Source organism: Coregonus lavaretus, assembly GCF_964263955.1.
Source record: "Coregonus lavaretus genome assembly, chromosome: 15".
Lineage (NCBI taxonomy): Eukaryota > Metazoa > Chordata > Actinopteri > Salmoniformes > Salmonidae > Coregonus > Coregonus lavaretus.
Genome location: NC_140002.1, coordinates 12,735,840 through 12,880,018, shown reverse-complemented (window position 1 = coordinate 12,880,018; position 144,179 = coordinate 12,735,840). Strand labels below are relative to the sequence as shown.

The following is a 144,179-nucleotide window of genomic DNA, read 5'->3' as shown; positions in this document are numbered from 1 at the left end:
TCATGGCCCGTATTCACAAATCCTCTCAGAGTAGGAGTTCTGATCTAGGATCAGTTTTGGCTGAATTGTATCATTATGAATAAGATTGTATTAACAGGTGGGACCTGATCCTAGATCAGCAATCCTACTCTGAGATATTTTATCAATACGGGCCCTGGGCCACGCAAAGACATTTAGGGGGGCAAGAGCTCACAGTTTAAAATTAACCCAGTTCTTTCCATCTGATTTTGCTAAATAATGCAATCTGACTAGACATCCACAGCTCCAGCTTCATTTTCCAACCCCATCTCTTAGCTCCAAGTGGCGGGCTGCCATTTTGTGGTTTTCTGAATTAGGGAATGGGCCTTAAATACTCTAAATTGTTTAAAGTCATGGTTAACTGGGCATCAAAATCCATTTTTAAAGATAAACGCACCTAAGTATCGTTATAATATTATATTGTGAGGACCGTGGCAATTCCTATCTCTAACAGGTGTGTTTGCATATTAGATAGAAAATGACACAATTGTGAGCCCTAGTTTTGAACAGACCAGGGTCATATTCACTAGACACCAAATGGACGAATATGCACCAAAACGGGTTAGGGACTAACTGAACATGTCCAATAACAAACTCTAGTTTTGTTTGCAAAATGTTTTTCATTGTAAAAATGTACACTAATAAATAAGACCCTGGGTTCAAATACTATTTAAAATCATTACAAATACTTTAGCTGTGCTTGATTGAGCTTTCCCCAAACGTGCACTGCAAACCCCACCAACAACTGACACCCGAGGCAGGCTTAAGAAAACGCTCAGAGTTCAAATATTACTTGAACGCAGGTCAAAGACTATTTGAAGTAATTCCTCTTGTCGTTTGAAATCCTTTTACAAACAAACATTGAAAAACACTGAGCAATTTTTTGTTTGTTTTAATATTTAATTCATTTACAGACATTTAATAGACTTTAATAAACATCAACGTGATTCATAATCTGCATTTTGTTACTTCAGAAAGTCATTCTGTTTCAAATGAGTCAATATGTTGAAATACAATTTTGGATATACACTGAGTGCACTACAAATCAAGAACACCTGATCCTTCCATGACAGACTAACCAGGTGAATCCAGGTGAAAGCTATGATTCCTTATTGATGTCACTTGTTAAATCCACTTCAATCAGTGTAGATGAAGGGGATGAGACAGGTTAAAGAAGGATTTTTAAGCCTTGAGACAATTGAGTCATGGATTGTGTATGTGTGCCATTCAGAGAGTGAATGAGCAAGACAGAAATGTAAGTGCCTTTGAACGGGGTATGGTAGTAGGTGCCAGGCACACCGGCTTGTGTCAAGAACTGCAACGCTGCTGGGTTTTTCATGCTCACCAGTTTCCGTGTGTATCAAGAAAGGTCAACCACCCAAAGGCCAGCTAACTTGACACAACTGTGGGAAACATTGGAGTCAACCTGGGCCAGCATCCCTGTGGAACACATTCGACACCTTGAAGAGTCCATGCCCTGACGAATTGAGGCTGTTGAGGGCAGATATAATATTAGGAAGATGTTCTTAATGTTTTGTACACACAGTGTATACCAAAATACCACACGGACTATCTGCATTGACCCTTTTACACTGACTCAATGCACACTCACAGGATTCTACACTCACTCACACCGATACTCCAACACACACACACACTTAATTTAGTCACACACACATTACACACATGCACATACAATCATGATTTCCGCTGCTGCTATTCAGTTTATCATATATCCTGATGCCTAGTCACCTTACCCCTATGCATATCTACCCCTATCACTCCAGTATCACTGCACATTGTAAAAATGGCACTGACCCTAGAACTGACCCTGTATGTAGCTTACTTACTTTCTGGTGTTCTTCTTGTTTCTATTTCTTGCGTGTTTTTGTTCTACTTTACTTTATGTTATAGTACTACTGATATTGATTACTGCATTGTTGGGAAAGAGCTTGCAAGAAAGGCATTTCACAGTACTTGTGCACATGACAAAAAAAATGGAAATTGGAAAAAATAGTGATATTTTAATGATTAGTATCACAGTACAGTTACATTAACCATGTTGCTTTATAAATACAAAAATACGTGTTTAGTCATAAAAAACATAGCTAGAGATGTAGTTCCTCTCCATCTCGTTTTACCATGGCATGATATCTCCACCACCAGTTTGAAGTTGGAGGAGAGGAACCTCTCTCTCTGTCTCTCTTTCTTTCGCTTGCACACACAGCACGCATGCACACACACAGTCCTATTGACAGGGGAGAAAGACGAGGTTGTGCATAACCTACAACCCCAGCACACCAACAGATGGTGCTAGAGTCATACATCTATCCATCCATCCATCTCTAAAGTCACAGATATGATGACATCTAGTTTAAATATAATAATTTACAGAATGGAAGGTCTGCGTGATAGTCTTTCATGTCTCAGTGGTGACCTTGAAGTGGATGACAACTCCTGCATGGAGTCATACAGTCCTCGTTGTAGTGCATAGAGAGATATCTTCGCCGTCTGCATGGCGACCGCACACACGCACAGACACACACTCCCTCGCTCTCTCTCACACACACACACACACACCCTCTGTCCTGCTCGATCACACCTTCAAGTGTGACGTCCCCGGGACTTTCGATGATATTCAGGGGACATGTTTTTAGCTTGGAAGGGCCTTCCCATTGTCCCAGTGCTCTTCCGAACATCCCCATAAGATGGTTGAACCACAACTCAATCTCTGTATCCTGCCAGTACAGTGCAGCCTATGTGCTTTAGCTAAATTCATAGTGCCAAGGGCTCCTGTATAAACATAAGAGTATACTGTATGCAGTCCACAAAGCAAGGCTCAAACATCAACTATCAGACACAGACACAGGCCTAATAGGCTCATTGCATATGTCATCCATATGACCAGGCTGCCAGACTTTATGTAGCCCATATGTCCATGACATGTAGCTTCACAGGCGTGAATGAGAGGAGGAGGCCAGCTCGTAGAAGAGCACGTAGGCGTCACTGCTGCGGACCTGGCTGGACGACATGGGGCTCACCCTGTAAGGACACAGAGAAGAAGTGTGTTAATTAGAGCATACAGACACACCCACACACATATATAGAAATATACACAGAGTCTACCAAACATTAGGAACACCTGCTCTTTCCATGACATAGACTGACCAGGTGAATCAAGGTGAAAGCTATGATCCCTTATTGATGTCACCTGTTAAATCCACTTCAATCAGTGTAGATGAAGGGGAAGAGACAGGTGAAAGAAGGATTTTAAAGCCTTGAGACATGGATTGTGTATCTGTGCCATTCAGAGAGTGAACGGGCAAGACAAATATTTAAGTGCCTTTGAACGGGGTATGGTAGTAGGTGCCAGGCACACTGGTTTGTGTGTCAAGAACTGCAATGCTGCTGGGTTTTTCACACTCAACAGTTTCCTGTGTGTATCAAGAATGGTCCACCACCCAAAGGACATCCAGCCAACTTGACACAACTGTGGGAAGCATTGAAGTCAACATGGGCCAGCATCCCTGTGGAACGCTTTTGACACCTTGCGAATTGAGGCTGTTCTGAGGGCAAAAAGGAGTCCAACTCAATATCAGGAAGGTGTTCCTAATGTTTTGTACACTCAGTGTAGCGTGATACACACACAGACATTAACAAACAGAAAAGGAACAAACAGAACACAGAGCCTTGACTCTGATATAGTAGCAAACTGTACTCCAAGATAAGAGCGTCTGCTAAATGACGTAAAATTTTTATTATGACAATGTATATGGGGTGGAGGGGACATCATGGCATCATCACATACCTGGAGTCATTGTAGCTGTACCACTCCCCCAGGGTTGGGTTCCTGCAGTAAGCTGTGTAGTGGCCACCCAGCGTGTTCCCAGAGTGGTTGGACACCGCATAGAGATTATACACTGCATTCACTACACAGAGAGAGAGACAGAGAGAGACACAGAGAGAGAGAGAGAGAGAGAGAGAGAGAGAGAGAGAGAGAGAGAGAGAGAGAGATAGAGAGAGAGAGAGAGAGATAGAGAGAGAGAGAGAGAGAGAGAGATAGACAGAGATAGACAGAGAGACAGAGAGAGAGAGAGAGATTAGTGTTATGTCATTGACATCACTAAGGCCTTCATTCAGTTTCAACAGTCCCCTAACATCATTGAAAAACAATGTCTGTTTTAAGCCTGATTTATGAAGAGGATGGGTTATCTATAGACTGTACACAAAGCAAGTCAGTTCAACTGGGTGTGTGTGTATGCGTGAGTGTGTGTGGTTGTGTGCGTATGTCCTGAGTTCAATGAAGCCAGATGATCCAGTCAGTCTAGCCAGTACTTACAGTTGAAGTCGGAAGTTTACATACACCTTAGCCAAATACATTTAAACTCAGTTTTTCACAATTCCTGACATTTAATCCTAGTAAAAATTCCCTGTCTTAGGTCAGTTAGGATCACCACTTTATTTTAAGAATGTGAAATGTCAGAATAATAGTAGAGAGAATAATATATTTCAGCTTTTATTTCTTTCATCACATTCCCAGTGGGTCAGAAGTTTACATACACTCAATTAGTATTTGGTAGCATTGCCTTTAAATTGTTTAATTTGGGTCAAACGTTTCGGGTAGCCTTCCACAAGCTTCCCACAATACGTTGGGTGAATTTTGGCCCATTCCTCCTGACAGAGCTGGTGTAACTGAGTCAGGTTTGTAGGCATCCTTGCTCGCACACGCTTTTTCAGTTCTGCCCACAAATGTTCTATAGGATTGAGGTCAGGGCTTTGTGATGGCCACTCCAATACCTTGACTTTGTTGTCCTTAAGCCATTTTGCCACAACTTTGGAAGTATGCTTGGGGTCATTGTCCATTTGGAAGACCCATTTGCGACCAAGCTTTAACTTCCTGACTGATGTCTTGAGATGTTGCTTCAATATATCCACATAATTTTCCTTCCTCATGATGCCATCTATTTTGTGAAGTGCACCAGTCCCTCCTACAGCAAAGCACCCCCACAGCATGATGCTGCCACCCCTGTGCTTCACGGTTGGGATGGTGTTCTTCGGCTTGCAAGCAACCCCCTTTTTCCTCCAAACAACGATGGTCATTATGGCCAAACAGTTCTATTTTTGTTTAATCAGACCAGATGACATTTCTCCAAAAAGTATGATCTTTGTCCCCATGTGCAGTTGCAAAACGTAGTCTGGCTTTTTTATGGCGGTATTGGAGCAGTGGCTTCTTCCTTGCTGAGCGGCCTTTCAGGTTATGTCGATATAGGACTTGTTTTACTGTGGATATAGATACTTTTGTACCTGTTTCCTCCAGCATCTTCACAAGGTCCTTTGCTGTTGTTCTGGGATTTATTTGCACTTTTCGCACCAAAGTACGTTCATCTCTAGGAGACAGAACGCGTCTCCTTCCTGAGCGGTATGACGGCTGCGTGGTCCCATGGTGTTTATACTTGCGTACTATTGTTTGTACAGATGAACGTGGTACCTTCAGGCATTTGGAAATTGCTCCCAAGGATGAACCAGACTTGTGGAGGTCTACAATTCTTTTTCTGAGGTCTTGGCTGATTTCTTTTGTTTTTCCCATGATGTCAAGCAAAGAGGCACTGAGTTTGAAGGTAGCCCTTGAAATACATCCACAGGTACACCTCCAATTGACTGAAATTATGTCAATTAGCCTATCAGAAGCTTCTAAAGTCATGACATCATTTTCTGGAATTTTCCAAGCTGTTTAAAGGCACAGTCAATTTAGTGTATGTAAACTTCTGGCCCACTGGAATTGTGATACAGTGAATTATAAGTGAAATAATCTGTCTGTAAACAATTGTCGGAAAAATTACTTGTGTCATGCACAAAGTAGATGTCCTAAACGACTTGCCAAAACTATAGTTTGTTAACAAGAAATGTGTGGAGTGGTTGAAAAACAAGTTTTAATGACTCCAACCTAAGTGTAGGTAAACTTCCGACTTCAACTGTATATCAGGCCAGTCAATAAACGTCTTATCTACACAAGACTCTCTAGAAATGGCCCTAAAAGTACTTCTAAAAAGAAAAACAATACAATATCAAAGTAGCGGGAGACAGAGTGCTATCTATGGAGTTTGTTGAGTGTGTGTGTGAGTACTACTTACTGCTCTCAGAGCCAAATTCTGTCATGTCCAGCTCTTTGAGGGGAAAGTTGACGTAGGTGGAGAGCTTACTGTTTCGAACACGGTTCTCTGAGAAGCGCTTGAGGTCTGAGAGAGGGGCTCGGTCAAGGATAAGCACATGGACAGCTGAAGCATATAGCTAATGAAAGCATAGTGGCATAGATGGCTATTGATAGCATAGCAGTATAGCTACTGATAGCATAGTAGCGTACATATTGGTATCATAGTAGCATAGCTATTGATACCATAGTCCCATATTGATAGATATTGATAGCATTGTAGCATTGCTATTATGCAATTCTATACCTGGCTTTCATAGGGCAGCTGGCTACATACAGTTGAAGTCGGAAGTTTACATACACCTCAGCCAAATACATTTAAACTCAGTTTTTCACAATTCCTGACATTTAATCCTAGTAAAAATTCCCTGTTTTAGGTCAGTTAGGATCACCACTTTATTTTAAGAATGTGAAATGTCAGAATAATAGTAGAGAGAATGATTTATTTCAGCTTTTATTTCTTTCATCACATTCCCAGTGGGTCAGAAGTTTACATACACTCAATTAGTATTTGGTAGCATTGCCTTTAAATTGTTTAACTTGGGTCAAACGTTTCGGGTAGCCTTCCACAAGCTTCCCACAATAAATTGGGTGAATTTTGGCCCATTCCTCCTGACAGAGCTGGTGTAACTGAGTCAGGTTTGTAGGCCTCCTTGCTCGCACACGCTTTTTCAGTTCTGCCCACACATTTTCTACAGGGTTGAGGTCAGGGCTTTGTGATGGCCACTCCAATACCTTGACTTTGTTGTCCTTAAGCCATTTTCCCACAACTTTGGAAGTATGCTTGGAGTCATTGTCCATTTGGAAGACCCATTTGCGACCAAGCTTTAACTTCCTGACTGATGTCTTGAGATGTTGCTTCAATATATCCACAAAATTTTCCTTCCTCATGATGCCATCTATTTTGTGAAGTGCACCAGTCCATCCTGCAGCAAAGCACCCCCACAGCATGATGCTGCCACCCCCGTGCTTCACGGTTGGGATGGTGTTCTTCGGCTTGCAAGCCTTCCACAGTTATATTTTTGTTTCATCAGACCAGAGGACATTTCTCCAAAAAGTATGATCTTTGTCCCCATGTGCAGTTGCAAACCGTAGTCTGGCTTTTTTTATGGCGGTTTTGGAGCAGTGGCTTCTTCCTTGCTGAGTGGCCTTTCAGGTTATGTCGATATAGGACTTGTTTTACTGTGGATATAGATACTTTTGTACCTGTTTCCTCCAGCATCTTCACAAGGTCCTTTGCTGTTGTTCTGGGATTGATTTGCACTTTTCGCACCAAAGTACGTTCATCTCTAGGAGACAGAACGCGTCTCCTTCCTGAGCGGTATGATGGCTGCGTGGTCCCATGGTGTTTATACTTGTGTACTATTGTTCGTACAGATGAACGTGGTACCTTCAGGCGTTTGGAAATTGCTCCCAAGGATGAACCAGACTTGTGGAGGTCTACAATTCTTTTTCTGAGGTCTTGGCTGATTTCTTTTGATTTTCCCATGATGTCAAGCAAAGAGGCACTGAATTTGAAGGTAGGCCTTGAAATACATCCCCAGGTATACCTCCAATTGATTCAAATGATGTCAATTAGCCTATCAGAAGCTTCTAAAGCCATGACATCATTTTCTGGAATTTTCCAAGCTGTTTAAAGACACAGTCAACTTCTGACCCACTGGAATTGTGATACAGTGAATTATAAGTGAAATAATCTGTCTGTAAACAATTGGTGGAAAAATTACTTGTGTCATGCACAAAGTAGATGTCCTAACCGACTTGCCAAAACTATAGTTTGTTAACAAGAAATTTGTGGAGTGGTTGAAAAACGAGTTTTAATGACTCCAACCTAAGTGTATGTTAACTTCCGACTACAACTGTAGGTTAACCCCAGATGCCAGAACCATAGACTTTTAATACACTCTGTTTGAAATATATAACATTTCAACGACTTTGGCTCCAAAGTTCCTTGAAAATGACAGTTCATTCTAGCTATGTATCTGGTTATAGTGTTATTGCTACTCTTCTACTACTATAAAGTTATACTACTACAACTACTACTACTACAACTACAACTACTACTACTACTACTACTACTACAACTATTACTACAACTAATACTACAACTATTACTATTACAACTATTACTACTACAACTACTACTATTACAACTACTAGTACTACTAGATTGGAAGTAACTTAATTGTTGGGGGAACCAATGATGGGGACACTAATATGAAGTAGTAGAAAGGATACGAAGCACAAGGATTTGAGGGAACTTCTGGATGGTGAACTTCTTAGTGCATTTCCGCCTGGCTTTACACCTGTGGCATGTCTGGAGGAGGAAAGGGAGAGAGGGTTTGGTCATTACATGTGGAAACTCACACTGACAGACATTACTACTACCTGGGTTCAAATAATATCTCCAATATCTCAATTACTTTCACATACATTCAAAGTAAGTATTCAGAACGTAGTGGAACATTTTAATGTATTTGGAAACTCATTTGGAAAGAATTTGAAACATTCAAATACACTGACTCAAATACACTCCCATAAGTTTAACCCAGGTATTGGAAAATAGTATTTGAAATAGGTACTTGAAAATCCTCTTAAATACAATTTGGTTGACTATTTGGTTTTTACAAATAACCATTCAAATACTCAAATAAAAGCACTTGTTTTGGACTGTGCATTTGAAAATACTCAAATACACAGAAAAATTATTTTTAATACCAAATACTCAAATAACAGACACAGACACCAACAGCAATAGCAATAGTCCCTTACCGGTTTCTCATCTCCATCCAGTACGTCTTCTTTAGTGAAGAGTCGCATGCAGTCTGTCAGACTCACCTCCCCTGAACCTTTCTGTGGACACAAACACCCTCAGTCAGACACAGCTTTCACTGTGTGTGTGTGTGTGTGTGTGTGTGTGTGTGTCCGTGCCTGCCTGCCTGCCTACCTGCCTGCGTGCATGTGTGTGAGTGTGCATGCGTGAGTGTGTACACTGACCTTAGCGATGGGTAGTGACAAGTCCCAGAATGGATCGAACACAGTGGAGCAGTAGCCACACTCACTGCAGGTCAGAGAGCTCTTCAGCTGGCCCACAAACAGATCTATACAGCGAAACAGATACACTATTACACACAATGAACATCAAACTTGTAATATACACACTTGTTCTCAGTCACTTACCAACCACTTTGCTGTCCTCTCTCTCTAGGTATTTGTTCCACATTCTCTTCCCTTTCTCATTGTCACTGTGGAGGAGACAAACACAGATCCCATTTCAGTTTACAGTCAAACAAGGTGTCCTCTACAACAGACACACTCCTCTCTATTTAAGATCCCAGGGGAGTTTAATCTGAGGCACCCAGTCTTGGTAAAAAAAAACAACTATAAACCATGACTCATTACAAAGGCAGTTAACAGCCTGAATATTATGAGGCATGTCTAGGCATGTCTAATCCTAGGAGAACATGTCAGGTTCGTGTTCTTGAGGCACCAAACAGAAGAAACGGACTAAGAAATGCTAATTGTCGTTTTCTGTTTCAAAACGGTTCAAACTAACTAACATGCTCCTGGGTTGGTGCTACGGCAGGTGAGACTTACGGCAGGTGGTCAATGTCCTCGGACGGGAGCCTGGGCCGCACTGTGACCCTGTTGACTTCGTTGTGGAGGCCGTCCAATAGGAAATGCAGGAACTCCTGAGCATCCTGCTGACTGGAGGAGAGACAGAGAGAGACAGAGAGATGGGGGAGAGAGAGAGAAAGAGAGATGTTTACTTTCAAAAGCTCGTTATTTCAACCACTCAGCCACAAAATGAGAAATTAATATAAAAGATGTCTACATTAATGCATTACAGAGAGAGAGAGAGAGAGAGACAGAGAGAGAGACAGAGAAAAAGAGGGGGGTGGGAGAGTATGATGACACTAAATGAACTCACTTTCTCACAGCACACTTATGACCATAGAAATTGAATTACTAGATCAGACCACAGCCCTTTTCTGAATAGACTTACTTGTATCCCACAAATTTGGGTGCGTATCTCTGGATCTGGGTCTTGAAGTCTGAGGGACTGATGGCCTCGCTGCTGACTGACGTCCATAGGGTCTGAGTGAGTTTGGCAAACTCTGTTAGAGAGAAAGACAGAGGGAGAGTAGGGAGAGAGAGAGAGACCAGACAGACAGACAGACAGACAGACAGACAGACAAACATGACAGACAAACATGACAGACAGACAGAGAGAGACAGAGAGAGACAGAGAGAGAGCGAGAGAGAGTGAGAGCGAGAGCGAGAGAGAGAGAGTGAGGGGAAAATAAAATGAGAGCACTTTTAGCCATTGTACTGTTAAGCAGAGGTCACATTGCAGGGAAAGGACAGAAAGGAAAGGGATACCTAGTCAGTTGTACAACTGAATGCATTCAACTGAAATGTGTCTTCTGCATTTAACCCAACCCCTCTGAATCAGAGAGGTGCGGGGGGCTGCCTTAATCGACATCCACGTCATCGGCGCCCGGGGAGCAGTGGGTTAACTGCCTTGCTCAGGGGCAGAACGACAGATTTTTACCTTGTGAGCCATGTGAAGAATAATAATCAGGTAGTAGACAGAACTACTGTTACTGTTCAAATGTCTCCAAACCCTGTCTGAGGATCAGTGTGGCGTGTGTGTGTGTGTTTTTGTATACATGCACAGAATAGCTGCTATATGTTTCAAATCAACTTAAGACACAATTTGTATAAGTCTTAAGCATACAGGTTACGTTACAAATTAGAGGTCAGTATTATAGTGACCCTCAGGTGATTCTATAAATATTCTTAGGATGATTATTATGTTGCATAACAAACATGATCAGTGCTTTTTTACACAATTTTGTCCTTTCTTTTTTTTTTACCAAATAGTCTGCACTGGCTCACTGTCAAATTTTCCAGAATTCGTCAGCTGGTAACACCCTTCTAATGTCATTCTAATAATGCATTATACCTGCAGGCTTAAGTCAAGTGCAACCAGTTGGACAGTAGTGTGTCTTACCCTCCATGAGAGCAGCCTTGGCTCTGCAGTTGTTGTTGAGGTCGGTGCGGTGTGTGTTCCTCAGACAGTAGTCCCTCAGGTCAGGAGTGTTGCTCAGACACTGCAGGATCGAGTTCATGAAACACTACACCAGAAAATAGAGGGAGAGAGAAGGGGGATAGAGAGAGAGAAAAAGGAGGGAAGATTTATTAGACAAGAAGTACACACTTTTCAGTGACAGGGATAGATATTCCAAAGAGTGGACATCAGATCTGCTACAAACCAGACCAGATATAAGCACAGTGTAAAAACAGACTTGTGTGTTAGTGGCGGAGGTAATGGTTTACTCACTGTGTTGCCGAGGTTTCTCAGTCCCACCAGGCCTTGAGGACTCTTGGAGTTCTGTTGAGACAAAGACAGGGAGACACAGGTTAGAGCACAGCAGAAACCCCTCTTCACTCAGTCACACCCTGACACATGACAACCTAAAGGGACACAGGACCAAACACATACCATTGTTTTGCCCGCGCTACAGACGGCTATATCTGTCCGCTAATACAGGACTGGTAAAGGACCAGTGCACTACTTTTGAGAAAAAATACAATTTAACAACAAACAAAAAAGTTACTGCTATATTTTGTATTTATTCTGATTTTTCAGGGGGTGCTGCAGCAGCACCCTCAGCACCCCTACTTCCTGCGGCTATGGTTGGATGTTCACTGGAGTGGTGTGACCTTGTCTGAAGGGTTTTTGAAGGTCAGTGTGTATCATTGCCTTAAGGTCAGAGTACAGTCGTGGTCAAAAGTTTTGAGAATGACACAAGTATTGGTCTTCACAAAGTTTGCTGTTTCAGTGTTTTTAGATATTTTTGTCAGATGTTACTATGGTATACTGAAGTATAATTACAAGCATTCCATAAGTGTCAAAGGCTTTTATTGACAATTACATTAAGTTTATGCAATGAGTCAATATTTGCAGTGTTGACCCTTCTTTTTCAAGACCTCTGCAATCCGCCCTGGCATGCAGTTCTGGGCCACATCCTGACTGATGGCAGCCCATTCTTGCATAATCAATGCTTGGAGTTTGTCAGAATTTGTGGGTTTTTGTTTGTCCACCCGCCTCTTGAGGATTGACCACAAGTTCTCAATGGGATTAAGGTCTGGTGAGTTTCCTGGCCATGGACCCAACATTTCGATGTTTTGTTCCCCGAGCCACTTGGTTATCACTTTTGCCTTATGGCAAGGTGCTCCATCATGCTGGAAAAGGCATTTGTCGTCACCAAACTGTTTTTGGATGGTTGGGAGAAATTGCTCTCGGAGGATGTGTTGGTACCATTCTTTAATCATGGCTGTGTTCTTAGGCAAAATTGTGAGTGAGCCCACTCCCTTGGCTGAGAAGCAACCCCACACATGAATGGTCTCAGGATGCTTTACTGTTGGCATGACACAGGACTGATGGTAGCGCTCACCTTGTCTTCTCCGGACAAGCTTTTTTCCGGATGCCCCAAACAAAGAAAATGACTTTACCCCAGTCCTCAGCAGTCCAATCCCTGTACCTTTTGCAGAATATCAGTCTGTCCCTGATGTTTTTCCTGGAGAGAAGTGGCTTCCTCGCTGCCCTTCTTGACACCAGGCCATCCTCCAAAAGTCTTTGCCTCACTGTGCGTGCAGATGCACTCACACCTGCCTGCTGCCATTCCTGAGCAAGCTCTGCACTGGTGGTGCCCCGATCCCGCAGCTGAATCAACTTTAGACGGTCCTGGCGCTTGCTGGACTTTCTTGGGCGTCCTGAAGCCTTCTTCACAACAATTGAACCTCTCTCCATGAAGTTCTTGATGATCCGATAAATGGTTGATTTAGGTGCAATCTTACTAGCAGCAATATCCTTGCCTGTGAAGCCCTTTTTGTGCAAAGCAATGATGATGGCACGTGTTTCCTTGCAGGTAACCATGGTTAACAGAGGAAGAACAATGATTTCAAGCACCACCCTCCTTTTAAAGCTTCCAGTCTGTTATTCTAACTCAATCAGCATGACAGAGTGATCTCCAGCCTTGTCCTCGTCAACACTCTCACCTGTGTTAACGAGAGAATCACTGACATGATGTCAGCTGGTCCTTTTGTGGCAGGGCTGAAATGCAGTGGAAATGTTTTTTTGGGGATTAAGTAAATTTTCATGGCAAAGAGGGACTTTGGAATTAATTGCAATTCATCTGATCACTCTTCATAACATTCTGGCGTATATGCAAATTGACATCATAAAAACCGAGGCAGCAGACTTGGTGAAAATTTATATTTGTGTCATTCTCAAAACTTTTGACCACGACTGTACACTACATGTGGTAGCTACGTCATGAGTGGTGGGCTTTGTGACGTTGTGAGACGTTGGGTGAGGGACGCTGCTTGTCATGACCAAAACACAAATAACCACCATCTGTAGCATAAGAACTGAAACAACAAAACCTGACTTATCAAGCCTGCATTAGCACCAGGGCAAAGATAAATTATATCCTGATCACTTCCATATTGCTATTGTTGTTCAGGACAGATACTAATAGCAATACTATGGTAATACTACGGTATTGTTTGTCATATTTTATCATCTCAACAAATGCCATTTAGTAAAATGATCATGTGGTTTTCATTATCAGAGTCACATATTTTTTTTAAACACCCATTCAAAGATGGTTGAAAACCAGGAAGTGAATGTGAGCAAAACCAAACCTCATTTACCACAATTTGTTTTACTAATTGTGTATAAAATGGGAAATTAAAAGGTTGTAAAATGTTGTTGACCTCTAAAACATTATCATTTTGACACACAAATGTATCATATTTTCTTAATATTTTATATCAGTCCTCATTTAACTAGGCATATCTTCCATTATAAGTAAATGAAGCAGTCATAAAGTAAATTAATGTATCATTTTTTTTATTATTTAAAAAGTCTACGCAAATTCTAATACAAAATTAGTTTACTCTAATTAGGCTACTCAACAGGCTGGTTAAGATGTTTCCGACGTATTATATATCAAAGTTTAAGTCACGCGAACATATATTATTCATTTATGGCCAATATTGAGGCTAAATACACATATTTGGCAAAACATTGTTTCTGCTATTTTTTTTCTTGGTGTGCCAGTTAAAGGGATAATGTGTTAATGTTGTCTTTCCTGAATACTGGGTTAAACCAGTTCTGGGTTAAGCAGGTTTAATGGATAATACTGCTTTCCCAAGCTTACTGCTACATGTAACCTACTCTATACAGTGTCCCTATAATACACGTTGCTGTACAGGGACATTTCTGAGGATCGGAAATTCTTGGAAGTTACATATTAATATTACACATTCATCTAGTGTTCTATGTAGGCTAGTCCAGATTAAGGTGGGGTGTTTGGTGAAAGTGTAACATTTGGGAGTGAAGCTACGTATCGGTACATCTGCTGACGAATGAAACACCTAAACTGGTATACGGCAGCACCCGCCTGACGCCACAGCTGACAGGACTGGGGTGGTATCACACGTACATGCAGGTACAAACACACATACAATAGTCAAGCACACACAGGCCTGAAACCAGTTGCACACACACAGAGGTAGTCAAGCAAGCACACACAAATAGTCAGGCACACACAGGCCTAAAACAAACGTGCACACACGCCATAGACACGCACACTGTGAATGCATGAGTCAGTGACTATCCCCTGTCCCAGCCCAAACCACTCCACATACTGCACCGTACGTAGCACCACAATGCCACTTCTCATATCCAGACAGGTACCAAATGCCTCATACTTCTCATAGTTCACTTTCCACTGGCAGCGCAGTGTAGGCATTGTCTCTAGAGGTCAAACTCTCATTGAGTTGGAGTGTGAGTACTGAGTAGAGACTGTGCTGCTGCACATGGCCAATCAGAGGGTGTGTCTGGGTACACACTGCATTGTTAGCGCTGAGACGGGGCATATGGCTTGAGCCGCATGCACAGGCCAGTTCCTCACAACCTGGGTAGAAATAGCACTGGAGCCAGGACACTGGGACACTAGTACAGTGATTACTGAGGAGAGGCCTGTGGAGAATGGGCTCTGTCGGCATGTGGCTCACTCGGGACATGGAGGGGGGGTCCAACAATAAGGGCCCTGATTGGCTGACGGCCCGTCTGTTCTGAGGAGGAAGTCATTCCATTGGTTGGCACAGGTTGAAAGTGTGAGAGTGGGGAGAACATTGTGTTCCAGCCTTACTGTGCGGGACTGGTTACAGCCAAACAACTTGTGACTGGGACACACCCACAAACACACCTCGCTTCATACTGTAGCACCACCCAGCAGACACACTGTAGGCTGACTGTACAGCGCATACCAATGAGCCCAAAACAGTGGTGGATAAAGCACTGCTAATGTATTACAACCATTGATAATGTTGTTGAAGCGGTGATAATGTTGTGTTACGGTTATTCAATGGTTATCGGTGACAGTCCTGACTGAGGAACATTCTGCTCTCCCCGTAAAGGACATCCATATATTTAGGCCCTCAGCCCATTCTGAGAACCCATGTGCCCTATCACTCACAGCGTACTGTACATCAGATAAGGTGACACTTTCCTGGAGACATAGGCTGACATTCCTTATCTTGGTGTTTGCTCAACGTCATTACACAACTTCACTCCCTAATTGTTAGTGTGACACAGGGCAAATAGTGCTAACAGTGTTCTTAATGTGTGTTGCGGTTATGCAACAATCGACAAATCAGGTTATCTTCGTTCACAAGTGCTGATAGGGATTTCCTCTATCAATCAGGGAACACAGTGATGTAAAACACTGCTCTTTATCAAGTGTATACTTTCAAGGGCTAGCCGTCACTGAGGGCAATGATTATGAATGGTGGTTTGTTTGGTGTTTCATTGTGAGGTTGTGTGTTGAGAACTTGCCTAATAGAAGGAATGCTAGACAGGCTGCTATAGGGCAATGTGAGCCTTTGTTTGTCCACTAGGGGTCATCCTGTCATTTCCTCAGGGTTCATGTAAGGATTCCTGGACCCATATTCTTAAAACGTCTCAGAGTAGATCTAGGATCAGGTCCATGTAATCTTATTCTTTATGATCTTAAAGTCAAAGCTGATCCTAAATCAGCAATTTTACTCTCAAACGCTTGATAAATACAGTCCCCTGATGTTGCTCTCCTGCCTGCCTATGTTGTGGCATATTATACAGGCCTTTACATTTATAATACATTTAGGCCTAGATATATTAAAACATATATATTTCAAGAACGATTTTGAAGTCTTGTGCAGTGTTGTTTACATAGCCAGTGCCACATCAGGTTATGTTTTTTCTTTAGGCCTAATTATTCTCTCTTCAGTAGACTATAGTCTGCATGTCACATTGAAGGTAAAGGTACATATGAATCTGTATCCTCACAAATATTCTGTACTGTAAAGCGTAGGCTATATTCAGGGACATAAATAATAGCTGGAACGGAAGGAGGTAGGCCTAAATTATGTGCATTATGGCCAGCAGTGCACGCACTGCTCATGGTAGAGCACGCTCAGCGCAAAACTGCTGAAAGCCGGATTACGTAACCAAATCAGCTGCGCGAGGTGACAGTACGAGTAGGGTGACAGGCAGGCAGCTGGCTCGAGCGCTCCGCGCCTTGAACACAATGTGAAACATTTCCTATTGGATTGAAACGATTCCTATACTGTCATACCCTATTAGGATCCACATGTGTAAACAAAGCTACAACATAAATGACCTGAGTCTAAATTGGCCTGCGTTTTTATTTTTATTTTTATCATTCCACCACACATATCGTAATTCTATTCTATTATCACGGGTGTCGAAATAACTTCTCACTTCTTGGAGAGGATGTAGGACTGCCTATTCAACCTACAGGTGATTCACTTAAATTACTTTACTTTACTTTTGCAAATTAATAACTATTAAAGCCACGCACCCGACAAGATTCCAAGTTCCAACATGGAATGAACAGTGTAAAGGGCTCAATCTCTAAAAGCAATTTCATAACACATTTAATCTGTTGCTCACAGAGTATAAGTGGCATTATTATGTAAGTACGTTTAGCTGCCAACACGATCCTTTACTGGGCTTATTTATTTTGGTGGGAATGTCTCCTGTAACTGAAACAAATCTATCCATGTTATTGTCAATATCATGTATGCCCCTAATTGAAAAAATCGTCTGACAATGTGATCGCTCTCAGTCACAATTTACGGTATGGCATAATGGCACTCCACATCTGTTGTGCATGGACTACCTGAATATGCCTTTGCTTGCAGACCGAAAAGGCGCACTCACCTTGGCTTGATTGATAAGCAGACCCACAAATGTGGACATCAACATTGACCGCGACATTGGAGGACTCTTCCTGCGCAGGTCCGTCTTTAGGAAGGGGAAAGCGGTAGCAGGCGACTCCTCGGGCACAGTCACCGTGTACGACTGTCGCAGACTAGGCATGATGGCGGTGTAGCGGCGGTGTACTAGCAGACTATAGGCCTACAATCAACTTGCGATGGCGATGCTAAAAAGTTGTCTACCGCGACTGAAACAGTCGTCCTGTGTGACGTTGTTGATCTTCCCCCCAAAAAATGTATTCTGATTGAGATGACAAGGTGTTCAATTCGAATCCCTTGAAACACTTAAATTATCACATAAAACAGGCGCTGGTGATAAATCGTCGCGATTTGCAGTCAGTTAGAAGTGATTTGCAGTCTGGTGGACTAGACTATATAAATAAATAAATAAATAAATAAATAAATACATTAAAAAAACAATATAGCAGACAGCTTGCCTACTAGAATCACATTAGACCCACAACTTAATCTGGAATATCACTCAATGCCTGCTGACTGAGATTCGGTTTTATGTGATTCCACCTCTCCCAGTGTGGGTTGAAGAATAAGCGAGTCGATGTGAGTCGGTGTGCACTTCAGTTTTACTACACAGTGCACACGCCCCCTCAGACTCCGTAGACGTCACGAAGCGTCTCATGCTTGTCGAGAGCAGTGGTCGAGAGAGACGTCAAACAGCAGAGGACAAGACCTTCTCAACCTTCACAGAGGACGATGATGAAAGGGGAGAGGGGGTGGGGGAAAGAAGGAGGACAGAGGAGGATAGGGGACAAGGGTTGTGGAAAATAATGACTGTATATGGAAAAGCACGATCTGTCTGTCTGTTTCTGTAGGCTATAGCTCAATCTATCCATCCATCCATTTGAATACTTAGCCATACAGCATTGCCTTCTTCCATCTTGACAGGTGAATTTAGCTTGACCACCTAATGCCTAATAACAGTGTAATGACGTATAAGTAAAACCGACATAACATGGTATGACAACATTATGTCATGCTTATGTCATTTAGTCAATCAAAAGTCAATAACGTCCAATGTGTTGTTGCTTGCAAATTTAGCAAACTAAAGCAACAGTTGGTCTCGGCTCAAGCATTGCAATGTGCTTCTCCAGAATATTGTGAATGAATGACAAAACTGGGTCACATTTAATAGGAAGCAAATAGCCCGAACCAGGGAGGGACCTACCTAAATCCGACCAATAAGAAAGCTTGTTTTCATTTTTCGTTGCAAAACATTTAGGTATGGTGAGGCACTAATAAACATGACCTGGGGTACAGTAAGCACAATGCAACACATTACCCAATCAAACCCTTTACATGGATTCATCTTCCTTCAAGTGACAGACAATTGTATTATGCCAGTGGATTTAGGCATGAAGATGTAGGATCTTAATTTGAGCCAGTTTGCTACAGCAGGAAAATAATCATGCACCAACAGGAAATGTGAATTATTATGTGGATTATAATTAATTGACATTTTAGTAGGGGTTGATACATTTTTCGTATGGGAAAATCAAGTCTGAAATTTCTAAGAGGAAATTACAAACTTCAGAAGCCTTTTTAAACCACAAACACATTACAAGTGTCACGACTTCCGCCGAGGCTGCCCTGGTTCGGGCAGGCTTCGGCGTTCGTCGTCACCGGAGTACTAGCTACTGCCGATCCCATTCTCATCACTCCACTTGTCATGTCTTGTCAATCACACACACCTGGTGCTCATTCCCCTAATTAGTATGTGTATAAGTGTTCCTTCTGTTCTCCTTGTCTTTGTGAGTGATTGTTTTGTTGTGAGAGCGTGTAGCTCGGTTGAGCTACATTTCACTGTGTTATTGCCAAGGTGGATGTTTTCCCTTGTACAGTTTCGTTTGACTCTTTGGGCGTTTGATTTATGTAAACGGAATAAACTCTGGACTTCGGTATTTTACCTCCTGCGCCTGACTCCTTCTTTCACACCTCGTCACAACAAGTTTAAAATTTCCTGCATTGCAGGAAAGTTCTCCAGCAACAGGGTGATCAAATTAAGATCCTACATCTGTACCAGAGTTGTGCTCATTGGGGCACAGCGTAGCAAAAAGTCTGGGTAGTCCCTCCACTGTTTTCTTTCATTTGGTGGCCAATGAACACGACCCTGCTCCTCACTGGCCCTGCACACATAGGCTAGTGCACCCATCATCACTGAGTTCACATTCAATATGTACACAGAATCCGACCAGCTAGAGGGGGTGTAAGAAAAAGTAATACATCCACTCTCAAAACACCACACAAACACAACAGCCAAAAAACAGAGCACCCTGCCCACCAATCTTAAGAAAGCAAAGTTTCTCTTTTCGCTGTGTCATTATTTAAGCAGCATGGAACTGGCCCGTTCACTGTGAATAATGTTATTATATAAGAACTGGGAGAAACTGTTTACTAGCAGTCAAGATGGCAGACGATTACCTATATACACTCTTAGATTTTTTTTTTCTCCAAAAGGGTTCTGTGGCTGTCCCCATAGGAGAACCCTTTTTGGTTCCAGGTAGAACTCTTTTGGGTTCCATGTAGAACCCTCTGTGGAAAGGGTTCTACATGGAACCAAAAACGGTTCTACCTGGAACCAAAGGTGTTCTTCAAAGGGTTATCCTATGGGGACAGCCGAATAACCCTTTTTGGTTTTAGATGGCACCTTTTTTCTAAAGGTGTACCAAGTGACCTTAGCACCTCTAAACAGTATAGGCCTATGGCATAAACTCCCTCCCTATAAGTGAGGTCTCCATGTACATCAGAGATGTGTAACACAGAACTGCCTATTTACTGCCTGTGAGTCATTGTCTGAGTTCCAAATAGTAGTGCACTACTTTTGACCAGGGCCCATAGGGATTAGGGTGCCATTTGGGACGTAACGATGCAGTCATGCATGCCTAATATTCCCTCACTGCCGTGACTGTTCCACCTGTTTGATGCTTCAAGAAAGGGAAACATTCAACAAGGCTCGAGTCCCCCTAAATGGATGGGCTAGTTAGGGGGAAGGGAGGGATGGCAGAGGGGGTCTAGCTATTACCAGCAACATTCCTGGCCCCCTGCCAGAGGTGGAAGATCACACCACACTTACCAACCAGCTGAGGAAAACATATAGGGTGTGACCGAAATGGTACCCTATTCCCTATAATGGCCTAGTGCACCACTTTTGAGGCTAGCTAGGGGTACCTATCGAGCCGCAAGATTTCAAAATTTGCCTGGACCTCTGAAGGGGTGATCAATTCTAGGAATGTAAAACTGCTATTGAGAAAGAAGGTTCAGGATGGCAGCTTAATTCCCTTCACTGATATTTATTGCTGATGCGTTTCGGAGCAAGCTCTTTCTTCAAAGCACTATCAAATGATCACGAAAACAGAGAAACATGCTACAACCTAAAGCAAATTACTCATCCCCTACAATGGGCGCAGATACGTTTTGTTTAGAGTGCTGACGGAGTCTCCCTTGACACATCTCCAGAAAATATGCTGCATATTAGCTCAGAGAGAGAGAAACAGAGAGAGAGAGAGAAACAGAGAGAGAGAGAGAAACAGAGAGAAAGGGAGGGAAGGAAACAGAGATAAAGCATGTTTTCACCTCTCTGTCTCCAGTGAAATGTCTCCATACTAACAGAGTATCAGGGTGACGGGAGGATAAGCCCTAGACAGTAGACAGACAGTGATGTCACCGGGACCACTGCAGTGACTCAGACTGCTCTGAGGACGCTAAAATAGCTCCCAATATATATATATACACACACACACACACACACACACACACACACACACACACACACACACACAGCTGGTGATTATTTAAGAATGTTGCCTGCCCTGCCGGTCGTTTCCACAGCACCCAAGACTGAGACTGACTGCGAACACACTGACTGCCCACATGGACAGGTTGCATTGCTAGAGGGGACAGGACTGAGTGACTGATGCAGTGTCACACACACACGCACGCACACACCCACTCATTCGTGCAGCCTTCTGGGAGAAGAGCTCAACTACGAGCAAACCACCCACAAATGGTGCTGGTAATGGCGTAATGTTTCAACAATCCATTATGTAAGGGAGTTATGTAATGTTTTGTAACATCTGGAGAGGAAAACAGGGCAAAAAAGCTAATCCCACACACACCTGCAGTGGGTGATAGGTCCTAACCCTTGACCCTTTACCCTGATCCTACCCCCTACTATAGCCGAGGGGCCTATCCCAGAGTCAACACTGACACAGTATGAATTCTCTGCCCACCTCCTACCCTAACCATTCTATGTTTGCAAAGCTGTAAGGTGTACAGCAATATGGTGGAAGCTCCACCACTACACTGTTTATCCTACTTCACAGTCTAACCAGACCATTCAGATCTGCAAACATCGAAAGAGTTGGTTAGGACAAAGGGGAAGCAAATTGGGACCGGCTAATGTTTCTCTGTTGAAGTGAATGGCCCAAATCTAACCTCCTTCCTCTTAGTGTTGCAGCCACTGCTGTCTGGGTCACACACACACTCACAGTTTTATTTGGCCCCCTAAGTTTTGAGCAAAAACAAACAAATGTTTGTTTTTATTTTATTTGTTAATGTTGGACATAAGACTGTAGTCAATCTGGAGGCGAAAGAAACGCACACCTGTTTAGGAGTGGTGCTGGCTAGCGGAGTAGAACACCTGTTTAGGAGAGGTGCTGGCTAGCGGAGTAGAACACTTGTTTAGGAGAGGTGCTGGCTAGCGGAGTAGAACACCTGTTCAGGAGAGGTGCTGGCTGACGGAGTAGAACACCTGTTTAGGAGAGGTGCTGGCTAGCGGAGTAGAACACCTGTTTAGGAGAGGTGCTGGCTAGCGGAGTAGAACACCTGTTTAGGAGAGGTGCTGGCTAGCAGAGTAGAACACCTGTTTAGGAGAGGTGCTGGGTAGCGGAGTAGAACACCTGTTTAGGAGAGGTGCTGGCTAGCGGAGTAGAACACCTGTTTAGGAGAGGTGCTGGCTAGCGGAGTAGAACACCTGTTTAGGAGAGGTGCTGGCTAGCGGAGTAGAACACCTGTTTAGGAGAGGTGCTGGCTAGCGGAGTAGAACACCTGTTTAGGAGAGGTGCTGGCTAGCGGAGTAGAACACCTGTTTAGGAGAGGTGATGGCTAGCGGAGTAGAACACCTGTTTAGGAGAGGTGCTGGCTAGCGGAGTAGAACACCTGTTTAGGAGAGGTGCTGGCTAGCGGAGTAGAACACCTGTTTAGGAGAGGTGCTGGCTAGCGGAGTAGAACACCTGTTTAGGAGAGGTGCTGGCTAGCGGAGTAGAACACTTGAAAAAGAAAAGGAGAGCTGCACACTAGGAGCTCAGATGTTATAATTTAATAATCAACGTTTCGACAGCCAAGCTGTCTTCATTAGGGTGTTCAGGAGAGGTGCTGGCTGACGGAGTAGAACACCTGTTTAGGAGAGGTGCTGGCTAGCGGAGTAGAACACCTGTTTAGGAGAGGTGCTGGCTAGCGGAGTAGAACACCTGTTTAGGAGAGGTGCTGGCTAGCAGAGTAGAACACCTGTTTAGGAGAGGTGCTGGCTAGCGGAGTAGAACACCTGTTTAGGAGAGGTGCTGGCTAGCGGAGTAGAACACTTGAAAAAGAAAAGGAGAGCTGCACACTAGGAGCTCAGATGTTATAATTTAATAATCAACGTTTCGACAGCCAAGCTGTCTTCATTAGGGTGTCAAGACAAACACTGCAGGTCACTAATTGATATACTCTGAAAGGACACACACAGGTGTCTGTAACCATGGCCGGCTGTGGCTTGATTTCATTGGTTGTTTTACAGATAACATATGATCATTAATACAATTTGGCTACATAGGCCAACAAACATTATTTACAATGGATAGCAAAAACACAATAATCACAAGAATGGCTCCAGATCAAACTCTACGTTGAGACCGAAGGGAGCAAGGGTCTTTAAATTAAAGATCCAGGCGGCCTCTCGTTTTAACAATACATTGTCGAGGTCACCCCCTCACCCTGGGAGGGTGACGTGTTTGATGCCGATATAGTGTTCGATACCGGACATAAGACTGTAAAAAGAAAACCGGAAATCAGTGATTTTAATTTTGGAAATATGTTCCCAAGTATTCCCACGCATAATAGAGAGACACGTGTTTGTATATAAATGCAAGCAAGGTTTGAAATGATTACGTTTTAGTCAAATATTATATCTCTTTGGGCTTCAGCGTGGTCAATTTGCAGTCTACAAATTATTTGTAATTATGTTCCGGCCTCCTGACCATCCGCTCAAGAAAGAAATCGACCCGTGGCTGAATCTAGTTGATGATCCCTGGTATAGAGGTTCTCTCACAGCTACTTTGTTTTCAGGACAGAAATATAGACAGAGCTAACTCATTGAGTATATGCAGACGCCACAGCCAGAATGGACATAGTTAACCTTGGAATGAGCCTGAAATACAGGATAAAAGCAAAACTCTGTTCCCACTGCTCTCTGGCTGAAACATTACCTCGGAGCCATCCAATTAATCATTTATGAATCTGACTCCGGTAAAGTACATCAAGTCAAACCAATAGGAAAGGAAAATAGAGCATTGGACTCTGTGGACACCAGCCATAGCTGCAGGCTAATTCCTCTACCGACAGACAGGAGCGGTTACTGGTCCACTCTGTAAAAAAAACACACACAAAAACGGCAAGATGGCCAGCCCCGCCACTTGGTTTGCTATAAAGCTGAGGGACAGTGCTGGAGAAATGTAGTTCATGAGGCATTTCTAAGAGATGTTCTTCTAGAATCAATGGATCCAGTACATCATTATACTGTTTAATTCATTTCTGTACATTATTTCTGTACATTTTCTTATCTCTGTACATACTGTAAATACATTTCTAAGTGATATTCTTCCAAATCAATGGGTACAATAACATTAAACTGCAGAGGCGTCATGGCGTCATGCCCATAAGGGGAACATTGGGCAAGTGCCCCCCCCCCTGTCCTGTTTAAATTATCATATTTTTATTACATATTTGTTGTTGTTGTTTCTCTGTAATACTACTAGACACCTAGCAATTATATGAAGTTGGCTTTAGCTAGCCCAGATTGGTTCCCAATCTCCCAACCTCATAACTAGCTACCAAGAAGAAGTTAAAGTAGCTAGCTTGTCTAACTATCTTAGCTGGCATGCCTGCTGGCAAGGTTGGTAGACTTTAGAAAAGCAAGCATTAACTACATTTACTGAATAAGACTCACATTCCTTTCAATATTTTACCCAGATTTTAGCAGAGATGCTGAAAAGCATATTTAGTTTATAAAAAATAAAATAAACTCCAGCCAGGAGGATACAAACATCTCAAGTATGCTTAAATAAGCAGAACAATTCACATATTTTTGACATAGATATAAGCATAATGATTATGGCTCTAGATTGCAGGAACCGTTTCAGGTGTTTCAATGATTTTCCAACTTCTGGATGGGGGGCCTAGCACCCCTCCGGACCACCCCCCAGCCATCCTCACGTACTTTGTGCCCCTTCCAATTTTTGGGGTGCATAACACCCCTGTTAAACTGTATAATATAGTTATAAGATTAGAAACAGTTGTAAAGATCACAGAGTGGGCCTTTAACAGGTAGCTCTTCTGGTGGTACTGGTGTATAGGCTACTAAATATGGTAGGGGGCCGGAGTATATCTTTGCCTCAGAGAGGAAATCCGAAGGGATTCTGGCCTCAATTACTCCGGTAAAAGTCCAGTCAACTGCTGCCGGCCTGCTATTAATGGTTACATAATATGAATGGGGTTTAAAGTGCCACACACACACAAACACAAAAGGACACACACACACTCACCCAATACACACACGGATGCACGCGTGCACACACACATAAAGAGGTGGTGTTAGAGCATTAAGCTCTTAACAAATGCTAATAGGAGCGTGGGGGGGGGGGGGGCACAGTGATGAGGGCATGTGACCCATGGTGTTGGATGGATGTCACCTCTGGACTGCTGCTGAGAGAGGTGAATGGACAGAGAGAGAGAGAAAGAGAGAGAGTGGGTGATTAAAGTAGGGGGGAAATGAATGAAAGGGAAAAGAGATTAATGAGAGAGAGTGGAGTGGGTGGAGAGCGACAGAGAGAGAGCGAGACAGAGCGAGACATAGCGAGAGCGAGAGCGAGAGCGAGAGCAAGAGCGAGCGAGCGAGAGATTTAAGAGCGTGTTTCTTAGACTGCCATGGAATAGACGCGTATCCGCAACAAACTCTGGGAACAAACTCGATGTCACTGCTTGCACGCCTGCATCACCGTGTGTGTGTTTCTTTGTCCTCATAGTTTCTTGTTAGTAGGTGAACGTGCACTTACTGTATCTTTATGTGTGTGCGCTTGTGCGTGTGTACACACCCGAGTGTGTTTTCGTCTCAACAATTCCATTAAAAGAAGTAACTGTCCAGTGTTTCTTGATTTCTATGAAATGTGACTTATAATTACAAGATGATTGAAATAGCCAAGCAAGCACATAAGGTTCTAAGAACCATAGTTTTCTTAGAGCTTGGTGTGAGGGTGGTTGTCCTATGGTTATTTTGCATACAACCTTCCCACAACTTTCTGGGAATGGTGCAGGACAGTTACTTGGCTCTGGAACATTTTCAGCACATTTAAGGAAATTCACAAGAAAAACTTTAAATGAACGTTTCCTAAAAGTTACATTTACATTTATGTTCTCCAACTGGTTTGACATTGGGAATGTTCTCAAATAGTTCAGAGAACGTTAAGAAACAAATCAAATCTAATTGTATTTGTCACATGTGCCGAATACAACAGGAGTAGACCTTACCGTGAAATGCTTACTTATAAGCCCTTAACCAACAATGCAGTTAAGAAAAATAAGAGTTAAGAAAATATTTACTAAATAAACTAAAGTAAAAAATAAACAAGCAACAATAAAATAACAATAACGAGGCTATATACAGGGGGTACCGGTACAGAGTCAAACAATGGGGTAAAACGGGGTATACAGGGGGTACCGGTACCGAGTCAAACAATGTTATTCTGTGGGAATTTCAGTACTACCACAGAACATTCCACACAAGTTTAATGTCATATTTTTACTACATTCTGGGAACGTTCTCAAAAATGGTGTGTGACTTATGCAATGTTCTCAAAACATTCAGAGAATGTTAGGTTCTCTTTTATGTCAGCTCTCTGCAATATTCTGGGAATGTACAAAAAAAAAAAAAAAAAGAGATTGTAAACATTAACATCAATAAGCTCTAAATTCAATTCTCAGAACAAGCAGAGAACTTTCCATAAAAAAAACAACAAAACTTTAGTAACGTTCAGAGAATGTTATGTATACATTCCGTTCTCAGCATCAACAAAACTCTCTATCTTGTAAAGTGTGTTGAGGTGTGTTGGCCGCACTCACTAATTGGCCATACCTGATCTTAATGAGCGCTTGTTTCCTTTGAAATGGGGCCTGTTTGAATCAGGAGGGAACGACTGCCCCCTCTCTCATTGAAAACAAGGAAGTCGCACACATAAGAAGTTATAATGATAATTTACAATAGGTTGCTAAAGGCAGCCTGCAGTGCCCCCGTCGGCATTCAACTTGAGTTACCGGTTCAAATAAATATTCATGCAAGTATACCGCTGATTGGCCAGCTCAACCAATGAGCCAACATGACATCATGTTCTATGAGGAAATAGCAAGCATTTTTTAAACAGTCTGTTTGAGATGGGTTGGGTTTGAGGTGGGTTTTTTGAAGGCTTCCGGTCAGTTTGGGGCCAAAGTGTGGGACATTATCGGGCGGCAGGTAGCTTAGTGGTTAAGAGCGTTGTGCCAGTAACCGAAAGGTCGCTGGTTCTAATCCCCGAGCCGACTAGGTGAAAAATCTGTCGATGTGCCCTTGAGCAAGGCACTTAACCCTAATTGCTCCTGTAAGTCGCTCTGGATAAGAGCGTCTGCTAAATGACTAATTATATTATAATTATAATTATCCAAGAGTGTTTGGCAATTCGATGAAATTAGACTTGCTTCACATCGTGTTGATGCCAATCGGTGTGTGTGTAAAAATAAATGAATACAAAATTCTGGGGGAAAACAACCTCAATTACTAAAACCAAATTTAAACAGTGTAGAAATTATAATGGACCTACATTTGAGTCTCTTCACTCTCTCCAGCTCGCTAACAATCACGCAAACAAAATCTAAGCGAATCATCACTAAGCTAAGGACCCTGGGACTAAACACCTCCCTCCGCAACTGGATCCTGGACTTCCTGACGGGCCGCCCCCATGTGGTAAGGGTAGGTAACAACACCTCTGCCACGCTGATCCTCAACACGGGGGCCCCTCAGGGATGCGTGCTCAGTCCCCTTCTGTATTCCCTGTTCACCCATGACTGCATGGCCAGGCACGACTCCAACACCATCATTACGTTTTCTGACGACACAACAGTGGTAGGCCTGATCACCGACAACGATGAGACAGCCTATAGGGAGGAGGTCAGAGACCTGGCCGTGTTGTGCCAGGATAACAACCTCTCCCTCAACGTGATCAAGACAAAGGAGATGATTGTGGACTACAGGAAAAAGAAGAGGACAGAGCACGACCCCATTCTCATCGACGGGGCTGTAGTGGAGCAGGTTGAGAGCTTCAAGGAGGTTGAGAGCTTCTACCCCCAAGCCATAAGACTCCTGAACAGCTAATCAAATGGCTACCCGGACTATTTGCATTGTTCCACCCCACCCCCTCTTTTATGCTGCTGCTACTCTGTTTATTATTTACATTTTACATTTACATTTTAGTCATTTAGCAGACGCTCTTATCCAGAGCGACTTACAGTTAGTGAATACATATTTTTTTATACTGGCCCCCCGTGGGAATCGAACCCACAACCCTGGCGTTGCAAACGCCATGCTCTATCAACTGAGCTACATCCCGGCCGGCCATTCCCTCCCCTACCCTGGACGACGCTGGGCCAATTGTGCGCCGCCCATGAGTCTCCCGGTCGCGGCCGGCTGCGACAGAGCCTGGATTCGAACCAGGATCTCTAGTGACACAGTTAGCACTGCGATGCAGTGCCTTAGACCACTGCGCCACTCAGGAGTGTGGCGCATAGTCACTTTAACTCTACCTATATGTATATATTACCTCAATTACCTCGACTAATCTGTGCCCCCGCACATTGACTCTGTACCGGTACCCCCTGTATATAGCCTCGCTACTGTTATTTTACTGCTGCTCTTTAATTATTTTTTATTTAAATTGTTTACTTATCTATTGTTTACTTAACACTTACTTTTCTTAAAACTGCATTGTTGGTTAAGGGCTTGTAAGTAAGCATTTCACTGTGACAAATACAATTTTATTTTATTTTATTTACATTCCTACTAAGCAAACCTGTCAAATCTTTGTGTTGAAACCAGAAAACACACATTGCAGTATGTGTATCACTGGCAGAAAAGTTACTATAGGAGAGACAATGCAGCAAAGTTTCACCTTAACACCTCTGTTCTCTCTTGCCATTTCTTTGATGACATCATCTGACTGTCTGACTGTGTAATTCCTGTGCCTTAAACTAGGACAAGTCTGTCTGGTTTTCACCTTGTAGACACACACAAACAAACAAGATACACACAAACAGGATACACACCGCTTCCACCCAATCAAACTGATCTTAAACATCAATCACCATCACAAATGCCCTGGCGAGACCTTGAAGAGATGTCTTTCCAACTCCTCTTCATAAAAAGAGACATTAGCTGCAGGCCTATTTTTAATGGATCAGCGTGTAAAAGTTTTGCCCTGCTGTTTACCCAAAACATGTTGTACTCTGTGCTATTCCTGTGCTTTGCAACAGTAACCCAGAGTCTGGCCTGTGGTGAACTGTGAAGAATGCATTTGATAATATCACAAACTGCGTCCCAAATGACACCCTATTCCGTATATAGTGCACTACTTTTGACCAGATCCATATGGGCCCTGGTCAAAAGTAGTGCACTATATAGGGAATAGGGTGCCATTTGAGAAGCAGCCCCAGAGTTTCTCATCACAAGGTCTCTAGTCTTCTGACATCATCCCCACCACCCACACTCTGCTCTCCGCTCCCAGCCTGCTGTCAATCGCCCGTATCTGTACAAAGTAATCTCCCACAATATCACACTTTAAGTTGGACTGGCCTCTCCTTCTCCATGGCCGACGTGATTAAGACATTTTAGCATGTTAACCCCCGCAAGGCTGCCGGCCCAGACGGCATCCCTAGCTGCATCCTCAGAGCATGCGCAGACCAGCTGGCTGGTGTGTTCATGGACATATTCAATCTCTCCCTTTCCCAGTCTGCTGTTCCCACATGCTTCAAGATGGCCACCATTGTTCCTGTACCCAAGAAAGCAAAGGTAACTGAACTAAATGTCTATCGCCCTGTAGCACTCACCTCTGTCATCATGAAGTGCTTTGAGAGACTAGTCAAGGATCATATCACCTCTACCTTACCTGTCACCCTAGACCCACTTCAATTTGCTTACCGCCCCAATAGATCCACAGACGATGCAATTGCCATCACACTGCACACTGCCCTATCCCATCTGGACAAGAGGAATACCTATGTAAGAATGCTGTTCATTGACTATAGCTCAGCATTCAACACCATAGTCCCCTCCAAGCTCATCATTAAGCTCGAGGCCCTGAGTCTGAAACCCGCCCTGTGCAACTGGGTCCTGGACTTCCTGACGGGCCGCCCCCAGGTGGTGAAGGTAGGAAACAACATCTCCACTTCGCTGATCCTCAACACTGGGGCCCCACAAGGGTGCGTGCTCAGCCCCCTCCTGTACTCCCTGTTCACCCATGACTGCGTGGCCAAGCATGCCTCCAACTCAATCATCAAGTTTGCAGACGACACAACAGTAGTAGGCTTGATTACCAACAATGACGAGACCGCCTACAGGGAGGAGGTGAGGGCTCTGGGAGTGTGGTGCCAGGTAAATAACCTCTCACTCAACATCAACAAAACAAAGGAGATGATCGTGGACTTCAGCAGAGGGTGCACCCCCCTATCCACATCAACGGGACCGTAGTGGAGAAGGTGGAAAGCTTCAAGTTCCTTGGCGTACACATCACCGACAAATTGAAATGGTCCACCCACGCAGACAGTTTGGTGAAGAAGGCGCAACAGAGCCTCTTCAACCTCAGGAGGCTGAAGAAATGTGGCTTATCACCTAAAACCCTCACAAACTTTTACAGATGCACAATTGAGAGCATCCTGTCGGGCTGTATAACCGCCTGGTACGGCAACTGCACCGCCCACAACCGCAGGGCTCTCCAGAGGGTGGTGCGGTCTGCCGAACGCATTACCAGGGGCACCCGCCCTCCAAGACACATACAACACCCGATGTCACAGGAAGGCCAAAAAGATAATCAAGGACATCAACCACTCGAGCCACTGCCTGTTCACCCTGATATCATCCAGAAGGCGAGGTCAGCACAGGTGCATCAAAGCTGGGACCGAGAGAATGAAAAACAGCTTCTATCTCAAGGCCATCAGACTGTTAAATAGCCATCACTAGCACATTAGAGGCTTCTGCTGCCTATTGAAATCACTGGCCACTTTAAGAAAGGGAACACTAGTCACTTTAATAATGTTTACATATCTTGCACTACTCATCTCATATGTCTTTACTGCTTTCTATTCTATAATATTCTTCTGTATCTTAGTCCATGCCGCTCTGTCATTGCTTGTCCATATATGTATATATTCTTAAATCCCATTCCTTACTTTTTTGTGTGTATTGGGTATATGTTGTGAAATTGTTAGATATTACTGCACTGTCGGAGCTAGAAGCACAAGCATTTCGCTACACACTACATCTGCTAAACACGTGTATGTGACAAATAAAATTTGATTTGGATTTGGATTTGATACCGATATGGATGCCTGATGAAGCCCTAAGGGTCGAAACGTTGTTATAATAAAATCACCTGGGAGCATGAGCAGCAGTGTGCAGTGTTTTCCTTTTATTTTACATGAATTCACCTATAACTCCAGCACCTGCAAAAAGTACCTGGATGTGCCTATGTTCTTCAGCTTTTGTACAAGAAGGTAAGATAGACAGCGAGAGCATTCAGGTGTCTGGGCAGTTCATTGCATACGTGCTAGATCCCACATGGACCTCACCAGTCTCTGGTCTCTCTGGGTTCTGTCAGAGGTGGACATTTACATCAAAGAGCAGGTTAATGGTCATGGTCACGCACACGCACGCGCTCTCTCTCTCTCTCACACACACACACACACACACACACACACACAGGAACCATGAATGAGCCCTGCTAGTTAGACTAGAAGCCGTCGTCCTAGGAGAACCCATTGGCCTTGACATCAAGCTATATAGCTAGTGTAACACAGAAAAGTGCAGAGGAGAGCAGCAATTGTAGCCTTGATTTGTCCTTCTAAACTTTACAGCTCTATACAGCCCTCCATGGAGACAGGTAAAGTTTACAGCTTATAGCTGGGTGGCCTACAGTCATTAAGTGTGTGCTGGGCAGAGTCCAATGCCACAGCCACGTAACTCGTACTTTGCTGATGAATCAGGCAGGATTGGATGTGTGGATGGTAGCTGATATCTGTCGTAAGTGAGAGGTCCTTGATCTCACACACACACACACACACACAGTACATAACATTACACGCACACACACGCGCACACACGTCTATGCACAAACACAGACACACACACATACATATGATTGCACGCACACACACACACACGTGTATGTGTATATGCACACACACACAAACACACACTGTACATTAGATTGCAAACACACACACACGCGCACACACACGCACACACACACAGCCTTTGTCACACCGCCAATCACTTATAAGCCTGGATGTGATTCAAGGCACAAAATTGAACCCGCCAGTCCTCACCCTACTGATGTCACCTCACCACGTCAATATACTGTATTGTACTAGGACACACTTTGGCTGCGTTTAAACAGGCAGCCCAATTCTGATCTTTATTCCACTAATTGGCCTTTTGACCAATCACAGATCTTTTCACATCAGATCTTTTTCAGAGCTGGTTAAAAGACCAATTAGCTAAAACAAAGATCAGAATTGGGCTGCCTGTCTAAACGAGTCCAACCCAAATCCCCAATTACTGTGTCACTCCAGGAAAGATCTCTCTGGGTAAGGAAAGCTGAAGGCTCACCCAGATTTTAAATGACAAATATATTTTAGAGGCAGCATACAGTGGGAACTGAATATACACTACATGACCAAAAGTATGTGGACACCTGCTCATCGAACATCTCATTCCAAAATCATAGGCATTAATATGGAGTTGGTCCCCCCTTTGCTGCTATAATAGCCTCCACTCTTCTGGGAAGGCTTTCCACTACTTCGATGGGGTTGAGGTCAGGGCTCTGTGCAGGCCAGTCAAGTTCTTCCACACCGATCTCGACAAACTATTTCTGTATGGACCTCGCTTTGTGCACAGGGGCATTGTCATGCTGAAACAGGAAAGGGCCTTCCCCAAACGGTTGCCACAAAGTTGGAAGCACAGAATTGTCTTGAATGTCATTGTATGCTGTAGCTTTAAGATTTCCCTTCACTTGAACTAAGGGGCCTAGCCCGAACCATGAAAAACAGCCACAGACGATTATTCCTCCTCCACCAAACTTTACAGTTGGCACTATCCATTGGGGCATTTAAAAATAAATTGTAAAGTGGTTGTCCCACTGGCAACATAAGGTGAATGCACCAATTTGTAAGTCGCTCTGGATAAGAGCGTCTGCTAAATGTAAATACGCCAAACCCAGACTAGTCCGTCGGACTGCCAGATGGTGAAGCATGATTCATCACTCCAGAGAACGCGTTTCCACTGCTCTAGAGTCCAATGCCGGCAAGCTATACACATTTTACATGTACATTTTAGTCATTTAGCAGACGCTCTTATCCAGAGCGACTTACAGTTAGTGAATGCATACATGTTTATTTTTTTTTTTTTTTCATACTGGCCCCCCGTGGGAAACGAACCCACATCCCTGCCGGCCAAACTCTCCCCTACCTTGGACGACGCTGGACCAATTGTGCGCCGCCCATGGGTCTCCTGGTCGCGGCCAGCTGCGACAGAGCCTGGACTCGAACCAGGATCTCTAGTGGCACAGCTAGCACTGCGATGCAGTGCCTTAGACGATTTTTACATGTTACGCGCTTCAGCACTTGGCGGTCCCGTTCTTTGAGCTTGTGTGGCCTACCACTTCGCGGCTGAGCCGTTGTTGCTCCTAGATGTTTCCACTTCACAATAACAGCACTTACAGTTGACCAGGGAAGCTCTAGCAGGGCAGAAATTTGACAAACTGACTTGTTGGAAAGCATCCTATGACGATGTCACATTGAAAGTCACTGAACTCTTCAGTAAGGCCATTCAACTGCCAATGTTTGTTTATGCAGATTGCATGGCTGTGTGCTCGATTTTATACACCTGTCAATAACAGGTGTGGCTGAAATAGCCGAATCCACTAATTTGAAGGGGTGTCCACATACCTTTGTATATATAGTGTATTTCTGTAAAAAATAATCATGGAAACAATTTTTCATTTTGGTGACAATTCCACTACCTATAGTCCAAGTAGTGCTCACAGTTTCAGTTGGTTTCTTCCATTTGGTGCCTAATGAACATGACTATGGTCTCATTCCTTCTCTATGAAGGAAAGGGAAGAGGTGTGGTGTCTCTCTGGAAACACTGGTAACAACAACAGTAAAGACAGAATGTGCCTCATTGATGATAAGGTCTCTAAGAATGGTTGTAAAATCAGAAACATTACAGAAATGCCGTAAAAACCTAAATTGACAACACACGTAAGTAATAAGACTGAAATGCAAACTTCCATGGAAATATGCATATGGGTGCATGGCTGCATGCACACACAAACGCACGCACGCACGCACGCATGCACACACACACCCCCCAGACACACACACACAGAATAATATTGATGTACACACAAGCACACCTTAGTATACATTACAATACATTCACAGAATTTAAAAGACATTCCCATACTGCAGGCATGCAGAAATATGCAAACATCCACACCAACACACCCACTCCCTCTGTGCTTACATCAGAGAGAGAGAACACCAGTCATGACTATTATTCATGGGATTACTCCATACATCACATGCTCTGCATCCCAAATGGCACCCTATTCCTTTTATAGTGCACTACATAGAGATAGAGTGCCTTTTGGGACCCACACACGATTCCAGGGAAGCCTCTGATGGAAAAGCCCTACCAGGGAATCCTGTTGTACTTGTGCTAGGTGAGGTATCATCCCCCCGGCAACCAAACAAGACAGCAAAACAGTAGATCAGGCTAGATGACACATTGGCCACTAGCAAGATATGGATTAATAGTCATACATAATCTCATCTAGAATGATTATACAACTGAGAAACCAACTGTCAAAACAAACAACAAACCCCCGATAACCAATGATGTAGTGGGGGGTAGATACACCTTATTTTGTGAACAGGGTTCTCCCACCTCTTACACTAGTGTTTTTATGCATTTAGGGTTTACCCACCTATTGGCCCACGGTGCTCAGGGTTTATCCACCTATCTTTTACCACTACATCCCCCCATATCCAAACAACCATAAATTAACCTCTCCATCAAGGCTAAATCATACATTCAATTCAGCTCATAGTCAATGTCACTTGATGATAATACAACCAGGCTAACGACATGTTGTTGTGAATGTCACTGTGAATGAGGACAGTCCTCCCTTACAATTTTAAAAATTGCTTTGAAACCAAGTAACCTTACCTACTTGGACATAAAGGTCAAAATGAACTCCCTCCACTCAACCCTTGAAAAGGCTGTATAAAACCCTGTATAAATACAATCTACAGTGCCTTGCAAAAGTATTCATCCCCCTTGGTGTTTTTCCTATTTTGTTGCATTACAACATATAATTTAAATGGATTTTTATTTGGATTTCATGTAATGGACATACACAAAATAGTCCAAATTGGTGAAGTGAAATTAAAAAAATAACTAGTTTCAAAAAATTCAAAAAAATAAATAACGGAAAAGTGGTGGTTGCATATGTATACACCCCCTTTGCTATGAAGCCCCTAAATAAGATCTGGTGCAACCATTTACCTTCAGAAGTCACATAATTAGTTAAATAAAGTCCACCTGTGTGCAATCTAAGTGTCACATGATCTGCCACATGATCTCAGTATATATACACCTGTTCTGAAAGGCCCCAGAGTCTGCAACACCACTAAGCAAGGGGCACCACCAAGCAAGCGGCACCATGAAGACCAAGGAGCTCTCCAAACAGGTCAGGAACAAAGTTGTGGCCCTGTGTAGCTCAGTTGGTAGAGCATGGCGTTTGCAACGCCAGGGTTGTGGGTTCGATTCCCACGGGGGGCCAGTATGAAATAATGTATGCACTCACTAACTGTAAGTCGCTCTGGATAAGAGCGTCTGCTAAATGACTAAAATGTAAATCTAAAATCTAAGTACAGATCAGGGTTATAAAAAAATATCCAAAACTTTGAACATCCCATAGAGCACCATTAAATGCATTATTTAAAAAATGGAAAGAATATGGCACCACAACAAACCTGCCAAGAGAGGGCCGCCCACCAAAACTCATGGACCAGGCAAGGAGGGCATTAATCAGAGAGGCAACAAAGAGACCAAAGATAACCCTGAAGGCACTGCAAAGCTCCACAGCGAAGATTGGAGTATCTGTCCATAGGACCACTTTAAGCCTTACATTCCACAGAGCTGGGCTTTACGGAAGAGTGGCCAGAAAAAAACCATTGCTTACAGAAAAAAATAAGCAACCATGTTTGGTGTTCGCCAAAAGGCATGTGGGAGACTCCCCAAACATATGGAAGAAGGTACTCAAGGAAAACGCTATGTCTGGCGCAAACCCAACACCTCTCATCACCCCGAGAACACCATCCCCACAGGGAAGCATGGTGGTGGCAGCATCATGCTGTGGGGATGTTTTTCATCGGCAGGGACTGGGAAACTGGTCAGATTTGAAGAAATGATGGATGGCGCTAAATACAGGGAAATTCTTGAGGGAAACCTGTTTCGGCCTTCCAGAGTTTTGAGACTGGGATGGAGGTTCACCTTCCAGCAGGACAATGACCCTAAGCATACTGCTAAAGCAACACTTGAGTGGTTTAAGGGGAAACATTTAAATGTCTTGGAATGGCCTAGTCAAAGCCCAGACCTCAATCCAATTGAGAATATGTGGTATGACTTGAAGATTGCTGTACACCAGCAGAACCCATCCAACTTGATGGAGGTGGAGCAGTTTTGCCTTGAAGAATGGGAAAAAATCCCAGTGGCTAGATGTGCCAAGCTTATAGAGACATACCCCAAGAGACTTGCAGCTGTAATTGCTGCAAAAGGTGGCTCTACAATGTATTCTCTTTGGGGGGGTGAATAGTTATGCACGCTCAAGTTTGTTTCACAATAAAAAATATTTTGCATCTTCAAAGTGGTAGGCATGTTGTGTAAATCAAATGATACAAACCCCCAAAAATTCCAGGTTGTAAGGCAACAAAATAGGAAAAATGCCAAGGGGGGTGAATACTTTCGCAAGGCACTGTATTAGGACTATGGCAGAGGCTGAATGTCTACAGTCTATATATCTCAGTCTTTGTCTAAGTTGTCATTCTCTCATTCTGAAGTAGTGGCCCCTCCTCAGGTCACACTGTGAGTACACACGCTTATGTAAGGCAAGGCCAGAATATTCAAAACATACCTACATCAACACAAATCACTTCATATATGAGAGAGAGAGAGAGAGAGAGAGAGAGAGAGAGAGAGAGAGAGAGACCCCGCAGAGCCCCAGGACAACAACACATTTAGACCCAACCAAATCATGAGAAAACAAAAAGGGAATTACTTGACACATTGGAAAGAATTAAACAAAAAAACAGAGCAAACTAGAATGCTATTTGGCCCTAAACAGAGAGTACACAGTGGCAGAATACCTGACCACTGTGACTGACCCAAACTTAAGGAAAGCTTTGACTATGTACAGACTCAGTGAGCATAGCCTTGCTATTGAGAAAGGCCGCCGTAGGCAGACCTGGCTCTCAAGAGAAGACAGGCTATGTGCACACTGCCCACACAATGAGGTGGAAACTGAGCTGCACTTCCTAACCTCCTGCCAAATGTATGACCATATTAGAGAAACATATTTCCCTCAGATTACACAGATCCACAAAGAATTCGAAAACAAACCCAATTTTGATAAACTCCCATATCTACTGGGTGAAATACCACACCATCACAGCAGCAAGATTTGTGACCTGTTGCCACAAGAAAAGGGCAACCAGTGAAGAACAAACACCATTGTAAATACAACCCATATTGATGTTTATTTATTTTCCCATTTGTACTTTAACTATTTGCACATTGTTACAACACTGTATATATACATATATGACATTTGAAATGTCTTATTATTATTATTATTATTATTATTTATTATTCTGGAACTTCTGAGTGTAATGTTTACTGTTAAATGTTTTTGTTTATTTCACTTTTGTTTACTCTCTACTTCATTTACTTTGGCAATGTTAACATATGTTTCCCATGCCAATAAAGCCCTTAAATTGAATTGAATTCAATTGAGAGAGAGAGCGAGAGACAGAGAGAGAGAGGGGTGGGGGAAAAGAGCACACCCTGCCTCACCTAGAATGTTTAATTTAAATAACATCACATCAATCAAAGGTGATTTGAATGCAGTTCTCTAATACAGGGAGGGGTTTCTAAGTCCTCTGTATAGTAGGTATAATATGAGTAATAATGTGGTCAGAACATTTTGTGAGTAGAAATGTTGTGGCAGCTTTGCATTCTGTTTTGCATATCATTCTAGTCTTTCAGGGACATTTACAATTGAGGACAGTGAGGTGAATAAAAATGTAGTTTCCTCACAATTTACAAATTATTTTCAGGGGATTCTAAATGTGGGGCCTCAAAACCTGCCTAGATGCTTAGAATACAGGGTTGAATCCTAACTTGAGAGAAATGCGCAATTGCGCATAACTCAAAGTTTGCCGGAAATCATATGTTGGTGTCAATGGACGTTTTGTGTGAAGGGTTGAAGTTGTTCAGCGCTACTTTGTTCTCTACTACTTTGGTACTACTCAGGGTTCTCCCCAAAGAATGTAAGAGGGGCGCTGCGCCACTTTGTGGACTGGCTGCACCACTATGTAAAAATAATAAAAATATAAAAGTAGACATTTTTGGTACTTTATTTGTTATTATTCAAGGCCAGAAACCACACCCTAATAGAGTATGTTTTGCTCTAGATTGCAGGAAATTACAGGTGTTCAAAAATGCCGTACTCAGCAGCACCACCTTATTAAAAAAATCCTGGGGAGAACCCTGCTACTGTATAATATAGTATTTTGTTGCCCTCTGCTGGACATAGAGAAGGATACCATCTAGTGGTGTACAGTGAGAATTGCATAAATACCTCAATTATTTCACCTCAGTGTCCTTGTGTAAGCTTTCACCACCAGCCCTGTCTTGAGGGCGAAGAGGCATGGCAAGCAAAGCTAGTACCCTATGCCACCATGGAACATCCAAGTCGTATTGCCATCTTTACCTTTATCTGATGTGCCCCTTTAAAAGGCACTATGAATCAACTACAGATCGGCTCTCAGAGTATGAAGTATTTATTGACTAAGAAATAGCCTACCAAATGTTGGAAACTATATGGTGAAAAATATAAAATCAGGCAACAAAAAAACAATTATCCTGCACCCTCTGTGAAAGAATTGTTCCACCGTCCGTGGATGTGCATAGAACATGTTCAGTACTTCCGCCCCACTAACTCACCTCAGAGACCCAGTAGGAGGAGCTATAGTGGTCGGCTCTGGCTGGACTCAGTCCTCTGCTGGCAGGGCGGGGCGGCTGGTCTGACAGCCCCATGGAGGCCAAGTCCTGGGTGAAGACCGACTGGCTGACCGAGCGATGCCGGCGGGACAGGGGCAAGGTGGACACCGTGAGGTACGCCGGATGGGACGGCGAGAGACCCCTACTTGCCCCGTTGATGTTTACACGCGCCCCCACCAAAGCTCGGCTGGAGCTTTCACTGCGCCGACCAGCCTGGGGGGCCTCGATCCTAGGGAGGGGTAGCTGGGCTCTCCCCCTCTCTGGCTCTCTGTGGTTGTGGCTGGGGCTGGTGAGGCCCAGGTGCCTGGAGGTGGAGATTGCGTACCTGGAGGAGGAGTGGGAGGAGAGCTGGAGAAGCTCTGGTCCCCGTAGGGGGTAGCCCACGGTGGGCTCATAGTCGCTGTAGTGGCCCAGGAGGTTGGATCCGGGGCTGTACCTGGGGGTGGAGGACACTCGAGACATGCTGGAGCGGAGAGGTCAGCAGGGGGGGATACGCAGACTGGAAGGGAGCAAGGAAACAAGAGTGTCAGTGTGTTGGTCCGAGGAAAAGGAGTTGGACCCCCCTAAGATGCAGCCAATAGAGCTGTCAGTTACGATCTAAATCAGATCTGCTGTGTTGAACAGATGCGTGTAGGATGGACAGGAGGAACACACGCACACTTTACATGCTACACACACACAAGGCTGAATCTCATAGCAGTTTAACTCCTCTCAGCTTACACACACAGTATCAGTTGAGAGAGGAAGTAGAACACAGGCACACTAATGGAGAATGGAACACCTGACCCATTTTTGTGGTAGTCACAAATGTGTACAATTGATAGGCTATGTAACTACAAGGCTGACAAGGAAACACATCTGCTGCCAATGTGATTGTTGCTAATGCATAAATCAAAATCAACTCAAACAAACACCTGTTGCTGTAGTCGTCGTTGCTATAAACAAAGTCTGCAGGTTGGAAAGACAGCTGGCCTAGTAGGTGCAATAAATTGGAGGGGGTTAAAACGTATCATAGTAACAGTAGTCTTGTCCACTTATGCCCTTTTACATGGAACCAGGTCGGTAACCAACGTTAGATTTACTCTAAGCCAGTTACATCATTGCAATAAGCTATTACTGTACAGTAGGCTACATAGAAGTAGGTTCTCTCTCACCTTCGAAGTCTGCACTTTTATGCAGTGTCCAAAACTCAAATGTATCATCTGCGTCGATGTCAAACCAATATTTATTTTTCTCTTATCTATATCTGCACATTATATATAATATTCCACCTTCCATCAAGATAGCGGTAAAGTTGCCGTGTCCTTGCGCGCTGTGTACATTGCATGCATGTACATTAGCTAGGTCTATTTTCGTTTTTAAAGTCTTTTAGACCCGCCTATCAAGCAGTCGTCTTGGCAACGGGATACTCATGCACATGCTCACCTATAGTCCAAATTCGTGCCTATTTATTGCACAACTGTACAACATCAAATTAGCGGTAAGCATGTTAACATTTGTAGCTCTTTCACATAGCCTACGTTTAGCATATAATTAATTTAGTTTATGGTTTTATAAAATCGTTGAAGCATGAAGGCATGTAGGCCTATGTGCAACTTTTGAAGAGACAAAACAGAGACACAATGGTCAATTATGAGAACTGTTCCGTTTATTCTTGAAATTGTATTGCTTCTCTAAAATGGGATAATTGCCTCGTCTTGCTGTCTTTTTTGGTCAATTAATTAGCAAACTCAATATTGAAAGGCCATTTGAAATTCATACAATATCACATAAAAAAAGCCTGTACTAACAATATGTATACTAAACAAAAATATAAATGCAACATGCAACAATTTAAAAGATTGTACTGAGTTACAGTTCATATAAGTAAATTAGTCAATTGAAATGAATTCATAAGGCCATAATCTAGTATTCAGACCCATTGACTTTTTCCACTTTTTTTTTTACGTTACAGCCTTATTCTAAAATTGATTAAATAAATAAAAATCCTCTGCAATCTACACACAATACCCCATCATGACAAAGAGAAAACAGGTTTTTAGAAAAACTGAGCAATCGTGGGAGAAGGGCCTTGGTCAGGGAGGTGACCAAGAACCCGATGGTCACTGACAGAGCTCTAGAGTTCCCCTGTGGAAATGGGAGAACCTTCCAGAAGGACAACCATCTCTGCAGCACTCCACCAATCAGGCCTTTATGGTAGAGTGGCCAGACGGAAGCCACTCCTCAGTAAAAGGCACATGACAGTCCGCTTGGAGTTTGCCAAAAGGCACCTAAAGACTCTTAGACCATGAGAAACAAGATTCTCTGGTTTGATGAAACTAAGATTGAACTCTTTGGCCTGAATGCCAAGCGTCACGTCTGGAGGAAATCTGGCACCATCCCTACGGTGAAGCGTGGTGGCAGTATCATGCTGTGGGGATGTTTTTCAGCGGCAGGGACTGGGAGACTAGTCAGGATCGAGGCAAAGATGAACGGAGCAAAGTACAGAAAGATCCTTAATGAAAACCTGCTTCAGAGCGCTCAGGACCTCAGACTGGGGCAAAGGTTCAGCTTCCAACAGGACAACGACCCTAAGCACTCAGCCAAGACAACGCAGGAGTGGCTTCGGGACAAGTCTCTGAATGTCCCTGAGTGGCCCAGCCAGAGCCCTGTCTTGAACCTGATCGAACATCTCTAGAGAGACCTGAAAATAGCTGTGCAGCAACGCTCCCCATCCAACCTGACAGAGCTTTAGAGGATTTGCAGAGAAGAATGGGAGAAACTCCCCAAATACAGTGTGCCAAGCTTGTAGCGTCATACCCAAGAAGACTCAAGGCTGTAATCGCTGCCAAAGGTGCTTCAACAAAGTACTGAGTAAAGGGTCTGAATACTTATGTAAATGTAATATTTCATATTTTATTTTATAAATGAGGAAAATGTCTAAAAACCTGTTTTTGCTTTTCATTATGGGGTATTGTGTGTAGATTGATGAGGGAAAAAAACAATTTAATCAATTTTAGAACAAGGCTGTAACGTATCAAAATGTGGAAAAAGTCAAGGGGTCTGAATACTTTCCGAAGGCACTGTATTTCACATGACTGGGAATACAGATGTGCATCTGTTGTTCACAGATACCTTTAAAATAAAAAAAACATAGGGGCATGGATCAGAAAACCAGTCAGTGTCTGGTGTGACCACCATTTGCCTCATGTAGCTTGACACATCTCCTTCGCATAGAGTTGATCAGGCTGTTGATTGTGGCCTGTGGAATGTTGTCCCGCTCCTCTTCAATGGCTGTGCGAAGTTGCTGGATATTGGCAGGAACTGGAACACATTGTCGTACATGTCGATCCAGAGCATCCCAAACAAGCTCAATTGGTGACAGGTCTGGTGAGTATGCAGGCCATGGAAGAACTGGGACATTTTCAGCTTCCAGAAATTGTGTACAGATCCTTGCGACATTATCATGCTGAAACATGAGGTGATGGCAGTGGATGAATGGCACAACAATGGGCCTCAGGATCTCGTCACGGTATCTCTGTGCATTCAAATTGCCATTGATAAAATGCAATTGTGTTCGTTATCTGTAGCTTATACCTGCCCATACCATAACCCCACCGCCACCATGGGGCACTATGTTCACAACGCTGACATCAGCAAACCGCACGCCCACACAATGCCATACACGGGGTCTGCAGTTGTGAGGCCGGTTGGACGTACTGCCAAATTCTCTAAAATGGCTTATGGTATAGAAATTAACATTAAATTACCTAGCAACACCTCTGGTGGACAATTCTGCAGTCAGCATGCAAATTGCACGCTCCCTCAAAACTTGAGACATCTGTGGCATTGTGTTGTGTGACAAAACTGCAGATTTTAGAGTGGCCTTTTATTGTCCCCAGCACAAGGTGCACCTCTGTAATGATCATGCTGTTTAATCAGCTTCTTGATATGCCACACCTGTCAGGTGGATGGATTATCTTGGCAAAGGAGAAATTATCACTAACAGGGATGTAAACAAATTTGTGCACAAAATTGGAAAGAAATAAGCTTTTTGTGCATATGGAACATTTCTGGGATATTTTATTTCAGCTCATGAAACATGGGACCAACACTTTACATGTTGCGTTTATATTTTTGTTCAGTATAGATTTGTACATAATGAAAATGTTATGAGATACTCCAATATTGTCTAACATAAATTGTTATTGCTAGCTATATGGAGTGGGATTAGCTTCTTTCTGTGTCATTGTACAAAAACATTACTTATTTCATGTGCTGAGAACATTTTGACCCAGGTCACTTTGCTATTTAGCTCATAATGAAATCGGTCTGGAGAACTGGACCTAAATCGTTTTTTACAAAATGTATGTTGTGCACAAAATTAAATTAAAAAACATTTTGAGAAGTAATTTAACTTTCACAATATTCATTATTTTTCAAACAAATGTTTCTTGGAGTATCATTTTAAACATACAAGTTATTTTAGAACTGTTTCTGATTGAGGCTGGCACATGAGTAGGCATGTAGAATGGCAGTGTGACCAAACCCTTTGGTAGTCAAGGCACATCAACCAGAGCATTACTTTATATGTTATTGAGACTCATACAGTATTTTCAGAGTAGGGGATTAGGGGCTGAGTGGTGAACAGGTAATCGATTCACATACACGGCCTTTGACTTCACACATAAATAATGATAAAATCATTGTTTTAATCACTTTGGCAACCAAGCTTTGCCATCAAAGATAAATGTAGGGCAAACTATGCCCTCACATCTCATTGAAAAAATACGCTTTATCTAGCACTAACTCACTAGGCTGTTTGTTAAATGAAATATACCGACTTTCTTCTGTCTAGCTAAAGTTTACGTGAGTAAAAATAGTCTTTTGGGGGGCTTTTTCCATTGTGATCCAGGGCCTTGCGAGTTGTTGTTGTTGTTGTGATCCAGGGCCTTGCGAGTTGTTGTTGTTGTGATCCAGGGCCTTGTGAGTTGTTGTTGTTTAGTGCATCCGGAGGGAAGGGCTTCTCGTCTCTGTGATTGGTTGCTGTGGATGTCTCTGTGACAGTGAGCAGGAAGTGTAGCTGTCTGCTCTCTAGTTTGCTGTGATTTCGTGTTATACTGCTCTCCTCTTCTCTTTTTATCTGTCTCTCTCTCCCTCCTCTCTCTCTAACTGTCCACCCAGTGTTAGGAGAAGAGAGAAGTGTGTGAGTGAGCAAGGAGCACGGAGACCACGGTGCTAAGGGCCAGAGGGAGAACGAGGGGTCGTAGGTCAACGCTGGAGCTGACAGCTGGATGGAGGGAATAAAAAGAAATGAAGAAGAATGTCTTATGAATAGAACAGAATAAAGAGTCAGGGGTGAAAGTAAGGCGGTTCGGTCCGGTACGGCGTCCTGGTAAAATAAATAGTGGGGGTACGCCGTACCGGTAAAACATGAGCCTATCACAATAATTAAAACAAAATGTGAAGAAAACTGGAGGCTACTTTATTTATCATTAGGCTACCGCATGTCAGAGGCATGAAAAATGAGTGAATGGACTTGAAAACGGGTGGTATAGCCTACGCGCCAATATGCGATGTGGTTAGATGAGAACACTGAAATTTTGCCAAGGCAGAGATTAATGGCCGACACCGAGACGCACACGGACAGCAGTGGATGCATAAATTCTGGCCTAATGACAATCGCCAAAATGTCATTACACTTTGTGGTGTTTTGAGTAACAGATGTCTCTTTCCATTCACCACTGTTTGGAGGCTGGAAATATGTTGCTAGTGGATGAACGTGCATGGGTAGCCTACTAAAGGAGCCCTTTGAAGTGACTGACAATCAGATGAGAACATCATGACTGGTTGTGTTTATGCCACAATAGTAGGTCATACATTAAAAAAGTTACATGACAAATCTTTATGACTAGGCCCACAGAGATCCTATTGAATTAATAGGGATTTTATATGTAATTCTATGATTAAGCACGTGCACACATAGGAGGTCCTGTACTGGGCAGAAATTCAATCTACTTTCACCCCTGGTCAGATGACAAAGAAGAGAACCCCAGTGCTTTTGGATGTAAACATAATATTTCGTTAGCACTTTACGGTACCGAAATGACCAGGTATTACTTAAAAAGTCGACATAACGTGGTAATAACACAGTTTAATGATTTACGTGCTTGTTTCTTGAGGATTGATTAAAACAAGCACAACTGGGTATCATTAGGTAACAAGTAGTTTCTAATTGTGTTGAATAAGTACCAGAAAGTACCCTTTGATACCACATAATTTCCTAGTAAATACCAAGTTAATACCAATGAAAAAAGTAAAATATTGTTATATTGAACTTTCGAATGCGTCTCTGATCAGAATGTGAATTCTCCTCCAAGTCGTGACCTTGTTGTCTTTTTAACAGTGCACCTCTACGCTATAGTTAGGAGATAATACTGTCCCCTACTTGCCTTGCAGCTAGGGTTCAGTGAGTTGTAAACTGTGAGATGGGCCACATGAAGACTGTACGTGTGCGTCATGACGGTTTAGGGTTTCACAAAAGTGGAGCACTGAGGTGAAATTAGGAAGTCAAATGCTCACGGTTTGTGCTCGTCTCACTCTACATGTCACTTACTTGCAAGTACAGTACTTTCAAAATGAAGACAGAGTATGTGCCCACAGTACAGTGCGTGCGATCAATTTCATTTCAATTCAGTCCACTGAAATGGAATTGACCCCAACCCTTGTAGAGTGTATGTGCATTTTTGTTTGCACAATTCCCAGGTTATGCAGAAATCCAGATTTGAGGATTCCAGATTTTCTGCTTATTCCCTTCTGATTACTAACTGTAAGTCTCTCTGGATAAGAGCGTCTGCTAAATGACTAAAATGTAAAATGTAAATGATTCAGGGAATCTTACAACTGGGATTTCTGGCAAACCTGGGAATTTTGGGAAAGTTACCGGAATTTTGCAACCCAAGTCACACTGTTGAGATGGGAAAACATTGTTATGAAGTTGAACATGTGCTCTTTATGTGAAATATTATTAATTTTTCCCCCCACAAAATTACACTACTTAAAAGGCACTCTATTCGTAGAATTAACCATATAGCAATGTATATGTGAGAGGATGATGTGTGTTTACCTCTACAGCTCTTGCCGTCCCTCTGCAGCATCCCAGTCACACAGCTACACACAGTTCCCATCCCTTTACTGGTGCAGATCTGCTCACAGCCTCCGTTCCCCACCTCACACCAGTCCGACTCTAATATACACACAAAATGGTGAATCACACACATACTGGTATTTACATAAACTCACACATCCTGGTATTTACATAAACTCACACATACTGGTATTTACATAAACTCACACATACTGGTATTTACATAAACTCACACATCCTGGTATTTACATAAACTCACACATACTGGTATTTACATAAACTCACACATCCTGGTATTTACATAAACTCACACATCCTGGTATTTACATAAACTCACACATACTGGTATTTACATAAACTCACACATCCTGGTATTTACATAAACTCACACATACTGGTATTTACATAAACTCACACATACTGGTATTTACATAAACTCACACATACTGGTATTTACATAAACTCACAAATACTGGTATTTACATAAACTCACACATACTGGTATTTACATAAACTCACACGTACTGGTATTTACATAATCGCACAAATACTGGTATTTACATAAACTCACACGTACTGCATGCAGATGTAGCACTCGGACAACAGACACAGACAATACACACATGCACACACACAAGAATGCATACACTAAGGCGACATGTCTGTATCACATACACACATACATACAGTGGGGAAAAAAAGTATTTAGTCAGCCACCAATTGTGCAAGTTCTCCCACTTAAAAAGATGAGAGAGGCCTGTAATTTTCATCATAGGTACACGTCAACTATGACAGACAAAATGAGGAAAAAAAATCCAGAAAATCACATTGTAGGATTTTTAATGAATTTATTTGCAAATGATGGTGGAAAATAAGTATTTGGTCAATAACAAAAGTTTCTCAATACTTTGTTATATACCCTTTGTTGGTAATGACACAGGTCAAACGTTTTCTGTAAGTCTTCACAAGGTTTTCACACACTGTTGCTGGTATTTTGGCCCATTCCTCCATGCAGATCTCCTCTAGAGCAGTGATGTTTTGGGGCTGTCGCTGGGCAACACGGACTTTCAACTCCCTCCAAAGATTTTCTATGGGGTTGAGATCTGGAGACTGGCTAGGCCACTCCAGGACCTTGAAATGCTTCTTACGAAGCCACTCCTTCGTTGCCCGGGCGGTGTGTTTGGGATCATTGTCATGCTGAAAGACCCAGCCACGTTTCATCTTCAATGCCCTTGCTGATGGAAGGAGGTTTTCACTCAAAATCTCACGATACATGGCCCCATTCATTCTTTCCTTTACACGGATCAGTCGTCCTGGTCCCTTTGCAGAAAAACAGCCCCAAAGAATGATGTTTCCACACCCATGCTTCACAGTAGGTATGGTGTTCTTTGGATGCAACTCAGCATTCTTTGTCCTCCAAACACGACGAGTTGAGTTTTTACCAAAAAGTTCTATTTTGGTTTCATCTGACCATATGACATTCTCCCAATCCTCTTCTGGATCATCCAAATGCACTTTAGCAAACTTCAGATGGGCCTGGACATGTACTGGCTTAAGCAGGGGGACACGTCTGGCACTGCAGGATTTGAGTCTCTGGCGGCGTAGTGTGTTACTGATGGTAGGCTTTGTTACTTTGGTCCCAGCTCTCTGCAGGTCATTCACTAGGTCCCCCCGTGTGGTTCTGGGATTTTTGCTCACCGTTCTTGTGATCATTTTGACCCCACGGGGTGAGATCTTGCGTGGAGCCCCAGATCGAGGGAGATTATCAGTGGTCTTGTATGTCTTCCATTTCCTAATAATTGCTCCCACAGTTGATTTCTTCAAACCAAGCTGCTTACCTATTGCAGATTCAGTCTTCCCAGCCTGGTGCAGGTCTACAATTGTGTTTCTGGTGTCCTTTGACAGCTCTTTGGTCTTGGCCATAGTGGAGTTTGGAGTGTGACTGTTTGAGGTTGTGGACAAGTGTCTTTTATACTGATAACAAGTTCAAACAGGTGCCATTAATACAGGTAACGAGTGGAGGACAGAGGAGCCTCTTAAAGAAGAAGTTACAGGTCTGTGAGAGCCAGAAATCTTGCTTGTTTGTGGGTGACCAAATACTTATTTTTCACCATAATTTGCAAATAAATTCATAAAAAATCCTACAATGTGATTTTCTGGATTTTCTTTTCTCAATTTGTCTGTCATAGTTGACGTGTACCTATGATGAAAATTACAGGCCTCTCATCTTTTTAAGTGGGAGAACTTGCACAATTGGTGGCTGACTAAATACTTTTTTTCCCCACTGTACGTGCACACACACACACACACACACACACACACACACACACACACACTAGGGCAACACTGATCTGTACCTCTCCTTCTGATGGGTCCTACAGTGAGGATCTGCTCCTTATGATCGCTGTAGTCTGAGTACATCCTCCTGTTGTGAGGACAGTTCTACACACACACACACACACACACACACCTGTATTAAGGTGGCATAACATAGCCATTTAAGCATGCTTCACAACGTTAGATTTGTTATCATTTGCTGCTTATAAAAACTTTGGGCTGGTTTCCTGGACAAAGATTAAACTGGTTCTGGATGTAATTCAGTGATCATCACCATGTTCAGTGTGCAGTGTTCAGGGTCTCCTCACCACTTTGCAGGCATTGATCTCGTGGTCACACAGCGACACGTCACAGTGGAGGTGGACCTCGTCGTAGTCCCCGATGAACTTGAAGACGGTGACGTGGAAGCGGCAGGTGAGGGACACCCCGTTCTCAGCCATGCCGATGGTGTTGTCCTTGATGTTGGGACAACTTCATAGATAGAGAAAGAGAAGTTAGTGTGGTCCTTTGTTGTCCTACAGTACAACATATTGTCTGTTCCGTCTGTCCGTCTGTTTGTCTGTCTGTCATTTGTGTAGTGGAAAGGGTGCTATTTTGGCTGCAGACATTTCCTATGTTATTTTGAGCCTACCCTCTCTCTATGATGATGTAGCGGAGCCGGTCGCTGCTGTAGCGGGACGGCGTGGCCCAGCACATATTGACAATGAGGATGAGCTGGTTCTCGTCGGCCCCCTCCACAAACACCCCCACGAAGAGGATGTCCCGCGTGCTCAGCACCACCTCGCCCTCGCGGTATGGCTGGTGGTACGACGAGTTCTTGTACAGCGCCATCTTAGTGATGAAGTTGCCCTCCTGGGTGGGGAGGGTGAGGTTGATCACACTGGAGAAAGGGATTAGGGCGAGAGAGGGAGAGACATAGGAAGGGGGGAGAGAGATGGAGAGAGGGAAGGAGGGAGAGAGAAGGTGAGGGATATCAGTGAATAAACTCTCTATAAGGAGTCAGGCGATGGAAAACATTGGTCTTGTGTGGAGCAGTCCTTTTCCGTGTGCGCATGAGGCCAACTAAATGGTATAACGTTGCGGATAAAGTCGTAATGACAAAATGTAATGTGTAGAACATTAACATACAACGAGCATGAGAAAGTCTATCACTGGTGAGGTACGTTTCTAAAAACCAAGTGAAATCGCAAAAAAAAACTGTCTGGACACTTCTTTAACATGCTGTTTACATCCAAAACATGGATTTGGTTTTAAAAAAGTGAACTTGTCCTTTAAAGGCCCAGCGCAGTCAAAAACGTGATTTTCCAGTGTATTATATACACATTTCCACACTATGAGTTTGGAATAATAGTGGGAAATTGTGAAAATGATGATAATGCTCTTTTAGTGTAAGGGCTGTTTGAAAATATAGCCTGAAATTTCTGCCTGTTTTGGTAGGATGGACTTTTGGCCTGCCTGGTGACATCACCATGTGGTAAATTAGTTAATAGACCAATAAGAAAGAGAGTTCCAAACCTCTCTACCAATAACAGCTAGTTTTCAGTTTTCCCCTCCCCACTCAGACCACTCCCTGACAGTCATAGTAAAAGTCTTGCTTGAGAAATTGTTCTTTGCCAAGAAGCTATTTTTGTTAATTTTTTACAATTTTAATTGAAAACAATCACAATTGTTATCCAGAAATGATTTGATATTTAGAAGCTGCATTGGACCTTTAAGACATGGCACATCTCTACCATTCACATAAATGTATAGATATAAAACTATGTTTCCTGTAGGATTACAACATTTTGCTAACTCTCCCAAAATTACCAAGTTTTCAGGAAATCATGATTTGAGGATTCAAGATTTCCTTCTTAGATTTCCCTTCTGATTCTGGGAATCTTACAATTGGGATTTCTGGAAAACCTGGGAATTTCGGGAAAGTTACTGGAATTTTGCAACACTACTGTTGAGAAAAAGTAGGTCCTCTAACCTGAGCATGGGCTTGAGCACAGTCTCCAGGGATATTTTGAGGTCTAGCTCGTAGGCGCAGGAAAACTCCACGTTGATTGTCTTGTCCCTGGTGATGATGTTGCCAGTGTTGTTCACGCTTTCAATCCACACTGTATTCTTGTACATGATGTGTGTGCTGTTGGACTGGAACAAAAAAAAGGCAGATATTTTGAAGCTACAAATGCCAGACAATAAACGTCATTACAGTAAGTATAGTATGCCTATTGGTCGGGGAAGAGATTTCATCAGTAACATGGAGCCCTACTGGCCCTTGGGATAGGAGATGACAGGTCTACCCTATTTGCTATACAGACTATAGCAGTGTTTCTCACCAATACAATTGAGTCCTATTACCCCTTGGGGATGAGTCACAAGCCTAAGGCATGTGTTCGCCACCAGTAGTTGGAAGTAGCACTCTAACCACTGGTCCAGGATCAGATATTTTTCCATCCCCCTAATGATTACAGTTTTGTTTAAAGGTAGAATAATTTGACTGTAGATCTGTGGCAACCTTTGCGATACAGCCACGTGGCCCTTGGTGTTGTTTATGTAGAAGGAGATCACTGATATAGGGTCAGATAATATTATCACACCCCTAATGATTAAGGTCAGATTTGAAGAATTATCTACCGATCCTAGATCTGTGGTTAATTACCTGTACGATGGAGCCGCAATGACCCTTAGTGTTGTTGATGTGAAAGGAGATGAAGTCCTCTCCCTCAATGCCGGGGCAGTGCTGGTCGTTGATCCTCACGTCCTCACGCTCAAAGCCCAGCTGGAAGAGCTTACACTTGGAGATGGACACCTCCATCTGGGCGTGCTTACATGTCACCTCTGCCTGTATGATGTCATCCTCATCTAGTGGGAAAACACAGGGGTTGAGAATCGTAAGACTACGGTAGCTACCTTGTATACAGTTGCTAGATTTGGGCTTGGGTCGTGTTCATACTTGAAGTAGTTCTGTCCTTGAGCTGTTCTTCTCTATAAATGTTCTGTATTATGCCATGTTTCATGTTTTGTGTGGACCCCAGGAAGATTAGCTGCTGCCTTTGCAACAGCTAATAGAGATCCTAATAAAAGACCAAATACCAAACAGTACTCCCTTTCCGTGCCTAATGAACACGACCCATGTATTTCTTGTAAGAGATTTGATCAAAATGAGACTGAGCTGGATAAATAAATTATTGAGATAAAAAATAAACATGTCTACATAGAGATAAAATAAACATTTATCTTGTATAGCCTAATGATTACCACCACCCCCTCGCTCATCCCCCTTCCCTGACTCCCCTCCCCCACACTCCCCCATCACACTCACCCCCAGCGTTGTTGGGCAGCTCGGGGCAGCCACACAGGTCTCCCCCGTTTTCCTGCTCACACGTGTTGTTGGTGCAGATCTCTCCTGCGCAGGGGTCGTAGATCCATTCTGCTAAAGATAGATCCAGGCACAATGTTAGCTGTCACACCACAACCACCCAACTGAACGACTGTCATTCTTGAAGAGCCTAATGCTATGTTTTATAAATGTACCTCAAATTTCCCTGCAAACCCCCCACAGACATTAATGCATGCTCAAAGTTCAAGTTACCCGTATATAAAGTGCCTTCAGTATTCATACCCCTTGACTTATTCCACATTTTGTTGTGTTACAGCCTGAATTCAAAATTGATTACACAATACCCCCATAATGACAAAGTAACGCATATTTTTATTCATTTTTGCAAATGTATTGAAAATGAAATACAGAAATATCTCATTTACATTAGTATTAACAACCCTTGGCTATGACACTCCAAATTGAGCTCAGGTGCATCCAATTTCCTTGAATCATCCTTGTCACTACAACTTGATTGAGTCCACCTGCAGCCTCACAACCGCAGACCACTTGTATGGTGTTGTGTGTGCGAGCGGTTTGCTGATGCCAATGTTGAGAACAGAGTGCCCCATGGTGGCGGTGGGGTTATGGTACGGGCAGCCATTAGCTACGGACAATAAACACAATTGCATTTTATCGATGGCATTTTGAGTGCACAGAGATACCGTGACGAGATCCTGAGGCCCATTGTCATGCCATTCATCCGCTGCCATCACCTCATGTTTCAGCATGATAGTGCACGGCCCCATGTCGCAAGGATCTGTACACAATTCCTGGAAGCTGAAAATGTCCCAGTTCATCCTTGGCCTGCATACTCACCAGACATGTCATCCATTGAGCATGTTTTGAATGCTTTGGATCGATGTGTACAACAGCGTGTTCCAGTTCCATTGAAGAGGAGAGGGACAACATTCCACAGGCCACAATCAACAGCCTCAGGGAAGAGGCAACTCCGGGATGCTGACCTTCTAGGCAGAATTGTAAAGAAAAAGCCATATCTCAGACTGGCCAATAAAAATAAAAGATGGGCAGTCTGAGATATGGCATTTTCTTTGCAACTCTGGCTAGAAGGTCAGCATCCCGAAGTTGCCTCTTCACTGTTGATGTTGAGACTGGTGTTTTGCGGGTACTATTTAATGAAGCTCCCAGTTAAGGACCTGTGAGGCGTCTGTTTCTCAAACTAGACACTCTAATGTTCCAATTAGCCTTTTAAAATTATAAATTTGGATTAGCAAACACAACGTCCCATTGGAACACAGGACTGATGGTTGCTGATAATGGGCCTCTTGACGCCTATGTAGATATTCCATTAAAAATCAGACGTTTCCAGCTACAATAGCCATTTACAACATTAACAATGTCTACACTGTTTTTCTGATCAATTTGATGTATTTTAATGGACAAAAAAATGCTTTTCTTTCGCAAACAAGGACATTTCTAAGTGACCCCAAACTTTTGAACGGTAGTGTATGTAAATGAGATACTTCTATATTTAATTTTCAATACATTTTCAAACATTTCTAAAAACATGTTTTCACTTTGTCATGATGGGGTATTGTGTGTAGGTGGTTGAGAAAAAAATCTATTTAATCCATTTTGAATTCAGGCTGTAACACAACAAAATGTGGAATAAGTCAAGGGGTTTGAATACTTTCTGAAGGCACTGTAGCTGAAGTTTGAAACAATGAAAGCCATTGCACAATGTGTTTCTGTATTACATCGCACATTGGTAGCATGTACAATATAGTAGGAACAATAATGGTCCAAGGACTTACTCCTGCAGAACTCTTAGAGGGAAAAAATGTAAGAAAGCAATGGAACTGTCTTCGAGGTTCACATTTGAATTTGAGTTTCTTAGTATGTTCTAAATATTATTTATCAAACTGCACAAATTGGTACCTATTCACCCTCGTGCCTCCCTTTGTAACCCCACTCCAGAAAGCCATTATTTCCTGCCAGTGGCGCCATGCCCCCATAACCGTCCCCATCCCGTGCCCTTACAGCAGTTCTCCTGGGCGATCCATTTTGTGGTGAGCGTGCCCAGGGAGCGGCAGGCCTCGGCGTAGGCAGCCAGTGAGCCGCACACCTGGGCCTTGCGGTGGTTGTAGCAGCCGTCCAGGTAGCAGGACTGGTAGAAGGGCCTGGGGTCCAGCAGGCCGTGGCAGGGCTGGAAGAAGCCCTTCATCTGGGTGAGCTTCTGGCACCCCTCCTCGCCCTGGAGGCCCAGCACGGCCGTGTTCTCGCACGACTGGGCCAGCGCCACGTACTGGGTCTCGTCACAGCTGGGGGAGGGAGAGAGAAGAGATGGGAGGTAGAGGTTGAGTTGGGGAGATCCATCCATGCTTTTGAATGCACCAATCTGTTTTAATTAGCACCACTACATTCTCCAGAAATCCTAGGAGATTCTGGACTGCCAAATAACCAGCAAACCAATTTTTTTAAGCTAAAAAAAAAACAGAACAAAAACAGACTAATTGTCTATCTCTCCCATGTCACCCCTTTCCATCCCTCCTCTCCCACTCACCTATTCTGCATGCCATTGGTCTTCCAGCTCTGGGCCAGCTCCAGGGCGCTGACGGCCGGCTTCCCGCGGGAGGTGATATAGTCGTCAGTGGGGTCTCCGTTGAAGTTGCCGCAAAGGCCACACACCTTAATAATAATACATATGTCTTTTATAGCTCTCATAGTTATTTTCTAAAACCCAAAGACACTTTACAATAACCATATAATGCATTACATACTGTAACGCTTATATAATGCTCTACAATCATAAGGAAATCAACAAACCTTGTTTTGCAGCCGCTGGCCCATGGTGATACTGAGCGTGTTGAAGCGGTTGTAGCGCACCTGGATGTCCTGTGGCGTGTCGATGACCAGGAAGCCCTCCGACGTGGAGACGCGCGTCATTAAACCTGTGACGAATGGTACCGACACGGGCGTGCCGTTCACCTGGATAGGAGGAGGAGGAGAGAGCTGTGAGATTCATGCACACTGACGTGGTCAGACTTTTAAAGTACACATACACAAATAACTATGTACGACTCACCATCCAAACTAATACAAATACACACATTTCACATGCATTCTTTTCATAATAAACAGATGATAAAGTGATGCAATTTTTTTTACTCATCCATCCATTAATTAATTAATCTATTAATCATCCATCCCTCTTTTCCCCTCACCTTCACGGTGCTCCCGGAGATCAGTATATTCTCCTCGTTGATATAGAGGTATGCGTGGGAGATGGTGGTGAGGTTGGGCGTGCTCCACTTGTCGAAGTTGGCGATGAGCTGGAAGGAGAGGTCGGGTAGCTTGTGGCAGTTGGTGGACAGTACGAAGGAGCAGGAGGCAGGCAGACGCAGGGACGCCCCGTCAAAGGTCCTGAAGACGCCGCCGCCAGATGCCACGCAGTGCTGCGAGCGCCGGGCAAAGCAGCCGCGCACGCCGTGGTGCAGGGCGCACTCCTCCTCGGCCTTGCAGCGGCGCGGGTCGCACTGGATGAGGTTGCGGCCGATGCACTGGCAGCGCTTGGTGCAGTCGCCATTCCAGAACAGCTGTTTGGGCTGGCGAAGAGAGACATAAGTTATGACAATACAGTGCCTTCAGAAAGTATTCATACCCCTTGACTTTTCCTAAATGTTTTGTGTTACAGCCTGAATTAAAAATATATTACTATTTTTGTTTTTCACCCATTTACAAACAATACCCCATAATGACAAAGTGAAAACATGTTTTTAGAAATGTTTGCAAATTTATCGAAAACTAAATACAGAAATATCTCATCACCCCTGAGTCAATACTTTGTAGAACCACCTTTGCCAGCAATTACAGCTGTAATCAAAACTGTGACTTGGCCACTCAGGAACATTCACTGTCATCTTGGTAAGTAACTTCAGTGTAGATTTGGCCTTGTGTTTTATGTTATTGTCCTGCTGAAAGGTGAATTCATCTCCCAGTGTCTGGTGGAAAGCAGACTGAACCAGGTTTTCCTCTAGGATTTTGACTGTGCTTAGCTCCATCCTCACTTTTCTCCCATCACAGCCATTAAACTCTGTAACTGTTTTAAAGTCAACATTGAGCGGTTTCCTTCCTGTCCGGCAACTGGGTTAGGAAGGACGCCTGTATCTTTGTAGTGACTGGGTGTATTGATACACCATCCAAAGTGTAATTAATAACTTCTCCATGCTCAAAGGGATATTCAATGTCTGCTTTTTTTTTTTACCCATCTACCAATAGGTGTCCTTCTTTGCGAGGCATTGAAAAACCTCCCTGGTCTTGGTGGTTGAATCTGTGTTTGAAATTCACTGCTCGACTGAGGGACCTTATAGATCATTTTATGTGTGGGGTACAGAGATGAGGTAGTCATTCAAAAATCCTGTTAAACATTATTATTGCACATAGAGTGAGTCCATGCAACTTATGTGACTTTTGTTAAGCACATTTTTACTCCAGAACTTATTTAGGCTTTCCATAACAAAGGGGTTGAATACTTATTGACTCAAGACATTCAGCTTTTCATTTTAAATAAATGTATAAACAATTTGAAAAACATAATTCCACTTTGATATTATGGGGTATTGCATGTAGGTCAGTGACACAAAATCTCAATTTAATCAATTTTAAATTCAGTCTAACACAACATTTGGAAAAAGTCAAGGAATGTGAATACTTTCTGAAAGCACTGTATGTGCAGTTTTAATGTTACAATATGTAAACCTCTAGTTGAGGATTTCAAAGGCCGAATATCATTCAATAATGTTCAGTTCACACAACAGACAATTAATTAGTGTAAGTAGTGTCTGTGTACTCTCACGAGCCATAATTGAAATCTCGAGCTAACTCCCCAGGAAACCGGGAACATTCCCAGAACATTAGCTAAGATTCCCATTAAGTTCAAGTTTTATCCAACATTAGGATGATAACATCCCCAAAACATTCAAATAATGTTTTTGATTAAAAAATAAAATAATTAAATGAGATATCCTTACAATGTTCTCCTGACATTCACTAAAATGTTGTGCACAACATCTGTAACAACCACCACAGAACATTCCTCCAAAGTTCTCATTAGGTTTCCAGGTAATGTAATAACAACGTACCAGTAATGTTTTTACCAGCAAACCTAAATTTGTTCTGTTAAAGTTCCCAGCAAATGTTCTCATAACACAAAAACTGTGCAGTCATGCTGATGATCATATAATGTTTGTATAAAACATTCTCCTGATGTTGCAAGAACGTTCCTAGTACACATTTTGTCTGATCTTTAAAAGTTCCCAGATGTTTCTTTAGGTTGTGGGAAGAGTCTGTTGGGAACATTGTGGGGACATCACAAAATATATGTTCCCAAAACTCAAAAAACTGTCCAAATGTGCAGATGATTATACAATCTTTCTTTTAGGGTGCAAAAAACATTCACCTTGTGTTAAAAGAACGTTCCCAGAACCCATTTGTTATGTTCTTTAAAAGTTCATAAAACATTTCATCAGGTTGTGGAAACATTGTGGGGATATGACAAGAGATAGGTTCCCATAACACTAAAATGGTCCATTTGTGCTGACATTCACATGATGTTTGTATCAGTGTGTATAAAATATAAATTGTTGACAGAACAGCCTTTCTGAGTTCTTTAAAGGTTCCCAGAACATTTAATTAGGCTGTGGGAACAGTCTGGGTAAATTACAAGAGATAGGTTCCCAAAACACAAAATGTGCACTGTTGTGATAGCATTCATAAACATTAAAGTTAGGAATGTTGACAACTGGTCTAGGTTCTTTAAAGGTTCCCAGTGCATTTCATTATGTTATGGGAGTTGTCTGGGATGTTGCAAGAATATTCTTGTGATATTCACGAAGGTTGCACAGAACATTCCCACAATGTTGCACAATTACCAAATAACTCTGTTTTAATGACGTTCATAGCATATTTGGTATTATCCCTTCTTAGACATAACTAAACCAGGGAAATATTAGTAACTGGGTTATTCACCATCACTTCACCCATCCTCTTTATAATTTGCATTATATTTACAAGGTATCCAACACTATGGGTGCTGATTTAGGATCACTTTTGCTTTTCAGACCATGCAAAATAAGACATGGGGGACCATATCAAGCGTCTCAAATTAGCAATTATATCGGGTGTGTTTAAAAAAAAGTTAAACAGTACATTTCTACACACGTTTTTTTTTTTTACAGTTAGTCCAAATTTTGCATTTCTGACTGGATTTATAAATCTGGACCAAATAAAGACATCCTCTCTTTTAGTAGAGTATAGCTGAGCCTCAATTTCACGTTAATTTTTTTATTACTTTTTTAAGAACATGGTTAAAGAATGTGTGATTGAACCTGCAATCTTCAGATCTGCAACCAGATCATTAATCATCTTCACCAACAGTGGATAGCTGTGGCCTTACACGTTTCTTTCAGTCTAATGTGATCAATCAGGACACAGAACACAATTTCTGAGTTATTAACATTTTCACATTCTCTTCATATGCTGTGTACTTGTAACATTTTTCTCTTTGCTATTGCACTTTTTTTGCTATTCATGATTTTAATTGAAAACAATAACAGTAAGGTACTTCATTGTTACCCAGAAATGATTTGATATTGAGATTAAAACACCTGCATTGGACAATTGTGTGCCGCCCAATGGGACTCCCGGTCACGACCAGTTGTGACACAGCCCGGGATAGAACCCGGGTCTGTAGTGACGCCTCAAGCACTGTGATGCAGTGCCTTAGACCACTTTGCCACTCGGGAGGCTGCTTTGGACCTTTAAATCAATAAAAGATTGTTGCATTGAACTTCAATATGTTTTGATATATTTCAGAATGGCTATTGCATGCATTTCTGTGATTAGATTGAAATTAAGAAAAGGTCAAATTGTTTTCTAATTTAGTTTGAAGGTTCGGAGCCTGTATTTGATAAGCATATGAATGCACAAGAATAAAAGTTATTTAAAGGAAGCTCAATCCAACTAAAATCACATTTCATAAGACTTTCAACACGTGATGAAGAAAGAAAATCATAAAATACAGTGTTACAAGTACACAGCGTATGAAGAGGATGGGAACATTTGAATAAACTCAGAAATTGCATTCTGTGTCCTGATTGACCATATTAGACTGAAAGAACCCCGCAATACAGCTATTCCCTGGTGGAGCAGAGGGTTAACCCAATGAGTCCCACCGTAATGCCGGCATGATTTAGGACTTCTAACCCCTTTTATACATTATGTGTAATACAGACTACAGACGATCGCGTGTACTACAGTTTAAACTACAGACATCTGGGTTATACTATTGGATTTGTCTATTTCGTCTGCATCCGTAGAGACCAACCATTAGTCTGTGTGATTAACGGGGGCTGCTAGAGCGGTCTTTGTGAGACAAGGGCAGATACCGAATGGGCCAAGCCAGGTCTTTTTTTTAATTACAAAAACGTATGTAGAGTCCGAATGGTTTGAGCTACAAACTATTAAAAGCTATCTATGAAAAGCTGAGACACACTACGTCGTGAAGGACTGAAATCCTGCAGCGCCCGCAAGGTCCCCCTGCTCAAGAAAGGACATATACAGGGCCGTCTGAGGTTTGCCAATGAACATCTGAATGATTCAGAGGAGAACTGGGTGAAAGTGCTGTGGTCAGATGAGACCAAAATCGAGCTCTTTGGCATCAACTCAACTAGCCGTGTTTGGAGGAGGAGGAATGCTGCCTATGACCCCAAGAACACCATCCCCACCGTCAAACATGGAGGTGGAAACATTATGCTTTGGGGGTGTTTTTCTGCTATGGGGACAGGACAACTTCACTGCATCAAAAGGGACGATGGACGGGGCCATGTACCGTCAAATCTTGGGTGAGAACCTCCTTCCCTCAGCCAGGGCATTGAAAATGGGTCGTGGATGGGTATTCCAGCATGACAATGACCCAAAACACAAGGCCAAGGCAACAAAGGAGTGGCTCAAGAAGAAGCACATTAAGGTCCTGGAGTGGCCTAGCCAGTCTCCAGACCTTAAACCCATAGAAAATTTGTGGAGGGAGGTGAAGGTTCAAGTTGCCAAACGTCAGCCTCGAAACCTTAATGACTTGGAGAAGATCTGCAAAGAGGAGTGGAACAAAATCCCTCCTGAGATGTGTGCAAACCTGGTGGCCAACTACAAGAAACGTCTGACCTCTGTGATTGCCAACAAGGGTTTTGCCACCAAGTACTAAGTCATGTTTTGCAGAGGGGTCAAATACTTATTTCCCTCATTAAAATGCAAATCAATTTCTAACATTTTTGACATGTGTTTTTCTGGATTTTTTTGTTGTTATTCTTTCTCTCACTGTTCAAATAAACCTACCATTACAATTATAGACTGATCATGTCTTTGTCAGTGGGCAAACATACAAAATCAGCAGGGGATCAAATACTTTTTTCCCTCACTGTATGTCTTGAAAACTTGATTGCTGACATGCAAAACATTTTGGGACTATATCGACAATGGACTAATGAAACAAATATCAAAATATATTTTTGGGGTGGAATTTTTCTTTAAACATTGTATCAATGCCATCACAACTGAGCATATTTTGTGTTTTGGGAACCTCTCTCTTTTAATGTACCCACACTGTTCCCAAAATTAAACGTTCTGGGAACCTTTAAAGAACTCAGAAAGGTTGTTCTGTCAACATTCTTGCAACATTAAAGGAATGGTCTGTGCTCCCTGATACAAACATTATCTGAATGTCAGCCCAACTGGACAGTTTTAGTGTTTTGTCATATGCCCACAATGTTCCCACAACCTAAAGAAACAAATCGGGAAACCTTTAAAGAACAGACAAAATGTGTTCTGGGAACGTTCTTGTAACAACAGGTAAAGGTTTTTTCACCCTAAAAAAACATTGAAGATTCATCCGCACAACTGGACAGTTTTTTATTTTGGGAACACATATTTTGTGATGTCCCCACAATGTTCTCACCAGACTGTTCCCACAACCTAATGAAACATTATGGGAACCTTTAAAGAACAGATTAATTGTGTTCTAGGAACGTTCTTGCAACATCTGGCAAATGTTTTATATAAACATTCTATAATCATCAGCACAACTGGACAGTTTTTGTGTTATGAGAACATTTGCCGCGACCTAACGTATGTTCTGGGAACTTTCCCAGAACCAATTTTGGTTTGCTGGGTAGCATGTCAGGTGTATATGATTGGCTGTGGAGAGAGACTACTGTCGGTGTGATTGACTCACCTCATAGTACTTGCCATCCGTGTAGCAGCCACAGTTCTGGGGCAGGATGCAGCCCTTGCCGTTGAGGACGTATCCCTGGTCACACTGACAGCCCTCCACACAGTCCTGGGTGCACTCCCTCTGGCCGCGGGCTGGGGCACACTGCGGCTGGCACACGGACATGCAGCCAGAGTAGTGGCTGTTGGCTGGGCACGTCAGCACTGTGGAAGGAGAAAAATAATCATGTCCTCAACGAAGATGTGGGTTGAGTAGAAAATGGCACCCTATTCCTTATGTACAATAGTGCACTAGTAAAACATTATGTAGACAGACATGATTACATTTTTTCATTTACCTGGCATTGGTACACTGGCCAGATTACAAGCCTGGGTGCATTTAGTGGATGATAGATGCATAATAGTTATTCATGTGACAATGTATGTCATTGTGTAGGAGGGTTACATAAAGCTGCTGCTTGTGATTAATCTCTCCCTTAATAATATGATTGAAAACTCCATGTAACCTTTTCGAAAGTATAAGTTATTAATATTATCTAGTAGGCCATTTCTATTGAAGTGTAGTCCCATGTGAGATAAGTCACCAGCTGGGCTGGAGAGAATTCAACTCAACTCAATCAACTTGATTTATGCCCTAATTATTATTGTACTCACCACAGGGCGTGTCACTCCTCCAGCCTAACACGCGCACCCCCTGGGTCTGGCATGTGCTGGTGTAGATCTGCAGCCAGTTGCAAATGGTCTCCGGGGCGCCCTGGTCCAGGCACGTGTCCTGCAGGCAGCTCTGGTAGAAGAACGCCGGCGCCACCTTGCTGTGACAGCGCGCAAACACACCACCACGGTCCACGATCAACCCGCACAGACGTACAGCCTCGGGCTCCACAAACACATAAAGCCCGTCGCCCAGGTGGAATCGGATTCCCGTGTAACCCCCACCTTCAACATTGATGCCTCCTGCCTCGACATTTTGGGTCCCGCCTTCCACATTGACATCCGTGACAAGGAGAGGGGCGTCGACGGCGCCGAGGCCTCTCTCGACCAATCCGCAACGCGGGCACGAGTCGCCGCAGCCCACCTGGCAGAAGGTGTCCCGATCAGCCCAGGCCATGCCCCAGTCGCTGGTGGTGAGGGTGGGTGGAGAGGAGAGTGGAATGCCCTGGCACAGGCCGCAGGTGGCGTTGTAGAGGCGTCTGGGCAGCGTGAGCAGGAGCAGGGTGTTCCAGTCGAAGGCCACCTTCAGGCCAAAGTCCGTCTCCACCACCAGCTGCATGCCGAAGGTGAAGATGTGGACCTTTCCTGGCCCCAGCTTCAGAGGCAGGTAGAGACGCTCCTTATTCACCTAGGAGATAGCATTGGAGAAAGATTCATGTCTGTGTGTGCATGTGTGTATGTGTTTGTGTATGTGTTTGTGTGTGTATGTTGGGGTGTCATGCAGTTAGAAAAGCTAGCTACTTTAACTTGATTGATAGCCTGAAATGGCTTCTTGGTAGTGAATTATGAGGTTGGGAGATTTGGAACCTATCTGGGCTAGCTAAAGCAAACTTCATAAAGTTGACAGGTGGCTAGTAGTATTACAGAGAAACAATCCTCATCAATCTACGCACAATACCCCATAACAACAAAGCCAAAACAGGTTATTAGTTATTTTTTATTTTAAATTAAACTGAAATATCAAATTTACATAAGTATTCAGACCGTTTACTCAGTACTTTGTTGAAACACCTTTGGCAGTGATTACAGCCTTGAGTCTTGTTGGGTATGACGCTACAAGCTTGGCACACCTGTATTTGGGGAGTTTCTCCCATTCTTCTCAAGCTCTGTCAGGTTGGATGGGGAGCTATTTTCAGGTCTCTCCAGAGGTGTTTGATCGGGTTCATGTCCGGGCTCTGGTTGGGCCACTCAAGGACATTCAGAGACTTGTTCCGAAGCCACTCCTGCGTTGTCTTGGCTGTGGGTCGTTGTCCTGTTGGAAGGTGAACCTTCAACCCAGTCTGAGGTCCTGAGCGCTCTGGAGCAGGTTTTCATCAAGGATCTCTCTGTATTTGCTCCGTTCATCTTTCCCTCGATCCTGACTAGTCTCCCAGTCCCTGCCGCTGTAAAACATCCCCACAGCATGATGCTGCCACCACGTTTCACCGTAAGGATGGTGCCAGGATTCCTCCAGACGTGACGCTTTGCATTCAGGCCAAAGAGTTCAATCTTGGTTTCATCAGACCAGAGAATCTTGTTTCTCATGGTCTGAGAGTCCTTGAGGTGCCTTTTGGCAAACTCCAAGCGGGCTGTCATGTGCCTTTTACTGAGAAGTGGCTTCCGTCTGGCCACTCTACCATAAAGGCCTGATTGTTGGAGTGCTGCAGAGATGGTTGTCCTTCTGGAATGTTTTCCCATCTCCACAGAGGAACTCTGGAGCTCTGTCAGAGTAACCATTGGGTTCTTGGTTACCAAACTTCTTACATTTAAGAATGATGGAGGGCACTGTTCTTGGGAACCTACAATGCTGCAGACATGTTTTGTTACCCTTCCCCAGATCTGTGCCTCGACACAATCCTGTCTTGGAGCTCTACGGACAATTCCTTCAACCTCATGGCTTGGTTTTTGCTCTGACATGCACTGTCAACTGTGAGACCTTATATAGACAGGTGTGTGCCTTTCCAAATCATGTCCAATCAATTGAATTGACTACAGGTGGACTCCAATCAAGTTGTTGAAACATCTCAAGAATGATCAATGGAAACAGGATGCACCTGAGCTAAATTTCGAGTCTCAAAGCAAAGGGTCTGAATACTTATGTAAATAAGGTATTTCTATTTTTTATTTTTAATACATTTGCAAACATTTCTAAAAACCTGTTTTCGCTTTGTCATTATGGGGTATTGTGAGTAGATTGATGAGGATTTTTATTTATTTAATCCATTTTAGAAAATAAGGCTGTAAACATAACAAAATGTGGAAAAAGGTAAGGGGTCTGAATACTTTCCGAATGCACTGTATATATATATATACAGTCGTGGTCAAAAGTTTTGAGAATGACACAAGTATTGGTCTTCACAAAGTTCGCTGCTTCAGTGTTATGAGATATTTTTGTCAGATGTTACTATGGTATACTGAAGTATAATTACAAGCATTCCATAAGTGTCAAAGGCTTTTATTGACAATTACATTAAGTTTATGCAAAGAGTCAATATTTGCAGTGTTGACCCTTCTTTTTCAAGACCTCTGCAATCCGCCCTGGCATGCTGTCAATTAACTTCTGGGCCACATCCTGACTGATGGCAGCCCATTCTTGGATAATCAATGCTTGGAGTTTGTCAGAATTTGTGGGTTTTTGTTTGTCCACCCGCCTCTTGAGGATCGACCACAAGTTCTCAATGGGATTAAGGTCTGGGGAATTTCCTTGCCATGGACCCAAAATGTCGATGTTTTGTTCGCCGAGCCACTTAGTTATCACTTTTGCCTTATGGCAAGGTGCTTCGTCATGTTGGAAAAGGCATTGGTCGTCACCAAACTGTTCTTGGATGGTTGGGAGAAGTTGCTCTCTGAGGATGTGTTGGTACCATTCTTTATTCATGGCTGTGTTCTTAGGCAAAATTGTGAGTGAGCCCACTCCCTTGGCTGAGAAGCAACCCCACACATGAATGGTCTCAGGATGCTTGACTGTTGGCATGACACAGGACTGATGGTAGCGCTCACCTTGTCTTCTCTGGACAAGGTGTTTTCCGGATGCCCCAAACAATCGGAAAGGGAATTCAGAGAAAATTACTTTACCCCAGTCCTCAGCAGTCCAATCCCTGTACCTTTTGCAGAATATCAGTCTGTCCCTGATGTTTTTCCTGGAGAGAAGTGGCTTCTTTGCTGCCCTTCTTGACACCAGGCCATCCTCCAAAAGTCTTCGCCTCACTGTGCGTGCAGATTCACTCACACCTGAGCAAGCTCTGCACTGGTGGTGCCACGATCCCGCAGCTGAATCAACTTTAGGAGATGGTCCTGGCGCTTGCTGGACTTTCTTGGACGCCCTGACGCCTTCTTCACAACACTTGAACCTCTCTCCTTGAAGTTCTTGATGATCCGATAAATGGTTGATTTAGGTGCAATCTTACTAGCGGCAATATCCTTGCCTGTGAAGCTCTTTTTGTGCAAAGCAATGATGATGGCACGTGTTTCCTTGCAGATAACCATGGTTAACAGAGGAAGAACAATGATTTCAAGCACCACCCTCCTTTTAAAGCTTCCAGTCTGTTATTCTAACTCAATCAGCATGACAGAGTGATCTCAAGCCTTGTCCTCATCAACACTCTCACCTATGTTAATGAGAGAATCACTGACATGATGGCAGCTGGACCTTTTGTGGCAGGGCTGAAATGCAGTGGAAATGTTTTTGGGGGATTAAGTTCATTTTCATGGAAAAGAGGGACTTTGCAATTAATTGCAATTCATCTGATCACTCTTCATGACATTCTGGAGTATATGCAAATTGCCATCATCAAAACTGAGGCAGCAGACTTTGTGAAAATTAGTATTTGTGTCATTCTCAAAACTTTTGACCACGACTGTATGTACAGTGAGGGAAAAAAGTATTTGATCCCCTGCTGATTTTGTACATTTGCCCACTGACAAAGAAATGATCAGTCTATAATTTTAATGCTAGGTTTATTTGAACAGTGAGACACAGAATAACAACAAAAAAATCCAGAAAAACGCATGTCTAAAATGTTATAAATTGATTTGCATTTTAATGAGGGAAAAAAGTATTTGACCCCCTCTCAATCAGAAAGATTTCTGGCTCGCAGGTGTCTTTTATACAGGTAACAAGCTGAGATTAGGAGCACACTCTTAAAGGGAGCCTTGCAAAAGTATTTATCCCCCTTGGCGTTTTTCCTATTTTGTTGCATTACAACCTGTAATTAAAATTGATTTTTATTTGGATTTCATGTAATGGACATACACAAAATAGTCCAAATTGGTGAAATGAAATTAAAAAAATAAGTTGTTTCAAAAAATTAACTAACGGAAAAGTGGTGCGTGCATATGTATTCACCCCCTTTGCGATGAAGCCCCTAAATAAGATCTGGTGCAACCAATTACCTTCAGAAGTCACATAAATAGTTAAATAAAGTCCACCTGTGTGAAATCTAAGGTGTCACATGATCTCAGTATATATACACACCTGTTCTGAAAGGCCCCAGAGTCTGCAACACCACTAAACAAGGGGCATCACCAAGCAAGCGGCACCATGAAGACCAAGGAGCTCTCCAAACAGGTCAGGGACAAAGTTGTGGAGAAGTACAGATCAGGGTTGGGCTATAAAAAAATATCAGAAACTTTGAACATCCCACGGAGCACCATTAAATCCATTATAAAAAAATTGAAAGAATATGGCACCACAACAAACCTGCCAAGAGAGGGCCGCCCAACAAAACTCACGGACCAGGCAAGGAGGGCATTAATCAGAAATGCAACAAAGAGACCAAAGATAACCCTTAAGGAGCTGCAAAGCTCCACAGCGGAGATTGGAGTATCTGTCCATAGGACCACTTTAAGCCATACACTCCACAGAGCTGGGCTTTACAGAAGAGTGGCCAAAAAAAAGCCATTGCTTAAAGAAAGAAATTAGCAAACATGTTTGTGGGAGACTCCCCAAACATATGGAAGAAGGTACTCTGTTCAGATGAGACAAAATTGAGCTTTTTGGCCATCAAGGAAAACGCTATGTCTGGCACAAACCCAACACCTCTCATCACCCCGAGAACACCATCCCCACAGTGAAGCATGGTGGTGGCAGCATCATGCTGTGGGGATGTTTTTCATTGGCAGGGACTGGGAAACTGGTCAGAATTGAAGGAATGATGGATGGCGCTAAATACAGGGAAATTCGTGAGGTAAACCTGTTTCAGTCTTCCAGAGATTTGAGACTGGGACGCTTCACCTTCCAGCAGGACTATGACCAAAAGCATACTGCTAAAGCAACACTCGAGAGGTTTAAGGGGAAACATTTAAATGTCTTGGAATGGCCTAGTCAAAGCCCAGACCTCAATCCAATTGAGAATCTGTGGTATGACTTAAAGATTGCTGCACACCAGCGGAACCCATCCAACTTGAAGGAGCTGGAGCAGTTTTGCCTTGAAGAATCCCAGTGGCTAGATGTGCCAAGCTTATAGAGACATACCCTTAGAGACTTGCAGCTGTAATTGCTGTAAAAGGTGGCTCTACAAAGTATTGACTTTGGGGGGGGTGAATAGTTATGCACGCTCACGTTTTCAGTTTTTTTGTCTTATTTGTTGTTTGTTTCACCCCAAAAAATATTTTGCATCTTCAAAGTGTTAGGCATGTTGTGTAAATCAAATGAAACAAACCCCCAAAAAATCAATTTTAATTCCAGGTTGTAAGGCAACAAAATAGGAAAAATGCAGAGGGAGGTGAATACTTTCACAAGCAACTGTATATATTTTAACAGGACAAATCTAATGGGGCAAGTGCCCTTGTGCCCCCTATGGGCATGATGCCTCTGTGTGTGTGTGTGTGTGTTATATCTAGCGGGTGTAAGTGTGAGTGTGTAGGATCGAGTGTGTGTATTGTGGTTTTCCTCAGATCTTTGGGTTGGTTTGTGAACCCTTTCCAAATGTCGCTCAGGTCAGCCGTTCCTCTGAGCCCAATCCAGCCTGATAAAAGATGTTGATTGAAATAAGATCTGCCCTGAGCCAATCAAAGAGGAATTCACTCTTTGCTCCGTTATTCTATAGGCTTGATTAGCAAATAACTCTCCCTTACACGTCCAACCACTGTGTGACCTTCACAATACATCATTCACATTGGAAGGATGAATACGCATTGAAATTAAGACATAATAAAAACACATTTCTCCTGTCATTTTTCAACTGGATTCTCTGAAAGGCATTGGTAGGATTCTTGGCCTGTTCCCATTACTTACCAAAGATGTTTCTTACTAATAAAGTCTAACAAGACTGACTGTGCCCCAGCGTTTTCACACTACTGAGTCGAACCGAACCTAGCCAAGTCAAACCAAGCATTACTGAGCATTTCACAAAGGATAATGTGAAATAAAAATATCAGAGCCAGTACAGTTTGTTTCAGGACGGAAAGGTAGTGTGAAAAGGGTATAATCCACTCACCGTGATGGTGTGTTTGTAGCTCCGAGACACCTCAATCTCATAGCCGTAGACCTCCAAGACGAACCCTCTCACCCAGATGGCCTGCCCAGTGTCCCTCTCCTCGTTCCGGGCTGACAGCTTGAAGCGAGGGAAGGTGGCGCTGCTGCTCGTCCCGGACTGGGTGGCGGGGCTCTGGTCCCCATCCTCCTCCCCCACCACCCCACCGCTGCACGCCGTCGTAGCCAGCCTCAAGGTACAGCTGCTCTGTAGCTCGAAGGGCACACCACCGAACGGCAGGAAGTGGCTGTAACCGGCGGCGACGCATAGCGCCTCGGTGCGCGGCTGGCAGAAGTAGAGGCCCTCAAGGCCCTCCTGGCAGTACTCGCCCTCCCGGCATGGTGCCAGCGTGCAGTAGACACTGTTGTCCGAGCCGTTGCAGTAGCAGCGCTCTTTGCACTCCCAGTCGGTCCAGAAGGTCTGGTTGGTGACCAGCTGCCGGCTGCCAAGGTCGAGGCAGCCGCAATCACTGCGCGCCACGCACTGGCCATCGCGCAGCGCAAAGCCCTCCTCGCACTGGCAACCCTCCTGGCAAGGCAGTGGGCACGGCTCGTCAGGCTCGTCAAGGCCGGCGCAGGTCAGCTGGCACGCGCTAGTGCACTCATCGAAGTGACTGTTTTCTGGACAGGGCAAGGCTGCAGAAAGGAGAGATAGAGGGGTAGGGGAGAGAGATGAGAGAAAGAGAGAGAGAGGGGTAGGGGAGAGAGATGAGAGAAAGAGAGGGGTAGGGGAGAGAGATGAGAGTGGGGTAAGAGAGAAAGAGAGAGAGGGGTAGGGGAGAGAGATGAGAGTGGGGTAAGAGAGAAAAAGAGAGAGGGGTAGGGGAGAGGAATGAGAGTGGGGTAAGAGAGAAAGAGAGAGAGGGGTAGGGGAGAGAGATGAGAGAAAGAGAAAGAGAAAGAGAGAGAGGGGTAGGGGAGAGAAATGAGAGAAAGAGAAAGAGAGTGGGACAGTGAAAAAAATAAAAAGAGAACGAGAGAAAAGTAGAGAGACAAAGACAGAGGTCGAACAGAGACAGAAACAAGAGAAAGGGATATTCAGAATTAGCAGATCCAAGGTTTGGTTCATAAAGGAAAAATACATGGTCAGTCAATCACTCAACATCATTCCAAGGTGGTGGCGGGGGGACTAACTCACGGCAATTGGTGGCACTCCTCCAGGCGGCAAGGCCCACCTGGGCGTCCTGACAGGCCGAGGCATACGCCTGCAGCGAAGAGCAGAGTGCTGAGCGGTTTCCCTCCCGCACGCACATGTTGTACAGGCAGTTCCGGAAGAACGGCGAGGGGTTGACGGCGCTGTGGCATGCCAGGAAGGAGCTGTTCCCCGGGTCGTTGATGTTGCCGCACATCCAAGGGCTCTGGTAGAGCCGCAGGTCCGTGCACATGCGGTACAGGTCGTCGCAATCGCCGTTACACGTCAGGTCGTCGGCGATGGCCCGCCAGCCTTCGGTAAAGAGTTCGGGGGATTCGGCCAGACGGCCGTTGGGCAGACGGAGGTCGTCGCTGGCGTTTCCGTTGAAGAGGCCGCACAGGCCACAGGTGGCGTTGTAAAAGAGGGTAGAGAGGGAGATGTTGAGGAAGCCCTGGCGGGTGTAGCGGACTAGGACCAATCCGCTGGACTCCACCACGGTAGCGTTGCCCGGGGCGCGGTAGATCATCAGGGTCTCCAGAGGGTGGATATAAGGTAGTAGAACCGGCTCACCGTTCAGCTGGAAATTAGAGACATCATAACATTATGTCATAGACTGGTAGTAGCAGGGTAAATCCATTTGAATTCAATCACTTTTTGACAGCATCCCTTTTGATTTAAACAAAACTTTCCATACATGTTTGCCCATGGAAGAAGTGGTCAGGAAGTTACTTTTTGGACCTGAATGCCAAAACATTCAGGAGATAAAGGTGCTCAAATTTGAACCATTTTGCATACCCCACCATACCTTGAGACAACCATGTCTATCACTGGAAAAGATAAATGGTTGAGTTTGATATCATTTAAAGGTTTTATAATTTATTTGAAATATATATACACATATGGCATTATTTTACCTTAAACGTCAATTATCTAAAAATGTGTAAATTCTGATTATTTTCATATTCGCATATGTTGTAGCTTAGACACTACTTTACATCATGAGTTTTTTTTTTTTTTTCTGCCATCGGTTGATACAACATGCTCTTGAATAGAGGGTGGGGGTGTCATTTCAATCATACAAATAGAATTCATAGAATGGACCTATCCCTTCAGACAACTTCAGGCAATTTAGCTAGTACACCATTGAAATTGAATTGACATTTTTACTTCGAATTACTACAACAAAGATGGCTGTCGGATCACCCACCGTCGAATGTCAACTTAAATGGTAATGTCTATTCTATTATCTATAGGTTTCCTATGAAAGTTTGACAGTATAATTTAAAATAACAGATATTCCCATTCAAGTCAACATTCTCTGATGTGTGGACCTCCAACCATCTTTGTGGTACCATTTGAAAGTTGAAATTCAAATTGTATTCAAATTTGTGTACATTTATCAGCCAAAACATGACACCCATCCTGTATTAAAGAGAATGTTGTGTCACAACCGATGGCGGGCACAACACAAGATGATTATGTTAAATAGGGTGTAACATACAACATACGCAAATATGAAAAAAATCAGAGTTTACGCATTTTTTGATAATTGACGTTTAAGGTAAAAAAAAAAAATATATAATAATACATGTCCAAGATATTATCAAATAGTTTGACAACCCTGTTTGTAAGCTTTTAAATCAATCTCAACCATTTATCTTTTCCAGTAATGACAAAATGGCATGGTGGGGTATGAAAAATAGGTCAACTTTGAGCACCTTTATTTTACATTTTAGTCATTTTAGCAGACGCTCTTATCCAGAGCGACTTACAGTTAATGAGTGCATACATATTTTCATACATTTTATCTCTTGAATGTTTTGGCATTCAGGTCCTAAATGTCCCTTTCTGAGCACTTCTACCATGGGCAAATACAGTGGGGAGAACAAGTATTTGATACACTGCCGATTTTGCAGGTTTTCCTACTTACAAAGCATGTAGAGGTCTGTAATTTTAAAAACAAAAATCCAGAAAATCACATTGTATGATTTTTAAGTAATTAATTTGCATTTTATTGCATGACATAAGTATTTAATACATCAGAAAAGCAGAACTTAATATTTGGTACAGAAACCTTTGTTTGCAATTACAGAGATCATACGTTTCCTGTAGGTCTTGACTAGGTTTGCACACACTGCAGCAGGGATTCTCCAGATCCTTCAGGTTTCGGGGCTGTCGCTGGGCAATACAGACTTTCAGCTCCCTCCAAAGATTTTCTATTTCGTTCAGGTCTGGAGACTGGCTAGGCCACTCCAGGACCTTGAGATGCTTCTTACGGAGCCACTCCTTAGTTGCCCTGGCTGTGTGTTTTGGGTCATTGTCATGCTGGAAGACCCAGCCACGACCCATCTTCAATGCTCTTACTGAGGGAAGGAGGTTGTTGGCCAAGATCTTGCGATACATGGCCCCATCCATCCTCCCCTCAATACGGTGCAGTCGTCCTGTCCCCTTTGCAGAAAAGCATCCCCAAAGAATGATGTTTCCACCTCCATGCTTCACGGTTGGGATGGTGTTCTTGGGGTTGTACTCATCCTTCTTCTTCCTCCAAACACGGCGAGTGGAGTTTAGACCAAAAAGCTCTATTTTTGTCTCATCAGACCACATGACCTTCTCCCATTCCTCCTCTGGATCATCCAGATGGTCATTGGCAAACTTCAGACGGGCCTGGACATGCGCTGGCTTGAGCAGGGGGACCTTGCGTGCGCTGCAGGATTTTAATCCATGACGGCATACTGTGTTACTAATGGTTTTCTTTGAGACTGTGGTCCCAGCTCTCTTCAGGTCATTGACCAGGTCCTGCCGTGTAGTTCTGGGCTGATCCCTCACCTTCCTCATGATCATTGATGCCCCACGAGGTGAGATCTTGCATGGAGCCCCAGACCGAGGGTGATTGACCGTCATCTTGAACTTCTTCCATTTTCTAATAATTGCGCCAGTTGTCCTTCTCACCAAGCTGCTTGCCTATTGTCCTGTAGCCCATTCCAGCCTTGTGCAGGTCTACAATTTTATCCCTGATGGCCTTACACAGCTCTCTGGTCTTGGCCATTGTGGAGAGGTTGGAGTCTGTTTGATTGAGTGTGTGGACAGGTGTCTTTTATACAGGTAACGAGTGGAGAACAGGAGGGCTTCGTAAAGAAAAATTGACAGGTCTGTGAGAGCCGGAATTCTTACTGGTTGGTAGGTGATCAAATACTTATGTCATGCAATAAAATGCAAATTAATTACTTAAAAATCATACAATGTGATTTTCTGGATTTTTGTTTTAGATTCCGTCTCTCACAGTTGAAGTGTACCTATGATAAAAATTACAGACCTCTACATGCTTTGTAAGTAGGAAAACCTGCAAAATCGGCAGTGTATCAAATACTTGTTCTCCCCACTGTATGTATGGAAGGTTTTGTTCAACTCAAAATGGCTGCTGTCAAAAAGTGATTCAATTTAAATAGATTTACCCAGCAGCAACCTTCAATAACTGTAATGTAGTGTTGTGATATCTCTGTTCTACATATTCCAGTTAAATGACTTTGAGCATGAGAAAAGTATTCATCTCATGACCACATTAGACTTCAGGGCCAGTTTCCCAGACTCATATTTAGCCTACCCCTGGTGTAAAATAATGTTCAATGGAGTTTCTCCACTGGAAGTGATTCTTAGTCCAGAAGTAAAGTTAGCCTAGGTGTGGAAAACTGACCAACAATGCGGCCCACAATACCGATACTTTCTGAATACATTTTCAACATAGAATCTTTACAGATCTCTATATCTGTCTGGAGACTCATGCATTTCTCTCAATCATCAGACTGAGGGGTAGCACCAAAATAGCCTGGTCCCATATTGTATGTTTTGCATGACAATGAACAAACACAGAGAAAAGTTGGCTAAAGCAGAAACAGACTGGAGCACCAGGCTATAATTCTAACCTTCACTGTGTCAAAGTCCGATCCACCCATCTGGGCCTCCAGGTTGGCCACCCTGACCACCACTGGCCGCATCCAGGCCGGACCCTTGTTCACCAACCGCCGGCCCATCTTCACCTCCACAGCCGACACATTGGCTGGCGTCGGGCCGCACGACCTCAGCAGGTAGTAGGAGCTGTCGTCCGGGAAGAGCATGGAGGCCCCGTCGAAGGAGGCCGTCACAACGTTCTGGCCCAGAGAACACACCCCCTCCCTGCGGGGGTAACAGCCCAACAGGCCGACCTCCGCCACACACACCTCGCCTTCTCTACACGAGTCATTGAAGCAGGAGACTTCGCCGTTGGGCCCACAAACACAGCGCAGGGTGCACTCTCTGCCCTCGCCTGTGGGGCCCGCCCAGAAAGTGTAGTTGAGCGGGTAGTATAGGCCGTCACGCTCGCAGCCGCAGTCCTGGTGCCGGACACAGCGGCTGCCACTCAGCACGTAGCCCGGGTCGCACTGGCAGCCCTCGGTGCAGGGGTGGGCACAGTACAGGTGAGAGGTGAGGTCTGAGCAGGAGGCCGGGCAGGCACTGGTGCACACCTGGTAGTGGCTGGACTCAGGGCATGTCAGGGCTGGCAGCCAATCAAAGGAGAAAGAGGACATGTTATATTACAGATCATATTTACCTAACATTGTTATGCTGTTATGTGTTACATGATTACTACTGTAAGTTGCATTATGATATTGTGGGGGGAAAGAAAGAATGAGAGATAAAGACAGCTTTTGGAGTAAGCAATATTAACCACATCTAACAGAAACAGCAAGGATAGGTAGCTATGAGTCCCTTTCATGTCCAAACAAAACCATTCCTACCCCGACATATAGATACATATGGGGATAGAAGAGCACCCACCACAGAAGGTGCGTGACCTCCAGGGTCGTATGGTGACCCCCAGGGCTTGGCAGGCTAAGGCATAGGCCTGGATGGCCTGACAGAGGGTGGTAATGTTGTCCCTGTTGCTACACATGTCGTAGACACAACTATAGACGAAGGCCGTGGGGTCCACCACTGCCCTGCAGTCCCTGAAAGGCCCGTCTGTCTTGTTGATGAGTCCACAGTAATCCGGGCGGAAGTAAAACGCCTCGGTCAACGGGTCACAGACACTGCAGTTCTGGGCGCAGCCATCCGTGCAGCGCCAGTCAGCGTCCTCCGCCCGCCAGCTGCCACCTAGCTCCACCACGCTCTCGGCCAGCGAGCCGTCGGGCAGCACGGGGTCGTCAGCAGGGTCGTCGTTATAGTTACCACACAGGCCGCATGTGTTGTTGAAGTAGGAGCTGGGCAGGGAGATAGAGGCATAGTGCTGCCCGTCGTAAGTCACCAGGAGGCCGAAGTCGGTCTCCAGGGCGACGGCAACACCTGACTGGTACACTCTGACCGCACCCAGCTGGAGTTGGACTGGCAGTGTCTTCACCAGCCCATCCACCTGGAAGAGAAGAGGTAGGAGATTCAGGGTGGATTATGGAGTATAGTACCACATAAACACCATATTAGATAAGTAATAGAGCGATACACAGGATCTGCTGGTCTTACCTGTCAATCTATGTGATCAGACCACTGTTATGTACCTAGCCTCCCGAAAGCACAACATCTGTGTTAGCCTGCTGACCTAAAACCTAGACATCCCTACATATTTGTCCTACTGGGAAGTGCTGCTCTGCTCACCTGTACAGTGCCCTGGCTGCCCTTAGGCAGGGTGACGCGGTGGCCATACATTTCCACGGTGACGTCCCTCAGCCAGGACACGGAGGCCACGCCACGGTTCTCGTTCTTTGCCTCCACACTGAAGAAGGGCAGGCCAGCCACCTCCCAGCAGGGCCGGGCCAGCAGATAGGAGCAGGTGCCCTGGAAGTGGTAGAGGAAGCCGTCAAAGGTGTGGTAGTGTGGGTCACCGAAAACCACGCAGGTGCTGGTTCGCGTGGGCTGGCAGTAGAAGGCACCCTCCTGCTGCTCGCACGTTTCCAGCTGGCCGCACGGCGCGTCCTGGCAGAGCACCTCGTTGTCCATGTCCAGGCAGCGGCACCGCTGGGAGCACTGGTCAGACAGCCAGAAGATCTCGCCGCGTCGATAGAACCGCCCTAGGAGAAGATATGGACATTCATAATGACTATGGGGTCTCTCCGAACTTAGATATTTGTCCAAGTCTTTGTTATGTTCCACTTTATACCCACCATTGTAACTGCAGCCATTGGCAGGGTCTATTAGGGCAGTGTCTATACGGAAGACCCAGCGGCCAGGCAGGTTAACATTGGTCGTCTGCTCGATTTCAACCACCTCATTGGAGCGGGACCCAGGCAGGTTGAGGAAGTGACCGTTGTCTCCTCCATTAAAACCTGACTGGAAATGGGAGAGATGGGGAAAGGCAAGTGAGGAGGTTATCACTTACTTAGAGGTGGGAGGCATCAAGATTGTTCTGCTGTATTTGAGCTATATCTGGGGGGTTGGTCTTCTGTGTTTTAGAGGTCAGAGGTGGGACTTCATGATTGGTCTGATATGTTTTAGGGGAGGTATTTTGATTTGTTGAACACTTTTTGGTTACTACATGATTGCATATGTGTTATTTCATTGTTTTGATGTCTTCACTATTCTACAATGTAAAAATAAAGAAAAACCCTTCATTGAGTAGGTGTGTCCAAACTTTTAACTGGTACTGTATATGGGACGTCATGGTTGGCTGGTTGGTTAGATGTGTTTTAGGGGTGGTACATGGGGCAATGTGATTGGTTTGATGTGTGCCAGGGGTGGTATATGTAGGTTATCATGATTGGACTACCTGTGCTGTGGTTCCACCTAAACCAGTCAGAGGGTCTCCTCCACTGGCAGTGCCTGTGCTCCAGTTGATCTCTCCATAGTTGAACATGGAAAAGCATGACAGACCATCTGATATCAATACAGCCTGAAACGTGTTCACCTATAGAGAGGTGAGAATGTGCAGGGATGGTCAGTTCAATATGAGACCAAAGACAGATCAAAGAGCATTGTAAATAAGAATTTGTTCTTAACTGACTTGCCTAGTTAAATAAAGGTAAAATAAAAATAAATAAATAAATGGTAATATTAGTGGCCATCGTCCACCAAGGCCACATACTGTACAACCCCAATTCAGGTACCATCTCTTTTCTTGTGCGTGTCCCTAAACGTGTTTTGAGTGTGGAGCATAGTAATCCCTGTGATTAGTGATTGTGGTTATTTTACCGGGGTGGTCTGACTGCCTCCGTAGAAGGTGACCTGGTGCCAGGTTGTGATGAAGACCCAGGTTGCTGTGAAGGTGGGCATGTTCTTGAAGTACTTGCGGATGTCTTGTGAGGCCCGCTGCAGTATCTCTGGGTCTGTGCTCTCGCGATAGTACACGTCTCCGCGGATACCATTGTGCACGTCTGCCCATAGTGGGGCGATGAAGGATCTGCTGTCACTCAGGGGGAAGGCCTCTGGGGTGAACTGGCTCACCTGCACGTTGAAGGAGATCACACCGTTGTTGTTGACCTGCAGAGTTTGAGAGGGAGGCACAGTCCCAATTGATTTGTTGATGAACAGATTGATGATAAAAAGAACGATTAATGGTTAGGTGAATGATGGTGGATTAACATTTCTTTCTGAGATATTTGCTGTTATTGAAGGAAAGAAGGGTAGATGGGAGCTTACATAGATGGAGCGGTAGGGGTTATTAAAGAAAATGAATGGCATGAGTATAATTATTTCAGTGGAACTTCCATCATCCATCTTGGGTGTCTCCAGATCTCGGTGGACGGGCCCATAGGGGTACATGATCTCTTGAGAAAGAGCTGAAGGAAAAAGGGGGGAGACAATTGTCGTAACAGATCTAGCAAAGAAGGGGGAACAACTGGTCAAACATTTATATAGACTACTTATGTCATCTGAGACATTTTGGTGAATTCAATCAAGATAAGATCAATGTTTAACCAGAAAGAAAGGGAAAATAACTTATGCCTTCTAAACACTTTCACTCTTTCATAACGGTCTATAAGATAGTGGTCCTTGAGTAATTTGCTCTGATATCTCTATATAAGATACAGAAAACGTGAATCAGAATGGGATCCACGTCACTCACCTTCTCTCTGAGTAAAGAAGCTAAAGAGGTGGAACAGAATGACTGGAGTGCCTGGCCTGACCATCCTAGATGGATAAAAGAGACAGAGAGGGGATTGAAATAAGTCCACTGGGGATAATGAGAGTGAGAATAGTTAATTCAGGACAAAGCATTTAATGAGAGTTATTCAGGAGGGGCTTGTTGATTGAGTTTTTCTGATTCTTCCATAGCCATAGACCCCCAAAACCTCATGAACTTCAGTGCCAGCAACTAGGAGGCTGATACCAAAGCAGGGTAAGAGTCACTCACAGAGACAACCTCTCATAAACAAGAGCATTTAACAAGAGCACTGGGGAGCAAGGGAGCACCGGCCAGCCAGTCGACGACGACGACACGTAACTTCTTTAAGATCAGTCTCCCATGTCTCCCTTGGGGGTAGACCCCCACCCCCTTCTCCCCACCGCGGTGGCCCGTTAGAGGAGCCCTGAAAAGGCCCTATTATGCGTTCAGGAACAATGTGTCAGGATCACATTCGCCTTGCGGTCCCATGTGAGTGGACCACAGTGGGGCTGGGCCCTCTCAAATCCATGGACCCTGCGGCCCAACCCAAGCCTCTACGCTCCAGCGTCTCATCGGAGGACGGGAGCTGGGCCTGGGAGCTCATTATCACGTCTGTTTGGGAGCCATGTCTTGTTGGCTAAAGAGAGGGGAGCGTAAACAGTGGAGCACTAATGGCTTTAATTGAGTGGGCTTGAATTGCTAGGGTTCTTACTGTGGCCCTCTGGGGTCGGTGCCTGGCTTGGCCGGCTTCCCACTGCCGAACCAGGATGTACAGCCAAGGCCATCTAAGGGAAAATACCTGACCTAATTCAAATCAGCATTTGATAGAATGGTAATTGAATGTTAAATGAATAGTTATCAATTGAATGTAAAAATAACGTTTATGTGTCCTCTCTGATTTGTGTATGTAAGGCGCTTGGAGAAAGTCCCAAAGGGGTTGAATGGTTAAGGTATTACTTAATTACTGATTTGGAAAACCAAAACTCAAGGTACTTTTTTTTTTGCAAGGTGTTTTTTTAATTGCCTTTAAAAGTGATCACAGAGAATATATATTTTTTGTTGTTGTACTTTTTACCGCTTTTTCTCCCAAATTTTGTGATATCCAATTGGTAGTTACAGTCTTGTCCCATCGCTGCAACTCCCGTATGGACTCGGGAGAGGCGAAGGTCGAGAGCCATGCGTCCTCCAAAACACGGCCCTGCTAAGCCGCACTGCTTCTTGACACACTGCTCGCTTAACCCGTAAGCCAGTCTATTGATATCCATGCCCATTGTTCTAGATGAACCAAATTAAAAGTGTTTGTAGATATAGTTTAAAAAACAATCATTTATAAAACTAGATCTATGTAAATTAGTATTTATTGAAAATGTATTAGTTCATGTGTCTCCTGACCTTTTCGCTAAGAATGTGAGACACAGTTTCATACACAACATCCTGGGCACAAACTGGTTGAATCAACATTGTTTCGAAGTAATTTTACAACATATTGTGACGTGGAATCTATGTGGAAAATACATTGGATTTGAAAAAAGTAATCAACATAAACTGGTGAAATTTCAACCACAGTTATCATTGTAACCAATTTTCAACATAGACAAACCTTGTATAAAATATGTTGAATTTGTACCTTTGAAACAACTTCAGATCTTCAATGTTATATCCACTATCAGGGGAAAAAAACTATAGGCTGGGCCACATGTTCCCATCGTATACACACCCAATGTTGTATCTAATACTTGTAAGACTAACCCATATGACTTCAAAATTGTGTTTTAGTTCTACTTAAATAATAAAGCATTCGATTCTTCCATTCTCTTAACATTGGAGTATCATTTGACTAGCAGTATTTAAGTAATAGCGTCTTCAATATATGTGACAAAAATAATATTGTCCAACCCATTGGTATCTCACCGCACCCCCATATGCCATGTCTTGAAATATGCAGATAGATGGATTAAAAACTTCTGACAGCCAGCTTTCTAACTCTGGCTTTAACTTTTTGACTTTATAGCACTCGCAGAAGGCATGAATTATTGAGTCATTGTTAGTTTTACACTTAAGACATGACTCTGCCATTGTGCTGTAGAATTTGTGAATTTTGTCTCTTGTATAATAAATTATATTAATTTGATTATACTGGATTAAGCGTAACTGTAATTTTGTTCATTATGTTCCAACACTCCCTACATCTTGTGCCAATATCAGTTATTTTTAAGTCTTGGTTCCAATATTTTACATATTTTTTCTAACAGATTGTCAGTTGGATAGGCTCTCTGCAAGATTTTGTATATTTTACCAATCGTTTGAGAATCTTTTTCTGACTCAAATAGGATTCCCTCAACATTGCTCTGATGTCCAAACGCTTTCAGGTCGAGATTTTGTGGTATAAAACTTTTAAGTTGCATATATTTGAAAATGTCCCAAATTGCTTTTTAAATCTGTTATGGAAATAATTGTATTTCCTATTACCACATCATTTACAGTTTCTATGCCTTTAGTTTTCCATGTGGGGCAATTTATCGGTGAATTCTAAAAAGCTATCCAAGGACTGTTCCATAGGGGTGTGTTTTTAGGGAGTGATATTAGTTCTTGTAGAATCCGTTTCATTTTCTTTCATGTTGTTATAGTGTTCTTAACTATGAAGTTGTTAATGTTCTTAGCTCCATACTTTGAAAACAAAAACGTGAAAAGATTCTGGGGATGAGTATGCGCATCTTCAATATGTACCCAAAGTTCCTCTTTAGTGCATTTAACAATATGTCGCAAGTAAAAGCCTTGGGTGGCGAGTTCATACAATTCCAAATCTGGAAGGTTAAAACCACCCTTGTAAAACTTTCCTATTTATTCAATGAGTTTTATTTGCCCATATGAAGTCTGTTATGGCCAAGTACATTTTTTAAAGAATGTCTTCGGTGGGGTAATTGGTATTACTGAAAATATATATACAAACTTTGGGAGCCATGCCATTCTAAAATAAGTTTATTATACCTGTAAGATTTATGGGGAGATAATTCCAGATAATTAGGTCGGCTTTCATGTTGTTGAGTAATGGGATAAAGTACTTTTTATATCTATATGTCACTTATTAAGCATCCTAAGTATTTAATATTTTTTGTGGTCCACTTAAAGGATTGCTGTAGATCATTATATTTTCCCTATTGCCATTATTTCAGTTTTTTCCACGTTAATTTTATCCTGAGATTTTAGAGTATTCTGAAAACATTTTTAACAAGGGGGGCATTGAGTTCAATATTAGTCAGTTATATCAGGAGATCGTCTGCAAAATAATTTTAGCTTATATTCATTTTAACCAATACTGATAGCTGTTATTTTTGTGTCCTGTCTAATTATTTCTGCAAGAGGTTCAATTGCCAGTGCAAACAGGAACGGGGAGAGAAGACATCCCTGTCTCGTACCCCCTTCTAAAGCAATTTGATCAGATAATGTATTATTTGTGTATATTTTTTGCTTTTGAATATGTATAGTGCTTTTAGAAAGTATTCACACCCCTTGACTTTTTCCACATTTTGTTGTGTTACAGCCTGACTTTAAAATTGATTAAATTAAGATGTATTGTCACTGGCCTACACACAATACCCCATAATGTCAGTGTGGAATTATTTTTTAAATATATTTTTTAACAAATTAATTAGAAATGAAAAGCTGAAATGTCTTGAGTCAATAAGTATTCAACCCTTCTGTTATGGCAAGCCTAAATATGTTCAGGAGTAAAAATGTGCTTAACAACTCACATAATAAGATGCATGGACTCACTCTGTGTGCAATAATAGTGTTTAACATGGTTTTGAATGACTACCTCATCTCTGGACCCCACACATACAATTATCTGTAAGGTAATTACAGTCGAGCAGTACATTTCAAACACAGATTCAACCACAAAGACCAGGGAGGTTTTCCAATGACTCGCAAAGAAGGACACCTATTGGTATAAAAAGAAGACAATGAATATCCCTTTGAGCATGGTGGAGTTATTAATTACTTTGGATTGTGTATCAATACACCCAGTCACTACAAAGATGCAGGCATCCTTCCTAACTCAGTTGCCGGAGAGGAAGGAAACTGCTCAGGGATTTCACCATGAGGCCAATGTTGACTTTAAAACAGTTACAGAGTTTAATGGCTGTGATAGGAGAAAAGTGAGGATGGATCAACAGCATTGCAGTTACTTCACAATGCTAACCCTAATTGACAGAGTGAAAATAAGGAAGCCTGTACAGAATAAAACTATTCCAAGACATGCATCCTGTTTGCAACAAGGCACTAAAGTAATACTGCAAAAAATGTGGTAAAGCAATTAACTTTTGGTCCAGAATACAAAGTGTTATGTTTGGGGCAAATCCAATACAACACATTACTGAGTATTACTCTGCATATTTTCAAGCATAGTGGTGGCTGCATCATGTTATGTGTACAGTCGTGGTCAAACGTTTTGAGAATGACACAAATACTAATTTTCACAAGGTCTGCTGCCTCAGTTTTGATGATGGCAATTTGCATATACTCCAGAATGTCATGAAGAGTGATCAGATGAATTGCAATTAATTGCAAAGTCCCTCTTTGCCATGAAAATGAACTTAATCCCCCAAAAACATTTCCACTGCATTACAGCCCTGCCACAAAAGGACCAGCTGCCATCATGTCAGTGATTCTCTCGTTAACACAGGTGAGAGTGTTGATGAGGACAAGGCTGGAGATCACTCTGTCATGCTGATTGAGTTAGAATAACAGACTGGAAGCTTTAAAAAGAGGGTGGTGCTTGAAATCATTGTTCTTCCTCTGTTAACCATGGTTACCTGCAAGGAAACACGTGCTGTCATCATTGCTTTGCACAAAAAGGGCTTCACAGGCTGCTAGTAAGTTTGCACCTAAATCAACCATTTATCGGATCATCAAGAACTTCAAGGAGAGAGGTTCATTTGTTGTCCAGAGAAGACAAGGTGAGCGCTACCATCAGTCCTGTGTCATGCCAACAGTAAAGCTTTCTGAGACCATTCATGTGTGGGGTTGCTTCTCAGCCAAGGGAGTGGGCTCACTCACAATTTTGCCGAAGAACACAGCCATGAATAAAGAATGGTACCAACACATCCTCCGAGAGCAACTTCTCCCAACCATCCAAAAACAGTTTGGTGACGACCAATGCCTTTTCCAGCATGATGGAGCACCTTGCCATAAGGCAAAAGTGATAACTAAGTGGCTCTGGGAACAAAACATCGACATTTTGGGTCCATGGCCAGGAAACTCCCCAGACCTTAATCCCATTGAGAACTTGTGGTCAATCCTTAAGAGGCGGGTGGACAAACAAAAACCCACAAATTCTGACAAACTCCAAGCATTGATTATGCAAGAATGGGCTGCCATCAGTCAGGATGTGGCCCAGAAGTTAATTGACAGCATGCCAGGGCGGATTGCAGAGGTCTTGAAAAAGAAGGGTCAACACTGCAAATATTGACTCTTTGCATAAACTTAATGTAATTGTCAATAAAAGCCTTTGACACTTATGGAATGCTTGTAATTATACTTCAGTATACCATAGTAACATCTGACAAAAATATCTAAAAACACTGAAGCAGCTAACTTTGTGAAGACCAATACTTGTGTCATTCTCAAAACCTTTGACCACGACTGTATGATTGTAATCATCAAGGACTGGGGAGTTTTTCAGGATAAAAAAGAAATGGAATGGAGCTAAGCATAGGCAAAATCCTAGAAGAAAACCTGGTTCAGTCTGCTTTCCATCAGACTCTGACAGATGAATTCACCTTTCAGCAAAACAATAACCTAAAATACCAGGCCAAATCTACACTGGAGTTGCTTACCAAGAAGACAGTGAATGTTCCTGAGTGGCCGAGTTAAAGTTTTGACTTAAATCTGCTTGACAATCTATGGCAAGACCTGAAAATTGTTGTCTAGCAATGATCAACAACCAATTTGACAGAGCTTGAAGAATTTTGAAAATAATAAATGGGCAAATATTTTACAATCCAGGTGTGCAAAGCTCTTAGAGATTTACCCAGAAAGTCTCACAGTTGTAATCGCTACCAAAGGTGATTCTAACGTATTGCCTCTGGGGTGTGAATACTTATATAAATTACATATTTCTGTAGTTCATTTTTAATACATTTGCAAACATTTCTAAAAAGATGTTCTCACTTTGTCATTATAGGGTATTGTGTGTAGATGGGTAAGAGAGATAAAATCGATTCAATCAATTTTGAATTCGGGCTGTAACACAACAAAATGTGGAATAAGTCAAGGGGTATGAATACTTTTTGAAGGCACTGTATATAAAATGTTTATGCAATTTATTATCTCAGCTGGAAAGTTGAATGCTTCTGCATTTTTGAATAGAAAAAGGCCACTCAAGATGGTTGAAAGCCTTTATGGCATCAACAGCCATTATTGAGAAATCTACATCTTGTTTTTTAGTGTATTGAATTATACTAACACATGTTCTTGTATTTGTTTGTAAGTTTCTATTTGTAATAAACCCTGTTTGATTAATACAGTGAGGGAAAAAAGTATTTGATCCCCTGCTGATTTTGGACGTTTGTCCACTGACAAAGACATGATCAGTATATAATTTTAATGGTAGGTTTATTTGAACAGTGAGAGACAGAATAACAACAAAAGAATCCAGAAAAACGCATGTCAAAAATTTAATAAATTGATTTGCATTTTAATGAGGGAAATAAGTATTTGACCCCTCTGCAAAACATGACTTAGTACTTGGTGGCAAAACCCTTGTTGGCAATCACAGAGGTCAGACGTTTCTTGTAGTTGGCCACCAGGTTTGCACACACCTCAGGAGGGATTTTGTCCCACTCCTCTTTGCAGATCTTCTCCAAGTCATTAAGTTTTCGAGCCTGACGTTTGGCAACTCAAACCTTCAGCTCCCTCCACAGATTTTCAATGAGATTAAGGTCTGGAGACTGGCTAGGCCACTCCAGGACCTTAATGTGCTTCTTCTTGAGCCACTCCTTTCTTTCCTTGGCCGTGTGTTTTGGGTCATTGTCATGCTGGAATACCCATCCACAACCCATTTTCAATGCCCTGGCTGAGGGAAGGAGTTTCTCACCCAAGATTTGACGGTACATGGCGCCGTCCATCGTCCCTTTGATGTGGTGAAGTTGTCCTGTCCTCTTAGCAGAAAAACACCCCCAAAGCATAATGTTTCCACCTCCATGTTTGACGGCGGGGATGGTGTTCTTGGGGTCATAGGCAGCATTCCTCCTCCTCCAAACACGGCGAGTTGAGTTGATGCCAAAGAGCTCGATTTTGGTCTCATCTGACCACAACACTTTCACCCAGTTCTCCTCTGAATCATTCAGATGTTCATTGGCAAACTTCAGACGGGCCTGTATATGTGCTTTCTTGAGCAAGGGGACCTTACGGGCACTGCAGGATTTCAGCCCTTCACGGCGTAGTGTGTTCCCAATTGTTTTCTTGGTGACTATGGTCCCAGCTGCCTTGAGATCATTGATGAGATCCTCCCGTGTAGTTCTGGGCTGATTCCTCACCGTTCTCATGATCATTGCAACTCCACGAGGTGAGATCTTGCATGGAGCCCCAGGCCGAGGGAGATTGACAGTTCTTTTGTGTTTCTTCCATTTGCGAATAAACACACCAACTGTTGTCACCTTCTCACCAAGCTGCTTGGCGATGGTCTTGTAGCCCATTCCAGCCTTGTGTAGGTCTACAATCTTGTCCCTGACATCCTTGGAGAGCTCTTAGGTCTTGGCCATGGTGAAGAGTTTGGAATCTGATTGATTGATTGCTTCTGTGGACAGGTCTCTTTTATACAGGTAACAAACTGAGATTAGGAGCACTCCCTTTAAGAGTGTGCTCCTAATCTCAGCTCGTTACCTGTATAAAAGACAGCTGGGAGCCAGAAATCTTTCTGATTGAGAGGGGGTCAAATACTTATTTCCCTCATTAAAATTCAAATCAATTTAACATTTTTGACATACGTTTTTCTTGATTTTGTTGTTGTTATTCTGTCTCTTACTGTTCAAATAAACCTACCATTAATATTATAGACTGACCATTTCTTTGTCAGTGGGCAAACGTACAAAATCAGCAGGGGATCAAGTACTTTTTTCCCTCACTGTATGTATCAAGTCTGGTAATACTTTTGCCATTCTGCTGAGTTTTGTTATTATTTTATTGTCGCAATTTAATAAATGTATCGGTCTGTAATCTGCAGGGGACTCTAGATTGTTGTGATTTTAATGTAACTGAAATAATAGTTTGATACATGGAGCTCGGAAGCGCTGAATTGAGTGACATGTATTTTGTAATTTGAGTAAATAGGGGCGCTACTTTGTCCCAGAAAATCAAAATAAATTATATGGGAAAGTCATCCATTCCTGGTGCTTTTCTCCATGCGAATGTTTTAACAGTAGGATCAGTCCAATTGTTATTTAATTCAGATTTATATAGATTTTCATAGAAGCTTTTACATTTTTTATTAATAGCATTGTTGTTTCTAATTAAAGCATTTGTATTTGTCACGGTTTCGGCCGAGGCTGCCTCTCTCCCTTGTTCGGGCAGGCTTCGGCGTTCGTCGTCTCCGGAATTCTAGCTGCCACCGATTTATGTTTTCATGTTCGTTTGCTTTTGTCTGTTTGTATCACACCTGTTTCTGTTTTACGTGATTAGTGTCCTATAAGTTTCTCGTTGTGTTTGTCTTGTGTTGTGTGTGATTGTTTTCGTCAGTGTTGTGTTTGCTCGGTTGAGCATATTTCTCTCCACTGCGCTGGAGCTCGTTTGCACTTGTTTCGTGCACTACATATTTTGTCGCACCTGTTTGTGCGCATTTTGCCTACACGCCTTGGGCGTAGTTTAGCTGTTGGGCTTTGTTGCCCTGTTGCCTGTGTTTGGGTCGGAATACAGCTTTTGGAACCTACCGTCTGCGTCCTGCATCTGATTTCCTACACCACACCTACACACGCCCTGACAGAATCACACACCACCCATGGAATCAGCAGGAGCAGAAGCAGCCCAGACAAGACTGGAAGCCCAGGTTCGGGATCAGCAGGAGCAACTCCTGCAGATGGGGAACGCCCTGCAGGAGGTTATTTCCACACTCCGAGGCTGGGGTTCGCCTCCACCACCGCCCGCCCAGCCAGCACCATCGGCCAGCCCGCCCGTTCCAGCACCGGTACATCGAGGAGTCCGTCTATCTCTCCCGAGGGCTTACGACGGGACAGCGGCTGGGTGTCAGGGGTTCTTGCTCCAGGTCGAGCTGTACCTGGCCACAGTCCATCCGGCACCTTCAGGGCATGAGAGCGTGTCCGCCCTAATCTCCTGCCTGGCCGGTAAAGCGTTGGAGTGGGCCAACGCGGAGTGGAGGAAGATCGACGCCACGACCATTACCTACACCGAGTTCTCCCGCCGCTTTAGGGCGGTGTTCGACCATCCCCCGGAGGGGAAAGCGGCGGGGGAGCGTCTGGTCTTCCTTAGGCAGGGGAGGAGGAGTGCCCAGGAATTCGCACTCGAATTCCGTACTCTAGCGGCAGATGCAGGGTGGAATGATCGGGCCCTCATCGATCTCTACCGATGTAGCCTCAGAGAGGACGTCCGTCGGGAGCTGGCCTGTCGGGACGCCAGTCTCACTTTCGACCAGCTGGTCGACATGTCAATTAGGTTGGATAACCTATTGGCTACCCGCGGACGTCCTGAGGGGGGTCCGTCCATTCCATCCTCCAGCGCACCCGAGCCGTGTCCTATGGAGCTCGGGGGCGCTGGCGCTAGAGGTAGGAGGAGTCGGCAGAGTGGGGGGTCCATCCACTGCACCAACTGTGGTCGGGGAGGACACACCGCGGCTAGGTGCTGGGGATGGCCTCCTCGGGGAGATGACGACAGGTCCCGCACTGGGGATTCCCTCCAGGTGAGTAGGCGCCCCACTCACCCAGAGCTCACTGTTGCCCATTTTTGTATGCCTGTGTGTTTTCCGCAGGTGGCACCTCATTCCCAGTGTAAGGCGCTGGTAGATTCAGGCGCGGCTGGGAATTTCATTGATAAGAAGTTTTGTTTAGAGTTAGGGTTTCCCCTTCTCCCTGTGGAAGTTCCTTTTCCCGTTCACGCCCTAGATAGTCGTCCGTTGGGTACGGGCTTAATCAGGGAGGTCACGGCGCCACTTAGGATGTGTGCGCAGGGGAGTCATCAGGAGATAATACAACTGTTTCTGATTGACTCTCCTGCGTATCCGGTGGTGCTGGGCATGCCCTGGTTAAGTACCCATAACCCCGTTATTTCGTGGCAGGAGAGGGCTCTGAAGGAGTGGTCTGCTCAGTGTGTGGGTAGATGTTTGGGCGTTTCCTTAGGGGCTACCTCGGTGGAAAGTCCAAACCAGGTGCCCGCATTGCACATTCCACCTGAGTATGGGGATCTGGCTATCGCGTTTAGTAAGGCGAGGGCGACGCGATTGCCACCCCATAGGCAGGGGGATTGTGCGATAGACCTTCAGGCAGGAGCTGCGCTCCCACGGAGTCATGTGTATCCTCTGTCTCAGGAGGAGAAGAAAGCTATGGAAGTTTACATAGACGAATCACTGAGACAAGGATACATACGGCCATCCACTTCCCCCGCGTCCTCGAGTTTCTTTTTCGTGAAGAAGAAGGATGGGGGGTTGCGTCCGTGCATCGACTACCGTGGTCTCAATCAGATTACGGTGAAGTATAGTTATCCACTCCCGCTGATTGCGACCATGACTGAGTCGTTGCATGGGGCGCGTTTCTTCACGAAATTAGATCTCAGGAGCGCGTACAACTTGGTGCGCATCAGGAAGGATGATGAATGGAAAACAGCCTTTAGTACCACCTCGGGCCATTACGAGTATCTCGTCATGCCATACGGGTTGATGAATGCTCCGTCAGTTTTCCAATCATTCGTGGATGAGATCTTCAGGGACATGCAGGGACAGGGAGTGGTGGTGTACATAGATGACATCCTCGTGTACTCACCTACCCGTGTCGAGCATGTGGCCCTGGTGCGCAAGGTGTTGCGGAGGCTGGTGGAGCACGACCTGTATGTGAAGGCAGAGAAGTGTCTGTTTTTCCAGGAGTCGATTTCCTTCTTGGGGTATCAGTTGTCTGCGTCAGGGGTGAAGATGGAGGTAGACCGAGTGTCAGCCGTGAGTAATTGGCAAACACCAACCACTGTGAAAGAGGTGCAGCAGTTTTTGGGGTTTGCGAATTACTACCGGAGGTTTATCCGGGGTTTTGGGCAGGTGGCAGCTCCCATCACGTCTCTCTTAAAGGGGGGCCCGGTGCGTCTGCAGTGGTCAGTCGAGGCGGACAGGGCTTTTAAGAAGCTGAAGGACCTGTTCACCTCGGCTCCGGTGCTGGCGCATCCGGATCCCTCTTTACCATTTCAGGTAGAGGTGGACGCGTCTGAAGCCGGTATTGGCGCCGTGCTGTCCCAACGGTCAGGCGCGCCACCTAAACTCCGCCCCGTTGCCTTCTATTCCAAGAAGCTCAGCCCGGCGGAGCGAAATTATGACGTAGGGGACAGGGAGCTGTTAGCTGTGGTCCAAGCCCTTAAGGTGTGGAGGCACTGGCTTGAGGGGGCTCAACACCCTTTCCTCATTTTGACGGACCACCGTAACCTGGAGTACATCCGGGCAGCGAGGAGGCTGAACCCTCGACAGGCTAGATGGAGTATGTTTTTGACCCGTTTCTCTTTTAAGATCACCTACATCCCTGGGTCACAAAACGGTAAGGCAGATGCACTGTCTCGGCGGTATGACGGGGAGGAGAGGTCCGTGGAGCCCACTCCCATACTGCCGGAGTCGTGTCTAGTGGCACCGGTGGTGTGGGAGCTCGATTCTGAGCTCGAGCGGGCATTACGCACCGACCCTAGTCCACCACAATGCCCGGAGGGTCGGAAGTATGTTCCGCTTGAGTGTCGGGATCGATTGATCTATTGGGCTCACACGTCACCCTCCTCTGGACATCCGGGTATCGGCCGGACAGTGCACTGTCTTAGTGCCAAATATTGGTGGCCTACGTTGGCCAGGGATGTGAGGGTTTATGTTTCCTCCTGCTCGGTGTGCGCCCAGTGTAAGGCGCCTAGACATCTGCCTAGGGGTAAGTTACTACCCCTGCCCGTTCCACAACGACCATGGTCCCACCTCTCGGTGGATTTTATAACTGACCTTCCCCTCTCTCAAGGGAATACTACACTCCTGGTCGTTGTGGATCGGTTCTCTAAGGCCTGTCGTTTGCTCCCCATGCCGGGTCTTCCTACTGCCCTACAAACCGCCGAAGCACTATTCACTCATGTGTTCCGGCACTACGGGGTGCCCGAGGACATTGTGGCTGACCGGGGTCCCCAATTCACCTCCAGAGTCTGGAGAGCTTTTATGGAGCGGTTGGGGGTCTCGGTGAGTCTCACCTCGGGTTACCACCCGGAGAGTAATGGGCAGGTGGAACGCGTAAACCAGGATGTGGGCAGGTTTCTCAGAACATACTGCCGGGACCGGCCGGAGGAGTGGGCGAGATATGTGCCCTGGGCTGAGATGGCACAGAACTCTCTTCGCCACTCCTCCACCCAACTAACCCCTTTTCAGTGTGTTTTAGGGTACCAGCCGGTTCTGGCACCATGGCATGAGAGCCAGATCGAGGCCCCCGCTGTGGATGAGTGGGTGCGGCGCTCGGAGGAGACGTGGAACGCTGCACACGTCCATCTGCAGCGTGCCATACGTCGACAGAAGACGAGCGCCGACCTACACCGCAGTGAGGGGCCTGTGTACGCACCTGGAGATCGAGTCTGGCTCTCTGCCAGAAACCTGCCCCTCCGCCTGCCCTGTCGGAAACTGGGTCGGCGGTTTGTAGGGCCATTTAAAGTCCTGAGAAGGTTGAACGAGGTTTGTTATAGATTACAGTTGCCAGTGGAGTATAAATGTATTAACCCCTCGTTCCATGTGTCCCTTCTCAGGCCGGTGGTAGCAGGCCCGCTCCAAGAACATGAGATCTTGGAGACCCCCCCGCCCCCGTTGGACATCGAGGGGGCACCGGCGTACACCGTGAGATCCATCTTGGATTCTAGACGTCGGAGAGGGGGTCTTCAGTATCTAGTGGAGTGGGAGGGGTACGGTCCGGAGGAGCGGTGCTGGGTGCCGAGGAGAGACATCTTGGACCCGTCGCTCCTGACGGAATTCCATCGGGGGTATCCGACGCGCCCTGCGCCGCGGCCTCCGGGTCGTCCCCAAGGCCGGAGTCGGCGCGCGTCTGGAGCCGCGCGTCAAGGGGGGGGTACTGTCACGGTTTCGGCCGAGGCTGCCTCTCTCCCTTGTTCGGGCAGGCTTCGGCGTTCGTCGTCTCCGGAATTCTAGCTGCCACCGATTTATGTTTTCATGTTCGTTTGCTTTTGTCTGTTTGTATCACACCTGTTTCTGTTTTACGTGATTAGTGTCCTATAAGTTTCTCGTTGTGTTTGTCTTGTGTTGTGTGTGATTGTTTTCGTCAGTGTTGTGTTTGCTCGGTTGAGCATATTTCTCTCCACTGCGCTGGAGCTCGTTTGCACTTGTTTCGTGCACTACATATTTTGTCGCACCTGTTTGTGCGCATTTTGCCTACACGCCTTGGGCGTAGTTTAGCTGTTGGGCTTTGTTGCCCTGTTGCCTGTGTTTGGGTCGGAATACAGCTTTTGGAACCTACCGTCTGCGTCCTGCATCTGATTTCCTACACCACACCTACACACGCCCTGACAGTATTCTTATCTTTAAAAATTACAACTGGTTTGGCGTGTATTCATTTTGTGAGGGCTACGTGGGGTTTACCAGGTTTATTTGCCATTAAATAGTATGCTTTCTTTGAGTTTAACCTATAGTTGTTCGCTCTCTTCAAAAGTAAAATATTATATTCCTGCTTAAGTTCAGAAATGTTATTATCTTCTTTACCTTGTAAAGATTTTCTATGGGCTTTATCTAAGATAGTGATTTATTTGTATTTTCATTTCATTTTAATTTCTAACTCAGATTTAACTTTAGCAGAGTATGAGATTATCATTCCCCTAATGTACGCCTTTAAAGCATCACAAATTATGTTGGGGGTCAGCTTTTCGCTGTCCTCTATGTCTACATCTGTAATGCTAAAGGTCTTTATTTTTTCATTTACATATTTAATACATTTCGGGTCTAGAAGATGCGACCGGTTCATTCTCCATATTCTGTCACTAAGTATATTTTATGTTGGTATAATTAAGCATGATACAGGAGAATGATCCGATATCACTATATCATGGATTTTAAAACACAGTATATTGTGGAGTGCATTTTTGGAAATCAAAATGTAGTCAATTCTTAAATAGCTTTCCTTACTTTGAGACAAAAAGGAGTAGTCTTTTGTAGTTGGGAATAATACTCTGCAGGTGTCCTGTAAAATATTTGTAGAGATGAAAATGTTCAGACTCTTTGGAGGTTCCTTGAATTTAACTTTTTGTTGTTGTTGCTATGTCTGTCTAACTTGCTGAATGTTTGATTTAGGTCACCTGCTAATATAATAGTTCCTGTTTGGGGTTGATCTAATATAGCTTGAATTATATCTAAAAACACCAGGTTTGCACCTGGGAGGATATACAATGAAATCAATGTGTATATTTCCTCATGTAATTCAAAATTAGAAAATGTCCGTATGCTGGGATATACAGTAAGGGAAAAAGGTGTATTCTTATTTATCAGGATGCCTATACCTCTGCTGTTACTACAGTAGGTGGCAGCATAGGCCTCTCCAACCAGCTTCTCTTTAAATATTAAATTTCAAATTTTTTGAGGTGTAGCTCTTGCAGAAAACCACATCTACTGACAATCTCTTTAAATGTTCAAGAACCTTACGCTTTTTTTGCCATCATGTAGCCTGTGCACATTCTATGTAATAAGTTGGATTTTGTTGGTGTTTACTTGTATAGAATCAAAGTTAATCGTGTTTGTTCGGTCTCTCATTGAAGAACCAGATAAAACATTTTAGCAGACATGTCGTATGAAGGCGGTGGACATCCCATGGATATGGAAGTGGCTGGGGGGGCTCTACGTGGGGAGAGTGGGTCCACAGAGAGACTGAAGTGAGATGATTGGAGGCACCACCAGCTATCGAAGTAATTCCAAAGTGTAGGTTTAACAGAGCAAATTAAAATGTTACCATACTTTGTAAGTCTTATATCATCAATGATACTATTTAGGCCTATATAGCATTTGCAAAGTCATCAACAGCTTTCATTTCAACTGAAAACAGACAATACATATAGGCCTAGGGTTTCAAGCTTTGGTTGATTTCAAATGTTATCTTCAATTTAATCATTAATATGTTGGATTCAGGTCTCCATCTCAACCAAAAATGTAAAAGTTTAGTCCTTAAATGTAGTCCAATTCTTTAACTTAGATTTTTGGTTGAGATGGAGACGTGAATCCAACATAAATTATTAATTTGTAGACAAACTGGATATTGAATTGCGTTTGGTTGTCAACTCAACCAATTATCAACATTTGAAGGAGATGCATCTTATGCTTGGATAGTTCCATCTGTGCCACTGACTTAATCTTGCTTTAATTCCAGTTTGCCTACAAATTAATAATTGATATGTTGGATATCCTTTAAATGTTGATATTTGGTTGCGTTGTCAACCAAACACAATTCAATATCCAGTTTGTCTACAAATTAATAATTGATGTTGGATTCACGTAAAAGTTAAGGCTATCTTACAAACTAATGTAACAGTATTTATTCAACATTAAAATGAGTAACACATCCATAGCCACATTTTGAGTTAAGCCCAAAGTAACTATAAATGTCTTCTTATGTAATCATAGAAAGCGTGCATGTTCAAGATAACATGCAGGTCTGTGGAGATCTTCACAATTGCTATAATAATCTGCGTCGAACAGCTTTGATCACTTGCATTATGTAGTTTCTAATATAATCTCAACTGCAATCCAGGTCATTTGGTTGTGCTATGAGATTAAGCACAGTGGTAACGCATTAAATTGATGAAATACAAAATATCTGACATTGTATTCCCATTTTAACTTTGTTGTGCTTTTAAATGGTTGAAAGCCCAGTGACAACACATTTAGATGACAACTAAACAAAAAAAATCTGACCTTGTTTTTCCATTGGAATTTCGTTGTGCTTTTAAATGGTTGAAAGCATAGTGATAACACATTGGGAATTTTTGAGTGGGTGAATAAAGGTTGATATCTCATTGATCAACGTCTCAACCAAATATTACCCAAATGTCCATGTCGAAATGACGTGGTGTGCCCAGTGGGATTATCCTCAATGTGATCTCTGATTAATGTGATGTGCATGAAGTATGTCTCTCCCAAATCTCCACTGTCATCTCTTTAATGTGTGTACAGTATTCAGCCTGATGGTAAATTGTGTTCAGGTGTGTCAAGGTTAGTGGACCCTGGTGAGAGGGGATCATCGTTCAGTCATCGCCCTGTCATCATGCCTTGTCGACACAGAGATTACCACAACTGCTATTTTCACTCGTTCAGTTCCCCCTACATGTTATCTGACAGACATTTACTCCATAATGTTTCAACAGAACAATCGAGATAAAGCCCGGGAATGTGCTCAGTGACTGCTCTTACAAATAAAAGGGCTCTTCTAATGGTGTAAACACAACCCCTCTGGGCTCACACTCCAGTGCCCTAAACTTCTGACTGTATCAGGAGTTTACTCTAGCTACAACTAATAGAACAAAAACAATTGTAGAAGAGTATCCAATTCATGAAATAATACAGCTAGCAGAACATTCAAATATAGCATCAGTACTGCCATGCATTTTAAGAAAAATTGATTAGGGACTGTTGGCTAATGTTACTGAGATTCTTCTAAAACGACAGACTGATTAACACCTAAACACACATCTTCCTTAGCACATACTTGTCAAGTCATAAACGATAGTGCCAGATGCTCAGCCGTAGGCAATGTTATAGCATTGAACATATAATCCTAATACAGTATTAACTAATGAAAGAAAGACATTACATTATTCTAAGACCAAATGCCAAGGATGGCACCGTCATCTTCCCTGTGAGACATCACCATACACATGTTCATAAAGCAATATGACGTCCTCTATACTCTCATGTCCATATTTCCTAAGAGCTGAAATGGGTGAGGCTATAAAATGCCCTGATACCTTAAATGCTGTATACACCATGTCTATCAGTAACAGGGATTATCCACCATGTTACACACTCCTGTATTATCTTCAAAAAGCTATGAGATGCCAAGGATAAACAAGTATGAACACACACCTGTTCAGGAGTCAGATTCAGGTGCACCTTACCTGTCCACTAGTCTGTGATGCACCTTTTGGAGGGAAAGAGAGTGAAAGAGAGATAGAGGAAGAGGTAGATAGATGGACCACTCACCTGCTTTCAGAAGATGGACATTTAGCTCCTCACCACTCTCACCAGGCTGCCTCCAGTACACAGGTGTGTTCCATCCAGCTGGGAACATCCACAGAGTTTAAAAGAAGTGAGGACTGGAGAAAGACTGAGGGGGTGGTGGTTGTTGTGGTGATGGTGGGAGGGGGGGGGTGGGAGGGAGGGGGTGGGGGGGGGTGGACGTTCAAACAGAGGAGCGCTTCTCGTCCACTTCCAGCAGGATTACCGGTACTGTAATAATGGGAGTCCCAGAAAACAGATGAATCCTCGCCTAGGGCATCCAATGGATATCAAAAGGAGCAGGGAGAAAGAGAATCCTTGGATGTGAGGAGCAGAGAAAGTGTAAGCCCCTGCCGAAGCTCTGGAAGGAACTTTACTAAAAGAGGCAGGTGCAAACTTTACCGGGGATACTGTTCAACTTAATCTGAGATCAGTGTTTGGGGAAAGTTGTAGGTGGGGAGGGGGACTTTGAGTGCAGAAAGAGGGAGAGAGAGAGTGTGTAGAAAGTGAGGGAGAGAGCGCAAATAAGAGATCCTGGAAATGAGGGAGGAAAGACTACACAAGCAAATGCAAAATATTGAAACCAGACCTTATTTCCCTCCAAGCATGGAAGGCAAAACGGTTAGAACAAATAAGATTTTGGACATAAATGTCAGCCCCTTGGATTGGGCCCTTATCCCCCCCCCCCCAGCCCTGTCGACAGGGTCTGTCTATGTATGGCTAAAGCTTTCTACCGGAGTGTCTCAGACCCAGCCAAAGCAGCCCTGTCTCACTCTGAGGTATTTTATGGACACAAAGAGCAAGAAAAACACACAGACTAAAACCCTGCTTTTTCAAGACCTTAGGTAGTTCGAGTTACATAATTAACATGAGTCACTTAGGACACACTGTGTGCTTCTCTTTAATTAGGGACGGCCTCATTTACAGGGACACACAGCACACCTCATTTCCATAGATCCTGGAGAGATTAGGCATGAGGGAAATCGCAGGTGGATCCGTGCTGATAGGGTCTGGGAAGGAGGGGAGTCAGTCGGATCTTTGTTGCAACGGGGACAGTGGAGGTAACTGGAGAGGGGGGAGTAGGACGTGTGAAAGGCTGTAGGACTGAGGGCCGACCCGGGGCTCCCATTGACCAGTGTAGGGGCTCTCTGTGGAGGATTCTTTTACACCTCCCATGCCTTGTTGTGTAAAATGCACATACTATTAACCAACCTGTGAAAGAGAGCGACACACAAAAGGGGACAAAAAACAACATGATCCCAGCGGGCCTGCCGGGACCGGGATCCTCCTGCGCTAACGCTCTGTGTTTTCTCACTTGAACTCCCTCTCTCGCATGGACTCACTCACACTATCATCTGCCCACACAAAATTCTTTAGACAACAAGGACATGATAGTGAGAGGATAACGGTCTCTCCCTTTCTCCATTTAGCTTACTGGGAATGGGGACAGTGTTGTATAATCAAATCGGTTGTTACATACTGAGCTCAGCTGAGGTGACACTGCATATTTGCCCCATGTAAGGTGTGCACACATCTATGCCTCAATGGAGGACAGGATGACATAGATATTTCCAGGAACATAGTCTTGTTGAGAAGGAGGTTGACCTATGACTAAATGGTCTGATTGTCGTTTTAATTGTAAGAAAGTTGAGAAAATAAAACAGTCATGCTTGAAACGGACTGATCCAGTTACCTCAAGTAAAAAAGCATTACATCAACAGTTTCTGTGGGACCACAGTGACATGTGAGGGTATTTTGTGGGAACAAAGTCGGGCCCATCAAGCTTGACCTTCCCTCCCAAAAAAGGTCCTGGACTGGATTCTGGGTGAGCTCAGTGCGACAGTCATCCAATCCTCAGATGGGGCCACTCCATATCAACACTCTAACCTCCCCCTATGCCCAGCAGTTGGCCTTGCCCTCTCCTCTTCTTTCCTCCACAATGTAGAACCTCCTTGTGGTAACCCAAATCCACCTTCCAAAAAGACTCCTTCTCCTGGGCACACAATGGGCTCCGTTCAGCCCTCACTGCCCTTGGTCCAGCTCCATAATGCAATGGGGGAGATCAGGATACCGTCTGCCCGGCCAGGTCTTAGATACGGGACAAGGGCGTGAAGAGGTAACGCAACAACTCGCCCCCCACCACCTCCCAACCTCAGCGTGACCCTGCATTAGTAGGGCAGTCCCATTGTCACGGCCTGGTAACCCTATCACCAGCCTGTTGTTTGTCTCCAGAAGCCCAGACTTCCCTCTGTGGAGGAACTGGAACTGTTGGGCCTGGTGCTCCAGTCAGAGAAGGCCCAGGCCAAGGGGACCTCATCCCAAACTGATGATTGGTGACTGAGCTTGTGCTGGGGCTGGAGGTTGGGATTTGGAGCCGGCGGGCTGAATTTTCTGAGGGAGGTGGCAATGGCATCAGCCAAATGTGTCTCATGTGGTTCACAGTCACACCATGCCTGGAGGATGGGGAGTGAGGGGAGGAGGAGCTTTCGGCACCTCCAGGCTGGGTGACACCAATTAAGCCTGATTATTTTGCAGCCAAGTTGTTGCAGTGATCCAGGCGGTTGTGGGACAGGCTCCAGTTGGAAGACTTGCGCTCCGTGGTGTTGACTGCAGTAGGTGGCTTTTTCAGGTCTCCCACAAAACGGCAGTAGGTCAGGAAAGCAATACTTCAGATCAGTCAAAACTATAAATGATGACTTAACTAAAGCCAGTGGATCATATGTCTTGTGGACATGGCTCAACAAGAATAGTTAGAAAGACACCAGCCAACAATAGGAGTGGAGACATCATTTGCATCAGGCACCTGACAACTCAATTTACAAAAGGTGAGAGGCCAACAAGAATGCACCGGAGGAAGGTTTCCCATTATAATAGAAGGGAAGAAGGTATGACGTGACATGATACATGTCTGTGAATATTCTCAGACGCCACAGAGTTGTTGAGTCGCACCCAGACCTGTATAACCTCTATCCCACTAAATGTGGACCCATTTGGGATATGAGAAGCACCTCTGAGCCTAATCTGAACTCCCTAATGGGTCTTGAGTTCCCGTTGACACCCTCCTCCGGGATAGGGTTGCACTGAGTTGCCTTGAGAAGGGGTCTTGTGGTGGTAGACACAGCTATACCACTCATAGGCTCCGGATTAAATCAATTTTGGTGGGAATGAAGGAGGGGAGTAGAGAGGGGAATCCCCAGAAACCCAACACCTGACACCTATGGAATGGAAACGTAGCTGCAGCTAAGCTTAAACATGCATGCCGGAGAGAGAACCTAGGTCTGTGGAATGGACCTGACGTGGCTGCCTTACCGAGCCCACAAGGCTACTGCAGCCTATGAAATGGAGCCGCATCGGCTGGATTTGAAGCAGGCAGCGTTTACAAAATCGGCAGTGAAACAGTGTTTACATTAAAAACAGCCATGTGACGATATGGTCCTTAGCCCTTTTTTATGTTAGCATACAGTTAATATTAAAAAGTAAAAGAAAAACGGAATGCTTTATTCCTATTTAGTCCAATATTTACTCAGGATTGTTTTATATTCTTTCTAATTATATAACGATTTCCTTCTGGTTTCTTTGGCATTCATTGATACAAGGACCACTACTACCATTTGGTGGAAGTTACCAACTATGTTGAATTCCTTGAAGTATAGTGGGGGAAAAAAGTATTTAGTCAGCCACCAATTGTGCAAGTTCTCCCACTTAAAAAGATGAGAGAGGCCTGTAATTTTCATCATAGGTACACGTCAACTATGACAGACAAAAGGAGAATTTTTTTCCCAGAAAATCACATTGTAGGATTTTTAATGAATTTATTTGCAAATTATGGTGGAAAATAAGTATTTGGTCAATAACAAAAGTTTCTCAATACTTTGTTATATACCCTTTGTTGGCAATGACACAGGTCAAACGTTTTCTGTAAGTCTTCACAAGGTTTTCACACACTGTTGCTGGTATTTTGGCCCATTCCTCCATGCAGATCTCCTCTAGAGCAGTGCTGTTTTGCGGCTGTCGCTGGGCAACACAGACTTTCAACTCCCTCCAAAGATTTTCTATGGGGTTGAGATCTGGAGACTGGCTAGGCCACTCCAGGACCTTGAAATGCTTCTTACGAAGCCACTCCGTTGCCCGGGCGGTGTGTTTGGGATCATTGTCATGCTGAAAGACCCAGCCACGTTTCATCTTCAATGCCCTTGCTGATGGAAGGAGGTTTTCACTCAAAATCTCACGATACATGGCCCCATTCATTCTTTCCTTTACACGGATCAGTCGTCCTGGTCCTTTTGCAGAAAAACAGCCCCAAAGCATGATGTTTCCACCCCCATGCTTCACAGTAGGTATGGTGTTCTTTGGATGCAACTCAGCATTCTTTGTCCTCCAAACACGACGAGTTGAGTTTTTACCAAAAAGTTCTATTTTGGTTTCATCTGACCATATGACATTCTCCCAATCCTCTTCTGGATCATCCAAATGCACTCTAGCAAACTTCAGACGGGCCTGGACATGTACTGGCTTAAGCAGGGGGACACGTCTGGCACTGCAGGATTTGAGTCCCTGGCGGCGTAGTGTGTTACTGATGGTAGGCTTTGTTACTTTGGTCCCAGCTCTCTGCAGGTCATTCACTAGGTCCCCCCGTGTGGTTCTGGGATTTTTGCTCACCGTTCTTGTGATCATTTTGACCCCACGGGGTGAGATCTTGCGTGGAGCCCCAGATCGAGGGAGATTATCAGTGGTCTTGTATGTCTTCCATTTCCTAATAATTGCTCCCACAGTTGATTTCTTCAAACCAAGCTGCTTACCTATTGCAGATTCAGTCTTCCCAGCCTGGTGCAGGTCTACAATTTTGTTTCTGGTGTCCTTTGACAGCTCTTTGGTCTTGGCCATAGTGGAGTTTGGAGTGTGACTGTTTGAGGTTGTGGACAGGTGTCTTTTATACTGATAACAAGTTCAAACAGGTGCCATTAATACAGGTAACGAGTGGAGGACAGAGGAGCCTCTTAAAGAAGAAGTTACAGGTCTGTGAGAGCCAGAAATCTTGCTTGTTTGTAGGTGACCAAATACTTATTTTCCACCATAATTTGCAAATAAATTCATAAAAAATCCTACAATGTGATTTTCTGGATTTTTTTTCCTCAATTTGTCTGTCATAGTTGACGTGTACCTATGATGAAAATTACAGGCCTCTCTCATCTTTTTAAGTGGGAGAACTTGCACAATTGGTGGCTGACTAAATACTTTTTTCCCCCACTGTACATACAATAAGTAGCAGAAAATACCCATTGTGAAAATGTATGCACTCACTAACTGTAAGTCGCTCTGGATAAGAGCGTCTGCTAAATGACTAAAATGTAAAATGTAAATGTTATCCCGTAATTCCTTTATACAACAAGTTCTAGGTAAATACCATCTGAAATAGGGCTGTAAAATAAAGCGTTATCAAAATGAAATAAAGAAAACAATACAATATCACCACAATAAAGAAAAATGTCCTCATAAAATAAAAGTATCTAAAACATTTATTACAGATAGCAAGGCGATGGTAAAAAGTCGTAGATAGAGAGGTGTATTACAGTGCTACGCAGAGTCAGATTTAACAGTCTGCAAGAAAACATTGGTACATAAATGATCTCTTTCTGTGTGCAGTAAATTTAATTTTAGGCAAAGATCAAATTAAATTAACTGGAGGCATTGAAGCTTTCAGAAAAAATTGTTATCGATCTGATCATCCTCCAATAACTTGATGCAACATTAGATAAAAACATATGTACACTATGTACTATCGTATTCACTTTTAGCGTAGGTCCCTCCAATTTATGTTAACAGTCCATGCAACCCCAAATAGTAAATGGCCCACTTTTAATATATCCAACCATGATCCCAGCCGACATACAGTATATTACACACTTTACCATTAACAACCATGCAAACACAACATTAAAGGATCAAGAAGAACCTGAAATGTACCTAAAATAATCCCCAAAGGACAAAAGCCATCCAGTTATTTAAACAAAGCCTAGCTGTGACATACTGAGGGTAATGCTCATTTAGCTTTTGCAAACGTTCTTTCCTTAAGTTTTTTCATATAATACGTAAAGTAAAAACATCACGGAGGAAATTATATTAAAAAGGGAAATGTAATTGGTAGAGTAATTGGTAAATAAACCCAGTATGTGGGTCGCCTTGGTTTCTCCAATCTATAAAGAGTAGATAACCTCTCTCTGATGCAAACGCTGAGCGAAATTGACCCTAGGACTGGGCAGCAACAAGATATCCCATTGGTCATTTCTCACATCTATCCACCAAGGTCTCTGAATCTGAAGACACCTATTGGACAACATGCACCAATGGGAGAGCACAAATTCTGGGGGTGCATCGTTGACCCAGGGTCTACTAAAACAATGGACACTGGTTCCAGAGGAGGTGTTGGGGGTGTGAGACGGGGAGAGAGGACAATAGAGAGGGAGCGATGGAGAGAGGGGAGGAAGGCCACAGCCTGTTGGGTGAACCTATTGTAATCCAAGCACAGATTGAGTGACCGTGACACAGCGGCCAGTGTGTGGTTACCTAGCTGGCTGGCCTGGGGTTCACCACCTCTCCTTCCAACACCCACTCCCCCTCACATCCCATCCCATGTCCCCTCACCAAGGGGGTAGAGAGCTGCTCCATTCATGGGGAAACAGACAGCAAGAAGACCTGAAGCAACCTGAGCGCACCTCCCCTCCTCCACATCTCCCTCTCTCCATCTTTAACAACCACCGCCCACCAACTCAACCCCTCTGTCTCACTCTCGTCTCGGCCGTGTCTCGTCTCTTCCCGCCAGGTCACCTGTGTGAGTTGAGGTCAGCGATGTTCTGTGTGGTCTCTATGTGTCATAAGCTCTATTATCCTCAAAGCTCAATGGAACATCTCTCTCAGTGCACCACCCTCTGTAATTCCGACTCAGAGGTTATCTCTGGATATCTGCAGCACGTGGTTCAAGACTGAGTGGGAGAGAGGTAGACTATGCTAATTCTGTTAACATTACTTAAAAGTGAGTGGCGCAGTGGTCTAAGGCACTGCATCGCAGTGCTAACTGTGCCACTAGAGATCCTGGTTCGAATCCAGGCTCTGTCGCAGCCGGCCGCGACCGGGAGACTCATGGGCGGCGCACAGTTGGCCCAGCGTCGTCGAGGGTAGGGGAGGGAATGGCCGGCAGGGATGTAGCTCAGTTGATAGAGCATGGCGTTTGCAACGCCAGGGTTGTGGGTTCGATTCCCACGGGGGGCCAGTATAAAAAAAAAAAAATGTATTCACTAACTGTAAGTCGCTCTGGATAAGAGCGTCTGCTAAATCACTAAAATGTAAATGTTAAAAACCATAAATATTTCTGATAAAATCTCTCTTTTGACAGACAAACGCAATGGAAAATCTCAGTGGTGTCAAACGCAAGTGGCTTCACACCCAGCCAAAAATAGAGCCCTCAGTGTGATAGTGTGAGAGTAGCATACATGTATGAGTCATGTGTATATACAGCTTTGCTAATAAACATCTTTACAATCAATGTCATTTGGTAAACAGAATAAAACCAATTTAAAAAAAGATAATGCATAGAAAGTTGGTGTCCAGAAGCTGGTCAGTCTGTAATTAAGTATTGAGTCCTCCACACAAACCACACAAACTCTCCCTCTTCTTAGGAGTCCGAGGAGGTGGACGAGATGGTGCGGCTCTTGGTCTTGGGCACCACCAGGATCTCATCCCCGTCTTGGATCATGTATGAGTGCAGTGCCCGGCTGCTGTACTTCATCTCCTCAGGTCCCAGTGCGGTGCCCAGATCGCGGGCGATGTAGTACAGCCGCATGCCGTTGGCTGGCAGCCCCACCAGGGCCCTGAGCTCCTTTTTGAGCTCCCCGACCGTCTGCTCCAGCCGCAGGCTCAGCGCCTCCGTCCGCTCGCCCCAGCGCACCTCCAGCGTGGCCGTGCAGGGCGGACGCAGGTCCACCTCTGCCAGTGGGGCAAGCTGCCCGTACTTGGACACCAGGACGTGGTACCTGTGGAGATGGGACAGGATGGACGGGAGGTTGGGATTGGTCATTTGACAGGCGCACTTGTACATACAGTGCCTTCGGAAAGTATTCAGACCCCTTGACATTTTCCACATGTTGTTATGTTACAGCCTTATATTAAAATGGATTAAATAAATAAACAATCCTCAGCAATCTACATACAATACCCCATAATGACAAAGCGAAAACAGCTTTCTAATTTTTTCTGCACAATTATTGAACATAAAAAACAGAAATACCTTATTTACATAAGTATTCAGACCCTTTGCTATGAGACTCTTAAATTGATCTCAGGTTAATCCTGTTTCCATTGATCATCCTTAAAATGTTTCTACAACTTGATTGGAGTCCACCTGTGGTAAATTCAATTGATTGGACATGATTTGGAAAGGCACACACCTGTCTATATAAGGTCCCACAGTTGACAGTGCATGTCAGAGCAAAAACCAAGCCATGAGGTTGAAGGAATTGTCCGTAGAGCTCCGAGACAGGATTGTGTCCAGGAACAAATCTGGGGAAGGGTAACAAACCACTTCCGCAGCATTGAAGGTCCCCAAGAACACAGTGGCCTCCATCATTCTTAAATGGAAGAAGTTTGGAACCACCAAGACTCTTCCTAGAGCTGGCCGCCCAGCCAAACTGAACAATCGGGGGAGAAGGGCCTTGGTCAGGGAGGTGACCAAGAACTCGATGGTCACTCTAATAGAGCTCTAGAGTTCCTCTGTGAAGACGGGAGAACCTTCCAGAAGGACAACCATCTCTGCAGCACTCCACCAATCAGGCCTTTATGGCAGAGTGGCCAGACTGAAGCCACTCCTCAGTAAAAAGGCACATGACAGCCCTCTTGGGAGTTTGCCAATAGGCACCTAAAGGACTCTCAGACCATGAGAAACAAGATTCTCTGGTCTGATGAAATCAAGATTGAACTCTTTGGCCTGTATGCCAATCATCACGTCTGGAGGAAACCTGGCACCATCCTTACGGTGAAGCATGGTGGTGGAAGCATCATGCTGTGGGGATGTTTTTCAGCTGTAGGGACTGGGAGACTAGTCAGGATCGAGGGAAATATGAACGGAGCAAAGTACAGAGAGATCCTTGAAGAAAACCTGCTCCAGAGCTCTCAGGACCTCAGACTGGGGCGAAGGTTCACATTCCAACAGGACAACGACCCTAAGCACACAGCCAAGACAACGCAGGAGTGGCTTCGGGACAAGTCTCTGAATGTCCTTGAGTGGCCCAGCCAGAGCCCGGATTTGAACCCGATCTAACATCTCTGGAGAGACCTGAAAATAGCTGTGCAACCTGACAGAGCTTGAGAGGATCTGCAGAGAAGAATGGGAGAAACTCCCCAAATACAGGTGTGCCAAGCTTGTAGCGTCATACCCAAGAAGACTCGAGGCTGTAATCGCTGCCAAAAGGTTCTTCAAAAAAGTACTGAGTAAAGGGTCTGAATACTTATGTAAAATGTAATATTTAAATTTTTTAATTTTTTTATAAATTTGCAAAAACGTTTTGCTTTGTCATTATGTGGTAGGTGTAGATTGATGAGGGGACAAAAAAACAATTTAATCAATTTTAGAATAAGGCTGTAAAGAGGAAAAAGTCAAGGGGTCTGAATACTTTCCGAATGCACTTCAGAAAGTATTCACACGCCTTGACTTTCTCCACATCTTGTTGTGTTACAGCCTGAATTTAAAATTGATTACATTGAGATTGTGTCACTTGCCTACACACAATACCCCATAATGTCAAAATTGAATTATGTTTTTAGATATTTTTTGAAATTAATTAAAAATGAAAAGCTGAAATGTCTTGAGTCAATAAGTATTCAACCCCTTTGTTATGGCAAGCCTAAATGAGTTGAAGAGTAAAAATGTGCTTAATAAAGTCACATAATAAGTTGCATGGACTCAATCTGTTGTAATAAGTGTTTAAGAAAAAAAAATGTATGACTATCTCTAGCTGCTTGTTACTTTCAGTCTGCTAATCTGTGGCAATGTACACCCCTGTCCTGGCCCAAACACCACAAAGCAAGCTAAAAAACTATGCCCAAACTGCGGTAAGACGGAAGAATTCAAAAGCGATGGCTTGCGACATTTGTGATTTGTTTGTTTACATAAAGTGTGGAGCTATCCAACCCTTGTCATATGATGAAGCTGTAAAGTCTCAATGTAACATTTCGCTTGTTTGCAATGTATGCTGTTTAAATGCTGTGCCAAACATTGGGATGCTGGACACAAGCAGGGATGATGAGTGCAATCTAGATGAGATAGTCGATGTATCAGCAGTGGGGACAGAAAATGACATGTTTGACTGTTTCAATTGGAGAGGACTTTACTTTATCCATGTGAACGCATGGAGCCTGCTGCCAAAATTACATTTACATTTAAGTAATTTAGCAGACTCTCTTATCCAGAGCGACTTACAGTTAGCGAGTGCATACATTTTTCATACTTAGAGGAATTAAAACTCCTTGCTTCTAACACCCGGGCTGCAGTAGTTGTTGTGACTGAGACATGGCTTGATGGGTCAATTGAGGACAATGAGGTTGAGCTAACGGGTTATAGCATTCATAGAATTGACCGAAACGGTGGCGGCGTGTGTTTTTACTAGGAATTATGTGCATTTTAACCCTCGTTTAGATCTGAAAATTGATGGTCTTGAGGTTGCATGGGTAGATATACTTCTTCCTAAATGTCGTCCTATACTTGTTGGTGTGTGCTATCGGCCTCCTAAGCAGAATAATTTATATGATTTACTTGAATCAAATTGCTGTGATCACAATGTATTTGCTGGTAGGGAATGTATTCTGCTTGACGATTCTAATACAAATGTGCAGTTATCACCCAAAAAAAACACTAGTAAATTCCCTGTATAACTTTAATCAGTTATTTGGACTGAAACAACTGATTGTTGAGCCAACCCGGGTGTGTGTTGAGAGTAAATCAAGTTTGGACTTGATTATTGTATCAGACCATCAGTCTGTCAGTCAGGAGTTTTAAATAATCGGTTTTAGTGATCATATGGTAACCTATTGTACCTGTAAGAAATCCAGAATGCTTCTTGAGCCAGGTAATAACTACATGAAGGTAAGGTCTATGAAACAATACTCAAAGGAACGTTTTGTAGAAGTACTTGGAAATTTGGATTGGTCTCATGTACTAAAAACTGTGATGATGTTGATCAAGCTTGGTATCTTTTTAAAGATATGTTTGTCTGCACTCAACTCTCTGGCTCCGATGAAACAAACTTGAATCAAACAGCGGTCAGGGAAATGGATCACTTCCGAGATCTTAGGAAAAGGGATCGCTACCTGTGCAAATTCAAAAGGACAAATCTACAACAAGATTATGATGGTTATATTAACTGTAGAAACCAGGCAAGATACAAAATGGATAAGGCCAAATCCCAACATTACATAGACGCTGTTAATGACAACTTACATCAGCCTCGTAAACTGTGGAAAGGACATTGGCTCAAAAACGCCCCATAAAAAAGGTAAAATCCTGTAGTATTGGCCTGGATATTGATGATGTTTTATGCTATGACCAGGCAAAGGTTGCAAATTATTTTAACATATTTTTTACCACTATAGCCTCATCTCTGGTTAAGAAGTTACCGACCTGCTCTGGACACTATGACCAGTCTTTCATTAACAACTTTTACCATAGCAAAGGTATCACAAATGATTTGTTTGAGCTGTGCATGGTAACAGAAGACAAAGTTTCCAATCTACTATGCTTAATGAGCACAAACAAAGCAACTGGGCTGGATAACCTTCCTGCAAGACTCATAAAGGACAGTGCTTGTGTCACTGCTAAAATGATAACGCATATTGTAAACCTTTCTATTAGTAGTGGTACATTTCCCAATGATCTCAAAACAGCCCCGGGTGGTTCCGCTCCACAAGAAGAGCAGTAAAACAAATGTAGGAAACTACAGGCCTGTGTCAATCCTCAGCATCTTATCCAAAGATTCGTTTTTTTAAATCAACTTGAGGGATACCTTCTCGAGCACAGATTTCTTTATGAACTCCAATCTGGCTTTAGAACAGCTCATTCCACTGATACTTGCCTTATCCACCTCTTTGACCACATCAAGCAGGAAAGTGAGAAGGGGAACTATACAGGTATGGTCACATTAGACTTGCAGAAAGCTTTTGACACTGTGGACCATGATATTCTCCTGATGAAACTGAAATGCATGGGTCTAAATGATATAGCAGTGAATTGATTTAGGTCTTATCTGAACAACAGAACACAAGTATGTAATGTTGGTGATGTTCTGTCTGAGGCCAAATAAATATCCTGTGGAGTACCGCAGGGATCAATTTTAGGGCCTCTCTTATATACATTAATGATATGCCAGATACAGTAAAACGCAAACTCCTGCTTTATGCTGATGACTCAGCCATACTGGTATCAGGGAAGGATACAGTTTACATAGAGGAGACCCTGAGTAAGGAATTGCATTTTGTTAGAGATTGGTTGACTGACAACAAATGGTCGCTACATTTGGGAAAAACTGAATCGATTTTGTTTGGAACAAAACGCAGATCGCTTAGGGCTGACAAGATACAGGTAAACTGTGCAGGCAAGGAGATTGAATCTAAAACAAGTGTAAATTATCTTGGTGTGTCCCTAGATCAATCCCTTTCTGGAGACCTGATTGCTGCTAAACATCTTTCTAAAATGGCGATCAAATTGAATTTTTAATATCGTAACACTAGATATTTTAACATCAAAGTTAAGAAACTGCTTGTCTCAACCTTGATTCAGTGTCATTTTGATTATGCCTGCTCTGCTTGGTATAGTGGGCTATCAAAAAAGCTGAAAAACAGAATGCAGGTCATGCAAAATAATGTTATCCAGTATATGCTTAATGTCCCCCCTAGGACCCACATAGTGGTACAGGAGTTCCGGGAGGTGGGCTTGTTGCCTTTGTTGTCCAGAGTGGATCAACTTAAGCATACAGTGGGGAGAACAAGTATTTGATACACTGCCGATTTTGCAGGTTTTCCTACTTACAAAGCATATAGAGGTCTGTAATTTTTATCATAGGTACACTTCAACTGTGAGAGACAGAATCCAAAACAAAAATCCAGAAAATCACATTGTATGATTTTTAAGTAATTCATTTGCATTTTATTTTATGACATAAGTATTTGATACATCAGAAAAGCAGAACTTAATATTTGGTATAGAAACCTTTGTTTGCAATTACAGAGATCATACGTTTCCTGTAGGTCTTGACCAGGTTTGCACACACTGCAGCAGGGATTTTGGCCCACTCCTCCATACAGACCTTCTCCAGATCCTTCAGGTTTCGGGGCTGTCGCTGGGCAATACAGACTTACAGCTCCCTCCAAAGATTTCCTATTGGGTTCAGGTCTGGAGACTGGCTAGGCCACTCCAGGACCTTGAGATGCTTCTTACGGAGCCACTCCTTAGTTGCCCTGGCTGTGTGTTTCGGGTCGTTGTCATGCTGGAAGACCCAGCCACGACCCTTCTTCAATGCTCTTACTGAGGGAAGGAGGTTGTTGGCCAAGATCTTGCGATACATGGCCCCATCCATCCTTCCCTCAATACGGTGCAGTCGTCCTGTCCCCTTTGCAGAAAAGCATCCACAAAGAATGATGTTTCCACCTCCATGCTTCACGATTGGGATGGTGTTCTTGGGGTTGTACTCATCCTTCTTCTTCCTCCAAACACAGCGAGTGGAGTTTAGACCAAAAAGCTCTATTTTTGTCTCATCAGACCACACGCCCTTCTCCCATTCCTCCTCTGGATCATCCAGATGGTCATTGGCAAACTTCAGACGGGCCTCGACATGCGCTGGCTTGAGCAGGGGGACCTTGCGTGCGCTGCAGGATTTTAATCCATGACGGCGTAGTTTGTTACTAATGGTTTTCTTTGAGACTGTGGTCCCAGCTCTCTTCAGGTCATTGACCAGGTCCTGCCGTGTAGTTCTGGGCTGATCCCTCACCTTCCTCATGATCATTGATGCCCCACGAGGTGAGATCTTGCATGGAGCCCCAGACCGAGGGTGATTGACCGTCATCTTGAACTTCTTCCATTTTCTAATAATTGCGCCAACAGTTGTTGCCTTCTCACCAAGCTGCTTGCCTATTGTCCTGTAGCCCATCCCAGCCTTGTGCAGGTCTACAATTTTATCCCTGATGTCCTTACACAGCTCTCTGGTCTTGGCCATTGTGGAGAGGTTGGAGTCTGTTTGATTGAGTGTGTGGACAGGTGTCTTTTATACAGGTAACGAGTTCAAACAGGTGCAGTTAATACAGGTAATGAGTGAGAACAGGAGGGCTTCTTAAAGAAAAACGAACAGGTCTGTGAGAGCCGGAATTCTTACTGGTTGGTAGGTGATCAAATACTTATGTCATGCAATAAAATGCAAATTAATTACTTAAAAATCATACAATGTGATTTTCTGGATTTTTGTTTTAGATTCCGTCTCTCACAGTTGAAGTGTACCTATAATAAAAAATTACAGACCTCTACATGCTTTGTAAGTAGGAAAACCTGCAAAATCGGCAGTGTATCAAATACTTGTTCTCCCCACTGTAATCATATGTTTGACATCTTAAATGATCGTGCCCCAGGTTATATGAAAAACCACATTGATATGGTCTATAACCAACACAGTTACAATACCAGAGCTAGTGTCATGTCTTGTAAAATCCCAAGAGTAAACAGTACTGCGAGGAGCATGTTTTTCTATACAGGCATTTGTCTATGGAATAGCCTCCCCTTGGAGATCAAGATCAAGGTTTTCATTTGGACAAGGTTGTCTAAGTAAGAGAAACCACTCCACTGCCCCTTGTGCCCCCCTACTGCTGGGCAGGTGTATTTATTTGAATGATAGGTATGATGTGTAATGAAGATTGTTTTTTAAGGTCGAAATGTGAAATTAATGTGGTTGATTTAGTTAGGGAAAAGTGCAGTGAATAGTGCCACTTTTTAGGATGTCAATATACAGTACCAGTCAAAAGTTTGGACACCTACTCATTCAAGGGTTTATCTTTATTGTTACTATTTTCTACATTGTAGAATAATAGTGAAGACATCAAAACGATGAAATAACACATATGGAATCATGTAGTAACCAAAAAAAGTATTAAACAAATGAAAATATATTTTATATTTGAGATTCTTCAAAGTAGCCACCATTTGCCTTGATGACAGTTTTGCACACTCTTGGCATTCTCTCAACCAGCTTCATGAGGTAGTCACCTGGAATGCATTTCAATTAACAGGTGTACCTTGTTAAAAGTTAATTTGTGGAATTTCTTTCCTTCTTAATGCGTTTGAGCCAATCAGTTGTGTTGTGACAAGGTAGGGGTGGGTATACAGAAGATAGCCCTATTTTTAAAGTTTCCTCAAGTGCAGTCGTAAAAACCATCAAGCGCTATGATGAAACTGAATCTCATGAGGACCGCCACAGGTAAGAAAGACCCAGAGTTACCTCTGCTGCAGAGGATAAGTTCATTAGAGTTACCAGCCTCAGAAATTGCAGGCCAAATAAATGCTTCACAGAGTTCAAGTAACAGACATCTCAACATTAACTGTTCAGAGGAGACTGTGTGTATCAGGCCTTCATGGTCAAATTGCTGCAAAGAAACCACTACTAAAGGCCACCAATAAGAAGAAGAGACTTGCTTGGGCCAAAAAACACGAGCAATGGACATTAGACCGGTGGAAATCTGTCCTTTGGTTTGAGGAGTCCAAATTTGAGATTTTTGGTTCCAACCGCCATATCTTTGTGAGACGCAGAGTAGGTGAACAGATGTGTGGTTCCCATCGTGAAGCATGGAGGTGGTGGTGTGATGGTGTGGGGGTGCTTTGCTGGTGACACTGTCTGTGATTTATTTAGAATTCAAGGCACACGCATACCCCATCCCATCTGGTTTGCGCTTAGTGGGACTATCATTTGTTTTTCAACAGGACAATGGCCCAACACAGGCAATTTGACCAAAAAGGAGAGTGATGGAGTGCTGCATCAGATGACCTGGCCTTCACAATCACCTGACCTCAACCCAATTGAGATGGTTTGGGATGAGTTGGACTGCAGAGTGAAGGAAAAGCAGCCAACAAGTGCTCAGCATGTGGGAACTCCTTCAAGACTGTTGGAAAAGCATTCCAGGTGAAGTTGGTTGAGAGAATGCCAAGAGTGTGCAAAGCTGTCATCAAGGCAAAGGGTGGCTACTTTGAAGAATCTAAAATATATTTTCATTTGTTTAACACTTTTTTGGCTACTACATGATTCCATATGTGTTATTTGGTAGTTTTGATGTCTTCACTGTTATTCTACAATGTAGAAAATAGTCAAAATAAAGATAAACCCTTGAATGAGTAGGTGTCCAAACTTTTGACTGGTACTGTAAATCAATGTATTTAGTGTTGTTTTTATGAAAAAATAAATAATAATGTATGCACTCACTAACTAAGTGGCTTTGGATAAGAGCGTCTGCTAAATGACTAAAATGTAAAATGTTTGTAATTTTGTCTTGCTTTTTAATCATTATATGTGTTATTGTTTTTAGCATCGAGGACCACTTTGGAAACAAGCGTTTTAATTAATACTTTTAAGTGATATCCTCTGGGCCCACATTCTACATTGTGTTGTATATGTCTGTTACCCAAAATAAATTCAATTCAATTCAATCTCATCTCTGTACCCCACACATACAATTATCTGTAAGGTCCCTCAGTCGAGCAGTGAATTTCAAACACAGATTCAACCACAAAGACCAGGGAGGTTTTCCACTGCCTCGCAAAGAAGGGCACCTATTGGTAGATGGGTAAAAAAAAAAGAAGCAGACAATGAATATCCTTTTGAGCATGGTGAAGTTATTAATTACACTTTGGATGGTGTATCAATACACCCAGTCACCACAAAGATACAGGCGTCCTTCCTAACTCAGTTGCTGGAGAGCAAGGAAACCACTCCGGGATTTCACCATGAGGCTAATGTTGACTTTAAAACAGTTACGGAGTTTAATGGCTGTGATAGAAGATAACTGAGGATGGATCAACAACATTGTAGTTACTCCACAAAACGAATCTATATGACAGAGTGAAAAGGGGGAAGCCTGTACAGAATAAAAATATTCCAAAACATGCATCCTGTTTGCAATAAGGCACTAAAGTAAAACTGCTAAAAAATGTGGCAATACAAAGTGTTATGTTTGGGGCAAGTCCAACACAACACATCACTGAGTACCACTTCATATTTTCAAGCATGTGTTGGCTGCATCATGTTATGGGTATGCTTGTCATCACCAAGGACTAGGGAGTTTATTAAGATAAAAATAAATGGAATAGAGTCAAGCACAGGCAAAATCCTAGAGGAAAACCTGGTTCAGTCTGCTTTCTAACAGACACTGGGAGACAAATTCACTTTTCAGCAGGACAATAACCTAAAACAAGGCCAAATATACACTGGAGTTGCTTACGACATTGAATGTTCCTGAGTGGCCTAATTACAGTTTTGACTTTAAAATAAAAAATGTGGCTTGAAAATCTATGGCAAGACTTGAAAATGGCTGTCTAGCAATGATCAACAACAGATTTACAGCTGTAATCGCTGCCAAAGGTGATTCTAACATGTATTCGCTCAGGGGTGTGAATACTTATGTAAATTAGATTTCAGTATTTAAATGTTCAACACATTAGCAAACATTTCTAAAAACAATTTTTCACTTTGTCATTACGGGTAATTGTGTGTAGATGGGTGAGAAAAAAAATCAATTTAATCGATTTTGAATTCAGGCTGTAACAACAAAATGTGGAATAATTCAAGAGGTATGAATACTTTCTGAAAGCAATGTACATTATGGGAAACAGACCATTTTATTCCCACATGTTTTGCAGACGTTGTGATATACTCTTGAGACATACTGTCTTCTCTCAAACAAACATTTTATTTATCAGTTTAATACATAATGAATATATCTGAAAGATAACACCAGGGAAAACAACATAGTGAAAAGGGTTGCAGTATGTTAGAGTCAAATCGATATCTAATAAAACAGCTTTATCTGACACCGTGGGGGTAAGTTTGGACAAATGTGTGAGTGAATGAGTGTGTGTTTGTGTGTGCTCGCTAAGAGTGGTGTGTGCTCATTCGGAAAACACAGCAAGCCCTCTACCCCTCTCTCAGCCGTGAGAAAGCGTCCCCCCCCCCCCCCCCAGAGGGAACACGGAGTTAGAGATAAGGAACCCAGGAACGATTAAATAAAATCCCAGAGAAAAGCCTCTCTTTTCAAAGCTACTATACCATCTGGGCCAATCAAAGCAATTTCCCCTTCCCTCCCCCAAAACCCCGCCTGGCCAGGGTTTCAGTGTGTGTGTGCCACCGCCATGGGAATTCTCCTCTAAGGCCTCAGTCAGTGCACAAAGTGCCATTCTGTGAGAAGCCCATTTCTTCTCACTTAAAAGGTCTCATTTAATGTGGTAACTAACCACTCATACACCTCTGTAAATAACATCGCGAGAGATAATGGAGGTATAGTAATGCTAAATGGCATTTTTAATGGTCCTAGCTTAGTGTGGTGGCTGAAAAAAGCTGTGGCATTAATTTAATACCTGTGTTTCTATACACGGACAAAAGTATTGGGGCTAATACCTTACCTTGTATCTACCCTAGATCCATTAGCGACTTATCGTCTGGCATTTCATGCCTCTCTCTCTGTTCTTTAATCCACCTCAGCTGCCTGGTTGAGCGATGACGTGCTAAAAGGTTTGCGTTACGTTGCATTTCCTCACTTCCCCGGTATGCCCTCAATCCCCTTCCTCTATCTCTTAATAATGACCCCACGCCCCATCTCTTCACATCACAATCCCCTTCCTCTGTCTCTTAATAATGACCCGACGCCCCATCTCTTCACATCACAATCCCCTTCCTCTGTCTCTTAATAATGACCCCACGCCCCATCTCTTCACATCACAATCCCCTTCCTCTTTATAACTCCCTTCTCGCCCCCCTATTCTTTACCCAGACCCCTCTGTAGCCCCTTCTTTCTCTTCTTACCTCAAACCCACTCCTCTCTCTCTCTCTCCACTCTTTCCTCACCCCACCCATCTTGTATCCCCTCCCCTCACTCTCCTTACCCCAAGCCTCCCCGTCTCTCCACTCTCCAGCCTCGCATCATTTCAATCTCCCCAACCCGTTTCAGAAAGCCGCTTACGACCACCAAATAGTTATATTTTCATGTCATCTGACCATAGCACTGGTTCAAATCCAAGTGCCAATTCCGTTTATCAAACTCCAGGCGGTGCTATGATCAGTTGACATGAAAATATTGCTCTTTGGCCATGCACACCAGTGGTGGTTTTGGTGTTGAAAAACAGAAGCATATGCAGAAAAGTAGCTCATACCTACTGTAAAATATGGTGGTGGACCTTTGATGTTATGGGGATTTTTTACTTCCACTGGTCCTGGGGCCTTTAAGGTCAACGGCATCATGAACTTTACTAAGTACCAGAACATTTTAGCCAAAAACCTGGTTGCCTCTGCCAGGAGACTGACACTTGGCCACAAGTTGATCTTCCAGCAAGACAATAACCCCAAGCACACATCAAAATCCACAAAGAAATGGTTAATTGACCACAAAATCCACATTTTGCGATGGCCATCTCAATCTCTGGACTTGAACCCCATTGAAAACCTGTGCTTTGAATTGAAGAGGGCAGTCCATAAGCACAGACGAAGGATATCAAGGATCTGGAAATATTATGTATGGAGGAATGGTCTAAGATCCCTCCAAACATGTTCTCCAATCTCATAAAACATTGTAGGAAAAGGCTCAGTGTCGTTATCCTCGCAAGGGGAGGGTGCTAGAGTATTGAAAACAGAAACAACAGAATCTCTTTCTCTGAGCAATTGTATTAGTTTAAAATAATATAATTTCGAAAAATCTTTTGCATACAATATAGCTCAGCATTTTTATTATACACAGTCTTTTTGGGTCATCTATAGCGATGACTAAGACAGAGGCTAAGCCAAGGCTTCAGTTATTCAAAAGGCAGCTGTCTGTCAGATCTCTGCAGGCTGCCGTGTTCACCAGTGTTCACCTGAGAGGCTGTGACCCGCTCCCCAGGCTCTGATCTCTGAAGGGACCCGGGGGCAGGCCTGGGTTACTCTGGACCCGGGCCGAAAGGGGATAGCCCGGCCGCCTAAGTCCTGTCCACTGCTCACTGACCGCATCCAACACACACTCGTGCGCACGCACACAACAGCCTTGGTCAGCTCAAATCCATATCCACCCCCACACACACACCCACCCACCCCTGCTCAAAGAAACGGGCTAAGACCCAAGAGCAAGTAAATGCAGTTTAAAAGCAAGGCGAGAGAGAGAAAGAGAATTAAACAGAGAGGAAAACAGAGCAAAAGAAAACCAAAAGAGAGCGGTTTGCAGCTTTGAAACACTTCCATTGCAGTACCCTGATTAATCTGAGACACTGTGGGGACGCTGTGTTGGTTTGGAGTCATTGGTCCACTGGTAGAAACACACCCGCAGAGAAAAATAACCCCCCCCCCCCCCCCCCCCACAAAAAAAGGCACTTTCCCCACATAATTAGGGGGGCAATATTTGCGCAGTGCCGAGCTACGTCAGCTCTGGTTACACAGGGAAATGAGTCAAGCTCTCAATCCCCCCCCCCCCTTAAAGGAAAATAAAAGAGAGCGAGTGAACGAGTGAAGGAGGAGGTCAAAAAAATAATCTACCTGCCACCTTGTGTATCGGTTTTCCGATCTGAGTATTCGGAGGCACAAAGAAGTCATTGAGTGGGCAGAGAGACTGGCGCCATTGTCTCACAAAGGTTACTTTCCCCCAGTCAGGGACTGCGCTTTCCCCATGAAAATCCTTCCCTCGCATTCTCCTAAGGTTAAGTGGAATGTGGCCGGAGAAAAGCGTGGGCCGATTCGTTTTTCAGCATGGGCCCAAACCCCCCCCCGAAATTCCCATCATGGGAAGTCCTGAGATGACAATATGCTACGCGATGTCAGGTGTGTTAGAACACTGTGGGGAGTGTTAACATAAGCAGAGAGAGGTAGGAGATATCTGAGTGGTACTGACTCAAAGTGATTCCTGTCTGCTGTTGAGGTACAGTTGAAGTCGGAGGTTTACATACACCTTAGCTAAATACATTTAAACTCAGTTTCACAATTCCTAACATTTAATCCTAGTAAAAATTCCTTGTCTTAGGTCAGTTAGGATCACCACTTTATTTTAAGAATGTGAATTGTCATAAATAATAGTAGAGAGAATGATTTATTTCAGCTTTTATTTATTTCATCACATTCCCAGTGGGTCAAACATTTCGGGTAGCCTTCCACAAGCTTCCCACATTAAGTTGGGTGAATTTTGGCCCATTCCTCCTGACAGAGCTGGTATAACTGAGTCAGGTTTGTAGGCCTCCTTGCTCGCACACACATTTTTTCAGTTCTGCCCACAAATGTTCTATAGGATTGAGGTCAGGGCTTTGTGATGGCCACTCCAATACCTTGACTTAGTTGTCCTTAAGCCATTTTGCCACAACTTTGGAAGTATGCTTGGGGTCATTGTCCATTTGGAAGACCCATTTGCAACCAAGCTTTAACTTCCTGACTGATGTCTTGAGATGTTGCTTCAATATATCCACATAATTTTCCTTCCTCATGATGCCATCTATTTTGTGAAGTGTACCAGTTCCTCCTGCAGCAAAGCACCCCCACAGCATGATGCTGCCACCCCTGTGCTTCACGGTTGGGATGGTGTTCTTCGGCTTGCAAGACATCCCCTTTTCACTCCAAACATAACGATGGTCATTATGGCCAAACAGTTATATTTTTGTTTCATCAGACCAGAGGACATTTCTCCAAAAAGTACGATCTTTGTCCCCATATGCAGTTGCAAACCGTAGTCTGGCTTTTTTATGGCGGTTTTGGAGCAGTGGCTTCTTCCTTGCTGAGCGGCCTTTCAGGTTATGTCGATATAGGACTCATTTTACTGTGGATATAGATACTTTTGTACCTGTTTTCTCCAGCATCTTCACAAGGTATTTTGCTGTTGTTCTGCGATTGATTTGCACTTTTCGCACCAAAGTACGTTCATCTCTAGGAGACAGTCTCCTTCCTGAGCGGTATCACAGCTGCGTGGTCCCATGGTGTTTATACTTGCGTACTATTGTTTGTACAGATGAACGTGGTACCTTCAGGTGTTTGGAAATTGCTCCCATGGATGAACCAGACTTGTGGAGGTCTACAATTTTTTTTCTGAGGTCTTGGCTGATTTCTTTTGATATTCCCATGATGTCAAGCAAAGAGGCACTGAGTTTGAAGGTAGGCCTTGAAATACATCCACAGGTACACCTCCAATTGACTCAAATGATGTCAATTAGCCTATCAGAAGCTTCTAAAGCCATGACATAATTTTCTGGAATTTTCCAAGCTGTTTAAAGGCACAGTCAACTTAGTGTATGTTAACTTCTGACCCACTGGAATTGTGATACAGTGAATTATAAGTGAAATAATCTGTCTGTAAACAATTGTTTGAAAAATTACTTGTGTCGTGCACAAAGTAGATTTCCTCACCGACTTGCCAAAACTATAGTTTGTTAACAAGAAATTTGTGGAGTGGTTAAAAAACGAGTTTTAATGACTCCAACCTAAGTGTATGTAAACTTCCGACTTCAACTGTAGGTGTCTCAGAGGAGTGCTAGTGCTATTATGAACCAGATAAGAGGTTGTTCTTATCAGAAGAAAAATGTGTGCGTGTGTTTACAGTTCCTCTGACATACAGTAGCTCTACCTCAGACTAGAGTGTGTGTGTGTCAACAGTACCTCTGAGGCAGCGTCTCTTCAGAACAGTCCAGGTAATGTCTGATGAAGAACCTCTCAGCGTCTTCCCTTTCCCCTTCCGTCACCACACTCCCATTCAACATAGTCACAGATGGCAACCTGCAAAATAACTAAGAATATGAGTGTGTGTGTGAGATATGTTTACACAAATCAAATAGGTGTGTATTCAATTGTGTTTGTGTGAACCTCTTCAAAAGGTATCTTGAATAATCCCCCCCAACCAGAACAAATAAATAATTAACACCCTACCGTTGTACTTGTACTTTTCTTGCACTAACACCTGCACTTGCCTTTTCTCACTAGCACTGACCTTGCTTATAGCTGCTTTATTGAAAAAAAGTTTTACTTGCTATTGTGACTGTGATATGTGGTTGTCTTACCTAGCTATCTTAAGATGAATGCACTAACTAAATCACTTTGGATAAGACTAAAATGTAAATGTTAAATGTGTGTGTATGTGTCTGTGTGTACGCACTGTGCCACGGTGAGGCTGCGTCTCTCTTTGTTGGTATAGGGCTGCAGTAAGGGAATCCCCATCAGCCTCGCCTCCTCCAGTTTAGGGAAGAAATTCAGCCTCTCTATGTCCTCCCATCGGTTAAGCCCTTTAGGACACACGCACAAACACACGCATGCACATACACACCAACGGACATGGAAACTATCAGCACTCGTTCTCTATGGAAGCCCAGGATACAGTATTAAGTATGGAGTACGGAAGTAGCACAATACAATATATAGTCCTAATCTATTTTCACATCAGACTGATCATAGAGTGCTCTTTCAGTGATTGAATGAGTGCGTATATTAGTTTAATTTTTTTAGCCTATATAAAAAGAGGTAAAATGCCTTTAAAATGCAGAATGTAGTGTTAAAATACATTGGAATGTAACAGAAGTTGAGCTCTTCTCAGTAGACCAACTGATTTCCAGAGTGTTCCCTGTCCTGCATGAGAGAGGTACAGAAGCAGAGGAGTAAGAACAGGAGAAAAGGGAAGGAAAACAGGAAGTGGACGGAAAGAGTATTATTGGGTAGAGGAAAGAGGGATATTTGTGTTTATACAACGGGTGGGTCTAATCCTGAATGATGATTGGTTAAAACCGCATTCCAGCCAGTGTCTATTCCACAAGTTACCATCAGCTAAATCTATGATGTTAAAATGCCTATTTACTCTGTTCCATCTGACTGCGCAATCCACTGTCTAATCAGCCCAGCCAGGCACTTTATAAACTTGATCTCCACTATAAAAAGTATCTAGACATTATCTCACATTTCTTATAGACTAACATTTCATTTTCAACAGCAAAGATTTGTATAAACATTGGTGTCTGTCTCTCCGACATTTGCAACATTGTTAAAATATTCAAATTTGATCTCCAGATGTCCCATAGTAATGAACGTGTCGGGAGTCGGGATGAGACAGACAGGCAAGCAACATTTCTCAGCCAGTCGAAATCATGATCTTTATGGATATATACAAAGAACTATCAATAGAAAACCGGTCAAACGAAATGAAGTGCAGCTAGTTTGCTGTCTTTCCAGCTTCAGTTTGAAGTGGTTGTGTTAGCTGTGTTGTTGGCTAGCTCCTCTGAATAAGTATCCTGACAAGAGAGCACATTTTCTATGCCAGGCGAAATCGTGCATCATTAGCTCATTGTTATGATGTATCCAAATAAATGTCACTAGAAAACAGCTTAAACAAACGCAAATGCAGCTACTTTGCTGTTATTCTGTCTGCAATGTTTGACGTGACTAAGTTAGCCGTAGTTGGCTAGCTAGCAAGCAAGGGATAAGAGCGTTGCCAGCCAGTATGGCAATGGAACACTTAGAACAAACGACTGGATCACCTCCATAGATACAGAACAAAAAGACTGAATGACTGGGTCGCGTCTCTGGCAACCGAACCAATAGAACGTTAGAACAGCCGGCTTGGGTCGCAACCATAGATTTGTGTTGGGACTATATCTTGTGGAAGGATGAAATAGTATGAATAAATTAATCCAAATAACGTTTTTAATGAAAATATGTACATCTTTATTTGAATATGTTGGTAACCCATTGTATAAAAGTGATAATGCCCTCGAAGCCGGTGTTTGGAGGATATATTGCCAATATTTCCTCCAAACACCGGCTTCTCAAGCATTATCACTTAAGTATGCTCATGCTGTGTGTGTGTGTGTGTGTTCATGCTGTGTGCGTGTGTGTGTTTGCATGTGTATGAGCCTCCCTTCGCAAACCTGAGTTGTTGAGGTTGATGCTGCGCAGGTTAGGAAACAGGCGCTGCAGTGAGTCCCGAGGTGTGTCCTCCTCCACAGAGCTGAGTCTGTTGTTGGACAACACCAAGGTGTCCAGGGACGGGTACATCGGCCCAAACTTACGCACCTCACTCCACTCCTGTAGCTGGTTGTCTGTGATCTGGAGCAGGCGCAAGGAGGGGCAGGGGACCGGGGACTCGGCAACCTGGTCATAATCGTTCAAACAAAGGAAGAGCTCCTCCAATCTGCAGGGAGAGATAGTATGAGTATCAGACTATCAGACTAGCTGGGTCGTTCCACGAAAAGAGTGCCTTTTGCGTCCCTTTGATATTTTAAGTAGAAATTGTGCACCAATATTGCATTTTAAAAGACTGTTATATTAAATGAAGTGCCCTTTAATTTAGACCGCATAGAACATTCAATAAATCTGAAAAAAATATATATATATAAAAATACTTAGTAAGTGCCAAATTTCCACTTTGACATGTCCCTCCGTCAACCCTGTGCCACTTCTAGGAAGTTTTAACCCACTTAACCCCAAAATATATCCAGGTTTTCACCATCATTGTAAAGCCCTAGTTATTGTGTTGCTTTGACAAAGTAATTTCTGTAGGTTATTATTTATTTAATGTGATTAGTGATTAATTTGTTCCTCATTTTAAGGTCAACCCTGTTACGTGAACTAAACTCTCATTTTAATATTGTATAACTATTCCTTTTTAAAATATATTTTTCTTCATAAGAAACATTGAACATGTAATAGTAAAATCCATGTAAAAGCAGGTGAGGTCAACCCTTTTACGGTCAACCCTGTTACTTTATTTGGCACTTAGTATCATTTTTCCCCCTTTATTTTTTACCTCTTCAGATTGGAGAACTTGCTTTTTATGAAGATGAACATGTCCTCTTTATGACAATGTTAAAATTAGGTTACACTTCTCAAAAGGCACCACATTTTATTCACGTGTGCCATGTGTCTGGTTTGTGATTCACAGTCCACTATCTGTCATGACTTACTCTGGGGTCTGGCGTGTGAGTGTGTGTACCGTGTCCCACGTGACACGCGTGTTGATGAGGACCAGGCGGCGGACTCGGGAGAACACCTCAGCCAGGCCTGGCTCCAGTTCAATCCCACTCAGAGGGTTCATACTCAGGTTAAGAAAGTCCAGGTTGGGGATGTTAGACACAATCGTGCAGATCTGGCAACCCAAAAAACAGATTGGAGCTATAACACTTAATGACTGACTGTATTGACAACCCAAAAAGACAGATTGTAGATATTACACACAAATCAAATCACACTGTAATTGTCACATGCGGCAAATACAACAGGTGTAGACTTTACCGTGAAATGCTTACTTACAAGCCCTTTCGCAACAACGCAGAGTTAAAAAGCAAAATAAAATAAAAATTATAGTAACACAACAAAATAACATTGGTTTTGGTTTGTTGCATTGAAAAGGGACTGATATAATATTGATTAGATCACAGAAAAAACGTTGATCTATATAGTGCAAACTAATGGGGTGAACTCAGTGAAGTTCAATCTCTTGCGTCTCTGTGCAGCATGGCATTTCTTCTGTGCGGCAGTCCTGGAGGAGGTGTACGGCCACGCACGCATGCAGCTTAGAGGGAACACTGCATGTAGGTAAGGGTAAAAGTGACTAGGCAATCAGGATAGATAATAAATACAGTAGCAGCAGCATATATGAGTGTGAAAGTGTGTGTGTGTGTGGCGTCAATATACACTTGTGTGTGTGTGTTTTGTGTGTGTGAACGTATGTAGTGTGTGTGTGTGCTGGAGTGTCAATGTAGCATGTGTGAGTGTGTGGGTAGAGTCAAGTGAGTGTGCATAGAGCCAGTGCAAGAAAAAAGGGGGTCAATGCAAATAGTCCTTGTAGCCATTTGATTAAGTGGTCAGCAGTCTTATGGCTTGGGGGTAGAAGCTGTTCAGGTGCCTTTTGGTCCTGACTTGGCGCTCCGGTACTGCTTGCCATGCGGTAGCATAGAGAACAGTCTATGACTTGGGTGGCTGGAGTCTTTGACAATTTTTAGGGTGATCACACAGTCGTCCAGAACAGCTGGTGTTCTCATTCACGGTTCAGAGTTGATTGCCTCGAAACAAGCATAGAAGGCATTTACCTTGTCTGGTAGGCTTGCGTCACTGGGCAGCTCGCGGCTGGGTTTCCCTTTGTAATCCGTGATAGTTTGCAAGCCCTACCATATCCGACGAGTGTCAGAGCCGGTGTACTAGGATTCGATCTTAGTCCTGTATTGACGCTTTGCCCGTTTGATGGTTTGTCGGAGGGCGTAGCCGGATTTCTTATAAGCGTCCGGATTAGTGTCCCGCACCTTGAAAGCGGGAGCGCTAGCCTTTAGCTCAGTGTGGATGTTGCCTGTAATACAGGTCTTCTGCTTGGGATATGTACGTACGGTCACTGTGCTTATTAGTGACGGTTACTGATGTGGTTAACTCCTCAATGCCATCGGATTAATCCCGGAACATATTCCAGTCTGTGCTAGTGAAACAGTCTTGTAGTTTAGCCTCGGTGTCACTGGTACCTCCTGTTTGAGTTTTTGCTTGTCAGGAGTATAGAGTTATGGTCAGATTTGCCAAATGGAGGGCGAGGGAGAGCTGCATCTCTGTGTGTGGAGTAAAGGTGATCTATTTTTTTTTTCTCCGCCTCTAGTTGTACAACTGATATGCTAGTAAAATTAGGTAAGACGGACTTCAGTTTTCCTGCATAAAAATCACCAACCGCTAGGAGAGCCCCCTCTGGGTGAGCATTTACTTGTTTGCTTATGGCCCTATTCAGCTCGTTGAATGCGGTCTTAGTGCCAGCATTGGTTTGAGTTGATAAATAGACAGCTACGAAAAATACAGATGAAAAATACACAATGCAACCGATCTGGCAACCCAAAATACAAATTGTAGATATAATACACAATGGTGTTTATCTGGCAACCCAAAGACAGATTGGCGCCACCCATCTGAAAAAATATTATATAGTATGCTGTAGTATTATTACACTAAATACTATAGTATTCACTGTAGTGTTTTTGTGGATATGACTGTAGTATGTACTGTAGTTTTTTGCAGACTTTACTGTAGTGTACTGTTTTAAGAACGATAGTCTAATGATTATTCCCTATTGGAAGGTCAGAGGTCCCCATAAAGCAGGTTTTAGTAAATGATATCTGGGCCCTTGAACCAAAAAAAAAGCAATGGGTGTCCTTAAGCAATTAAGACGTTTGAAATGTATAGTCTATTAAACCCCTAGGTCTCAGCCTTGATTTAATGTTTTGGCACCAGGCATGGAAGGGTGAAAGAGTGAACAGATAAAGCAAGAGTGTTTAGGTCTGCCCTCCCCTCTGGAGGGGGAGAGATTTGCTGCGAACCTCTTAGAGGAACGTGTCTGTCTTTTCATTTGCATATGCTCTATTAAACCTTTAAAGCTGTAATATGTAACTTTTTCAGTGACCCACATAGAAATGTGAGTTATACAGTGGGGAAAAAAAGTCTTTCGTCAGCCACCAATTGTGCAAGTTCTCCCACTTAAAAAGATGAGAGAGGCCTGTAATTTTCATCATAGGTACACGTCAACTATGACAGACAAAATGAGAAAAAAAATCCAGAAAATCACATTGTAGGATTTTTAATGAATTTATTTGCAAATTATGGTGGAAAATAAGTATTTGGTCAATAACAAAAGTTTCTCAATACTTTGTTATATACCCTTTGTTGGCAATGACACAGGTCAAACGTTTTCTGTAAGTCTTCACAAGGTTTTCACACACTGTTGCTGGTATTTTGGGCCATTCCTCCATGCAGATCTCCTCTAGAGCAGTGATGTTTTGGGGCTGTCGCTGGGCAACACAGACTTTCAACTCCCTCCAAAGATTTTCTATGGGGTTGAGATCTGGAGACTAGCTAGGCCACTCCAGGACCTTGAAATGCTTCTTACGAAGCCACTCCTTCGTTGCCCGGGCGGTGTGTTTGGGATCATTGTCATGCTGAAAGACCCAGCCACGTTTCATCTTCAATGCCCTTGCTGATGGAAGGAGGTTTTCACTCAAAATCTCACGATACATGGCCCCATTCATTATTTCCTTTACACGGATTAGTCGTCCTGGTCCCTTTGCAGAAAAACAGCCCCAAAGCATGATGTTTACACCCCCATACTTCACAGTAGTTATGGTGTTCTTTGGATGCAACTCAGCATTCTTTGTCCTCCAAACACGACGAGTTGAGTTTTTACCAAAAAGTTATATTTTGGTTTCATCTGACCATATGACATTCTCCCAATCCTCTTCTGGATCATCCAAATGCACTCTAGCAAACTTCAGACGGGCCTGGACATGTACTGGCTTAAGCAGGGGGACACGTCTGGCACTGCAGGATTTGAGTCCCTGGCGGCGTCGCGTGTTTCTGATGGTAGGCTTTGTTACTTTGGTCCCAGCTCTCTGCAGGTCATTCACTAGGTCCCCCCGTGTGGTTCTGGGATTTTTGCTCACCGTTCTTGTGATCATTTTGACCCCACGGGTCGTGGAGCCCCAGATCGAGGGAGATTATCAGTGGTCTTGTATGTCTTCCATTTCCTAATAATTGCTCCCACAGTTGATTTCTTCAAACCAAGCTGCTTACCTATTGCAGATTCAGTCTTCCCAGCCTGGTGCAGGTCTACAATTTTGTTTCTGGTGTCCTTTGACAGCTCTTTGGTCTGGGCCATAGTGGAGTTTGGAGTGTGACTGTTTGAGGTTGTGGACAGGTGTCTTTTATACTGATAACAAGTTCAAACAGGTGCCATTAATACAGGTAACAAGTGGAGGACAGAGGAGCCTCTTAAAGAAGAAGTTACAGGTCTGTGAGAGCCAGAAATCTTGCTTGTTTGTAGGTGACCAAATACTTATTTTCCACCATAATTTGCAAATAAATTCATAAAAAATCCTACAATGTGATTTTCTGGATTTTTTTTCCTCAATTTGTCTGTCATAGTTGACGTGTACCTATGATGAAAATTACAGGCCTCTCTCATCTTTTTAAGTGGGAGAACTTGCACAATTGGTGGCTGACTAAATACTTTTTTCCCCACTGTAGATCTGTCATGCTCATTGAACGCAAGTCTAAGAAACAGTAGATATGTTCTATGTGCACTATTTCTATGCTTCTCGTTATTAAGTTTTGTAGACCAGCTTCAAACAGCTGAAAATAGAATATTTTTGGTTATGGAAAATATATTTCACATATATAGCCTTATACTTTACGTCAAGCCTTTCTACACACCTTGACCGGTTTTCAATTCCAGTAGTATTTACATAGAACATATCTACCAATTGTGCAATATATATATACTGCTAAAAAAAATAAAGGGAACACTAAAATAACACATCCTACATCTGAATGAATGAAATAATCTTATGAAATACTTTTTTCTTTACATAGTTGAATGTGCTGACAACAAAATCACACAAATATTATCAATGGAAATCAAATTTATCAACCCATGGAGGTCTGGATTTGGAGTCACCCTCAAAATTAAAGTGGAAAACCACACTACAGGCTGATCCAACTTTGATGTAATGTCCTTAGAACAAGTCAAAATGAGGCTCAGTAGTGTGTGTGGCCTCCACGTGCCTGTATGACCTCCCTACAACGCCTGGGCATGCTCCTGATGAGGTGGCGGATGGTCTCCTGAGGGATCTCCTCCCAGACCTGGACTAAAGCATCCGCCAACTCCTGGACAGTCTGTGGTGCAACGTGGCATTGGTGGATGGAGCGAGACATGATGTCCCAGATGTGCTCAATTGGATTCAGGTCTGGGGAACGGGCGGGCCAGTCCATAGCATCAATGCCTTCCTCTTGCAGGAACTGCTGACACACTCCAGCCACATGAGGTCTAGCATTGTCTTGCATTAGGAGGAACCCAGGGCCAACCGCACCAGCATATGGTCTCACAAGGGGTCTGAGGATCTCATCTCGGTACCTAATGGCAGTCATATGGAGGGCTGTGCGGCCCCCCAAAGAAATGCCAACCCACACCATGACTGACCCACCGCCAAACCGGTCATGCTGGAGGATGTTTCAGGCAGCAGAACGTTCTCCACGGCGTCTCCAGACTCTGTCACGTCTGTCACGTGCTCAGTGTGAACCTGCTTTCATCTGTGAAGAGCACAGGGCGCCAGTGGCGAATTTGCCAATCTTGGTGTTCTCTGGCAAATGCCAAACGTCCTGCACCTGTGGACGTCGGGCCCTCATACCACCCTCATGGAGTCTGTTTCTGACCGTTTGAGCAGACACATGCACATTTGTGGCCTGCTGGAGGTCATTTTGCAGGGCTCTGGCAGTGCTCCTCCTGCTCCTCCTTGCACAAAGGCGGAGGTAGCAGTCCTGCTGCTGGGTTGTTGCCCTCCTACGGCCTCCTCCACGTCTCCTGATGTACTGGCCTGTCTCCTGGTAGCGCCTCCATGCTCTGGACACTACGCTGACAGACACAGCAAACCTTCTTGCCACAGCTCGCATTGATGTGCCATCCTGGATGAGCTGCACTACCTGAGCCACTTGTGGGTTGTAGACTCCGTCTCATGCTACCACTAGAGTGAAAGCACCGCCAGCATTCAAAAGTGACCAAAACATCAGCCAGGAAGCATAGGAACTGAGAAGTGGTCTGTGGTCACCACCTGCAAAACCAGTCCTTTATTGTGGGTGTCTTGCTAATTGCCTATAATTTCCACATGTTGTCTTTTATCCATTTGCACAACAGCATGTGAAATGTATTGTCAATCAGTGTTGCTTCCTAAGTGGACAGTTTGATTTCACAGAAGTGTGATTGACTTGGAGTTATAGTGTTGTTTAAGTGTTCCCTTTATTTTTTTTAGCAGTATATATAAATATATATCAAATACTTTTTTCCCCTCACTGTATATATATATATATATACACACAGTGAGGGAAAAAAGTATTTGATCCCCTGCTGATTTTGTACGTTTGCCCACTGACAAAGAAATGATCAGTCTATAATTTTAATGGTAGGTTTATTTGAACAGTGAGACAGAATAACAACAAAAATGTTATAAATTGATTTGCATTTTAATGAGGGAAATAAGTATTTGACCCCTCTGCAGAACATGACTTAGTACTTGGTGGCAAAACCCTTGTTGGCAATCACAGAGGTCAGACGTTTCTAGTAGTTGGCCACCAGGTTTGCACACATCTCAGGAGGGATTTTGTCTTTGCAGATCTTCTCCAAGTCATTAAGGTTTCGAGGCTGACGTTTGGCAACTCGAACCTTCAGCTCCCTCCACAGATTTTCTATGGGATTAAGGTCTGGAGACTGGCTAGGCCACTCCAGGACCTTAATGTGCTTCTTCTTGAGCCACTCCTTTGTTGCCTTGGCCGTGTGTTTTGGGTCATTGTCATGCTGGAATACCCATCCACGACCCATTTTCAATGCCCTGGCTGAGGGAAGGAGGTTCTCACCCAAGATTTGCCGGTACATGGCCCCGTCCATCGTCCCTTTCAAATCAAATCAAATTTTATTGGTCACATGCGCCGAATACAACAGGTGCAGACATTACAGTGAAATGCTTACTTACAGCCCTTAACCAACAGTGCATTTATTTTTAACAAAAAAAGTGTTGAGAAAAAAAAGAGCAGAAGTAAAATAAAAGAACAGTAGGGAGGCTATATATACAGGGGGGTACCGGTGCAGAGTCAATGTGCGGGGGCACCGGCTAGTTGAGGTAGTTGAAGTAATATGTACATGTGGGTAGAGTTAAAGTGACTATGCATAAATAATGAACAGAGTAGCAGCAGCGTAAAAAGGATGGGGTGGGGGGGCAGTGCAAATAGTCCGGGTAGCCATGATTAGCTGTAAGGAGTTTTATGGCTTGGGGGTAGAAGCTGTTGAGAAGTCTTTTGGACCTAGACTTGGCACTCCGGTATCGCTTGCCGTGCGGTAGCAGAGAGAACAGTCTATGACTAGGGTGGCTGGAGTCTTTGACAATTTTGAGGGCCTTCCTCTGACACCGCCTGGTATAGAGGTCCTGGATGGCAGGAAGCTTGGCCCCAGTGATGTACTGGGCCGTACGCACTACTCTCTGTAGTGCCTTGCGGTCGGAGGCCAAGCAGTTGCCATACCAGGCGGTGATGCAACCAGTCAGGATGCTCTCGATGGTGCAGCTGTAGAATTTTTTGAGGATCTGAGGACCCATGCCAAATCTTTTCAGTCTCCTGAGGGGGAATAGGCTTTGTCGTGCCCTCTTCACGACTGTCTTGGTGTGTTTGGACCATGATAGTTCGTTGGTGATGTGGACACCAAGGAACTTGAAGCTCTCAACCTGTTCCACTACAGCCCCGTCGATGAGAATGGGGGCGTGCTCAGTCTTCTTTTTTTTCCTGTAGTCCACAATCATCTCATTTGTCTTGGTCACGTTGAGGGAGAGGTTGTTGTCCTGGCACCACACGGCCAGGTCTCTGACCTCCTCCCTATAGGCTGTCTCATCGTTGTCGGTGATCAGGCCTACCACTGTTGCGTCGTCGGCAAACTTAATGATGGTGTTGGAGTCGTGCCTGGCCATGCAGTCATGGGTGAACAGAGAGTACAGGAGGGGACTGAGCACGCACCCCTGAGGGGCCCCCGTGTTGAGGATCAGTGTGGCAGATGTGTTGTTACCTACCCTTACCACCTGGGGGCGGCCCGTCAGGAAGTCCAGGATCCAGTTGCAGAGGGAGGTGTTTAGTCCCAGGATCCTTAGCTTAGTGATGAGCTTAGAGGGCACTATGGTGTTGAATGCTGAGCTGTAGTCAATGAATAGCATTCTCACGTAGGTGTTCCTCTTGTCCAGGTGGGAAAGGGCAGTGTGGAGTGCAATAGAGATTGCATCATCTGTGGATCTGTTGGGGCGGTATGCAAATTGGAGTGGGTCTAGGGTTTCTGGGATAATGCTGTTGATGTGAGCAATGACCAGCCTTTCAAAGCACTTCATGGCTACAGACGTCAGTGCTACGGGTCGGTAGTCATTTAGGCAGGTTATCTTAGAGTCCTTGGGCACAGGGACTATGGTGGTCTGCTTGAAACATGTTGGTATTACAGACTCAGTCAGGGACATGTTGAAAATGTCAGTGAAGACACTTGCCAGTTGGTCAGCACATGCTCGGAGTACACGTCCTGGTAATCCGTCTGGCCCTGCGGCCTTGTGAATGTTGACCTGCTTAAAAGTCTTACTCACATCGGCTACGGAGAGCGTGATCACATAGTCATCCGGAACAGCTGGTGCTCTCATGCATGCTTCAGTGTTGCTTGCCTCGAAGCGAGCATAGAAGTGGTTTAGCTCGTCTGGTAGGCTTGTGTCACTGGGCAGCTCGCGGCTGTGCTTCCCTTTGTAGTCTGTAATAGTTTTCAAGCCCTGCCACATCCGACGAGCGTCAGAGCCAGTGTAGTACGATTAAATCTTAGTCCTTTATTGACTCTTTGCCTGTTTGATGGTTCGTCGGAGGGCATAGCGGGATTTCTTATAAGCGTCCGGGTTAGAGTCCCGTTCCTTGAAAGCGGCAGCTCTACCCTTTAGCTCAGTGCGGATGTTTCCTGTAATCCATGGCTTCTGGTTGGGGTATGTACGTACGGTCACTGTGGGGACGACATCATCGATGCACTTATTGATGAAGCCAGTGACTGATGTGGTGTACTCCTCAATGCTGTCTGAAGAATCCCGGAACATGTTCCAGTCTGTGCTAGCAAAACAGTCCTGTAGCTTAGCATCTGCGTCATCTGACCACTTTTTTATTAACCGAGTCACTGGTGCTTCCTGCTTTAGTTTTTGCTAATAAGCAGGAATCAGGAGGATAGAGTTATGGTCAGATTTGCCAAATGGAGGGCAAGGGAGAGCTTTGTATGCGTCTCTGTGTGTGGAGTAAAGGTGGTCTAGAGTTTTTTTTCCTCTGGTTGCACATTTAACATGCTGGTAGAAATTAGGTAGAACAGATTTAAGTTTCCCTGCATTAAAGTCCCCGGCCACTAGGAGCGCTGCATCTGGATGAGCGTTTTCCTGTTGATTTATGGCCTTGTACAACTAATTCAGTGCAATCTTAATGCCAGCATTGGTTTGTGGTGGTAAATAGACAGCTATGAAAAATATAGATGAAAACTCTCTTGGTAAATAGTGTGGTCTACAGCTTATCATAAGATACTCTACCTCAGGCGAGCAAAACCTCGAGACTTCCTTAGTATTTGATTTTGTGCACCAGCTGTTGTTTACAAATATACACAGACCGCCACCCCTTGTCTTACCGGAGTCAGCCGTTCTATCCTGCCGATGTAGCGTATAGCCCGCTAGCTGTATGTTATCATTGTCGTCGTTCAGCCACGACTCGGTGAAACATAGGATATTACAGTTTTTAATGTCCCGTTGGTAGGATAACCGTAATCTTAGGTCATCGAATTTGTTATCCAGTGATTGAAGATTGGCTAATAGGATTGATGGAAGAGGCAGTTTACTCGCTCGCCGTCGGATCCTTACAAGGCACCCCGATCTACGTCCACGATATCTCCGTCTCTTCCTCACGCGAATGACGGGGATTTGGGCCTTGTCGGGTGTCTGTATGATATCCTTCGCGGCCGCCTCGTTGAAGAAAAAATCTTTGTCCAATACGAGGTGAGTAATCGCTGTCCTGATATCCAGAAGCTCTTTTTGGTTATAAGAGACGATGGCAGAAACATTATGTACAAAATAAATTACAAATAACGCGGAAAAACACACATAATAGTACAAATGGTTAGAGGGCTGTAAAACGGCAGCCATCTTCTCCAGCGCTGTTCAGGATCTGTGTGTGTCCCTATGATATTAATTATTATTAATATCTCAGGGCATATGCACATTTTATATTAGCATATAAATACAGTATAGTATTTTACAGTATACTACTAAATTATATAGCAAGCACTACACGATCGAGGGATAATACAGTGTGTAGTATAATCTTCTACAGTATACCACAGTTTGCTACAAAATACTATAGAATTCTATAGTAAGTACTATAATAAACTGTAGTACTATAGTAAACTGTCCTATTTTTTTTATGTGGGCATTGGCACTGACTGAGAGACTGTTTGTTGGATTTGTTTGTTCAATGATGTCTCTGGGCAATTGTTTTGGGTGCTTTGGTAGTGGATACTGTCCATTTCCATTTGCTACATGCTTCTTTAAATGCTAGCCAGGAGAGGCTGGACATTACAAACAGCTATTGGACTTAAAAAACTGTCTGGATAAAACAACACCTTATATGTGTAGAAAGTAAGGCAAACTTGTATCAAAAAAGTTAATCTCTGAAAATTATGAAAAATTATAAAAACAATGAAATGTGTAACATTGACTGTGTACTGCCAGCCTTCATGCTAATAGCTAGCTGCTAGGGGTGTAACGATTCGTTTTAACAACGATTCGATTTGTTTCACGATTCGTGGTTGTCGATACGATTCAAGGACGATATTGGTTCATTTAGAACGATACGATCCGAAACGATTTAGTGACTTGAAATCGATTCAGTAACCTTTTAGCCAAAAATTCAACCAGTGTGACTGAAATAAATACCTGGATACTGGACAGTGCAGGTGAAGTTTCCTAGATTCCTGTTTCTTGTAAGGACCGCAATGGTGGCTTGATAATTTCTCGCTCGTCGGCTTCTCCTCTGTCGTCCGCCATGCTATGTTTTGTTGTCTTTGCGCCTTTGCGCTGCTGTTGGCGCGATGACGTCACGGATAGGCAGACTGAATCGAGTAATGTTTAAAGCCTTTATCATTAAAAGTGCTAAGAAAAAACATCCATATAAAGTCTGACGTGCTTAAATCCAATGGGTTATTTCCTAGTATCGATACAATCGATTTATTACATTTTAAAACGATGTTAGATCGATATATGTTGTCCAAAAGGCCAACTCGCCGAGCACAGATCGATGTAGTTGGATCATAGGAATATAAATCGATACATCGATGGATCGTTACACCCCTACTAGCTGCTGATAAATAAATGGTGCATAACATGGCAGCAAGGGTGAGGAGGATAAGGAAAACTACAGTACCCACCTCCCCCCAGTCTTGCAGCTGGTTGTGGGACAAGTCCAGCTCCACCACATGGGCACAGAAGGTGGCCACCTCAGCCTTGTCCCCAGCTTTACTGATGCCACAGCCATCCAGGACCAGCACACTGGGCAGGTTCAGACGATCTGGAGGGAGACACCAATCTTTCTATTACATAATTGTTCTTTATTGAATCACAAACTGTACAGTCAATAAGAATCACATTCACAATACATGAGGGACAACAACCTGGTATCACCTACTTATTTTGGCATCACTACATAGGCAGTATCCTTCAGGAGCTAAGGCATGAGAGAATGACTTATGATGTATGGATACCCTATATAAGGGATATACTGTAAGTAAGCCTACATGGAGTTCGCAGTATTCCTGGATAACTAGAAGATGATAACTTGTGTGATTTCCCTGTACAACGCATGCGAGTAGGCCTACATGGAGTTATTACCTATTAATTCCGGGTTTTCTTTGTAAAACAGCAAGTAGGCTGTAAAGTGTGGCCCTTGACTCTTCTGCTTTGAGGAATAACAACTTTTTCAGACATGTTCATTAGACTATAAATCATATTGCACCCACCAACTTAGTTTAGCAGGTAACATACAAATGCTAGAGAGAAAAGATGCATAGGCAACCTAATCCCTGAGTTATTACTCAATCAAAGTCAGCGCGCTAATGCAGCCTTCAAATGCTTGTCGGAACTGGGAAACTTCACAGTTATGATGTCGTAAGTCCGACTTTATTGTGTTCAAGTGCTTTTGAAGTCGGAATAATTCCTCAACCAATTTGATTTTATCTAGCTAGATGAGCTAGCTAACATTGCTAATGATACTGTTAGCTAGCTTGTTTAACGTTGACAATATGGTCAAACTAGCTACATTATCCACATTGATAAGTTTGACAATGTCAAAAATGTATTTGCTTTATCATCTTTTGATTGAAACTGTGACAGGTCAGTGATAAAATGTCACAACTCGTGTAAAATTATCTCCAACATTCCCACTCGGAAGTGATGGTTGTCCAGTCGGAACCTTGTATTTCCTCCTTCCGAGGAGCATTTGAAGGCAGCATAAGCTACGGATCTATAACACCTTGACCTCTGACCTTTGATGGGCGACCCCTGTGGACTAGACAGTACCACGACACCCATGCCATTCCCACGACAGTATGGGAAATTCTCTGGGTTATACTTCTCACTGACCACCTGGACGAAGGTGCGCCCCTCCTCTTCATCAGAGGTCTCCATGGCCCCAACTGTCTGATCAGAGACAGAGACAGAGACTTACACCCAGAGGTATGGTTACAAACTATAGTAGGACTTGTTGGGTACACCACACAGCACATGTCCATGCCAATCAGACTTGGAAACACTTGGTATAGCATATAGAGGCTACTATAGGTCTTTACAGATAAAGCACATGGCTTTAGTTACATGCCCTTTCAACTGACTTGTCTGCTGCTAGCCTACATGCTAACAAGTCAAATCTTGTTCACGCTCCAAAACATTGACTTGAGGTTAGCGGAAACTGTTCCGAAATATCGACTCACAAATATGTCTCTTCTAGGGGTGAAGTTGATGTGGACCACAGACAGACAGACACCTCTGGGCTGTAGTGTGGTGTGGAGGTGCCGTCTCTCTCCCTCTCTGGCTCAGGCCAGGCCTGGTGGACGAGGAGGCAGTGCCAGGGGCTCACGCAGCACAGCCCTCGTACACTGCTGCTTAGGGAGCGAGAGAGGGAGCGAGAGGGCGGGGGGGGGGAGAAAGAAAGAAAGAGAGCGCGTGTCACATGAGCTAAAAGAGTGACCCCATTATCCTTCCACATTTTGACATCATCTCAATGAAGTAACCATAGAAATATAATGACCTATTTCAATGGAAGCAACAACGATTCACTCTAATCTAATGTACTTTAATGTATCCTGTTTGACTCTCTTGTTTGATTTAATACTAGTCTGACAGAGATCATTGATCTCTAACATTTGTGGTTCACTTAGCCTGCATAAAGTTTACGCAACAGTCTATTTGTTGGGGCAAAAGAAAAGCCCATACACGCTTTCCAACTCCAACGGTCATGGCGTGCTACTGTGTGCACAGGCTTTAGTGCCAGCCCACCCTTACAAAAAAAGATTGCAGTTTTAAAATGCAGTAAAAGTGCAGTAACTGCAGTCGACTGTGGTATTTTCGATGCAGTAATTGCAGAATAACTGCAGTTACACTGCAAAATGACTGCAGTAAAAAAAATACTTGTTTTGGACGCAGTATTTGCTGCATACTGCAGTGTACTGCAGTTATAATGCACTCTGACTGCAATATTTTTTTCATTAAGGGCAGCACTGTTTCAATTTCAAATAATCAACTAATCATGGTCTTCAGTCTGACTCTGAACCACAATTAGTTGAAATCAGGGACTGGTGTTTTTCTGCTGGGCTGGAACAAAAGCCTACATTCTCAGTGGCTCTCCAGGTCTGGAGTTAGATCTGTCATTCCTGTCGTAAGGACACAGGTGTCTGATTCTTACAGTGCTTCCTAAATGATCAGACTTATCAGTTTCACTATCTGGTTGGGTTAAGCTCTGTCTGTCTGCAAACTGATTCTCTGGCCTGGACCCATCTGAACTCACAGCCTACCCTTTTCACACTATCATGCTGACTCGAACCGTACAGAACTAGCCTAACTCAGGTATTTTATTTTCACTTTGCCCTTTCCAGCACTATGGTGGATACGTAACCAGGCCAGTGCAGTTCAGCTTGGCTCAGTAGTGTAAAACGGCCAATAAACCAGTAGGCCTATCTCAAGTGGTTATGTTTCCAGCCCTGAACATGATGACACCATACAGACAGGGTTCTGTCAAGAACCTGTGTGAAGTCCAGTCAGAGAAGGTTTCCCATATCAGAGACCCTCTGGTTTATATGCCGATACACATGGGATCAAAGAAGTGTCTCCTAATAGCCCAGATCAGGTGCTTCTGAGGGCAAACTGAGATTAACACTGAGATAATTTTGCGTTTGAGTATGAATCCAGGAAGATTAGCCCTGATAGACTCATGGGTATTTTAGGTCGTTATAAGGGCTAAGAGAGTGACCTTGGTACTATAGATGCAACGTTAGTTCCTAGTTACATTACCAAGCGATCTTGGCTGGAATTTTGTAGTATGTCTGATAAAATAGCCTATAGCAATGTGATTTCTGGGGTTCTAAACCACAGCCTGCTTGCCTTGACAAGTCAGCCAGACTTGAGATATGCTCTTCAATAATAACTGGAGTTAACGCAAATTCTTTAACATGCTTGTTGACAATGTGAACACTGTATTCTGTGACCACTAGGCTTACTGTCGCCTCAAACATTGGCTCCTCAAAACATGAACATATGCCATATCATAAGGACACAACAGAAACAGGTTTTGGATGTTAAGGTTAAACGTGACAAAACTCAACGATAATATGTTATAGCCTGTGAGCACGACTTCCATTACAAACAACTACCGGACCGGTAGGTTATATTATAAATGAAGAGCGGAGTACATGGTTGGCCTATGGGAGAAGGTGGGGGTAGGGGTCATGCGCACAGCTGCCATGACAACACGTTTGTAGCCCAACTGGGGGTAAAAGCCATTATATGATAGAACAAGATGTAACAATTAGTTATTCATTCTAGAACGTGGCCAATGTGACTGTGACGTGATTGCAGTGAATGTCCTATATTGTTAGAAAACGTGCACGGTTCTATACGTTTCTGTATTCTGAACCGGTTTTCATGCTGTGACGCTGCCCATTTTTTGAATTGAGAAAAACATTTCCTGAAAACAGAATGATTCAAACTAAAATAAAAATTAGACAATTAATAAAAAAATACAAAATGCATCAAACTACATTGCTTTGAAACCAAGCTGTATAATTCTTGACATGATTAAATGATTATTTGCGGCAATGATGATATGTGCTTGAAGTAACAGGTTGTATGCTACTTGTACGGTACTACGGGTACATACATGCTCATTTACTGTAGCTATGATTTAGGGCATGTATTGTAACCTAAAAGAATGGTGCATGACAACAATCATCGAGAAATATACCTACGCAGTCAGACCATTGAAATACATATCTTTCGAATACGCATTGAGAAAACATTCGGTTCCACTTACCGTTCTCTATCGTTCACCTCGAATGTTTGTTATTTTTGTTCGGTTAGGTAAGGGGTCGTCACTAGTGACAACAGCCACAAAGTCCTAAACCCCGCCTATTTCTACAATTTATCTTCTTAAAATGTGATTTTAAACCTAACCGTAACCGAAACCTTAACCACACTCCTAACCTTAAATTAAGACCAAAAAGCTATTTTACGATATAGTTTACAGCTGTGGCTGTAATATCTAGTGGAAATATCATATGACACTCAAAGACCCTCCCCCTTCGTTGAAGAAGTGACGCAATTTAAAAGAACAGTCAATCAATTCTCAAAAGAAAACACTTTTTAAAAGTCCATTTAGCAGGTATTTTACAGATGATGAAAACATTTTGGGGGGAGGAATAGTGATGAAAAATAGTGATGAAATGATTTTTAAAAATCCCCAGTGTTATGCATATGGACACATAGGACCTATGAACACACTGGAATAATGGCTATTCATATCACACTTATCAGGAGCACACACAAAAACCTTTTATATATTTACAATAATCCAGAGCCATAAATAGCTTTGTATGGCTCTGAAATAAAGAGTGAAAATTATTTCCATGTCTCGCTGTATCAGCTATTAACCTGACCTGAGTATGACAGAATGTCAAAGTGAAAGTATTCTCAAAAAAATAAGACTAACGTTCAGACAGTTCACAGACACAGAAGTAGGTCAATGTATTGAATCTGGAGAGACACCTTTAGTTCCCTCTACTGGAGAAAGAGGTAATTGTTCTGCCTTTGTGTCCCAAGTCAATAGAGAGAAATAGTAATGGCGTCTTTTTGTAGGCATTAACTCCACCATGGTTCGGTAGACAAAGCCTATGGAGAAAATTAATGGCGTTCTTGTAGGGTTTTTGGATAAACACCGAAAATAAATTATGTGGTAAAAAAAACAGGCTTAGGAGATTTTATAAGTTTTGTTCTATGAGATAACCTTCATAAGCTAACGTCACTTTTTGTGAATATTTAAGCATTTATGTCATAATAAAAAACACATCAAGCACATCATTCATAAAGGTCATGTCCTAAACCTGTGTTAACCTCAGATCTTATTTTCAGGGTTTATTCCAAAACCATATTCATTCCCAATTCATTTTCCCAATAGGGATGGCTAAATTAACCCGGATGTTAGCACTTCAAGCTGGCGGGCTCTATTGTGTCGAAAATAGATTCATTACTCGAGGCTTTGATCAGCACAGTGTTCACTTGTGGCACCTGCTGGTCAAAATAATTTAGAACAGCCAAATTATTATAGATGAAGTCCCACACTCCATAGCTTGTGTGCAGAGAAGCCTTTTTGTCTCCTCCCAAACCATTCAGGTGGTTGTTCAAAAAAAAAGAAGATTCGGAAGTCATTTATCACGTGCTTCTGATAATGTTTTTGTATAAATTTATTTTTATTGCCAATGTACAAATACAACAAGGCGTAATATACATTCAAATAGTCAGTGGGAAACAGAGCACACAAGGGTTACAACAGCTAAATAAACAAACCAAAATACAAAAGCAAATAAACCATAAGAAAATAAAATATGGGCTACAAATGAGGCATAACCTAAGCTATTTGGCCTTCTAATAAATCTAATTCATTAATACATTTCAAGAGTCTTTTGACAACGTTTTTTCCATATACATTTCAATGAATCGAAGTAATATATATATTTTCTTCTGAAATACAATAAGCGAAGGCTGTGTTTTTATGCATTTACATTTATGAATATAAAATGTACCCAAAATAAGTAAAACATTCAATAGAAATTCTATGTTCTTATCTTCCAAATGTTATACAGAAAGTGACATTATCTCTAGTAAACTGGGTTATTGGATATATTTTTGTTTCTAACCAGTCATACATATCACTCCAGAATGTGTTGCTGTAAACACAAATGGTCTGTTGTTTGAATCTATGCCTAAGGAATTCTCCCAAGGGATATATATCATTAAATATTCTTTAGTGTAATTCCTTCACTAGGTGGTACAGGAAAAGACAAGTAATTAATACAACATGTCCTAATAATGGGCTTAGAATACATTTGAGATATGGAATTTCTGCTGAATTGCATAGGGAATAAATTGTTGGTTTAGAGATGACGGATTAATTTGTTTGGCCAATTATCACTTGTGAAATCATGCCCATCAATCTGTAATGACGGCAAATGAGAGATGTCGACCATATGAGGTACTGTGTTTTTAACCATCAGAGCAAAATACTTTGGGATACTCTTGAACAGACAACCATGCTTTATGACATATCTCCTTATAATGCTGTTCACCACTGTAGAACCTCAAGACTGGGAAGAGTGTCCATTTTTGTTCATAAACGTTTTCAATTCTTTGTAAGAGAGGACCTCGCAATTACATCTGATAACATTGATGTTGAATCTCTTTTCATAGAAATTCCCTCCTGTACATTTTTTGGTGGTAAAAAAAGTGGTAATTGGATGCATCTATCAGCCACCCGATTCTGACATTGGTAGTTTTATTGATATCCTTGAATCAACCTTGGATTTTATTAATAATGAAGATTACATTTGTTTTCTATTGGGTGAGTACAACATAAACTTATTTAAAAGTAAGAACCACTCCCTGACATGACGTTTTTAATACTTTATACTCCAGCTATCTGTATCCCCTCATCTATAAGCCCACAAGAGTGACCAGTTCATCTGCCACCCTTATTGTCAAGTTGTGTATGGTTCACACTGCAGCTCTTTGCCCAAACTTGAAAAAGGCCTCTTTAAGGACTGAAGGACGCAAGGGACAACTCAATTTTCTTCTGACTTCTTTTATTTAATTCCAGTTCGTTAGTTAGTTAGTCAGTTAGTTAGGTTGATAACCTTTAAAGGCAAAACACAAAAATAAATATACATTACTTCAAGTAAGGTCATTTCAAATTAAAAATATAATCTCAATGTAGTCATATTATCTAAATTATACTATATATACTAAATTAGACAATTGGTCTCAATTCTCAACACAAATAAACACCTAACTGGCAACAATTTTACACAACAATGTCCATGTGCCTACCGGTTGAGTCTCCAGAATCCTAAATGAAGCTGAATGTGTATGAATGAGAGTCTCCTCTTTCATGAAGGAATTCCAGTGAAATGCTTTTTTCACCAAACATTTCACCACCTGCTATCACAAAGGTGCACCAGTATATATGTTCCCCAGGGAAACACAAGCTAATGATGGGTTCCACAATGCATACACTTTTTCACCCCCTGCTGGTGTTTTATAATAATAATAATAACTTATCTTTGAAATAAGTTGAAAATGTGAATGCCTTGAATATGAATACCTGTCTTTTGACGCAACACTTATTGATAATATGGACTCTGCTTACCAGACTTGTCTCACATCTTTCAATTCTGTATTTCACCACAGCTTTCCCTTCGTTAAATCACGTAAGAGAGCACAAAGCCATGCAATCTCCATAGACATACAATGGCAGTAGTGTGGCCTTACTGAAGAGCTCAGTGACTTTCAAAGTGGCACCGTCATAGGATGCCACCTTTCCAACAAGTCAGTTCGTAAAATGTCTGCCCTCATAGAGCTGCCCTGTTCAACTGTAAGTGCTGTTATTGTGAAGTGGAAATGTCTAGGAGCAACAAAGGCTCAGCTGCGAAGTGGTAGGCCACACAAGCTCACAGAACGGGACCGCCAAGTGCTGAAGCACGTAGCGCTTAAAAAGTGTCTGTCCTCGGTTGCAACACTCACTACCGAGTTCCAAACTGCCTCTGGAAGCAACGTCAGCACGAGAACTGTTCGTCAGGAGCTTCATGAAATGGGTTTCCATGGCCTAGCGGCCACACACAAGCCTAAGATCACCATGCGCAATGCCAAGCGTCGGCTGGAGTGGTGTAAAGCTCGCCGCCATTGGACTCTGGAGCAGTGGAAACGCATTCTCTGGAATGATGAATCACACTTCACCATCTGGCAGTCCGACAGACGAATCTGGGTTTGGCGGATGCCAGGAGAACGCTACCTGGCCGAATGCATAGTGCCAACTGTAAAGTTTGGTGGAGGAGGAATAATGGTTTGGGGCTGTTTGTCATGGTTTGGGCTAGGCCCCTTAGTTCCAGTGAAGGGAAATTTTAACGCTACAGCATACAATGACATTCTAGACGATTCTGTGCTTCCAACTTTGTGGCAACAGTTTGGGGAAGGCCCTTTCCTGTTTCAGCATGACAATGCCCCCGTGGACAAAGCGAGGTCCATACAGAAATGGTTTGTCAAGATCGGTGTGGAAGAACTTTACTGGCCTGCACAGAGCCTTGACCTCAACCCCATCGAACACCTTTGGGATGATTGGAACGCCGGCTACGAGCCAGGCATAATCGCCCAACATCAGTGCCCGACCTCACTAAAGCTCTTGCGGCTGAATGGAAGCAAGTCCCTGCAGCAATGTTCCAACATCTAGTGGAAAGCCTTACCAGAAGAGTGGAGGCTGTTATAGCAGCAAAGAGGGTGTCCACATACTTTTGGTCATGTAGTGTACTAGCCGACGCCGACCTTGTATCGAATCCCAACACGGCTGCTGTATTTAGCCTATAATCGTTTCCTTTCCTTACCGTGAAAATCTGAGAGTAGAAAAGCATCAGGCTTCTTCGGACAATCCTCGTTCCTCTAACCCAGGGGTGTCAAACGTCCGGCCCGCGGGCCGGATCAGGCCCGCAAACGGGTTTAATCCGGCCCGCGAGATGATTTTGTAAAGTATAAAAATGAGCTGCAATTTTTCAATAAAAGAAACTGCTGTTCCAATTGTGTCCACTGGATGGCGCAATATCAATTGTGTTAAGCAAGCAAACTGTTTATACCGGGGCAGAGCAAATAGGTCAAGCAAGTGCAGCCAGTCCGGATGAGCTACTTTGTTTTGCCCGCGATATTTATTACGGCTTCTACTTTTAACATTATGTGCTTTGGCACCCTCATTGCCCCAATATGTCTCTGTCAAAAAAGAGAAAAGTGGACGCAGAGTGCAGAGTGTTCCAAGAAAAATTGTCATCCTTCTATTTATTCACGGAATTGAATGGGAAAGCTGTATGTTTGGTGTGTTCACAGCATGTTGCAGTGCTGAAAGAATATAACCTTCGTCGCCACTATGTGTGTCTTCATGCCGACAAATATGACAACTTTCAAGGACAGCGGAAAAGAGAGAAGGTGAATGAACTGTTGGCGGGTCTGAAGAAACAGCAGTCTGTGTTTACTCACAGCCGAGACATCAGTGACGCTGCAGTGAAAGCTAGCTACCTCATTGCTAATGAAATCGCAGTGGCTTCAAAACCATTTAGTGAGGGTGAATTTGTAAAAACATGCATGATGAAGGCAGCGGAGATTGTGTGCCCTGAAAAGTACCAGGCTTCCTCTGTAGCTCAGCTGGTAGAGCACGGCGCTTGTAACGCCAAGGTAGTGGGTTCGATCCCCGGGACCACCCATACACAAAAATGTATGCACGCATGACTGTAAGTCGCTTTGGATAAAAGCGTCTGCTAAATGGCATATTATTATTATTATTATTATTATTATTATTAATATCAGCCTGACAAGAAACACAGTTGCAGACAGGATTTCCGATCTTTCAGTGGATTTGGACAGCCAGTTGAAGCAAAAAGTAAAGTAATTTATTGCGTTTTCGGTTGCAATTGATGAAAGCACGGACATTACAGATGTTGCACAACTGGCCATTTTCATCCGCAGAGTTGATGACACATTGACCGTCACCGAGGAGTTCGTGGAGTTGGTGCCGATGACAGATACAACGACAGCAGCTGATATTTTCACTGCACTCGTCAGCGCGCTGGACAGGGTCAGAGTGGACTGGTCCCGCGCTGTCAGCCTGGCTACAGATGGTGCGCCCTCAATGATCGGGAAAAAAGCAGGCGTTGTGACAAAGTTCAGAGAGAAAGTGCAATCTGCAAATGGAGGACGTGATTTTTGGACTTTTCACTGTATTTTGCACCAGGAGGCTTTGTGTTGCAAGTCATTAAAGATGGATAACGTCATGAAGGTGGTTATTATTTTTATTATATTATTATATTATATTATTATTATATTATTATTATTATATTATCCAAACTGTTAATTTCATCCGATCCAGAAGCCTGAATCAACGTCAGTTTGACAGCCTTCTCAGAGAGAAAGACCACATCTATGGCCTGCCATACCACACTGAGGTAAGATGGTTAAGCCGAGGTGCTGTGCTGAGGCGTTTCTTTGATTTACGAGAAGAAATTGAACAGTTCATGGAAGAAAAGGGCAAACCAGTGTTAGAATTTCATTCCGCAGAATGGATGCAGGACCTTGCATTTATGGTGGATGTTACAGAGCACCTGAATAACTTGAACAAACAGCTGCAAGGGTGCAACAAAGTTGCCACACAGTATTATGACAGCATACGTTCTTTCAAGTTGAAGCTGTCATTGTGGGAGACGCAACTCGCCGGTGGTGATGCAGCTCACTTCTCCTGTCTGAAAAATGTGTGCGCGACCCAACATGTGGCAGACATGAAGCGGTTCAAAGATAAAATAACGGGACTGTTAAGGGAGTTTGAGCAACGCTTTCAGATTTTTGGTGAACTGGAGAAAGACTTCAACGTTTTTTGTTCGCCATTAACCGTGAATCCCTCTGATCTGCCCGTCAGCATCCAACTTGAAATAATATACTTGCAGTGTGACTCGGATTTGAAGGGCAAATTTACCGCAGCTGGCTTGGACACATTTTATCAGAATCTCTTGCCAGGTTACCCCAACTTGACAGCCCTCGCTGCAAAACTGTTGTGCATGTTTGGAACCACATATCTTTGTGAGCAAGTTCTCTGTAATGAGCATAAATAAAACAAAGCTGCGCTCAAGGCTCACGCACAAGCACTTGAATCACATCCTGAAGTTGGCTGCCACTCAGGATGTGACGCCTGATATTGATGCGCTGGTGAAAGCTAAAAGATGCCAGGTATCAGGAGTCAAATAAACTATGCAACCCCACTTAAAGTGCTGCATGAGACACCCTGATATAGTTCTGTGATCTGTGATATACTTCTGTGAATCACTGAGGCATTGTGTGTTTGTGTGTTGTTTGTCCTCAGAATTTCAAATAGCTTGAGGTGTTTTATGATTAATAGTGATGTTGTGCTTTTGGACACACTGTCAGAAGAACCGATGTGGATGTGGTGGAGGAGTCAGGCGCAGGACACAGAGGCTTCGTCCAACAGACTTTACTAGTCCAAAGAGCAAAAGTACAATACACGACCTCGAACAAAAACAGAGGCGAGGGAATTACGCAAACATGCGTAAACACTAAACAAAACAAACAGAGCGCAAACACGCAGCTCCGAACGACAGGCAGACAACAACACACAATCTAACCAATACAAAACAGGGAACTTATAGGACACGTAATCAGAACACAAACAGACACAGGTG

At 43.4% G+C, this 144,179-nt stretch overlaps 2 protein-coding genes across 2 annotated transcripts; both read right to left on the bottom strand.

The window, feature by feature from the left end:
• Positions 1–2,027: 2,027 nt before the first annotated feature.
• LOC311143188 (ubiquitin carboxyl-terminal hydrolase 2-like) lies at positions 2,028–18,139 on the bottom strand. Its single transcript, XM_084178971.1, has 12 exons — positions 17,529–18,139; positions 11,574–11,624; positions 11,244–11,367; positions 10,233–10,344; positions 9,824–9,934; positions 9,407–9,471; positions 9,224–9,327; positions 8,999–9,079; positions 8,465–8,543; positions 6,150–6,254; positions 3,827–3,947; positions 2,028–3,060 (listed from the first exon to the last, which is right to left on the bottom strand). The coding sequence occupies exons 1-12, from the start codon at positions 17,685–17,687 to the stop codon at positions 2,970–2,972; spliced, it is 1,203 nt and encodes a 400-aa protein (XP_084035097.1). The 5' UTR covers positions 17,688–18,139; the 3' UTR covers positions 2,028–2,969.
• A 26,146-nt stretch (positions 18,140–44,285) lies between these two features.
• On the bottom strand, positions 44,286–136,956 carry LOC311142487 (alpha-tectorin-like). Its single transcript, XM_084178139.1, has 32 exons — positions 136,721–136,956; positions 134,127–134,294; positions 133,683–133,832; positions 132,570–132,709; positions 121,510–121,691; positions 120,475–120,737; positions 118,716–118,842; positions 118,223–118,339; positions 77,885–77,949; positions 77,458–77,597; positions 77,011–77,298; positions 76,589–76,726; positions 75,987–76,152; positions 75,481–75,893; positions 74,671–75,241; positions 73,779–74,389; positions 69,865–70,435; positions 68,692–69,362; positions 62,219–62,903; positions 61,569–61,768; positions 55,510–55,890; positions 55,112–55,273; positions 54,849–54,973; positions 54,326–54,606; positions 52,268–52,378; positions 51,605–51,807; positions 50,930–51,093; positions 49,589–49,837; positions 49,266–49,428; positions 48,978–49,062; positions 46,600–46,719; positions 44,286–44,763 (listed from the first exon to the last, which is right to left on the bottom strand). The coding sequence occupies exons 3-32, from the start codon at positions 133,822–133,824 to the stop codon at positions 44,660–44,662; spliced, it is 7,638 nt and encodes a 2,545-aa protein (XP_084034265.1). The 5' UTR covers positions 133,825–133,832; positions 134,127–134,294; positions 136,721–136,956; the 3' UTR covers positions 44,286–44,659.
• Positions 136,957–144,179: the final 7,223 nt, after the last annotated feature.

Coding starts and splice junctions, on each gene's coding strand:
- LOC311143188 (XM_084178971.1), bottom strand. CDS start 17,687: ATGCCTAGTCTGCGACAGTCGTACACGGTGACTGTGCCCGAGGAGTCG. Junction 3,948..6,149: donor AGAATTTGGCTCTGAGAGCA/GTAAGTAGTACT, acceptor CTCTCTGTGTAG/TGAATGCAGTGTATAATCTC. Junction 3,061..3,826: donor TACAGCTACAATGACTCCAG/GTATGTGATGAT, acceptor GTGTCCTTACAG/GGTGAGCCCCATGTCGTCCA.
- LOC311142487 (XM_084178139.1), bottom strand. CDS start 133,824: ATGGAGACCTCTGATGAAGAGGAGGGGCGCACCTTCGTCCAGGTGGTC. Junction 121,692..132,569: donor AGCTGCAAGACTGGGGGGAG/GTGGGTACTGTA, acceptor TTGGGTTGCCAG/ATCTGCACGATTGTGTCTAA. Junction 54,974..55,111: donor GCCAGCGGCTGCAAAACAAG/GTTTGTTGATTT, acceptor ATTATTATTAAG/GTGTGTGGCCTTTGCGGCAA.